This window comes from Trachinotus anak, unplaced genomic scaffold (assembly GCF_046630095.1).
Source record: "Trachinotus anak isolate AG129_WGS33_773 ecotype Australia unplaced genomic scaffold, CSIRO_AGI_Tana_v1 ptg000028l, whole genome shotgun sequence".
Taxonomy (NCBI): Eukaryota; Metazoa; Chordata; class Actinopteri; order Carangiformes; family Carangidae; genus Trachinotus; species Trachinotus anak.
The window spans coordinates 788,820-911,332 of record NW_027273879.1 but is presented as its reverse complement, the minus strand read 5'-3'; the positions used below and the strand labels follow the sequence as shown (position 1 = coordinate 911,332).

The 122,513-nt window shown below is 42.1% G+C and overlaps 4 protein-coding genes across 10 annotated transcripts; 1 reads left to right on the top strand and 3 right to left on the bottom strand.

Annotated features, from left to right (window-relative positions):
* Nucleotides 1–4,217: 4,217 nt before the first annotated feature.
* On the top strand, nucleotides 4,218–51,906 carry slc4a5b (solute carrier family 4 member 5b). Of its 2 annotated transcripts, XM_071465529.1 has the most exons (33): nucleotides 4,218–4,695; nucleotides 5,251–5,398; nucleotides 11,404–11,511; nucleotides 11,627–13,339; nucleotides 14,580–15,577; nucleotides 15,899–16,015; nucleotides 17,317–17,417; nucleotides 17,908–22,055; nucleotides 22,986–23,210; nucleotides 29,232–29,361; nucleotides 29,609–29,769; nucleotides 30,776–30,931; nucleotides 31,193–31,300; nucleotides 32,757–32,812; nucleotides 35,617–35,774; nucleotides 35,856–35,943; nucleotides 36,035–36,189; nucleotides 36,965–37,090; nucleotides 37,181–37,355; nucleotides 37,447–37,580; nucleotides 37,704–37,884; nucleotides 37,973–38,063; nucleotides 39,004–39,062; nucleotides 39,993–40,184; nucleotides 41,179–41,292; nucleotides 42,557–42,718; nucleotides 43,084–43,262; nucleotides 43,372–43,444; nucleotides 43,539–43,607; nucleotides 44,424–44,597; nucleotides 45,123–45,287; nucleotides 48,536–48,588; nucleotides 51,225–51,906. In XM_071465529.1, the coding sequence occupies exons 8-33, from the start codon at nucleotides 21,992–21,994 to the stop codon at nucleotides 51,499–51,501; spliced, it is 3,525 nt and encodes a 1,174-aa protein (XP_071321630.1). In that variant the 5' UTR covers nucleotides 4,218–4,695; nucleotides 5,251–5,398; nucleotides 11,404–11,511; nucleotides 11,627–13,339; nucleotides 14,580–15,577; nucleotides 15,899–16,015; nucleotides 17,317–17,417; nucleotides 17,908–21,991; the 3' UTR covers nucleotides 51,502–51,906. The 2 variants fall into 2 exon arrangements, with proteins under 2 accessions (XP_071321630.1, XP_071321631.1); XM_071465530.1 differs by lacking the exons at nucleotides 48,536–48,588; nucleotides 51,225–51,906 and adding an exon at nucleotides 45,500–46,049.
* On the bottom strand, nucleotides 7,228–14,572 carry LOC139611153 (substance-P receptor-like). The gene is made up of 7 exons (XM_071465531.1): nucleotides 13,770–14,572; nucleotides 12,298–12,473; nucleotides 11,677–11,871; nucleotides 9,529–9,679; nucleotides 9,170–9,366; nucleotides 8,892–8,988; nucleotides 7,228–7,838 (listed from the first exon to the last, which is right to left on the bottom strand). The coding sequence occupies exons 1-7, from the start codon at nucleotides 13,983–13,985 to the stop codon at nucleotides 7,704–7,706; spliced, it is 1,167 nt and encodes a 388-aa protein (XP_071321632.1). The 5' UTR covers nucleotides 13,986–14,572; the 3' UTR covers nucleotides 7,228–7,703.
* Nucleotides 51,907–53,310: 1,404 nt separating the features above from the next.
* Nucleotides 53,311–55,613, bottom strand: ubc (ubiquitin C). The gene is made up of 2 exons (XM_071465532.1): nucleotides 55,454–55,613; nucleotides 53,311–54,411 (listed from the first exon to the last, which is right to left on the bottom strand). The coding sequence occupies exon 2, from the start codon at nucleotides 54,402–54,404 to the stop codon at nucleotides 53,715–53,717; it is 690 nt and encodes a 229-aa protein (XP_071321633.1). The 5' UTR covers nucleotides 54,405–54,411; nucleotides 55,454–55,613; the 3' UTR covers nucleotides 53,311–53,714.
* A 5,805-nt stretch (nucleotides 55,614–61,418) lies between these two features.
* Nucleotides 61,419–114,547, bottom strand: LOC139611575 (seizure 6-like protein). 6 transcript variants are annotated; one of them, XR_011686334.1, is made up of 18 exons: nucleotides 114,246–114,438; nucleotides 84,351–84,818; nucleotides 83,633–83,772; nucleotides 82,091–82,286; nucleotides 80,510–80,695; nucleotides 80,189–80,360; nucleotides 78,676–78,842; nucleotides 77,978–78,172; nucleotides 76,597–76,735; nucleotides 73,830–74,026; nucleotides 69,097–69,291; nucleotides 68,013–68,204; nucleotides 67,188–67,382; nucleotides 65,494–65,529; nucleotides 64,981–65,095; nucleotides 64,385–64,490; nucleotides 64,157–64,282; nucleotides 63,938–64,070 (listed from the first exon to the last, which is right to left on the bottom strand). XR_011686334.1 is itself a non-coding variant. In XM_071466357.1 (17 exons), exons 1-17 carry the CDS (start codon nucleotides 114,340–114,342, stop codon nucleotides 64,253–64,255), a joined length of 2,826 nt encoding a protein of 941 aa, XP_071322458.1. In that variant the 5' UTR covers nucleotides 114,343–114,547; the 3' UTR covers nucleotides 61,419–64,252. The 6 variants fall into 6 exon arrangements, 4 of the variants coding, with proteins under 4 accessions (XP_071322458.1, XP_071322457.1, XP_071322459.1 ...); XR_011686333.1 differs by having other exon boundaries at nucleotides 64,157–64,285; nucleotides 114,246–114,437; XM_071466357.1 differs by having other exon boundaries at nucleotides 61,419–64,282; nucleotides 114,246–114,547.
* Nucleotides 114,548–122,513: the final 7,966 nt, after the last annotated feature.

Genomic DNA, 122,513 nt, shown 5'->3' with positions numbered 1-122,513 from the left:
GTTCATTATAGACAAGTTTCAACAGAGAAAAAAAATAAAATCAAAAAATAAATAAATAAAAATAAATAAATATAATTGGAGTGACAGACTTTTTCAGACAAACATTTCAGAGTAGATATTAACTGCTAATGTGGATTTATTGTTAGTTACAAATTTCAGAGTAACTGTAATTGAAATGTCCATAAAGATAAAATGAAGTGATGACATTTTACATCCAAAAGGTCAGATGTCAACTTCAGTGTGACATCATAATGTTCTGGAAAAACACCTCTGGTCATTATTAAACACTGTAGCAAGGATACTCTATATAAATAAATATAAATATAGTATAATATAGTATATAAAGATGCTCCACTGTCTCTGACAGTGGCTGTGTCTCAATTCAGGGGCCGCTTCATAATGGTGATCTTATGATAATGGTCATTAAATACATCTATGGTGGCCCAACCTATCCCAAGATTCATTGTGCATCGGTAATGAACGCTTACACTTGTAAGAGAGAGAACTGGATTCAGTTCAGTTCAGCAGCAGTTGAAACCAAGGGCTTTAAAACCTCAAGTTTTTGTGAAAAGAAGTTCCGTGTTGTAACAGCCTGTAACTCAGGAAGTGGAGATTATGATCATATTTCCTGCAACGTGGCTGGTTGGCAGCGGCAAACAACCACAAACTGGTAATTCTGGTTTCTAATCTGAAAATAAGAAAGAATGAGCTCAGTTCATTCTCCTCTCTCCGTCTCTCAGCAGTGAAAACATGAAGCTCTGCTGTGTCCATCACTCACTTATCCTTTTTTTTTCCAAATGAAATGAGTCTCTATCGATCAGCCAGTCACAGTGACACCAGATCAATGCATTAGTTCCTGAGTCTTCAGTGTTCATGTCACAAACGTCAGACTTCAGTTGGACAGAGCTCCCCACACTTTCCCCTTCACCTGTCTCTGCCTCCCTGGGTGTCTGTGTGTGTGTGTGTGTTACTGCAGTTTTCCTCTGATGTGAATGCAGAGGAATTCGACCTCTTTATCTGTAACAGCCTTTATCTTCAGTGATAATTGCTTCAGATCCTCTCAGCAGAAAGCAGCAGGGTTGTAAGTCAAAGTCTGGCAAAGATTCTTCCCGTTGGCATGTCGTGTATAAGCTTGTTACATATTTGATATTTGCCCACACATTTTTTTACAAGTCCAAGCAGTGAGGTTCGTTAACTGATTCTGAGTTTGTCCTTGTTTATGTTGTTAAAATAAATTCTATTAAATAGAGAAATTCTCCGTGATTTGGACACATTTTCAATCAAGAGTTTCTAAGTGGATGTTCAATAACTTTTTCACTAAAGCTTCACCGATCATTCATATCTAAGTACGATGTGTTTGGGTCACGGCTAAAGGTTTAGAGGAGCAAGCTTGTCACTGGAAGGTCGCTAGTTTGATCCCAGACCGTCAGGATTAAATCCAGGTGGGAAAGTGAAAGAACAGCACTTATCTAAATCCTCATCAACACCACTGTGCCCTCGAGCAAGTCGCCTAACCCCTGCTCAGAGGCCGGCAGGTCAGACTGGGGTTGGACTGGGCAGCTTCCAGGCGTGTTAATGCAATCAGGGCGTTCCTGTAACACAGAGCTTGAATCTCAGTGAAACTACTCTGAATAAAACTAAAGGTCAAACATAAAGGTCATAAGCCGTCAGTAAGAACAACATTTGAGTTTCCAGGTGGTAAAACCGTCTGTGGCTGGTGTTCATCTGCTCATCCTTCCTTTAGTCAGGAGGAGTCACCGAGATCAGGATCTCTTTAACGGGAGAGACCTGAGCAGACGGAGCTTGTGAAGGTGTTTTATTCCCATGATCATCTGTTTATCAGGGTATGGATGAACTGGATTATGGGTCAGTTTTGATGCAAGTTTAATTAAAATGTACTGAGAGGTGGTTATTTCACAGCATCTCTGCTTTACTGCCTTTAGCAGATCTGTAGGGGTCTTCATTCCTCGCTCTTAGTTAAAAAGACCCCAAACACCACATGTGATTCTTCTCCTCCCACTGAACGAGGTTTGAACTTTAACATAATATAAATGCATGACAACAAAGATGCCCCCCCAGTGCGGTTAGGCTCATTTAGAAACTCTGTTTCAGTATTTTATCTGAAAGGAGGCTCTAACAGGACGGGACATCTGCCTGGTGTCGTCTTTAAGACTGATGTATTTTGATGAATGAGCTGTGGGGTGTGGCAAGGATGTCCTTTCACCTGTAAAAGTCTCTTTTATACCAGTTTCATGCTTCCCTTTTAGTCCTGGTTTCAGTCTGTTCATTCACTGTTTCACCTCTGCAGTTCGGGATTGAAGAGCCACGTGGAGCTGAACACACGGAGACGCAGCATTCTGTCTGTTTCCCCTGTAAAAACAATGAAACTGCAAACACAAACTTCCTGGAAAACTAAATTTGTCACTGCATGGCTGAGATAGTACTGTTTCCTCTCTGCTCCCACTGAACAGCTTAAGGAAATGTTTGCACACCTTCATATGAATGAAATAATATTCTGTACTGTTGAACAGTTCAAGGAAACTTTAGACATGTCTTTGCATTTACTCTCATACGATGAGATCAATGGAATTATAATTTTTGCAAACTAGAAAACAAATAAACTTAATTTAAAACAGATGTTATGAAGTGATTTACAGGAAGAAGAAAACAGGTGAGAGGGAGATAAACAGGTAGAGTGGACAATGTAAAGAAAAGCAATAATTAGTGTAGGACCCATTCAATGAAAGATATAAAATCATGAAAATACAGAGAAAATCACTGGGTTTAAGATGCTTTTTAAAGATGTGTCGCTTCATAAGCACAACACACATATTTAATAAATGGTTTAGGACACACTATAATGTGGCTTCGAGTAGTAGTCCTATAATAATTATAATAAACTTTATTTATATAGCACTTTTCTTAACAAAGTTACAAATGAAAAAAACAGCAATTATAAAAAAGAAGAACAAACAGATTATAAAACAGACGTAAAGTTTAAGTTTAGGAGAAGTTATACATAATAAACACTTTAAAATGTCCTTATGGCTGCAAGCAAGTTCACTATAATGTGTCATAAACCGTTTATTAAGTGTTCATATTCTGTCTACAGATGAGCTGGAGTGAAGCGTCGTCTCTGATTTTGTTTGTGTGACACTTTGTTGTTGGCTGAGTCATGCTCATGTTCAGGCTGTGGCTGCATCACATTTAGTTTTCAGGCTCCATTTCTGTTTGTCACAGTTAAGTTGCAGAAAATGTTGAATATCCGCAGAAAACAGGCCCCTAGGCACAGACACATAAAAGGCCCCCTTCCCCTGAAACAGACAGAAGTCGTTTTGTGTCTCTTTATGTCTCTTTGTGATTGTGGTCTTGTCTTTGTGGTCTTTTTACTTCCATTTTTACTTATTTCAAGTGCCTTTGTGGTCATTTGTGTTTATTTTTATTCAGTGTGTGTCTGTGTGTGGCTGTTTTGTGTTTAGTGTCTCTGTAACAGTAGGTCCATTCAATAATCCTTCCATGGTCCAGATACACAAAATACTGAGTAATCAGCCTTGAATGAATATTAATTTCTCCTCCTCTACTTCAGCAGATGAAGGTGAAAACGGTCTGAGGGTCAAACTCTGCACAAACATTCACTCAAACTTTTATTCTACGCAGTGAAAGTGAAAACATTCAGCTGATTGAAGCTGTCAAAATAAAAAACAAATCAATAAAGTTAGTTTCAAAAAACATGTTCAGTGATTTAATTCCACTTCAGTGTTGAGTTGGTTTTCTGTCTGTGCTCTGCTGCCACCAAGAGGCCGAAAATCACTTCATGCAGGTTTAAATGACTTCATACAAACTCATTTTCAAGATTACACTTCAGAAGCGTTTTTTATCATCACATCAACATATAACATAACATTTGTATTTTGTGGGATTATGTAAAAGTAATTCTTAATTCTTCTTCTCACATGTAAGAAAGTATAAAGTATATTCTCAACACTGAACTAACTGTCACTTTCTACTCCTGCTTTTCGAAAAGATTTATTTAGCAGACAAAGGTTTGCTGGAGAGTAACAGAATTAATTAATACAGTGAAGCACAACTAATTCTTCAACATGATATCACATCTCAAAAACCCATTAAATGGTTTAATCAGAGTTTATCACCAGTAAACAGACTCCTAATCTAACTTCACTTAATTTGATTTAAAATGCAGCTTTGTCACTGACGATTCCTGACTCATTAAATTCCCGGTGGCCCTGAAGGCATCCTGTGATCAGCTGTTCGTCTCTCGTCGTTTGTGGGTGTGACCCGGTACCGTGACGTAGGCAGGAGTTTGGCGAGTGAAGAGGAAAGCGGTTTAATTTGGAGGTTTGCGCATGCGCGTTGAGGGTAGCCCTGTGATCATTGATTGGTGATTAGCTCCGGTCAAAGTGTGTTAACTGTCATCGACTCAACTTCTACTGTTCTGAGATCAGTTATGAGATTAGACGCGTCGTGCGCATGCGCAGAGCGGAAACGAAACCTGTTTTACCATCAAGATGAAGCAGCAGCAGCGAGAAAACGAGCAAATGACTCTTATTTATCATCACTGTGCGAGATCTGCACAACGTTTGAGGCAGATTATTATCACAGGAGGAGAGCAGCTCCTGTTGGGAGGAGAGCGGTACGGAGGTTGTTATGTAGCGGGGGAGAGAGAGAGAGAGAGCGGTGAGGCTAGCGACCGGAGCGGAGAGTTAGCAGTTAGCAGTTAGCTGTTAGCTGTGACCGTAGCAGTGTAATGTTTGTTCATTTAGGCTGTTTGTCATTAAATAAAAGCTACGACTCCTCCAGACCCAAGTTCCAGCATCTCTGAGCTTCATCTGAAAGACTATGAGCCAGGAAGATTAACAGCACTGAGGCGGGAAAACACAGGACTCGACAGTGTCATTGTCAGTTAATGGTGGATATGTTGAAGATTAACACAGAGGTGGTTTTTAGACATTTTTCCTCTATAGTACATATTTGTGGAGTGTCAGTTCAGACAGGAAGGAGAAAGGTGAAGATGTCCAGACACAGAGCAGCAAGATGGAGGAGAAGACAGGAAGCACAAAACCACGAGTCAGGACGGGCCCTGACCAGGCCTTTTAGTCTGGTCCACATTTTTGTGGTTAGCGTAGCTACAACAGCAACTTCTCTTTAAAAACAGCTGCTGACACATACGGTAATAATCGTGGTTAACACCAAAGGTAACTGATCTGAATATGTTGTCTCCTGACACTACAGATGTGTCATGGGATTTACGGCGGATGTCCCCCTGACGCAGCCTGGGTTTGGAGGAGCTGGGGATCAAACCACCAAGCCAGGAGTCAGCGACCAACCTGCTCCACCCTCTGAGCCATGGCTCCCTCTCTGATGCTCACTTGTAATGCAGGTACTTTATTAACATGAAAATATGATTATAAAGCAGGTCCAGGTTCTATATTAATACTGTGAAAGTATCAAAGCCTCAGTCCACAGAGAAATGCACACAGCCTGTATTCAGACACTGAGCCTTGAAACCAGCCGTCAGGACTTCTGGAACTTTATGATGTCACAACAAAGCAGTCACCACTCTCACCCTTGCCCCAAGCCCCGCCCACCTGGACCCACCATTCAATCTCACAGGATTTGGTTTCTCTGAGTGTTTACCTGAAATTTGCTATATTTTTTATTGGATCACGCTGAAAATAGTCAGCCAATCAGAAGAGAGGCTAAGAGCCTCACAATAATACAATACACAATAATAAGCCTGTGTCATGGAAATCTGCTTTGTGTTTAATAGCAAAACAAAGCAGATGAGTCTCCACTGTGGATGTGAAGATGTTATTACACATTATGACCACCCACACTCAGTTATGATGTCATATTGTTATTAATACATAACAACACAGAAATACCAACACCATGACTCATGATAACAGCAAGACGAGCAGCTGATCCCAGAGCTGTGCAGGGGTTAGGTGAACTGATCTAATAATATGACAGGATCACCAATATCACTACCAATACTTTTTATTGATAAAAGCAGCTAATGTTCTATCGTGTAAGGGAGAGAGATATGTCAAGATTTATGAGGTGAATGTATTACTAGCAGGTTACAGCCGAAGATATTTTAATTACCACCATGTTGTTTACTTTTATCTGTTAATGACTCAGTCACATGCACATTTAAACACAATTTGAAACAGGTTTCATTGGTAAATTACCAATGTTTGTTCTGTGAATTCTCTGAAATGAGGTGATCGCTGTGCTCATGCAGCAGAGATGCAAATACTTCAGCACTAAGAACAGTGTTCATGTATCCACCCATACACAAATGTAATATGTGTACATATGTTGAATTTCCATAGATAAATATATGTACAAATGAAGTAAAAACATATATTTAAGAAATTATTTATGAAAATTGGAACAATTTAATATACTGACATATATACATTTTACTGTGGGTATTTCATATATGTTATAAACTTATATCTTCATATATCCAGAGCATGTATGTATATGATGATAATATATCTCTTTATAGGTAACATATTTGTCATATATTACCTTTCTGCATGGGCAGGTTCTTATTGATGCAGGTATTGATACTCGTATCTGTAGCATTGATACATGGGGATTGAGTTCTTCCTTGTTGAAATGCAGACAGTCAATAGTAAAAACCAGTTTTCTGTAACAACTCGTATATTACGTGGCTCATTTGTAGAGCCTGTTATTATACTAACCCAATAAATGACAGGATGTCCTTGTACAGCACAGTATTTGGTCCCTGCACATTCTGTTTACTCACATAATGAGACAGGGAGCAGTTAAACAGGTAAAACCCCCAGTAAACTATTTGTGGAGGCTCTTTCACTAGTTCTGTGCAGCTGTTGTCTGCGAGGCTGAAATAGCATCATTCCTCACCAGTGATGAACCCCCCCTCCCCTCCAGTCCTTAGCCTGTGAAGGGAGAGATGCTGGTGAAGCTCCTCATGTTTTCCTATCCTTCTCTTTCCTCCACCACTTCATCAGTCCGTCTATATGTGTCTGCTCTCCCCGCGTCCCATCCTCTATATTTAGCTGGCCTGTGACCTGGCTGCTGCAGACTGACCCTGCTCCACACATTGTCAAAACAAGGGGCTAATCCTGTCCAACAGGTGCTAGATCCCCCCCCCCCCCCCCCCCCCCCCCCCCACACACACACACACACACACACACACACAGACACACACACACAGACACACACAGACACACACACACACTCTGAGGCCACCTACCCATTTCCACACAACACAAACACAGCGTCATGAAGTCAACTTGACGTGACGCTGTTGCCAAGGGAAGCTGAGGGTCACGCTTTCCAAAACCAGCCCGAGAATGCTGGGAGGTCAAGTGTCGGCGCCGCGCTCGTGCTGAAGGATGGAACGAACCAGTGTGAGGTCTACTGCAGCGTTTCTATCAGGCCTCTGTGGTGTCGAACATCTCATGACATCCACTGGGTATTAATGCACTTGGCAAGGCGGTCAGAACAAAATGTCTCGTCTGGCTGATGGACTTGATCTGTACAAGAGAGTAGATTTCTTTGTCATCTGAGCACGACTGCCCCTCGCCAATGCCAGGTTTCCGCCACGCGTAGGCACTTTATTTCCACACTGCGGTATGACACTCCTGATGGTGTTTGGTCCACTGTGAGGAGAGCACTTGGTAAACATCTCAGAGCTGTTGGACGTCACCTCCAAGTGGGGCTGGGTGTGAGGGGCCCAGGTCGGCAGCTCTGCCCTCTTTTGCTTCGGATGGCACGTGGGTGGAAACAATGGTCTCCACCCGACTGGCTCGGTATATACTCGCCTGAAAATTGAGATGATGAGTTACAGATAGATTCAGAAAACAATCCTTATGTTATTTCCAAATTTTTTGCTGAACTGGAATCTTAATCCTATGGATTAACATTAATGTTCTTGTGTTACAGTTTAAAGCCATTTGGTCTCAGAATAATTTCATTCTAACATATCTCTATTCACATATTTGGAAAAGCAAAACAGGTTAGATTTATGATTTATGGTTAGATTTTAGATTTATACTTATTGTTCATATTATTATACTATATTTCAGCCTGAGGTGCACAGAACGCTCAGTGTTTGACAGGGACCAGGAGAGAGGGGTGTAACACAACAGATGAAATAATAATAATAATAATAATAATGATAAGATGATGCTTCTCACTTCTCTGTCTGAGTGACGTCTCAGTGTGGAGCCTCTGCAGGACCAGCTGTCCGTGAAAACTTTCCTCATTACACACACGAACTGTTAATCAATCTAATTATTTTTCCTTCACTTGAAAATTAATTTTGGTGTAGGGTTGAAATGTTCCATGGGCAGGCAGAACACCGTAGTGCCCCCCCACCCCCACCCCCACCCCCTCCTCGTGGGAGCTGCAGTTTTTTTTTGGTTTGATTTTGTTGAAATCATGAAGCTTTTGATTTCTGATGGAGCAGATTTTTTCTGAGAATATGAAAATTAAACCTCAGGAACACGCTTCATTTTTTCTGAGCGACTGATGAAAGAACTCACTCTTGTGCCTCTTTTGCTGCATTTCTTCTTTTTTTTGTTCTCCATCTTAATCTGATTATAATCTGATTTTTATCTGATTAGATAATTTTTTCCATAGTCCTTAAAATTATCATGTCAAATAAAAAAAAAAATACAAAGGCTGCACATCTCTGAGAGTGTGGTTTGTAAACCTGCATCGATGCAGACACAGTGTCTGAGGTTTAATAACCCACCCCCACTTACGGATCATTGGTTTGGAACAACACTTAATGTGGAGGAGCCTCCACACCAACACACAAACGGAGTGAGAGTGGGCAGGTCGAGGGTGTCTGCGTCTCCCTCACAACCCACCTGTGTGTGCAGGTAACGTGTTGATTTGAGCTGCAGCTCCTCCTTGATGACAGTCGGGGTGCAGCAGCAGAACACCTGCTGGAAACCTGCTCTGAACCTGCCAAGCGCAAGACAGACATTTCATAACAGGATGGATTAAACAGGCAGACGGGATTATAGACACAAGCACAGATTACCTACCACACGAGCAGATCGTCTACACAAATGACAGAGAAACACAAACTTCTGGACAAACACACAGACAGGAAGCTGGCCGTTATGCAGAGCAGGCTCCCCACCTGCTGTTGAGGCAGTAGTAGATGACGGGGTTGTACATGGTGGAGCTCATGGCCAGCCACATGACGGCCAGGTAGACCTGCTGGATGTAGCGCTGCTCGAACAGATCGGGGAAGAACTGGTGCAGCAAGAAGTAGATGTGATAGGGCAGCCAGCAGACGGCGAACGTACACACCACCACGATCATCATCTTCACCACCTGTCACAGGGAGTCAGCGGGGAGACGGGGGGGGTTTAAAATAATCTGAATTTTTTTGTTTTCATGTGGGGATTAAAAAGCCATTAAATCAAATGATAGTGTTTAGTGATAGTGGCCGGAGGCTGAAGGGGGAGAGTCGCAGTTTGTGTGTGTCTGCGTCACCTTGCGTTTGGCAATAAGCTGCTCTTTGTAGTGTTCGGACGAGTCTCCAGGAATCTCGCTCGCCCAGAGGGTGACGCCCACGGTCGTGTACGCACATCCCATAATGCAAAGGGGCAGGAAGTAGATCAGCAGTGTCACACACACATAGTATCTGCAGAAAACATGGAAAATGAGACAGGACAAGAGAAAAGAAGGAGAGAGAGAAAGAGGAAACACAAGGACTTTTAACTGGATTCTGGATTTGATGGAGAGCCAGTGAACAGCAGTTAGAGTCACGTGAGACCTTTGGAAGATCTGGTCACGAGTTCAGCAGCAGCATTTTGGACAATGTGTAAACGATCCAGAGATGTTTTGCTGAGGCAGGTGGAAAGGGAACTGCAATAGTGCAGAGGGGACAATATAAAATCATGGATTAACATTTCCATCTCCACTTGAGACACAATGAGCCGGAGCTTTGCAGTGTTTCTCAAAAACAAGACAGACACTTAACATGTCGGTCCGGTTGTTTTTGTGACCAGTAAATTATATAATATTCAGAGCATGTATATTCAGAGCCCCTGCTGTCTGTTGCTTTAGCTCCTCATAGCTAATTTCTTATGCCTTGCAGTGACTTCTTTGAGTTTTTGTTTATTTATGTATTAAAGGTCCCATATTTTATATTTCTCCTGTGTTTTATCTGAAGTGTTGATCTCCATCAGAAGATATATTTGTGGTTTTAAGAACCAAAAACCATCTCAGTGTAGTTTCACATCTCCTCTCTCAGGCTTCTCTCTGGAGCTCTAGTAACAACAGGTCAGTCAGCCAGAAGAGAGGATCTGAGCCTCTCTTCTGATTGGCTGACTGTTTTCTGAGTGATCCAATAAAAATATAGCAGATTTCAGGTAAACACTCAGAGAAACCAAATCCTGCAAGGTTGGATGGTGGGTCCAGGTGGGTGGGGCTTGGGGCGTGGCTGAGGGCGGTGACTGCTTTGTTGTGACATCACAAAGTTCCAGAAGTCCTGACGGCTGGTTTTAAGGCTCAGTTTCTGAATACAGGCTGTGTGCATTTCTCTGTGGACTGAGGCTTTGATACTTTCACAGTATTAATATAGAACCTGGACCTGCTTTATAATCACAAACACATGGACATCTACCTTTAGACTATATGGGACTTTTAATGTATAGATTTATAATTCCACATATAAGGTAAACAGAGCTAAAAACTAGTGCATCATGAAATAATAGAAAACAACTGTCAGTATAATGCAATAAATTCAGCAGTGCCACAAACTACATGGCCCAACATAACCAGTCAGTTCAATCAACATATGAACCCAGACTTAAAGCCGGATGCATTGTTGGTGATTCTATGTAACTCTAGGGATGGTGTCAGTTAGCAAATTAGCAAATGTTAGCATCTCAAAACACAAAGCTGAGATGGCGATTATGGTGAACATTACACCTGCTTAGCATCAGCATGTTAGTCTGAGCCTAGCCTTGAGAAATAAAGGCCACTGAATTAAAGATACTCTAATATGCTGGAGGGTTGATAATATGACAACCAGGGACGATAATAAGATGCTAATTTTGGTAGCAAATTTATCAAATGCCCTTTTCTTCTTTTAGCTCCACAGATATTTCCTGATGCAATCAACCAGACTTAGACCTTCCTCGCAGACAGATTCATCACCATCAGTCTATTTTTTCATTTTCTAAATGAAGCTCAGAAGAGAAAGATTATTGCTCTGGTTCAGACGTGGTGCAGCAGGTATCCTGTCCAGTATTGGATCAAACCTAATTGTGTTGCTGCTGGGTATATAATCTGTGACCAGTTCTGACAGTCTGGGCATCAAATACTTGAAATAATGACTCCCAAAAAACTTTCTTTTTTAAGGTTTGACCCCAAGTGAAATGAACGACCACCCAGAAGAGCTTAACACCTGAGCAGCCTGAAGAGGAGACAGATGACACTCAAAAGCATCGCTCCATGAGCAGCTGAAAAGTGAGTTGTTGTTTTTTTTTTTTTTTATGTCATTTAACTTGTTTCCCTGTGGGTTCATGGAAACACAGATAGTGCTGTGTTATAACTTCTTCTGCTGCCCCCATATTCTATTCAGGTGCTGCCTACTGTCAGTTCAGGATTACAGAAGCCTTCTGCTGTACTCACATCTTCTTGAAGTCCACACTGGTGTATTCAGGCCAGTCTATGTAGCAGACTGTGCGTCCGGGCAGAAGGGCAGTAGACGAGTAGTAGTACTGAGGAAAGGCCAGAAGCAGAGCCAGCATCCAGATCACACCGATCACAACACGGGTCTCTGTGGAAGACAGCCTCTGCTGCAGGGGGTGGATGATAGCCATGTATCTGCAAACACAAACAGCACCGTGTCCAGTAGAATATCACCTTTTATATCAGACATTACATATCACATATGAGTAAAAAATTCGAAACCAATCAAAAAAGACCTGGACATGAAACGTCCAGATACCTGCAAGACCACTGACGTTCCCACCAGCCTCAGCTGCAGTTTGTTTTTAATGTGTTAGCATGTTAGCATGCTAAATGAACTGTTTAACATTTGCATGTTTGCATTGTGTGCATGTGGCATTTGGTGAGGACTGTGAGGTGTGAGAAAGCCTTTGTATTCAATCATGTGTCCTCTGCAGCATATTGCAGCAGCATTGTGAGGGATCCTCTGTAGCGCCTACACAGCCTCGAGCTACACACACTCATTTTCAGCTGCTGCTGTTTAAAGTGGCTCTTATATAGAAAACACACACACACACACACCTGTCCAGGGCTATGGCCGTCATAGAGTAAATACTAGCAAAAATGGCTGCAATAGGGAAGAAGTTGTGGAAGCGGCAGTAAACCAGACCGAAGTACCACTCGTTGTGAACAGCGTAGGCAAAGTTGATCACTGTGTTGAACGCTGACATGGCAGCTTCAGCAAAGGCCAGGTTCACCTGCAGAAGAGTCACAGAACGACAGAATAAATACACAGAAATATGCATGTGTTTGCTGGAGAGAAACTCTGGATGCATGATTTTCTCCCTGCAGAGACAAATTCCCTTTGATAACAAGGATCAGTCTGACATCACGCGTTAAATTCACTTGTGCCCCGAACAAACAGCAACAACCTAAAACATCTGGCTCACTGGGGACAGAGCTGGGAGACAGACCTGTCCCTCTCTGGAGTGAATGGAGGAAGAGAAAAGGGCGGGGCCCGACCAACAGTAAACACACAGTAAATGCACTCACTGTATTTTAGAGATTAGTTGACGAATCACGTGGATGATCAACAGAAAATGAATCAACATTCATTTTGAAAACTGAATAATCATTTTTCATTTTTTCAGTTTCCAGCCTGTCACATGTGAGGGTTGTGACAGGTGTGGGCCCTGAAAGGCTTCAGTTCGTCATATTTGCTTCTGTTTTTGCAAATAAAAAAAGCTCCAGTAATGTTAGAATAAAACACGGTTCTAAATATGCACAAATTATGAGAAGTTTGCAAGGTAACAAGCATTTCTTACTATTTTCTTATATTTTATAGATGCAATCAATGATCAGGAAAATAACTGTCACATGAACTGATACTGAAAATAATCATTCAGTTACATCCCAGGCTGAGTGACTTGTTACAGAAGAGGCAGTGGCCTGAATCCTGACGGAAATAGTGTCAAAATTAAAGAATTTGCACTGATTTCACTTGAAATTTGTGTTTTTCTTTTTTTCTGTGATTTTGTTCTGAATGTTACTTCACATTTCAGATGATCCTATGTACAGACTTGATCCTGTACATCCAGCGCTGCAGCAGTTAGTCCATTAATCAGTGAGTTGAGATGTTATTGACATTTTTGCTTATGATTAATAAATTATATATATATATTAAACAATACTTGCCTATCAAACATGTGTTGCCAAATTTCGAAGACAAACAGCCACTACATGATGTTTTTATCATAGGAGCCAAGAGAGTTTGAATGATTGTACAGTTCCACTAAATATTCAGTATTTTACTATTAAACCAGTCAGACAATGGAGTTGAACACAGAAAATATATTTATATTACAGTTTATCATCCTCCCTGAGTCATGGATGCACCTTCCTTATTCCCAGAGGAGAAACATTACATTTCATCATCAAGACAAACACAAATAGTTAAAGAAAAGTTTTGTTGTCTCAAACAGAACCTGGCGTTGAAAATGCGCCTGAACTGATTCTCGCTCCCGCCTCTGACCCACGGTGAACACGGTGTTTACCAGAAAGTAGTTGGTGACGGTCCTCATGCGTTTATGCGCCAGGATGATCCAGATGACCACGGCGTTCCCGAGCACGGACACGGCCACCATGCTGCAGTACGCCGCGGCCCACAGGGAGATCTGCCACAGCGGCTGGACGAACTGGTTGAAGCCGTCGCTGCAGTTCACGGACGCGTCCGTCCCGTTGCAGTCGGTGCCGTTGAAGAGCGGGTCCATCTTCCGGGCTCCAGCCTGTCAGAGCTGGGCGTTAGGAGCAGGTGATGTCCTGTTACTGGAGCGAAGTCCTGTCCGGAGGGGGAAGGAGGAGTCCGTGTGGACAGGTAGAAAAGAGCAGGTCGCACATTTTGTGGCGGAGTCGTCTTTACGCACCGTGAAACCCCCAGGACGCACGGCGCAGCTCAGTAACCATTTCCACCCCCCACCCCCCCAGCACTGTTCACTCCCCCTTACACACACACACACACCCTGTAAACACACCAAACTGACTGGTCTCCGTCTTGTCACCTTGTTCCCTGAGACAACAGAACTTGTCTGGACCCTGAGCAGGATTAGTCCTCAGCTGCTCTGATGGAGTTGGCTTATATAATGTGATGGACTATATGAACAATGAATACATGGTTAGAGATAATAACCAGTGTTTATTAGTGTATTTGTCCACAATAAGGCTGCAAAGCTTCTCATTCATCATCTAATTAATACGAAATGTAGATGTACTTACAGGGATTCTTTCAGATTTGTGTTCTACTCATGGATGAGTTGATTATATTTGTTTATTTATTTACCTATAAATATTTTTTCTGCCATTTCCAGGACAGCTGCAACTAATTCTGTTTGCTGATCAAGGCTAAAAGCTCTGGAGGAAATCAAGTAAGAGGACCTTGAGTGGAGAATTTCTTATTCAGCCTGTTTTATAGTTTTATTTGGCCACAACAAGAGAGGGGTGTGTAACTGATCACATGATCAAATAATTAATAAAGTCATCACGTTGCAATTCATTTATTTACAGAAAGAACAGCTTTTTTTTCTGAAACCACAAATCTGATGTTTTTGAGGTGAGATTCTGTATTGATTAGGGCTCCAAAAGCCGTATTATGTTTGATGTTAAAATGAAAATTGATTGAGTGTTTAAATACTGCACACACACACGCACACACACACACACACATATATATAGATAGATAGATATATATATAGATAACGTGTCCAGATGTTTACATTCACATAACGCTGGACACAAGTTTTCCATCAGTCTTGTTTTGGAAATTGCCTCATGGATTTTTGTGTGTTGATTTCATGCTTCAACATCTGATCCATTCTTGGCAAATTACGTTCATTTAAATTCAGAGTGGCCAACATGTATCTCAGGCTCAGTGGTGTAGTTTGTTTGTCTTGTTGTGAATTAAAGGCTCAATCAGCTCAGGTCACAAAGTCACCAGATTGTGTGAGGCCCGGACAAATTGCATGTCAGCTCCCTAAAGTAATGGAAAACCAGATCTGTGTCACTGCACGTAGCTGGAGTGCATTTATCTCTCAGCTCTTCCACGACTCTCTGTCTGTCTCCTGCATCCATTAGACTCCACTGCAGGGAAAACAGGAATTCAATCTCATTTGTCACCTGCTCCCCTCACAGCTGCTGTACCTAACACCAGCGAGCAGTGCAGTGAAAGCTCGTGTCTGAACAAGTGATGAAGAAAGGATGTGACACGAACAAAGAGAGGCCGAATTCACCCGAGAACGACGGGGAGCTTCCTTCATTTATCTGTTTATCTGCCCGAACATCTGCTCTCATAGAAAAGTCACATTAAAAAGTGAGAGTTTGGTAAACAGGAGCATGTGGATGCAGCAGAAAGTCTCCACTTCGAATCTCACAGCAAATAGAAAAAGAAAGTGAGAGGGAAGGAGATGTAAAACTGCACTGAGATGGTTTTTGGTTCTTAAAACCATCAACTCAAAAATATTTGAGTTACCAAAAGAAATATGAAAAACACACATGTTGAAATTAGACTGAAATTATTTGTTTTTAATTTTTTAAAAAAGTCTCAAATCCTTTACAACAAGTATCATTCTAACACTTTTTTTTTGCATGGTATCATCATTTTAAAAATACCATTGTGTGTTTGTGCACATAGCTGCAGAGTAACATCAGCAGCAGCTGGAAGAGGAGGAAACCACATGAAAACAGCTTCCTCTGCCCTGAGGTCTGGATCCTCAACCCAGCACCACACAAAGCATCAGATAAAAAAACTGTGAGTGTGTGTGTGTGTGTCAGACTGACACGGTCAAATTCGATTATTCTACAAAATAATCTTCAAACAAAGAGTGAAGCCTTATCTGTCTGATATGCAAACAGGCTGATTCATTTAGCAGCGCAGCAGAAATTAATCCCACGGGTTAGTGCGAGAGAAAGAGCGACGGCTGAGGAGAGATGACAAGAGAACACTGAAGTGATGAGCAGATACAGTGGAGGGAGAGGGAGCAAGTCAGGAACGTGGAATAAATTCATTAAAAACTCATTAATATGCACAGAAATCTGGAATTAAATAACAGGAGAAAATTATTATTCACAATTATTCACAGTTATTCGGAAATAACTCAACAATAAAAACATAATGTCTCCTGCAGTGATGAAAGAATTCACTTGCTTTAATGTAGTAAAAGTACCTATAGTGTCAAGTATCAAAAGTAAAAGTACTTCATTCTGCACTGAAATGTCTCCTGTGACTGATATTTTATTATATTTGACATTATTAGATTATTGGCTGTGGGTTGAAAGGTCAGAGAGGAAATAAGAGTAAATAAAGTTCTACTAAATACATTTTTGCTTCAAACTGTGAGAAGTTTAGAGATGAAGTGACTTGAGCCTGAACCAAAATCTTTAACAGTACATTGCATTTTATAAGATTATTCTATGTTTTGTTGATGTAAAGTTTTAATCTGAAAAGTAGCTGCCAAATAAATGAAGTTGTATTAAATTAAAAAACTCTAGTAAGGTACAAGTACAAGAAAATAATACTTCAGTACAGTACATGAGTCAATGTATTTGGTTCCACTCTGTTTTTTACTCAACATCCGGCTTCACTGGCTCCACATCATTAAAGCACAACAGTAAAATTATAGATATAAATTAGAATAATATATTATTTTAAAACAGCAGAACAAAAGGAGCTGTTCTCCACAGCTAATGAGGATTTTTACTTTTGACAAAGTGCATTTTGCTGATGATACTTTTCATTATGCAGGATTTTAAATTCAGGACTTTTACTTGTATTGAAGTATTTTTACACAGTATTAACAGTATTTGTACTTGAACTGTTTAGTAAAAGATCTGAGTCTCCAGACCTCAGCTGCAGAAATGAACAGACCAGTTCAGTCAGAGGAAAGGGTGCAGTTCACTGAGGGGCCAACAGAGGGCGCCAAGCCCCTGCAGCAGAGTCTGGTTCCTTTTAATCACAGACTGAATATAAAAGTTTTAATTCTTTAAACTGGATTTTAAAATGATACAGGATGTGTTTGTGTGACTGTGAGTTTCCGTTTTTCGCGCCAACAGCAGCTTAAAAACGATGGTGGTTCATGTTCTCTGCCATGACTGTGGATGGAAAATCAGCTGGAGAGACGTGTCAGCTGACAAACTGACAAACTTTACAACAGGTGAGTTTCAGAACCTGAAATTTGAAAAAATAAAGAAACTAGAAACTAGTCAGTTTGTGCCTCATTATACTCAGGTCGAGTCAACCAACGCCTGAAAGATGGACTCTGTTTGTCTCCAGGTAACAGTTTGTCTCCAGGTAACAGTTTGTGTCCAGGTAGACTTAAGCAGTTTTGTAGACATCACTGTCAACTGTTACAGGTGTAAAAACGTTTTGTTCACAGACTGGTGAAGAGCAGCAGTGGTTTCATGTTTTCCATGTTTTATCTGCAGGAGAAAACTTTGTTGTTGTATGAATATTTATCTGTGTTGTCTTATGACAAAATAAACAAAGCCAGTTACTTACAGAGACGCTGACGGCCGCGGCTGTGACACAGACAAGCTTCACGTTGTAAATATACGGGAGTGATAAGACAAATGGTCGGCCATGTGACTGCAGTGTGTCTGCATGTTGAAAAATCTGGACCTCAGGTGTCATTTTGTGTTTTGCAGGTTTCTGTGGTCGAACTCTGAGAGATGATGAAAACCAGCAGCGAGGAGACTCCGTGGATCTGGATTCTCCATCTGGACTCCAGATAAGATTAAATGAAACATAAAGAGCAGCTAACTGTAAGAAAACTGTAGTTACCAGCGAGTCGATGACTTAAAGATCCAGATTTTAACCTCTCCTGTGTTTTATCTGAAGTGTTGATCTCCATCAGAAGATATATCTGTGGTTTTAAGAACCAAAAACCATCTCAGTGTAGTTTTACATCTCCTCTCTCAGGCTTCTCTCTGGAGCTCTAGTAACAACAGGTCAGTCAGCCAATCAGAAGAGAGGATCTGAGCCTCCAATATCTGAGTGATCCAATAAAAAATACAGCAGATTTCAGGTAAACGCTCAGAGAAAGCAAATCCTGCAAGGTTGGATAGTGGGTCCAGGTGGGCGGGGCTGGGGGCGTGGCTGAGGGCGGTGACTGCTTTGTTGTGACATCACAAAGGCCCTGATCAGACCTGGTATTAACGTCTCCGGGATCTGATCACAAGTGGACAAACCAATAATGAACATCTCCTACTTACAAGTCTGTGTTTCCCAGCCTGATACTTCTGATTTCCTCCATTATCAATCGATCAATCGATCAAACTGCTCTAGGTCACATGATGCTTCATGACTTTCCTTTGTTTATTTTGACTCAGTCTCACATTGACCGTCCTGCTCATGATTTCCTGTTTTTATTTGTTTTATTATCATTGCAAACTGAATATTTCAGGGTTTTTGGACGTTTGAAAAAAAATCACCTTGAGCTCTTGAAATTAAAAATAATTTTTCACAATTTTTAATTTTTACTTATTCAAACCATCATTAGTTGTAGCTCAAATTAATAAGATCATCTGATGTTTTATATGGAGAATCATAACCTGTAAAGTAACTACAAACTAATGCTGTACAGTAGAATATTTCCAGAGGTTTATTATGAAGGATGAATGGGTGAATGGATGAATGGATGAATGGATGCTCCCTGAATGAAGTGATTACACTCTACATACTGATACTCCACACACCCAACCCCCCAAGCACACACACACACACACACACACACACACAGACTCTGTAGAGACGTCCAATACTCAGATTGGTGCAGTCATCGAGAGCCGCTTGTTGATGCCGGTTTAGTTGCAGCATTTTACTCTGTAGATAAAACTCACACAAAGAGATTTGATTTAGTTTCGTCCTGCTCTGTTATCTTCCTTCACTCTGACGTAATAAAACCCTCAGTAGCTCCACTTCAGTTGCCTCAGCTTCATCTTCACACCAGGTAAGGTTTTTACTTTTTCTTTCCTTCTCTGACGTGATTCTCCGGCTCATGTTTGACGCTGTGATGTGTGTTTGCCCTCACATGTAGTGTTGGGCTTCGTTTCACTACCACATTAATTTGAGTATAAAATAAATGCCATTAGAGGTTGGAGGTGTCAGGATGCTCTGAGAAATGTAAAATTATGTTTGTACTTTATAAAGCAAAGTGGAAGGCTGGGAAAAGTTGTCTTTTCTTACAAAGATAAAAAAAAATCTAGTCTGAGATCGTTTTGCTTTTATTTTAAGAGGAAAAACTTTGTGTTGGGAATGAATGAAATGAACCTGACTTTATAAAAGGAGTTTTTGAGGCTGTAGTTTTTGTGAGAATGGAGTTTATTTTTTTATTTCACTGTACTGTGTGTTTGCTGTGTGATAAAAAGTCAAAAACAAGAAGATGAATTGCTGAGGTGGTTGTTGTAGTTGAGTCACTGATGACACTACACTGGAGCTAAACTGAGCGGCTGAATGACCTGCTTCACCCTGGTGGAGGAGGAGGAGTCTGACTGTCTGTACTGGGTTTATTACTCATCTCCTGTGCTCACCACAGACTGTCCAGTACTGGACACAGTGAATGTTAACCACTGCTGTGTAGAGAGGACCTCTACAGGCCTGAGGTCAGCGGTGGAGCAGTTCACCTGGGCAGCTGATCAGCAGGTCTGTGGTCTGTGTGCAGGTCTTTGTCTTGGACAGGAGCCGATCAGTCAGTGATCACGTGACCAGTTACGTGACCACGATAACAGTTCTGTTTGTCCCTAAATTAGATTTGTTAAAACAAAATTTAAGTGTAATTTCTAGGGTAGTGGTTCTCAGAGTGGGGTCTGGGGACCCCCCCAGGGCCCAGCAAAGAGGGTAATAATTTCCTTTTTACTCTACTAGCATCCATAAGTAACACAATGACTGAATGTGTCATTATTTTGGTTTCAAACTCGTTCTGTAACAAAACCTTGATCAGATGTGGGACCCTGATGTAACCTCTGATCAGATGTGAAAGGTTTGAGAACCACTGATCTGGGTGCAGTGTTGGTAAACTTTAAACAAAAGCTTCAACTTCACACCTTTGACTGACGGCAGCGGGACAGAGCCTCCTCAAACCTCCACTCAGATTATTCACTGGTTTCTTATTAAATGTTCAGTGTGACATTGTGCTAATGTTGCTTCTCATGACTCCATTTGTGTGTGGCCGTGTGTGTGTGTGTGTGTGTGTGTGTGTGTGTGTGTGTGTGTGTGTGGGTGTGGCTGTGGCCGTGGCCGTGTCTGTGTGTGTGCGTGTGTGTGTGCGTGCGTGCGTGCGTGCGTGCGTGCGTGTGTGTGTGTGTGTGTGCGTGCGTGTGTGTGTGCGTGCATGACTGCACTCATGTGACTGTCCTTCACAGTCACTGATCAGGCTTCAGGGACTAGTTCGTGATCAGAAATGACATCTATTGATCAGCCTAGAAAACGCCCCCAGATCAGCTTTAGACAGAGGGGCCGACGTCACGCGTGCTCAGTTCATGTGAACACATCACAGTTACAGGAACAAACTGAGTGAAGCAGAGAAACGCACAGAAACTTCACAGAACTGCAGGAGCTTTTTACTGTGATCAGCTCCTGTAGAATAACAAGAATACCACTTTCTAATAATGTACCTTTTATAAAGGGAAGTAATTAAAGGCTTTATTAATAGTTAATAAATAATTTACTAATCCTTTAATAAATCAGTTACACTGGAAAGCACTGAAGCTTCCCTGCTGTCTTAAAATGTGATTTAACAAGTTTCCAAGTTTACTGTTGACTTGAACGCAGCATCATGTGTTAGAAGAAACAGTAAATATTCACTGTTTTCTTCAGACTCCATGCTGGGAAGTCTGCTAGCATAATAATCATGTTTTTATTTTTTTTATTTGTTAATTAAGTTAATTTAATTAACTAATTAATTAAGTTAATTTGTTGAATTAAATGATAATTTCGAGTCACATGACCTTATGTCAGAAGAGATCTGAAAATGAAATCTCAATATATTAAGTTGAGTTAATGTGTAATTAATAAATTAATGAAGTTAATGATAAAACATGACCTTTTCCGGTAAGAAGAACACCCTCGGATTGTCAGGTTGAGAAAAAATTATTTTGTTAATTTGTATTTGGTCACAGTACAGTTATAATTTATACAGTTGTATATATTATGGGTTCTAATAAGCCATATTAAACTTACATGTAGTAGTACATGATTTATTAACCTTATGAACACCGGCCAAAGGGATTTTTCACAACCTGGCAACCTGAGCCTGTGAGTCTGTTTATTAACCATAGATAAAGTCATAAATTACAACCTGTAAACTCAGTACACAGAGTAACTTGTGTAATAATGATAATATAAGAAATAATAAGTCACACGTGTTGATCTGATCTGATCTGATCTGTAAACAAAAATGGCCTCTCGCCTTCATCAAGGTTGGAACAGGTCTTGCTGTGGTTTCCATGGTTTGAGCTGCAGCTTGGTCCTGAGGGGCTGCTGGGGTTTTCCATTGAGTTTTCCTCTTGTCATCCTTCGATCTGTGGAGGTTGCAGTGGCACATGTGTGGCCATGTGGGCCGGCAGCTCACATGCTACAGTGAGAGTCCCGCGGGCCGTGAGGATTCCCTGATCACAGAGATCTGTAAGACCGGAGAGTGGATCTTTAAATGACTGACTCTCCTTCTCCTTCTTCTCTTCCTTCACTTTCCACCTGCGTCCATCCTCCCTGTCTCTGCTCGTCTGTTTCAGGATGGATCATCATGACTGGCAGAGAGGGAGAAGCAGAGGTCACCGACACTACGATGATGATGATGGTGAGAAAACCAACTGAGAAAAGTGATGAGATGTAACTTTGACTGGAAAATTCAAATATGCACTAAAACACAGCATCAACTGACACGAAGGCTGTTGAACCTGCGTTAACTGAGATTTCTTTTTGGCCATTCGAGCAAAGCGCAACGAAACGAATTAATCAATTATAAAAGTTGATGTGGTGAATGAGCCAACAGTGAAGAGCTGAGAGCTGCAGTTCCTCTAACGACCACTAGAGTCTGGCTCCAGCAGTGAGTCAGTCCCACAGACTCCCATGTTCAAATGTCCAACTTTACAGCAGAAAGAAACATGTTTACAGCCTGGTACAGAAACTGTTCTGGTCTCTAGAGATCATTTCCTCCTTCATGACGACTGTACGGCTGAATTTATACAACTCACCTGTTCACATTTTATTAAGGACTAAAGTGATGGAGGATTGAGGGCGTGGCCTCTTTGAGTGACAGGTGGGAGAGCGTATGCTTGACACAAACCAACATGCACTGAAGTCTCAGCTCCACACAGGCCCCACCTCTTTGACCATTTTTGGATTACCTGGGAGTTAGGGGCGGAGTCAGACACTGCCAAGATGTCGACGGTGGAGCAGCTCGCTCTGAGCTTCAAAACCTGTGGATTATTATATTATTATTATTATTTAAAGTCTGTGGTCGTAAACAGAGCAGCGAGCGAACAGACTGTAAAACACTCAGCAGTGGGAGAACAGCAGTGATGATTCTCTGTTGATTTAAAACTGTTTTTGTGCAGCTTTAAATTATTTCAAATGGTATTTGTACAAATAAATTACAGACAATCACCATTTATTTGTAGATGTGTATTTATGTGTGTGTGTGTGTGTGTGTGTGTGAGTGTGTGCAGTGCTGTTACTAATGAGGACCCACTGTATTGATCCCGCTCTGACATGTTCTCCCTCTCAGAGGCCCAGCCGGTCTACATCGGCGTTCCAGTTTCCCACAGACGGAAAAGGCGCCGACATCACTCCTACGGCAGCGACGTGGAGCACAGCGCCCGACACGCACACTACGATCGCCACACGCACCGTGAACACTCACACCGGGGGTATTACCACGACAGAGAGGAGCACTATGACGAGGAGGAGGAGGAGGGGAGTGCGGAGCATCAGGAGCACACTGACCTCACAGGTTAGAATCCCATAATGTCTTTACTGTCTGAAGCTGAGTGCTGATGGTGGAGCATCTGAAATGAAAAGCAGCCTAATGATGAAACTTTTGTTTTGAATGTTTCATAATGAAGTGGCAAAAGGCTTTAGGAGAAAAACAAGAGCGAAACCTGTGAAATAATAAAACACAAGGACGACACAAACACAGTTAAAAGCACAAGAGAACAAAGGCTGCAACAGATGAAGCTGAACGCACACTTTCACCGGGTGTCCTACTGTCCCTTCATCCTCGTCCCGTCACCTCCCGTCAGATCTCTAATAAAATCATGACAATGTCAAAAAGAGAAAAGAATGAATTTCTGGACAGAGCCCCCCCAGGTCTGATGTCATAAAGATGGAGGAGGAAGTGGTTCCATCTGAAGCACACTCTGGTTTTGAGGCTGTAGAAAGAACAGAATCGTTATTCTGCATTTCTCCTGTCTTGTAGAACTTGGATATTGTTGGTGTTGTTGATATTCCTCCTCAGTTTTGATCCGACATTCACTCAAAGCTTAAAGTCCACCACTTTGGTCCAGACTGAAATTCCTCAACAAGGATCCTGCTGACTTTGGTCATTCCTCGACTCTCCTCCGCCTCCTTTTGTGATTTTTTTCATGTTCATCTTAGGTATGATTTAAAATCACAACTTTGGTGATTTTAATAACTTTTAATCGAGGGCCACCATCAAAACATTAACTTGTTCAGTATGTTTTTACCAAATATGCTGAAACTGTTTCCCATCAGCAGTAATATGATGAGATGTGAACAACATCTCGGTTGTCTTGTTGTCATCGTGAGCATCTTCATGTTGTGACGTTAGTGTGTAGCTCAGAGCTGCTCACATGCTGCTGCTGCTGCTGCTGCTGCTTTGCTTCCTGCAGCTTTAACAACCAAATTCATTTTTTAATTAAAGTGAAAAATGAAAATGAAACACACCAAAGTTAACTGATGCTTTTACAGCACGGCTGAATGTGTTGAGAGGCGTACGAGCAGGCTGGACGTATGGGTAGAAAAGCCGCAGGTCTGAGAGTGTGTGATGAGGTATGTGATGAATATTTTGCAGCATGGTCCCCGTTCCCAGGGGGCCATGAAGTCTGAAGCCTGTAAGCTGATTAGAGCTGAGGAACTCCAAGCTGTGTGTGCATGTGTGTGTGTGTGTGTGTGTGTTTGCATGTTATTTGGGGTGACTGCGAGTGTTTTGTGTTGGGTTTGTGTTGTATTTTTTTGCCAGGATTCATATTGAGTGTGTGCAGCAGAGGAGGCAGGTTAGAGGCACTGGTGCAGGACTGTCGGGCTCATCTGAGCAGCAGAAGTTCTGTGGGTGAGGATGTTCTTGTGTTTCTTACATGTGCGTGTTTGTATGGCTGTATGAGTGTGTGTGTGTGTGTGTGTGTGTGTGTGTGTGTGTGTGTGTGTGTGTGCACCTCTGGGAGGAGAGCACTTCAGGGCCCTGTGGTGTGTGTCAACCCTCTTAAAGCCTCTGGCTCTTTGCTGCTTTGGAGATTTCAGTGGATTTCTGCTGCAGCTTAGAGGAGGAGACCTTTTCCGACTGAATGAATGGAGCAGGTCTCACTTAGACTGACCACACACACCAGCTCACACATGGTCAGCTGAAATAACACAAAACTCTGAGACGACAGCAAAGCGGAGAAACAACCAGGAAGGACGTATGAGAGAGGGAGTGAGAGTGTGTCACCTCTCTCCACTCATGGTGGAGAGCGAGGAGTGGTGAGCTCAGGACTCTCGACCTCAACAAGAGGACAGGAAGCTAGACGCCTCTCCAAACCAAACCCAGGACCTCTCTCTGGCTCTCAGTGGATCCAGTGAACATGCAGGACCCTGGGGCCTCTTTTCCCTCGGTTATGGCCTCCCGCTGGACCCTACCTGGCTCTCTGACAGGTAAATGTGGCTTGAGGGAGGATGAAATTCAAAGCATTTGTCACTAGCTGCAGGCAAATTAGTTTAATTCTTGTGTCATGACATTTAGTTGAATTTTCTTTGGTGGCAAAAGGAGAAAATCAGCAGTGATGGATGTGAAGTTTTCTTTCTGTTGTTTCCAATGTAGATGAACTGAAACTGTAATAGTCTGATGGAAACATTTAATACATGACCTGAAAAAAACACTGACACAATTCAGTGCAGGGATGATTTTTGTAGGCTAACCTGGATGTTACCGTCGCCCTGGTTACCTCAACAAACAACCAATAGGATTTCTCCATTGTCTTTTGGATGATTAGAGAAAACAGTTTCTGATCCTGACAGGTTCTGTTCAGCAGGATCATCTTCACTAATGACTCCACTTTATGATGTTTGAAGCAGCAGTAAAAAGCAACAGTAAAAAGCTCATGTTAGGCTCTAAACCAACGACACCACAGTCACATGACTTCACCGTCACCACCACTAACCTTCAGCCTGTAGTTTGATTCAGCTCTGAGCTCTTCTACAGAAGCCTTTCCTCTGACAGAGTTAGTGACAGTTTGTAGAAACACAGCGAAGCTATAAAGGTGGACTGGTGAGGAGGTCGGTTTTCATGTTGGACTGATGACGTTTAACGTCCCCGACAACCTCTGTTGTCTCATTTAGACTCTTGTTAGCAACCGGCTTTTTTAACAGACGGAGACGCTTCAAGAATCGGGACCAGGGAACAGGAAGTTCCAGGTTTTAGGACTCATTCCTGCAGCGCTCTGTGTCAAGCTCGAATATTTAAATATTTAGAAATAAACTAGCTAAATATTATTTATGTGTGAACGCTTTTATTAGACACATATGTTGTTAGCTGACACACAGGCTCTTGTAGATGGTGAGAAATAAACTGTCCCACTGTTATTTCTCAGCCACATGCAGTGAATCATGAATCAGACTCTGCACCTGTGATTTTTTTAATATCTGAATAATTAACAGCATGAAGCATTTTCCATCTAAAGCCATAAGTCTGACGTCAGGTCCCACACTAAACGCACATTAAACTGATCACCAAAGCATCACTGCAGAATTATCTCTGCAGCTGTAAACACACAGTAACGGTGGCGGCTGTCGTCTATCTGCCACCGTATTAAAATGCAGCTCTAGATCACTAGATGCTAATAGCTAATTATACAGCACACTGCGCTGAAAGGAAATATTTTCCACCCGTTGCTCTGCACAAAAACAACTTCTTGTGTTTATCTTCCCATCAGCTCTCCGTCATTCTGCTTTGTTTTCTGTCCCAAGTTAGTGCAGGAATCTCACAGTGATGAACTGGTCTTTACTCAGTGTCTGTGTGTGAGTGTGTGTGTGTGTGTGTGTGTGTGTGTGTGTGTGTGTGAGTGTGTGTCTGTGTGTCCATTTGGTGCTGGGCAGGCTGTGTACAGTGGGTTTATCAGAGCGTTTTCATTAACAGCTGCTGCAGCTGCTGGACTTGGGGATGACAGGAGGAGGAGCTGGGTGATTTTTTTGTTTTGTTTTTGTGGGTTCATTACGCTGAGCCTTAAAACCAGCCGTCAGGACTTCTAGAACTTTGTGATGTCACAACAAAGCAGTCATCGCCCTCAGCCACGCCCCAAACCCCGCCCCCCTGGACCCACCATCCAACCTTGCAGGATTTGGTTTCTGCGTTTGGTGTTTACCTGGAATCTGGAATTTTTATAGGATCACTCAGAAAACAATCAGCCAATCAGAAGAGAGGTTCAGAGTTCTTCTGATTGGCGGAGATGTAAAACTACACTGAGATGGTTTTTGGTTCTTAAAACAACAAATATATCTTCTGATGGAGATCAACACTTCAGATAAAACACTGGAGAAGTTAAAACATGGAGCTTTAAACCACCAGAAGCTGATGATCATTTGTGTTTTACCCACAGATGATCCCAAACACGGCAAACATAAAACTCCATGATCTCCCTGTGGGGGATTACGTCAGCTGGTCAGAGATCAGACACACCAACAGAAGCAGACCCAGTCTGACCTGACCTGATGTGGCTGAGCTGAGACTGTGATGGAAACAGAAGCTGATTCCTATTAAGTGTCGGTCTCATTGTGGAACATTGTATTGTATTATAATCAAGCACCGACGCTGTAGTTAACACAGATTACGTAACAGTTCCCTGTACACGAACGTGTCGATTGAGACTGAGCGTCAGCGTCACATGAGGCTTATAACAGTTGTGGTTCAAACTGGAGCCGTTCAGTTCTGTCAGTTCATGTGTTATTGACTTCTGAGCTTTTGTAGCTTTTGGAGGAACAAACTCAACAACACACACACACACACACAGTGCCCAGCGCCTCCAGGCTCGGATGTTAATGGAGATCGATCTGCTCAGAGTAAAATTAGAAAAGGTGCCGGCTGATAGATTACACATCGCTACCACAGTAATTAGAGGAGCTGACTCTGTTGTCCGCTCCTTAACTAAGGGTAATGGGGATTGTTTAAATGAGACCTGTTAATGTCTGGCCGACTGAAACACGTCTCCAGAGGTGTCCTGTTGAGCCGGTGGTCTGAGGAACAGTCGGTCTGATGCCTGAGACTCAACTCTCTCTCTCTCTCTCTCTCTGCTCCAGTGTTTGTTGTTGTTTCCACTGTGCAATGAAGGAAATCACATTAAAACACCAGTGAGAATAAAAGCCTGAGGCCCTGCTGTGGCTCCTGGAAGCAGCAGTGTTTATTGCTCAGGTCTTACTTTTAATTCAATGAAAACGAAAAAGAAGTACTGAAAATAAACATTACCCACAGCTTGTGTTATATTCTCTTACTCTGATTCTACAGCCACTTCAGGGGAAGTTTTAGTTATCAGGTATTTTCAAAGAGCTCACACTCATTCATTTTAAATTATTTGTAAAACAAATACATAACTAGTTCTATTTAAAAGTGATTTGTTTGTTTGTTTGTACCTTATTTTCTACGATGTCGAGTCGTGTGTGCATGTGTTGAAATAGTGTAAAAATGTAAAGAAGAATAACACCAGTGTTCAGAATTGTAATTTTAATGCACTCTTGATCATATGCAAGTGTGCTCAGGTGGTCTAAAACGCCTCTAAATAGTATCGTTGAGTTGAGACTTCCATGTTTAAAGAATAATAGAATATAGTGTTGGGAATAAATTGCAAATTTACTGAAAGTAAAACATAAGTATAGTTTAAGTATATTTTAATTGTAGTCAATGAAATTGCCCAGAAATACTGGAATAATATAAAGTGGGTACAGCTGAAGTAATTTCACATTTTACCACAACTTTAAGTACATCGATTTTACATAAATAGAAAGTATTCTAAAGTACGTGAAATATAAATATAGATGTATATAAAATATAACGTACAGCCGAGGCTGATGGGAATGTCATTCGTTTTGCATCCATTTGATCAGAAACCAAAATATTCTACAATTTTGAAGAAAAGTTAAAGGATCATGGGGAACATGAATGTAGAACATTTTCATGTAAAGTTTGTCTTGAGGGCAGAGCTAAAAAAATGTTGCACAGATGTTGGTTTTCTTACTTTTTTGACTAAAGTCACAATTTCTAATTCTTATAGTAGCAGCAGAGTCGGCTTGAGGCATAAATCACATGTCTGCTTAGGACCCCCATGGCCTCCTGGGGGCTCCCAAGAGCGCTTGAAATGTCCCACAGTAAAGCTTGATATGTCTTGTGACCTATTATGTCAGTGGTAATTATACAAAAATACAATATTATGTTAATGAGCTGGCTGATCAATACTCCAGGTTTAATCAATTCCTGCTGCCTCTGTCAGAGCAACACAGCTACAGCTGATAAAACTGATCATGGCTGGGATGGATTTACAGTAGGTGTGAATGATCAAGTATTGACAATAGTCAATAGTACTGAGGTGGTGGAGGGGGCCCCAAATCAAATTCTGCCTATGGCCCCCTAAAGGCTTGTGCCGGCCCTGTTAGCGTGTCTGTTGTAGCTTTTATCTTTGTTCGGTTTGTGTTTGTTTCTTCTAACAGGAGTCAAATGTGAGTTTAATGAAAACCTGAAACTGACTCTGTCTCTTGTTTGGCTTTTATTTTGTAGTGTCCCCCGCAGCGGAGCGGCTGCGCCACATCCTGGGGGAGGATGACAGCACCCCAACACCCACCATATTCACTGAGATGGACACACTACAGCACGAGGGGGGTGAATTAGAGTGGAAAGAGTCTGCAAGGTACAGACGTGCACAGGAACCTGCAGGCGTCACAGCTTTCATTAGTTTAGGATTTGGGGTCACTTTTGATGGGATTTAGGGGTCGAGGGTGAGATCTGAGACATCATGGGTGCTGTGTGACAGGACTGTAACGCTACACGTGATTTAAATTACATAACAGCGTCCTGCTGCCTGGCCCTCCTGAACCTGGACTAATCAATCATTGTGCCTCTCTTGAAACAGTCAAACCGTGTTCCCCTCTCTGTAGGTGGGTGAAGTTTGAGGAGAAGGTGGAGGAGGGAGGAGAAAGATGGAGCAAGCCTCATGTCTCCACGCTGACCCTCCACAGCCTGTTTGAGCTCAGGACCTGTCTGCAGACAGGAAGTATCCTGCTCGACCTGGAGGGCTACTCCCTGCCTCAGATAGTGGGTGAGTCACGTAAACAACCACACTGCTCACCGTGTTCCAAACTTCAGACTGTTCCCGTCTCTCAGACAGCACGATGTCAACTCGTAGACACTTGATTTGATGATTTAATTAAATAGCAGCTTTAAAACAACCTCAGTTGACCAAAGTGCTGTACAGACAGCGCATAAACAAATGTAACACAATAAATTAAAAGCAGCAAGAAAACAGCAAAACAATAAAACATTTAAAAGTTAATTTAAAAGAACAATATAAAAAAAACCAAAACAAAAAAAACTTGAAATGTCAGAATATTTAAAAACATGCACAGACTCACTTTTCAGTCGTTGGTGATAGAGTTTCTTTGTAGACCAACTGAGATGTGATGACATGAGGAGGAACCTGAAGTGATAAGATGCAACTGATTCCTGGGTTTTAGGACTCAGTCCTGCAGAGAAAACCTGGTGGTGCATTAAAGGACTGTAGAACATCTGAGAATCGTTAAATTAAAATGTGACGGACAAGCAACAAAAGCTGTGTCCTGATTCCTGGTACTACATACTGACAGTTTACAACACGTTACACATGAAATGCCGTTGCAGTCTGTATACAATGAATCAATGTACTGTTTTGTATTGAAAACGCAGTAATGTTGTCACCTTACATATGAAGTGGATGCAGCGATTGTGTTGCCAAACAGCTGCTCACAGACTCAGAGCAACACAGTGACACGCTGACTTTTCAAAACACTTCCAAGACAATTTGAGGAGGTTCAGAAGAGGAAAATATTTTTTTTAACTTAAAATGTTTCTGCTCAGCATTTAACTCTCAAACCACAAATATCCACATGTCCTTGAACTCACCGTGACTCTGCTGATTTGAAGTTAACTGAACTGAAACCAGTTGTTTACCTGGAGAACTGGAACTCACTCTTTAAACCTCTGGTATCTTGGTTTGTAGTAAATATGGTAAATTAAATCATCCCATGTTGTCCCTGTAAATTCCACTGTGCTGTGAACTTTGACCCCAGATGAGATCGTGGACCGGCAGATCGCTGACGGTCTCATCCCTCCGGATCTGAAGGAGAAGATCAGCTTCGTGCTGCTCAGGAAGCACCGTCACCAGACCAAGAAACCGATCCACCGTTCGCTGGCAGACATAGGAAAGTCCTCCAACACTGCTTCCAGTAAGTGTGTGTGTGTTTGTGTGTGTGTGTCTTTGCGCTTAAGTGTGTGTTTGTGCACATTTTCAACTACCAATCAGCAATCACCAAAGTAAATGACTGAACCCATTTACTTTAGTTACTAAACTCTAACTACATCCTGATGCTTGCTCTGTTTTCTGCCATGTTGATCACCACCTGTTTCTCCTTTCCTCGTTAAAATCATCTCTTGGTTACTCATCGTTTTCACATCTGCTGCTGCTGCTGCTGCTGCTGCTCTGTCAGGCCGTAGTCCTCAGGTTAATCTGAGTCGTAGCACTAGTTCAGCTTCTGGGATCCACCGCTCCACAGAAGACCTACGCTCTCGGCAGTCAAGCAGCCTTGGCCGCCTGCGTGAGTCTGAACACACCACACGAACATGCACACGCACACGAGTTCCCGCCTCTTTTTATTACTATGTACACACTAGCTGTGTAAAGCAACCAAATGCATTTACTAAATTACGGCACTTAAATACAGTTGTGAGGAACTTGTGCGTAAATTTTTTGATTTTCTGCTGCTTTACAGCTTTGTAATTCTACATTTCAGAGGGAAATATTTGACTTTTTACTCACCACTTGTGACATCTCTAAGTTATGAGTGACAGATTAAGATTTTTCTGATAAATCATTATAGATTGTTTCAGATGTTTATGAGATGTCTATGTTCTTGGCAGTTTCACTAAAGAGACATTTCTGCTCCAAACTTCTCAAATAGTTTAAATGGGGTAAAGTTATCCAATATTTCACATAAAAGGCAAAGACTAGAGAAAAGTAAATAAAATGAAAAATCTCCTGACCCCTCAGATTTATCTGGGGACCCTTTTGAGGAACTCAAGCCCTAGATGAAGCAGCGATGACTCAGGATCAACAATCTGATCATGTCATATATAATATTATATTATTTTACTGCAGAACAAGTACTTTGCTAATAATGTTCTTAAAAATAAACTGCACCAACAAAGGTAATGAAAAAAGTCTGTCTGGCAATAAACATGGATACAAACAAAACACAACATTTATAAGAACAGAATCAGAACCAGGTTTATTGTCAGGTTTTCATACACAAGTGAACACAAAAAATATTTATAATAAAAATGTTTTAAAAAATCCAAATATATTACAGATATGTGCAGTATGACAATAGTATGACGATGAATAATTGGCTTTGTAAGAGTGAAATGCGTTGGTGAGAAGCAGTGAATGTTAATGTAACTCTGGTTTATGAGGAAACACTCAGGCTCCTTTAAGCAGGACTCTGACTTCACTCTATGTTTTTAATCAACACTGATCCCAGCTAACGCCCAGCTACTGCATGATTTCAACACTTGAGATGGCTTTGTGTGTGTGTGTGTGTGTGTGTGTGTGTGTGTGTGTGTGTGTGTGTGTGTGTGTGTGTGTGTGTGTGTATACTCACCATAAACACAATGTGTGTGTTTACTGAAGAGATTGTGGTCCTATTGTGTGCCCCTTCTTTTGTGAATCTCTCTGGGTGAAGGGGATTATTAGAGGATTTTTGGGGCTCTGTGTTTTGTTCTTGTTCTCTGTTCGATTTTATTTGTTCCCAAATCTGCTTTGAGGGGAAAAAAAGGGAAATGAGTCATTAAAATATAATCCTCCACAGAAACAACTGAACATGCTGAAGTTGTGGAACACACTGTCTCTGTTGTTCTTATAAACCTTTAATTTAATCCCTTCAGTTGTGCATTTTTTATATATTATCTGAGTTGTTGTATAAATGTCCTCTAAGACAAATCTGTGTCGTATTGTGCGTTTAAAATGTCAAATATAAGTGTGTGGTTCGTTTACAGATCCCGCCCAGAGCCGAAGCATGAATGACATTTCAGACACGCCGAGCACAGACCAGGTAACGCTTACGTTTGATGTTTCATGTTGTGTGCAACAGGAGGTGGATTTGAGATCATGTGTTAGTTCAGCTTGCAGGCAGAGTTCTGTATATTTATATTCTATATTTTTCTGAATGACAACAAACTCAATGAAAGGTTCAAAACCAGCAGCACTTTCTGACCCTGTGTGCTACACCAAGCCCACTGCATCCAACTGAAGAGAAATACATTTAAAAATGTCAGAAACAAATATATAATTTCATTATTTAAAAAAATGCTCAATAATTTATTAAAACAGCTGCTCACTGTAGTTTTCCTCAAACTGGAGGAAATTTTGCATTTGTTGGGAACTATTTTCAGCGGTGGATTAATACACATTTGGTGCTCTATGGGGCAACAATGGGGCTCTTTGGCACAGAGCAGATATATCAGGGTTTAAAGTCTTAAAGGTTCCTATTTTGTCAAATGATTGAAGCTGGAAGCCACTGCAAAACAAACCTGTAGGGATCATGGGAAATGTAGTCTTAATTCATAGAAACTAACATCTGCTGCAAAAGGTGCTATTAATCATGTCAGCGTCTACAGAACTAAACATAGACATTTATACACTGATCAACATGTGTTATGTTTACAGTCAGTCCACACAAATCACTTACTGTTTACATATTTTCCCACTTAATCCTCAGTGGTATGTGGCCTTCAGGTCGTCAGATCTGTGTGTATGCTTTTCTCACTGGTTTGAACTGACGGACCTCGGCTGGGGAAAGGTGATTTTAATCAACGTGTTGCTCTGTGGTTTCTGGATGTGGAAATAATATTTCCATTAAATTTCTAACAAATACACTTCAACTTTTTAGTCTCCAAACTTAAAAAAAAAAAAGTTCTTGCAGGTTTAAACTCTGAAATAATAAATAACACCAAAGACTGTTTGTTATCCACAAACTTTAACTTTGTCATGAATATTTGCTGTTATTAAAACTATTGATAACATATCAAACTGATCTTATCAACAGATCTTTTAAGAACATGGAAGTTGCAGTTTCTTCATGGAGAAAATCAAAACAGCAGAGGCTGAGACATCTTGACTTTTGGTCAAGCCCCAAAAATACTGGGCCCTACATTTCCCACAATGCACCTCATTGGTTTCTCTTCATTAGATACTTCCTGCTCTGCTCCTCCGGATCATTATGCAGCTGTTGCCTGATGATGAGTAAACTGACCTTTATGTTTAACATTGTTGGAGTTCTCCTTTAATTTCTACACTTTCAGTTGTGCCCAGATTTGTGCTCAGTTACTGTCTGAGTTATTGATTGGTTATTGGTTTGTAATCAGCTCATCTCCTGTTGCCTGTGGGAAAATAACAATAGATGCCAGATGCCATAAAGTGACACACTCACTCCCCATTTCCAAGTGTGTGTGTGTGTGTGTGTGTGTGTGTGTGTGTGTGTGTGTGTGTGTGTGTGTGTGTGTGTGTGTGTGTGTGTGTGTGTGTGCGCGCGCTTTATGAAGACTTGAGCCTTGTTTTATGAGGTTTACAGAATCATCCAAACTATTTAATCCTCTCTAATCCACACAGCCTGGTCGCTGAGGTGGGAATTTGGTAAATAATGTTCCACCTGCAGGCGTGTTTGTGCTGATGGTTGTGTTTTTGTGCGCAGATCTCTAAGCTTCTGTTCTTTCTCAGAGCTTAATTGTTTGAATCTCTAACAAAAAGTGCAGCAGTGAAGAACTGGTGAATATCTTGACAAGAACTTCAAAGCAAGCAAGAAATGAACTCATGCATGTGAGTCTGATTTCTTTGTTTGTTCACAGACGCTGGCGTGGCACCTCCAGCTTCCTTTACTCTGACCAATATCCACAGTAAAGTACATCACATCATGACACGTAATGCCTCCTGGAGGAGTTTACAGCTACCGTAGTAACCTCACTGCAGTGTGGCTGCAGATGGCAGCTTGATTGTTGTGAAATCAGCTGATCGTGTGTGAGGCTGAAATCTCTGTTTGTGGTTTCGAACGACCAAGAAGTTAGAGAGTGAATGAGGACCAGTTGGTGAATTGACTCTGAAAGCAGCATTAACAGATTATGAGGAGGTTTTAATTTAAGCACCCACCAGTCCACTGCCACGTGCTTCCTTGGTGAGGAGGAGAAGGAGGAGGAGGAGGAGGAGGAGGGCTGCACTAGAAGAGTTGTGTGATTTTTTTATACAACCCGATTTTCCTCTCCAAACAAAATTTACAAATTTACAGTCGTTTGTCTTTCTGATGCTACGTTGACGTCCGGTGCTCACTGGGATTCTCTGTAAAATGGTTTTGATGTGGTTGTGAACACATGTGAGGGAGTGTTACTTTTTTGTTGTTTTAGTTTTTGTGTTGTGTTTTGTTTTTGAGGGTGTTTAAAGCAGAAATGTTAATATAAAGTAAAGACTTTTGTGAGATTTTATGATACCTTCAGTTCGGTTCAGTAGTTGTTGACACAACCTCATGGTGGCGCTGGAGGAAAGGTCAGAGGATCACCAGAGTCAGTCGGCTACATCCTCTGGGGACCATGAATGTCTGTATGAAATTTCATGCTAGTTCATACAATAGTTGTCGACATATTTCAGTTTAGACCAAAGTGGTGAACAGCTGATCAGTTCCCCCAAAAACGGATGTTTTTCAAAAGAAGTTCTGCTGAAAGTTGATGAGAAAGTCACAACAGGTTGGAAAGCAGCAGGAATCCATCTTTGTTAGTCTTTGTCTTCTTCTGTAAGTCTGAACGACTGTAACTCTCATGGTCTGATGAACCAATTTCTCCTCATGCTTCCTGTTTCCGTTTCCTCCTCCAGCTGAAGAACAAGTTCATGAAGAAGATTCCTCGTGACGCCGAAGCGTCCAACGTCCTGATTGGCGAGGTGGATTTTCTGGAGAAGCCCTTCGTCTCCTTTGTGCGTTTGGCTCAAGCCACGACGCTGGGGGGTCTCACTGAGGTCCCAGTGCCAACCAGGTGGGGGTCTCCAATGTCTCCCTCCTACCTCTGTGTGTGTGTCCTTGTGTTTATCAGCCCTTTAACCTTCTGCTCTCACAGGTTTCTCTTCATCTTGCTGGGTCCTCATGGCAAAACCAAGTCCTACAATGAGATTGGCAGAGCTATCGCTACGCTCATGGTGGACGATGTAAGTGACCACCCCCCTACCCCCACCCCCAATAGACTCAAACACAATTTAAAATCTATGACTTCAATTCTACGTCTTTATTTCACGCCAGCTGTTCAGTGACGTTGCCTACAAAGCGAGGGACCGTGACGACCTGATCGCAGGAGTTGATGAGTTTCTGGATGAGGTGATCGTCCTCCCTCCGGGGGAGTGGGACCCAAAAATACGCATTGAACCCCCCAAGAAGGTTCCGTCGGCTGAAATGAGGCACGTACATCAACAAAGGAAGATTTAAAAAGAAACTGCTCTGTTCTCCACTTTAATCATTTAATCTACAGTTTAATTAGATATTATCTGTGTTTTATCTTTTTATGCATCTCTTATTTTATTATCCTCTGAGTATGATAATGTACTATACAGATAAATTTGCCTTGTCTTGCCTTTCAAACATTAAAGTGCTTTACATTAGGTGAAAAAATGAAATAAAGTAAAATACAAATAGACAAAATTCAATAACAGAAATAAAACTGCAGTAGAGAAATTAATAAATCAGACGCCTCTAATTCTCACTGTTTGTTTGATAAAATCCTGATTTAGTTATTGATGTTACTCCTCAAAGATTTCAAACTTGGACTTTTGTCTTTGCTGCCGGGACAAGCTGAGTCGGTTCTCATGGTTACCAGAGTGATTTCCATCATGTCTTTATTGAACTGTCTTTATTCAGCTGTTGACTTTCTCTAAGCGCTGGTGGAGTGAGGTCATGGGACTGAAATCATCTGATGAGAGAGAGAGTCCTTATTGTCATGTATGATTTGATCTACAGGTTGTACAGGTTGAATAATAGAGGCCCCAGAACTGAACCCTGGGGGACTCCACATGTCACTGCGCCCACTGCACCACGTCATCACCAGCCTGTCCATGTGTTTGATAGTGGATAGAAGCCATGATGTGAAGCCAGACTGAAGTTTGTCCAAAAGGCTGTTTACATTCACGAAGCTGCTGAGTTCAGTAACAACAGCTTCCTCGTTTGTCTTTCTCCCAGGAAGTCGGTGCTGAACCTGAACGAGCTGGGTCAGATGAATGGCTCGGCGGGCGGCGCGGCCGGAGGAGAAGACGAAGAGCTTCCCGCTCCACATGAGCTCGGAGAGGAGCTGAAATTCACCGGGAGGTATGAGAGGACTTGACTGGACCACGTCTTACGTCACTGGGTCCAGTTATGTCCAGAGTCCTGACGATGCTCTGAACCTTGTTTGAATAGGTTTGCTGGTGGACTGTGGCTGGACATTAAAAGGAAGATGCCGTGGTACTGCAGTGACATCTACGACGGCTTCCATATCCAGTCCATCTCCGCTGTGCTCTTCATCTACCTGGGCTGCATCACTAATGCCATCACCTTCGGAGGGCTGCTCGGGGACGCTACCGACAACTACCAGGTCCTCATAATCCTGAGACCCAGGTCAGAAAAGTAAAATGTCCGTCTCAGGTAAACTGACGTCTCTCTGCCGCCTCTCTCTCTTCCCTCAGGGCGTGATGGAGAGTTTCCTCGGCACGGCTTTAGCAGGAACTGTCTTTTGTGTGTTTGGTGGTCAGCCTCTCATCATCCTCAGCTCTACTGGACCCATTCTCATCTTTGAGAAACTGCTTTATGAATTCTGCAAGTAAGAGGCACACAGATGAGCACAGCAGCACAAACCACAGGACGCGAGTGCTCGTCTCTTTAACGCCGTCTCTCTCTCTCTCTCTCTCTCTCTCTCTCTCTCTCTCTCACCCACCCTCCGCAGGAACAACAACATCGACTACATGGAGCTGCGTCTGTGGATCGGCCTTCACTCCTGTCTCCAGTGTTTCCTCCTGGTCGTCTCAGACGCCAGCTACATCATCAAGTACATGACGCGCTTCACAGAGGAGGGTTTCTCCAGCCTCATCTCCTTCATATTCATCTCTGATGCCATTAAGAAGATGGTGGGTGACACGTCCTGTGTTTTCCTCTCACAGATACAACACACGTACAGATCAACACTAAAGACACAAACTGTTTTCCTCTCCACAGGTAGGATCCTTTAAGTATTACCCCATTAACCGGGGCTTCAAGCCTGACTACATAACAGCCTACAAATGTGAATGCATCGCTCCAGACCAGGGTGAGTCCTCAGACTCTGCTTCTCTTTGCTTTCTTTCTTGAATGTGATCATATCATTAGAGATAAAATAGTTCCCTTATCTAAAACACTCATAAATGTTCACTAACTGATTTGACCAACAGAATATTTAGCTGGAGCTGACAGAAGTTAGATACTGTAGGTGTGGGGGTCAGGTGTCACAGGCAGCACATACAAGCACCAACACCTCTGAATGCTCTAATGAACATGTTGTGTGTTGTTTTTTCAGTTTGTGGTTTTATGGGAAGTTACATGTTGAAATTATTTCTTAGTGAACAACAGCTTAGTGGACGAGGAAAGGAAATAACTACATTATGTCCCTTCCCATAAAGTCACATATTTTTTGTTGTACATTTTAGTTTGTGTACAGATTAAAGAAGCGACGTAACGGGTTAATCGTTGAGCTTCAGAGGTGTCGGTTGGTGTGTTTTTGATCTTAGTTCAGAGCCAGGCTTTCAGTCTTTATGCTAAGCTAGGCTAACTGCCTCCTGACTCCAGGTTGTGAGGTTGGAATCAAAAAACTCTTCCCTTCAGTTTTTTGAGAAGTTGTGATGCGATATGAAACTTCTCTGGAGGTAAAATGATTTAAAATGATAATCAGCTGCAGCATTTATCAGTTTATCATTGAGGAAATGACTCGACCTTTGTAAGACGCTGGCAGGAAAACACGAGCTCGTCACGTCCACATAATGAATAATGAAAGAGGCGTTTGAGTGTGGCTGATGCAGATGTTTGGTCTTTACTCTGTGATGATTTGTCTCTCGTCTGTTTCTGCCTCACTGTTGGATGCTGTCTGAAAAAGTGAGTATGAGCACTGCAGACAATGGTCTGGATGCTGCTGATATTTGGAATGTAAAACTACCATCATCACTATTACTATTATTAAGATTGATTTTAATATTATCATTGTTCTGTGTTTTTAGCATCTGTGCTGGGCTTGAATGTTTCAGCTCCGCTCTCAGACGATAACATGACTCTGCTGGTAAGTGACAAAAGACAGAAGCTTCTGTTTAACATCACTCACATGAATCTTTCCTCTTCCTCTTCGGGAAGGAAACGGCTTTAGTTACACTTTAGGTAACTGTTGTTAAATGTTGTCATCACTGGGAAACAACTGATGTTTGACCTGCAGAAATCTGGCCAGAAACTCAGTGATGACGTCGTATTTGTCCTGTTTTTACAACTATGAGTTAAAGGCTTTATCAACTTTCTTAATTCAGTAAATGAATCCTGTCTCTGCTGATGTTTGGGTGAAATCCAGACGTGTCCCCGACTCATTAAGAGCTGCCACAAAATTAGATTGATTTTTTTTTTCTCTTTTTTTTCAACATTGATTCAGATTCAAACAACTTTATTGATCGCAAGTAGGACAATTTACCCCGTCCACAGTCACACAAACAATATTCAATATGTTACATGTCAAGGCACAGATCAACAAACACACAAACAGAGGTCAGTGAAGGACAGCAAGATAGAGACAAATACTAGGATAAAATAAATAACAATAAAATAAGTAGAATAGGATAGAGAGAATAGAAGATGCAGCCGTACAACAGTGACAGGTTTCAGGAATAATAAATCAGCTCTTACAGCTCGTCAGTCATGTCCCTGTGGCTGGACGTCACCACCACCTCATCATGATTTTTACTTTGCAATGACTCCCTCTGTCCTCAGTCAGAGACGTTGAGCTTCATGCATGTATTTTTACTTTAAGGACAGATTCTGAAACGCTCTGTACATTTGGTCCAACACGTGGAGTTTATTGTGAAAGAGCACAGGAGTTCTCCTTCCTGTGTTCTGTTTTCTCTTCTTCTGTTATCGCTTTTCTTTTCTCTCTTCTGCGTCGCTTCTCCCCCCCCCCCCCCCCCCCCCCCCCACCCCCCCCCCACCCCACCGTGTCTTGTCTTTGTAGTTTAACCTGACAGACCTGGACTGGAGTCAGCTGAGTAAGAAAGAGTGTGTGAAATATGGCGGCACGCTGGTGGGGAACTCCTGTAAGTATGTTCCTGACCTGGCCCTCATGTCCTTCATCCTCTTCTTTGGCACCTATTCCATGACTGTTTCTCTCAAGAAGTTCAAGTTCAGCCGCTACTTCCCGACAAAGGTAAGACACAGGCGTCGCTCAGTGACAGCTTTAGGATGATGGCTGCACTGCTGTTAGAGGTTCTCCCACTCTGCAAGTTCACCTGCATGTGGAATGATGTGTTCTATTTATTTAAAGCATGATAAAAGTAATATTCCTTATTTTTCTTATTGTCACAAGAGATCAAACTCCTGAAAATGCTTGAATATTTAGTAGTTATGATCAAGATGGCTGTAATATTAATATATTCTGTTTGATTAGTTTAGATTTTTGTCCTCTCAGTTTCTAAAAGGATGCACCAGGTTTAAGTGTTTGTGCATCAATACCTGGATCTAAATTAGACTAAAACCTTTTCCATGTGATTTTTAATTTCTCCATGTACAGTAAACACATATGTTGTGTGTTAGCAAGTGATGTAACATTACTATCTTTATCTGCTTTTTAAACTGCAGAGTCTTTTTACCGGAGAGGAAAAAAAAAAGTTGACAGCCTCTTGTGGCTGAAATGAATATTACAGAAACAAAACGTCCTGACAAATTATTTTTTAAACTTCCTCTCAGGGGTTCTGTACGAACCCAGCACTGAACTACTAAATATTTAGCAGCTGTTAAAAATAAATCTGTCTAAATATATTAGTATTATGTTGCAACTCCGAAATTTACACTATTACTTTGCCTTAAACTATATATTTATACTATATAAACTATAACTTTGTGATATGTGTGATATTTGTGATGTGTAAAGATTTACGTCTTCAGTAAGAACCTGCTGCTTCGGAGCTGAGAGTCACAGACGGGGAGGGGAAGTCAGAAAGTGTTGATATAGTCACAATAAGAAAAATATAGAAAATCACCAGCAGCTGCTGAAGATCTGCATGAAATATCCTCAGCTTCCTCCTCAGCTTCCTCCTCAGCTTCCTCCTCAGCTTCCTCCCTTGTCTGAACCCCAGCTGTAAACCTTCCTCCCTGCACCAGAACGTCCTCTCCCATGTTTTCTCTTCCTGCATCTGCTCCAGCTCCGTACCCTCATCAGTGATTTTGCCATCATCATTTCTATCCTGGTCTCCTGTGGTCTGGACCACCTGCTGGAGCTGGACACCCCCAAACTGCACGTGCCCACTGAGATCAAGGTCCGCCCTTCCTCACACACCTCTTTAATTTTTCCCGTCTTTTATGTCCCTGCTCGGATGCATTTGGTTCCTGGAGGATTTGACATCAGGCATTTGGTTTTATGTGGATTTATCAATGTGACCAGTTTTACATAGTTTATCTTCTCTTTTCTCTCATCTTCATTTCCTCATGTACACGTCTTTTCTTCGTTGTCTCCCCTCCTCACTGTCATACTCCTCGTCTTCGTTTATCTTGGTGTGTGTGTGTGTGTGTGTGTGTGTGCTGGTGGACGTGTAGCTGAGGAAGCTAATCAGTGATTTTTCCATCTTCATGTCCATCATGTCCTTTGTGGGTCTGGACATGTTGATGGGGTTAGACACACCCAAACTAATCGTTCCAACTGAGTTCAAGGTATTTGACTTGTCACTGAATTATGTGTAGAAATGTGTGTCTGTTTATACCAGATCACCTTTATTAAGATCATATGACTGCACCTCTGCATGTGTATCTGTGTGTATCTGCATGTCAGCAGTGGTGGAAAGTAACTCAGTACATTTACTCACGTTTTTTACTCCACTACATTTATCTGACAGCTACAGTGACTGGTGGCTTTTCAGATTAAGATTTTAAATTTAAAATCATATTATAAACATATAAAATAATAAAGAAAACAGTCATTAAACCAGTGTTTTCATGTTTCAGTTGTCAGGACAATAATTTTCTCTCTAAACTTCTCACAGTTTAATTTAAACAACAGTTTTAGACCCAAAGAGGAAAATCAGACAATATTTAACAAAAAAGCAAAAATCAGAGAAAAGTCCAATGAAAATAAAGATAAATTAATGTATCAGAACTTTTTTTAAATTCTCTTTCCTCTCCCATGAAACATGTGACGACCCCTCAGATTTATCTGGTGACCCTTTGGAGGGGCCCGACCCCTAGGTTGGGAACCAGTGGACTAAACTAAGTGTAAAGGACGTAGTTAAAGCAGCTGAACCTGGAGCAGCTACAACAGTGACAGTTCTGTGATAGCGTAACTACAGGAAGTGCTTTTCCTGTGACACTGGGAGTATATTTTACTGATAAAACCTCTGTACTTGTTGTCATTCGCAGTATTTTTATGTTGTAGTAACTGAAGTAAATGACCTGAGTACTTCCTCCTCCACTGCTGGTTTTAGTTGCATTATCACTGACATAGCTGTAAATCAGTAGATTTTGAAGGTAGATGTGTGCAGTGATCTCTTCACTATATGTATTTCTCCCCGTCGTGTTTTCACGCTGCAGCCCACACGCTCTGACCGCGGCTGGTTGGTGATGCCGTTCGGTAAGAACCCCTGGTGGTGGTATCTGATCAGCTTCGTTCCCGCTCTCCTCGTCACCATCCTCATCTTCATGGACCAACAGATCAGCGCCGTCATCGTCAACCGCAAGGAGAACAAGCTGAAGGTCTGAGGAGGAAAACAAGGACACACCCCGAACACAGGCTTACTTTAATTTAAGAATTTAAGTCCCGACCGCAGCAGCTTCAGTAACAACTGTCAGCGTTAACAGATTCAGCTGTTCACACTGATTCAGTGACTGAGTCAAACATTAAAAATGAAATCCAGGATGTTGCTGAAGGAATAAAGTCACTTCCTGCTCTGGTCGGGAGTGTTTTAGTGTTTTTGGTCAGAGATGGTTCAGTCAAAGAAGACACACCACTCCTCGTGTCTTTTTGCTGTTCATAAAAGTCAGAGTATGTTTATATGTCTTGTCCGTCCCCACAGTCGTGGTTGGATCTCGTCACTTCCTGTCTTTGCTCCCGTTTGCAGAAAGGCTGTGGCTACCACCTGGACCTGTTCTGGGTGGGCGTACTGATGGCCGCATGTTCCTTCATGGGTCTGCCCTGGTACGTAGCAGCCACTGTCATCTCCATCGCCCACATCGACTCTCTGAAGATGGAGAGCGAGTCCAGCGCCCCCGGAGAGCAGCCGCAGTTCCTGGGAGTCAGGTGAGACGATCCAGACCCGGAAGGTTCTGGTTTCAGCCGCTTCCTGTCGTCTGCTCAGTTCTTTTCCACTGAGCATTAATGAAATAATCGACCACTGTTTCACCTCCAGGGAGCAGAGGTTGACGGGTATTCTGGTCTTCGTTCTCACTGGACTCTCAGTCTTCCTCGCTCCTGTTCTTCAGGTCGGTCGACAGATGAACATTTTACCTGACGTTGATTTTTTTCCTGTAACATCAGTTGGTTTCATTTGACTGTTTCTGCTGTTGTTTACTTCAGTACATCCCCATGCCGGTCCTGTATGGAGTCTTCCTCTACATGGGAGTGGCCTCACTCAGTGGTATCCAGGTAGAGTCAAAGTTATATACATCTGCATACATACATTTAATCTGTAGCAATACTGCAATTTATGATTATTTTCACTGTCAATTAATCAACAGATTAGTTTATCAATTAGTTGTTTGGTCAATAAAACATCAGAAAACTGTTAAACATGCTCATCACCACGTCTGACAACAGATCATCTGTTCAAAACCCACAGAGAATCAGTTTACTCCAACAGAAGCAGCTCATTCTCACATTTCACAACCTGGAAGCATCGAATTTTTGGTATTTCTGCTTTAGAAAATTCATAATGAAAAATCACTCATCAGAATAGTTGCAGATGAATTTTCCTCCTATTGATTAAATGTCCTTTTTTCCCACTTTTACCTCTGCAGCAACCAAAACAACAGATCTGTGAATGATGGTGGAAATCAAACCCGTGTTTATTTATTCATTGTCCTGTCGCTGTTTTTATGAACAGGTTACTGAGAATAAAACATTAAAAAACTGCATGAATGCTGCCACCTGCAGGAAGTAAAGTCTGTGTCGTGTGGTGGTTGGATTAGCTTCTAAATCCTGAACTGACATCTTCACATTACTTTTTTAAACAGTCCGAATGTCCATAAATAATAATAATAATAATAATCCCCGGAAATGTAGTTATTAACTCTTACATAAGACAAAGAGAAGCAGGGCATCCTTATCATCAAGAGCTGAGACATGAGGATTTATTGACTGTTGAAATAGTTTCTGATTAATAAAATATATTAAATTAATATATTAAAAATATAATAGAATTATGTTTGGCCTGAGAACATGGTGTGCGTCTTTGTGTCTCAGTTCTGGGAGCGGATCAAGCTGTACCTCATGCCAGCCAAACACCAGCCGGACTTCTCCTTCCTGCGCCACGTTCCTCTGAGACGCGTCCATCTTTTCACCCTGGTCCAGATCGTCTGTCTCGCTGTCCTCTGGATCCTGAAGTCCACCTTCCTGGCCATCATCTTCCCAGTAATGGTGGGTGTGTTGCTCAGTGTCCCTTTTGACACACGGCCACATGTTGCACCAGGTGTAATGTTCAGGTACACACCTGTATCTCAGACCTGCACGACCCCTCCGCTGACAGGAGGACGCTGTGGTGGACACATTAGATTCAAACTATAAGAAAGAGGAAGGGGGAAATCCTGCAGCAGGTTTTTACACTACAGAGTTTATATGGATTAAACAAATGTTTAGACAGAGCCAGGCTAGCTGTTTCCCCCTGTTTCCGCTCTTTATACTAAGCTAAGCTAAGCTAAGCTAACCAACTCCAGGCTGTAGCTTCATACTTACAGGTATCAATCCACTCGTCTAACTCTTGGCAAGAAAACGAGTGACTGCGTTTACCAACCTGTTCCTTCAAAACGCTGCTGATTAGTTGCATCTTTTCATTCCTACAGTCCACACTTTTTAAAACTGAGCTAAAACCGCGACACTGATGTGAGCTGGTTCCAGCTGGTTCTTCATCTATCAGAACAGAGTGTGTCTTTCCACTGTGTGTAGATTCTGGGTCTGATGGTTGTCCGGAAGCTGCTGGATGTGATGTTCTCACAGCACGACCTGGCCTGGCTGGACGACATCCTGCCAGACAAAGACAAGAAGAAGAAGGAGGACGACAAGAAGAAGATGAAGGAGAAGAAGGCGGCGGAGCCAGAGAGCGACGAGGAGGTGAGAGCAATGTGGACAAACATGAAATTAAACGCACACATACAGACGACGTGGTGTCCGCCTGCTAAACATTCAGCCTCTGTAACGTCCTGAGAATGTGGGTCTGTTGTTGCTATTTACTGTGTATTTAAATGTCTCGCTCCATCTGTTGTGTCGTTCCTGGGTTTGTTTTCTCTGACTAATACTGAGTGTTTCTCCTCTCTGTCCCACAGTGTTGCTGAAAAGGCACTGTATAACACTTACTACAGTCTTTCTGTCTGTCCACCCTCCTGTCATGACGTCCGTCTCCCTCTTTCTCCACGTTCCTACACTTTAGAAAGAGCTGTTAGCCTCTAGCACCTGTTTATTTCCTTGTTTCAGTCCTCATCCAAAGAACCAAGTAGTTTGAGGACAGTGGTGTTGTCCAGTGGTGTTTCTGATTAAAGGATGAAGCTGGTAATATTCTATATTTTTGTTGTTGCCAACAAATCCCAAAACCAATGATGTGTTAAGCTCCATATTTTAACTTCTCCTGTGTTTTATCTGAAGTGTTGATCTCCATCAGAAGATATATTTGTGGTTTTAAGAACCAAAAACCATCTCAGTGTAGTTTTACATCTCCTCTCTCAGGCTTCTCTCTGGAGCTCAGTCAGCCAATCAGAGGAGAGGATCTGAGCCTCTCTTCTGATTGGCTGACTGTTTTCTGAGTGATCCAATAAAAATATAGCAGATTTCAGGTAAACACTCAGAGAAACCAAATCCTGCAAGGTTGGATGGTGGGTCCAGGTGGGCGGGGCTTGGGGCGTGGCTTAGGGTGGTGACTGCTTTGTTGTGACATCACAAAGTTCCAGAAGTCCTGACGGCTGGTTTTAAGGCTCAGTTTCTGAATACAGGCTGTGTGCATTTCTCTGTGGACTGAGGCTTTGATACTTTCACAGTATTAATATAGAACCTAGACCTGCTTTATAATCACAAACACATGGACATCTACCTTTAGACTGTGTGGAGCTTTAAGAGAAGGGACAAAAGCTCTGTTAATTAGCAAACTTGTTAGCTCAGCTGCTAACGAGAACAATCACTTTATTTAAAAGTACCGTAGACTTCTATTTCCTGTCGCACAGAGTTCCTCTTTTGTGGAGCAGTTCATACTCTGATGTGGGAGGTTAAATAAAACCAGAGAATGACAAGCAGCTAAAAGGCCACATCGCCTGAGGTTTTGGACTCTGGCTTTCTGTTGCCTCACAGATCACCGCTGTCCAGAATGTCTTTAAAAACCTCACAAATATATATAGTTTTATTTTTAAAAATCCAAAAACAGCTGCTAACTGTAGCAGGAGGCTGTAGTGTATTTATTGGGGACTATTTTCAGCAGCGGAATAATCCACATTTGGTGCTGTATTGAGTATTTGTGGCAGCAGGTCAGTGTGTGTGATACTGAGTCAGAATAAACTACAGTGTGTGTTCATTGTGACGAAGGAAGTTGTCACTCACATAAGATATTTGTATTATAACAAAAATATAGAACATATCCGTCCTCGTCCTTTAAGGTCCCCGTTTGTCCTGCATGCCAACTGCTTCCTCTCTCTGTCACTCAGCCCCACAGCTCTGTCCCCCCTCCAGTGAAGATCCCCATGGAGGCCATAGAGCCCCACACAGAGCCAGACCCCACCCATGTTAACCCCCCCTCCCAAAACCAGACCTCTGACTGTGAGTACACCGACCCTCTCCTCCACCTCCGGCTGTGTCGGCTTGATTTGTTTTTTGCATTGTTGATGCCTTTTACTAAATGTCACATGGAGTACTAATCGAGCTACTTGAGCTAATCGAGCTAATGACGTTAATCGAGCTAATGAAGCTAATCGAGCTAATTGAGCTAATTGATCTTTTGTTGCTGGTGACCGCGAATAGATTTCATATTGGCTACGAGCACACAAAAATGTGACTGTGAGCAGTTCTGTGAATAATTCAAAACTTCAATTAAATGTATTCGATCTATGATCATCAGGTATTAATGTTTGTGTGGACAGAATAATGGGAATCCGAGGTTTGTTCTAAGTGTACCTTAACATCACACAGCCTGATTACTGTTCATCATGGACGTCCAAAGATTTCAAGGGCAAAGGTCATTTAGAAAAGATCCGAAATACAATAGGCTGCTGTTTTAGATCTGAACAAACTGCACCGTGGAAAACAAAGAGAAAATAAATCTGAGTTTAGGGAACATGATGATAAAAACTGTGGATTAGAGAGATTTGCTGCACCGTATCATTATGTTAGCGTCTCCAGATTTCATTCACTAAATCACAACATGAATATATATATTATACTGTGACTGAAGGTTTTATTCACATAATCCAACCCTGCAGGTTCTGTTTTATTTTATTATTTATTTTTTTAATAACAGCCATGTTGTGTCTTTTTTCATTACATTAAAAACAAATTCTTTATAAAATTCAAAAATATTGAAGTTAATAAATAGTATCTAATTATACATAGTAAACATGTTTTATACTATTATTTATAATACTGTTTATAAACAGATTTTTTTAGTTTAAAAGAAAAGAGACAAACATAGAAGAGAAACATTTTCAAATGCATCAATGCAATGATTTTTTTTCCCTCATTCTTTTCATTTAAAACAAAATGTAATAATGCAGTGAGATGCAATAATTAGTCAACAAAAAATAATTGTCAACTACTGTTTTCTAACACTGTAAACTCTTTAGGTTTTGAACCATTGAACTAGACAAGGACTCTGGGGAAATGTTATTTGTATTTGAATTTGTCATGAATTCATCACATTTGATATTGGAAAATCAAAAATCAGATAAATGGCTGGTGAAAATAAAGTGGTAGCTGCAGACGTTAATGTTCAGAGTGATGGAAATGAAATGAAATGATGAGACTTAATGTGACTCGTCGACAAGGCTCCTCAGATTGTTTCCTAGATTGCAAACAATCACATTTTTGATGCTGTGTTCACTATATTAAAGATGGTCAACAGTAGAAATACAGACATGATTTGAATGTTAGTGGTGAAGATGAAGCAGTTGTTATGACAGTTAATGTGAAGATCTTGCAACAAATCAGGAATCTCATCTTCATCTTTGTTATCTCTCTGTGTGTTTGTGTTTGTGTTTGTGTTGAAATGTGTTTACATGCCTGTGAATACTTGTTTTGTTTCGTGCACATGTTCTGTGTGTGTGTGTGTGTGTGTGTGTGTGTGTGTGTGTGTGTGTGTGTGTGTGTGTGTGTGTGTTTCCTTACAGGAGATCAACCCGTACTCGACAGTCACATCTGATCAAAACGAACTAGACCGCAGGTACTGTGTGCTGAAACTGCACGTGCCCTACAGTGATCTGATTTACTCACCCGACACAAACACTGGCTGGGACCACAGCCCTGTCACCTCCAGGCGACCAAACACATAGTTACACACACACACACACACACACACACACACACACACACACACACTGTGCTCAGTTTGCAGCTGCTGCATCACTTGTATTTATATGTAAGTTGATGATTTTAGACGTTTTATTTTTAAACATAGACTCTTTGAATTGCTGACATTGTTTTTACACTGCAGGCCTGTACAGTAGAGGTGAGATAGGAGATGATTCAGTGCACCTGCATAGAAAGTACTGTGTACAGTGCAGTGCATGAGGGCATGACATTGTCATTTGAATATTCAGTAAGTTGTACAAACTCTAGGTCAGAGGTTTTCAAAGTCTGACACTGTGGGGGGGGCTGCTCTAGACAAAATCAAAACCCTCCCCACCCACCCCGCCATCTACAGGAATTATAATGTTACCATGGATTCAGTGAGTTACAACCTGAGCCCTGTTGTTTTTAGCCTATATCTACACTGCATCTACAACCCTGTGGATATTTCCTCTGTGTTCAGACTCTTGATGCAGTCAGGCCTCTGTGAGCTGACAGTGTTAAAGGAAAAATCAACCAGCCAAACTACAGAACTACAGCATCTTCCTCACTTTCCCTCCCACCCCCCTTCAGGGGGAGGGACACCTCAGTTTGAAAACCTCTGCTCTAGGTCTCTCCTGTAATTTCACTTCCAGTAGACTCCTGTTGTTTCTGTGTCTGAATCACTGTAGATCCTGGCATATCTAGACAGATTATTATAATTACTGTTCTCAGCTGTAAAATGTGAGCATTTCTCTGTGGACTGAGGCTTTGATACTTTCACAGTATTAATATAGAACCTAGACCTGCTTTATAATCAAAAAGCCTTTAGACTGTGTGGGACCTTTAAGTTCTGGTCTGAGATACTGTAACTGTTGGTCAGGCATGAGGTTTGGAAACACAGGTCAGCAGGGAAACAGTCTTCAGCACAACACTGGGGCTTTGGTGCAGCAGGATGCTATGAACATCTGCCACGATGATGATGATGATGATGATGATGATGATGATGATGATGATGATGATGGTTGATGAATCAGCTGAACCACTTTTCCTAGATCACTTCTTAAAATATGAGCCTGGGAAATGTTTATTAGGAACACCTGACTGAAACTTCACCAGGGTTTTCACAGGTGTTGATTCAAGTCCATGAGTGTTTTGGCGGATGTAGTTGGTGCAGCTTTGTGTTGCACTGAGAGGTGTTTCAAATCTTTGTCCACTCTGTTTATATCAGTGATTGTGAACGAGGTTATTCACCATCACAGGATTTTGGTTGTTTCTTTTGAAAATATCAGTTCCCCTTTAAACTTGCTCCTGTTTCTCTGCCGTTTGGAGAGAACCTTATAAAACACAGTGAACCAGTCAGAGAGCAAACGTAACATTTCTTCAGCTGCTGCGTTATGAAGCCTGATCCCAGAACAGTTACCAGCTGTCAGAGCCTCCCACTCTCCTGCCTCGCTTGTTGAGACGTGTGAAAATAAGGAGAAAACTTAAATTAAACAAAATCCATTGGTCTTCATCGCTGCTGTCATACACTTTTTCTCCACTGGCTGGTTGCACCTCTGCCAACTGCAGACACTGCAGGCTTCACACAGCGCCACAGGAACAGGCTCTGCGTCTGTTCAGAATGGAAATTCAGTGTAATTCATGAGGTCAAAACCCACAGTCCTTGTTTTACCTTCAGATCTTTATGAGGCTTCATTTGTCTCATTGATTAAAGAGTAAGGATTTTATTTTAACGTCTCTACCTGTGGAAGATTCCCACATGTTTTAATTTGTTATGTGTGAACTGATGATTTGTGTTGAAAAAGAAGGTAGTTTGTCTTTTTTCTGTCTTGACCTGATTTTTTTTTTCCAGTATTTCCTCTTAGACACCAGGATGCGATTTTGGAGCCTTTAACACAGTTTCTGTGTTTGTAAAATCAAAACAGTGGAGAAAAACTGTAACTTCAATTCAAGAGCACAACTTTATTCTGTATTTCTAGTGATTTTTTTATCTTTTTAATGAAGCTGATTGGACTTATTCTAAACTGAAAGGATAAAGGAATCATGAAATGTGTTGTTTTTTAAAATTTACATTAAAAATGTGATCCTCTTTGCTCAGAGCTTGCCAGAGTGAGGAGCCCTGACAGTTTCCGTTCTTGTAAAGTTTGAAGAACAGCACCCTCTTCAGTAATTCAACAGTCCAATCAAACTGGACCTTGCTGACGCGTTAAAAGCAGAAAATTAAAGTGTTTTTGTTTTTTATGTAACACGCTGCACCTTCAATGCTGCCAGACAGAAAATCACACAACCTCCATTTTTAAATGAACCTCTCATAAAGAAATCGTGTGTTAAAGCTTCAGTTCTTCTACTTTGTGTGTTGTTGAGCTTGTGTATGTGTGCAACACACTCAGCTGTCAGTTCATCAGGAACACAAACTGACTGTTAGCCTGAGCAGGGTGTTCCTAATAAACTGACAGTGTGTGTGTGTGTGTGTGTGTGTGAGATGGAGAGTTAAAGTGTAACCTGGCCGGTTCCACCACTGTTCCTCAGCATCACTCTGCACCTGAAGATCTGCCCCCCCTCACCTGTCCACTCCCAGATGAGCCTCACCCCCGGGGACGCTGCTCCATCACACCCGCCGCCTCGCCCGCCCGTGCCCCAGGTCAGCATCCGGGTGGAGTCTGACAGCGAGGAGTCAAGCCTCTGCTCCAACCAGCGAATCAGCCTCTACCCCCCTAAGAACCCCCCACCACCTGAAACACACAGGGACTTTTACAGAAACCTGCACGCTCACTTTGGTGACTCCTGTGCTGAGACCATTCTGTAACACAACTTACAAACACACACACACACACAGAGGGAAGGTGCAAAGTGTTGCATACAGCTCACAATCTGTCAGATATCTGCATGAGTCAGTTTGAATTCAGTGTCTAAAGTGTGAACTGAACAAACAGGAAGTGCCCCCCCCCCCACCCCCAACCCCCCACCCCCACCACCTTAGCTCTCAGGTCATATCTCCAGAAACCAGCTCCCTTTAGTGACACGAGTAGAAAGAAACAACCAAAATGTGTTAATAATAAAAGCATGAACCCTCTCTGAGCCTGTGTTAGCCATCAGTGTTGACTGCTGATCAGCTTTGCTTTTTTCTCTTGTGCATTTAAAGGACGGTAGAGAGGAGGTGGTTTATGTGCACTGAGCCCTGAAAATGTAATAAAACTACATTTAAAACCTGCTTGTGTTGGTTTGTTTTTTCTGAAGTTGAGTAACGTTCACTAACAGCGTGGCTGTTTAACAGAGACCAGCTCCCTCTGCACCACAGTTGGTGGTAATTAAAGTAGTGAGCCAATGAAACTATTGTTTTACTCTTAAAAGTTATGCTCATATAACTGATTTAATTTATTTTGATAGGATTTTATTTTATTTTTTTTGTGAATGAAAGTAGCTTTGACAGGATTGTTTAAAATGATCAGATTCAGTTAAATGTTAATTCTGTAACGCAGCAATATGTGAAGTTGCCGAGGCCAAAACTGAATACTTGCACATACATAGATACTGGTATTAAGTACTTGCAAATACATGAATACTACAATGCATATATATATATATATATATATACATAGTTATGTATGTGCATATATATATATATATATATATATATGTATATATATGTATATATATATATACACACACACATACATACATACATATATATTCATAAAAGCATACATACTGACGTGTGCTTGGCTATGTGTGTGTGCTTGAGTATGTTTGTGCACAAGTATGTATGTATTTGTGTGTATATGTCTGTATGTATATTTATATGTATGTATGTATGTGCATAATTATGTATTTTTGTACCTTTGTATGTATATGCTCGAATATTTATGTATGTTTGTGCTTGAGTCACAGCTCAAAGAAACATTGTACATTCCACTACATTTATTTAAAGGCTTTAAGTTACTTTTAAATTTAAGCTCTTACAAGTAAAACATCTTAAATATTATAAATTATGATTAATTGTTGTAGATTAAATTTTTTATGCCTTATTAATAATGATCCAGTAATATAAAAACATAACACTGACTGTGGCCACTCTGCATATTGAGTACTTTTACTTGCAGTTATATTTTGCTGCTTCTTCCAGCACAGATATAGATATATCAACAAGAACATATTAATATATCGTATTTCTGCGGCAATACATGTGAAATAAACTTGTGGTTACACTGGTCTCTGGTGACATCTAGTGGCCAAATACTAAAATTATGAGCACTGGAACATAAAAACCTGACGTATTATCTTATTGTTCAGGTGAAGTTTATATTTCACTGGTAATTCGTCTGAGCAGGACAAACGGTAATTTTCTGTTGTGACTTTCCAAAATTTGGAATATGAAAAATAAATTCATGAAACTAGAGCTGCAACCATTGATACCTGATGAAGACATTTTTCAAGCAAAATGGCCGAACTTCACCTCTTTCTAAATCTTTGTATTACTATGGATCAGATCAGAGACACTTGATGTCACATTGGGTTTGCAGAGTCCTGCGATAGGTGTTTTCACTGACACTTTACAGACTGAACACTGGAGAAAATTACAATTCCTCTGCTTATAAAACAAAACAAAAACTGACCATTTGACAGTGAGAAGCTGTTTATTAGTTATGATCAACACACTTAAAGATTTCCATAGAAGCTCAGCTTTCAAGGTCATAAACAGAATAAGCATTTCAGGTCTTTGATCTACCAGCTTGTTAACTTAAACTCGTTAGTGCAGTCTTGTCAATGTTGGACCACTTCAATCACAAACATGCATTCAGTTTAATCATCTTAACATCCTGTTTGTGTATTTGCCAAAATCAAAACTTTTGACTAATGCAGTGAAATGCGAAGTGAAACTATTAAAAGCCACTGAAAGCAAAAGTCAGGAATGCTTAACCTTTATTGAAATTAAAAAAGGAATGACTGACACCTGGAACAGGAGTGAATTCAACACTGCAATAAATGGAGGGTTTACTGGCACATCTGTTAAAGAGCGGCCTAGTTTCCTCCTCTCAGACGGAGCACAAGGTGAAGGGTGGACTCCTTCTGGATGTTGTAGTCGGAGAGGGTGCGGCCATCTTCCAGCTGCTTACCGGCAAAGATCAGCCTCTGCTGGTCTGGAGGGATGCCTTCCTTATCCTGGATCTTAGCTTTGACATTCTCAATGGTGTCGCTGGGCTCGACCTCCAGGGTGATGGTCTTGCCGGTCAGCGTCTTCACGAAGATCTGCATGCCTCCCCTCAGACGGAGCACAAGGTGGAGGGTGGACTCCTTCTGGATGTTGTAGTCGGAGAGGGTGCGGCCATCTTCCAGCTGCTTGCCAGCAAAGATGAGACGCTGCTGGTCTGGGGGGATGCCCTCTTTGTCCTGGATTTTGGCCTTGACATTCTCAATGGTGTCGCTGGGCTCGACCTCCAGGGTGATGGTCTTACCAGTCAAGGTCTTCACGAAGATCTGCATGCCTCCCCTCAGACGGAGCACAAGATGAAGGGTGGATTCTTTCTGGATGTTGTAGTCGGAGAGGGTGCGGCCATCTTCCAGCTGCTTACCGGCAAAGATCAGCCTCTGCTGGTCTGGAGGGATGCCTTCCTTATCCTGGATTTTGGCCTTGACATTCTCAATGGTGTCGCTGGGCTCGACCTCCAAAGTGATGGTCTTACCAGTCAAGGTCTTCACAAAGATCTGCATCTTGACACTGTTGAAAGAAAATGACGACAAACTTGAAAAAGTCTCTTGACACACAAGTCAATAGTCTATTTTGTTAATGATTTCCATCAATTAATCTGACTTTTAGATCAACCAATTAATCTACATTTAAAAACGAAGAAAAAAAAAAACAGTGCCCGGAGTCTTCTGACTTCAAGTGTCTTGTTTTCTTCAAACAGCCCAAAACCCAGATACAGTTATCCAACTATGATTTAATACAAAAATAATTCTAGATGTTAAGGTTTTAAATTGCACTTGCAAGGAAGCTCAGACTAATAATGGACAAATGCTACTTATCTGGATTATTGCATCTCATTAAAGAATTTCACAAAATCCTGTTGACCAACCAACAAAATATATTCACTTTATCATAACGCAAATCACTGACATTTCACAAGCTGGAACCAGCAAAACTTTGCAATTTAATCAACTCATCATTAGTCATAACTGTAAAGTCATCCTCTGTGCTGCTACGTTAACGGTTTAATGAACCACTTCCTACTCGAAGCTCAGTGAGAATATAAGAGCTTTCACTCTGAACAGCTCACTGGAAAAAACACGCAAATATCAACGCGTTTCATTCAGGACAAAGTGATTGTGTCCAGTGATTCAGCAACAGCAACCAGACGTTTCCCATTAGTATCGGCCCGGCGACGAAACAGCTGCTCAAGCTAACAAGCTAACGATGCTAACATAACCGGATGTCGCAAGAAATCTCTGCGTTTGTCGAATGTTTGGGCGTAAATTTATCCACCAAATTATCATATTTTGTGTATTAATCTCTTACAATTCACATGCAATTCTCCACCAACTGAACTGAGTGAATTAAAATGTAAATTCCGCTAAAAGCTGTGTTTTGACGACGTTTCCTTTTGGAGTAGGCCCCGGCCTGCACAGTTAGCCACCAAAACAACAACATCTGCTGATTCATACGTAACCAACAGCTGAATTGGCCCAACGCACATAAAATCACGCATGGAAAAGCAGGCGTGGACACCGCGAGTATAGATTTAAAAGTTCAAATCACTTACAAACAAATTGTTCCCGCTGGTGTTTACAAGTTCCTGCTCCTGAGGCTGTCAACGTTTTCCTGAACAAAGAGCAGCGGAGCGGTATTTATAGACAACAAGTCCGATATCCTTCCGCTGCCCCACCCGATGGAACTATAAAATATCTACAAACACACTATAAAGGAATTCTACGATCAATTATACAAAATATCTTACTACAAAAACCAGATATAGTAAAAGCTTTTTTATGGGGACCACAGGGAGCGTTTCAGAGGAACACTGAGGTAAAAACAAAAAAGGGTTCACAACCTGCGCGGATGTAGATTTTACCCAGAAAACAAGACAACAATAACAAGTTCCTCACTGATGCACAACACTGTTTATAATCAGTAAAATATATGTAAAATATTAAAGGTACAAAAAATGTTCTTGAGCTGCAGTTAACACTGTGCCACATACAGACCTTACTACTTAGATTTTTATAGATTTTACATTTATATCTGTTAAGTTATTCTTGTTTTTGTTTATTCTCTGAATTTGACCTCAGGGGTGTAGGTCTGGAGACAGTGATATAATCATTGCAATCTTGTCTTGATTTCATTATGATTATTGGAAGAGGTCAAAACTATCAAATAAAGTTTTTTTGTTGACAGCTGACTCCATGAAACTTCAGCTCTGAAACCCAGCCTCCACAAGCATCAGCCTGTGTTAAAATAGCTGTTACATCATTGATCTATAAGCATTATCATCATTAACACAGCGTTTGGTTCTGACATATTAAACCGGTGTCACTGATTATTGACTCATACTCACAGCCTGGGAACTGTGATGACCTCTGGGTTTCTTTGTTCCTCCAACACCAGTGTCTCTTATGAACAAACTGACAGGCTCACGTTTTTGGGTGTTTTCATAACCACATGAGCAGAGAACATATTGATTTTGGTGACTCTGTGGCTTTTTCCCCAGCACCACCCTCCTCCCTTTACACTGTTAAACCAGCAGGAGTCCTTGAATCCATGGACAGACACAATATTTGATACATTTTCCCAACAGGAGGAAACCTATTGATTTTAGTTACCCCATGACACCTGCCCTAGTGACGCCCTTCATTATTATTCCATTATGAACCAATACAACACCGTCTGTGACACTAATGACTAACCAGACGACTGCACTCTACTGAGTGTTTCTTCTTTCTAATCGTCTTTTGAGTTGATATAATCACCAACAACATTTTGTCTAAAGTGCATCCACTCCTGCCTGGGGTCCACTGTTTCTAAAATGAGCTGCTTGACCATTTAATATTCATCCCTTGAGATAAAGAGAATATTTTCTAAATGTCAGCTTTAATTTGAGGCCTTTTTTTGAGCCACATTTTACACCTGAATTATAAAATGCAGCCTACAGTAATTCAAGTGCAGAAGAATTGTTTCACATGCAAACACAGTGTTTTAGTTATGATACACATTAAAATTACAACATACTCTTGAGTTTGGCGTCTAGTACACTGAAAAACCTACTGGCACATCTTAATAAAAGAAGTGAGCTGGTATAACTTAATTCTTCAAAAAAATAAAAAAATATTTCAACTAATTTGACTTTTCTCAAAAATGAATTTTTGTAGTAACTCAGCTGTTTTGAATGTACTTACATTTTGGAGCATTTTAAGTATTGGTGATGTAATTCTGAGGTTGGGCGATGCTGCAAAATATTTTCTTTGATCCAACACCAAGTAACACAGGGCCAGGATCATTTTATTATTAAAAGCATCTTATCATGTAAGGGAGGCGGTGTGTCATGGTTTATGAGGTTTATGAATCACCAATAGGCTAAATATGAATATATTTTAGTGCCCACTAAATGATTTGCCAGAGGTTAGCATTCATTTTAAGGAGTGGCAGAATTTATACCTGCCACTGTGAGACCTGGCTGTGATGGCTTGTAGTAAGGGACTCATGTTCATGTTTGAGTGCACAGACATGACAGCAGCAGTGGAGAAGCAAAGAGTGGCTTCACTTAAATGTGTTTGCGACAACTGAACAATGTTTGCACAGACAGTGTGACTCTGAAATGAGTCAAACATAGAAGAGAGAAGACTAGAATTTTCAAAAACGAGACGTAGTGTTTGCAGTATCAATATTTTGGGATCGATCTGCCCCTATGTAATTCCTCAGCATGCATTTTCCCAGTTTTAGCCCCATCCCTCTCCATTTCAGTCATGTACACCTTTGCCATGACTGTCATTCATTGGACCTTATTTGAGAAATCATGTAATTATGGTGACAAAGTCACAAATTGCTTCACAAAAGGATAAAAACGAAACAAACATAAAATGAATTAAATTAAAATTCACACAGAGGCTATTTTAAGAGGAGGTTTAAAATATGAGACATAAAAGTCAACAATATTCATATAGTGAGGACCAGATCTTAATGTGTGGCACCTTTAACAATCTGATTTAAGATTGATAAGATCCAGGAAATCACAGGAGGGGGGGTTAGCAGGTCAGCATCGCCTACATGTAAAATCACCAAGGATGACAACTCTGTCATGTTTGGGTATTAAGACTAGCTCAGAGAATTTAAACCAAAAAGACATTATGTGGCGAGCTAGCACATTAGCAAACCTATGTACATATAATGTGTTACATTAAACTTTCTGAGAAGCAATTGAGAAACTGTTTCTGGATGAAACAACCAGACACATTGCCAGTCTGTCTGAGGCGTAATGACAGAAAGTATTTCGGGTGTTTCCTGTGTTCGTATGTTCCCTCACAACAATCGACCTGTCCCTGAAATCCTGTGTGTGGCCTGTGGGTGTTGCTGTGCCCAGGGGCCAACAGCAGTGCAGAGACTGTTCCGGGCTCTCGGTTTCACGTTTTGATGACATTACAGCAGTGGGTTTTTGCAGGAAGTGTAATGTTGCCACAAATTCAGTTAGTGAGCTGTGGGGTGAAACTTGAGATCTTTTTTTTGTTTGTTTGTTTTATTTATTTGCATTTAGGTAAATTGTCCACATTAAAATTAGTTGAATTAGCTGTGATCACTTCCTGTTTGCAGTGCACCCATGGACCAACTGTCATTGGATCACTGTGATATTAAGCATCTTTGTTCAATTATTGCTAAGCAGATTTATGGATGTTCTTTTCTTTGCAACAGACATCAGAGAAAATGATATTGTGAAGGTGTGAATCTAAAAATATGGATCTCATATCATCATGTTCTGATCTCACTGAGGCTCGATTGGCTTAAATTGCAATAATCCGATGCTGAGGTATTAAAAGTTATAATAAACTTTAAACCACTGTGGAGAAATAACTCTGCAAAATGAAGTCCATAATAAATCTTTCACCTGCATCTCTCGATTACACATAAATATCATCGACAGATATTTCCTGCATCTGTTGCCTCAGTGGTGTGGGTCTGACCCATGCTGTTAGCTGCTTGTAATATTAATGATCTCCTTGATTTGCTGCACTCATTATGAGTTTCTCTGGATAATAGCACCGACTAAACTCCTTAAATGCAGACATAAATGTAATGTATTTCTGGCTCTGTGAATGCCGTTGGTTCATTAAACTCGTGTGGGCAGCTCTCAGTTTCCTCAGAGCGCCTAATATCATCAAGCATCTGGTTAAAAGCTTCTCAACAGTTGAATTAACCGCAGCAGGAAAGCCTCTGGAAATTGCCATCGTGGCAGGAAGCATTATCTTCTTATTAGCATTCACGACGGCAACAGAAGGAATCATTAGTACATTAAAGTGGTTCTGAGGTAGGGAAATGCTGTGGGGCAGGATTTGCCTCCCACCCGTCAGTGTGTATTTGCAAGCCAAAAGCACTCGGTCCAGAAAAAAGTTGCTTGTCAAAGTGAATGGAAGCCGGAGCTGCATGCTGTGGTGAAAGTAAGTAGTTCATACTTCAAAGAAACTTTTTCGTGACACTTAAGTAGATTAAAATCTTTTCATGTTGGGGATGTTGGAATTTTGTTTTGCTGAAAATCTAAAGCAGTGGTTCCCAAACTAGGACTCAGGGCCCTCACAAGGGGTCTCGAGACAAGTCTAAGGGGTCCCAGATGATTAACTGGATATAACAGCTGTTTGACAGGGACTGAGGAATCAAAATATATGGCTTGTGATTTTTATTATAAGATCACAAACCAAAAGGTTGGGAAATTCTGAGTCAGATTCAGCTGCTTCGGTGAACAATCAATGGAGGAAAGTTTGGAAGCACAACTCAGCAACATCTGTACAGATTCTGTGCAGCTCTGTGACTGATGCACCCATATGTGTGAGAATATGTAGGATGAAGTGCCCCACCCAGTTCTTTCTTCTGCAAAGCAAACTGCAATAAGTGTAAAACTGCAGGTAATTTGCAGTTAAAGACCTAAAACCTGCAAGAACTTCATACAACCCTGAGCATGAGTGCGTTGAGACCAAAGCTGATTTCAAAAGGTGCTTCCATAAAACCCAACTGCATGTTTAAAGCTGCAGAGCGAAAATTAATTAGTAGATTCTTTAAATTTGCTCCAGTTGTGTAATCCATTATCATTTCTGATCAAAGCTAAAATATAACTGTTGGTATAATGCAGTTTATTTGCAGAATAATTTGAGAAGTCTGCAATGTTCAAGTGTATTTGTCAATAATAAATCTGTGTCTGCAAAAACAAAAATAATGGAAGCCATGATGAAGAGTATAAGTGATCTGTAGCAAATATGTGAAAACACTGTTATGGTCCTTTAAAGACATTTCTAGAACAAGTTGGACGGCCATGTTTCTCATGCAAACCCCTGATCAGATCAGACGTTACTGCCTTCTCCATAACCCCTCTCTCAAATCAGGGACTCCTTACAAAACAGTTGGTGAAAGTCCAGAGTTTTACTCAGGTTTTATGAACTTCTAGAAGAAGCCATTTAAATGAGTATAAATTTGCCTTTATAATATATTTATCTTCTTCATCATAATCACCTGAGAGGGCCATTAAAAGCAGTGCTCACTTGGAGAGTTTCCACCCTTTTCCTCAACATAAATAACTCCTGGCTAAGTGCTCTTAAAAAACACAGAGCTGCTTCCTCTACTTGCTAAAATTATGCAGGAAGAATTGACAGAAACATAAATCAATACAGGCAGCATAAATAATCAGCAAACAAAGGGCAGGAGGAGCCACTTATTATGCTCATCCTCCCACTCACTTGACCTCACCTGCATACGAGCAACGTCTGGGCTGAATACAGTTCTTTATCAGCAGACTTGTTGCAGACACTGATGTCCATGTGTTTGTGATTATAAAGCAGGTCTAGGTTCTATATTAATACTGTGAAAGTATCAAAGCCTCAGTCCACAGAGAAATGCACACAGCCTGTATTCAGAAACTGAGCCTTAAAACCAGCCGTCAGGACTTCTGGAACTTTGTGATGTCACAACAAAGCAGTCACCACTCTCAGCCACGCCCCAAGCCCCGCCCACCTGGACCCACCATCCAACTTTGCAGGATTTGGTTTCTCTGAGTGTTTACCTGAAATCTGCTGTATTTTTATTGGATCACTCAGAAAACAGTCAGCCAATCAGAAGAGAGGCTCAGATCCTCTCTTCTGGCTGACTGACCTGTTGTTACTAAAGCTCCAGAGAGAAGCCTGAGAGAGGAGATGTGAAACTACACTGAGATGGTTTTTGGTTCTTAAAACCACAGATATATCTTCTGATGGAGATCAACACTTCAGATAAAACACAAAATATAGGACCTTTAAAAATCTTTCTTGAATCTTGAGTAAAATAAAATTGTGTAATACACATTTTGAGATAATACAAGACTTTGAGGTGCAGATAAATGGAAGTGGTACTGAAATGATTAACATCCATTTGAAATATAAAAGTTTTTGCAAAGAGCTTTGAACAGATTTAAAGGATGTTTGTGGGTGACATTTGGTTCCACATTTATCCCCTGAAACAAAAACCTGATGCAAAAGAAGAAAAAACAGAACGCCTCCATATTTAAAAAGAATCTTTTGTACTTTTTTATTCAAGTTTTGCCATTTATTTAGGGAAACTGTCAACATTTGTCTTCTCATAATGAAAATGTACATTTATCAATCTGCATAAAACATCACATGTACAGTACATCAAAATAAATACATCATCTGGTGGGTTGATTGAGCTCGGACTCAAAGACCAGTCAGTTGACTACAGCTATGATATTCACATGGCAACCTCCACTTCTGCAACAATGGATGTTTTTCATTTTGCTTTTTCATCATCAGCCGGTCCAGACCTGGGGACTCAGAGGCCAGTCTACAACAGTCATCGGTCTAACTACATGTGAGAGAAATAAGACAACAGTACCTCACTGGCCCCAGAGTCACAGATTTAAATACCAATTAACTACAGCTAAAGCCAGAAGTGGAGCGGCTGGAGTAAAAAGCCTTGAAGGTGACTGCAGGCAGGAGGGAGCTCAGGGACAGGAGACAGACATCCTGTGTCAGACTGATTAGGAAGGGAATGAAGGCAGCCGCTGACCGTTACTTCCTCCCTGTTATTATCGTTTTGTGGCAACAGAGGATGACTCATGTGTGGATGTTAACAAAAACTGAAAAAAAAAAAGACCTCATCTGCTCTACCTGCCAATTTATCCCCAACACTCCTAAAAGCTGCAATCCTTAAGATTTAAGTCCTGGTTGATTTGGCAACCTGTGTAGTTACCATGGTAACAAGAAGTGTGGTTTTACTGTGTGTTCAGTAAGAGATCTGGACACGGGGGCTGCCACTCAGCCATGCTGCCAATTTGTCCCAGTGGTCACTTATGGTACTGCAAGAGGAAAATCCTCTGTGGCCAAAAAAAGGTTTTTCCCCCAGGACCACCATCTGTTCACAGTTCGTGGTCAGTTACTGATTGATTGATTTGTATTATTGAATTTGAATCCAAGGAGGTTTTATATTTGTTAAACATTCTCAGTCTAGAAAAGTGGTTTTAAAGAGTGTGACATCGTCTCAGAGCAGAAGTCAACCAGAAGCTGGAAAACGTGTTTGCCTCATGCACCGGGCGTCAAACAGTGTCCACTTCCTGTTTTACGTCAAAGGTTCAGACACAATCTGAGGTGAGTTTTAGAGCCAGGGACTGATTACAAAGTCAGTGGAAAGATGCAAGGAGACACAAATTCACCCAGGACAACAAATCTGATGCAAATATTCATCTGCATGAGTAGAAATTCTTAAACTTGAAAAATTAAAGAGTATATCGGCGCTTTGTGAATCTGCTTCATAAGTGTACAAAGACAGACTAGAGAGGGAAATAACAGGGAAATGACACAGGCTGTTTGACATGAACAAACATAAACAGTGTAGCGGGCAGAGAGGTGAAGATGTGCTTCACTTTCTGTCTGAAGACACTTTAATACTACACGTCCCAGAACTCCGAGCAGCCATTGGTCTAATGTTTCCAGTGCAGCCAAACAAACCAATGTTGTTGCTCTCTTGAGCATATTTCAACAACAACAACAACAACAACAACAAAAAGTTGCCTACTGTAGCTTTAATAAAGAAAAAATCAATAATTGTTGATTTCCATCCTCCTATGAGCTTCTGATTTCTTGTTGCTCATGCTACAAATAGTTTATTACACAACAGCAGGAAACAGTAAAAGCAATTGGTTGTGTCTGAGGAGCTGGAGGTGTGCAGCCTGTCAGATATTTAAAACTGATCCACTGATGAAAAAATTATGAAAGTGACGTTTTGTTGAACAATCACAGTGTGCGCCAAGACTGCGTTTCCTGTGCTTCACAATAAAAGCCACCCTGTGTTTGGCCCCTTGAATGCATCAGCAGTAACTAAGTCCAGCTCTGATCCGGCTGCAGGACAGTGAACAGTATACAGTGAGGCGTTTGTGCATTTGTGCATTGAAATATTTGAAAATTAGAAAAAAAAACTTTAACTATCAGAGAATGTGTTTAAGCTTGGATAAGGTAAAAGCAAAACATCAGATGTATGTGGAGCGATGATGACGAGGCTGGAACCTTCCTCACATGAACTCATGAAATAAACAAATGTCAGATCATGTTCTCCATGTTTTTGCATCGTCTGAGCTCCAACTGGATCTTTTAATGACCTCATCTTCTGCTGCAGTGGTTTAATGGCAGCGACTGGAGACTCAGCTCCACCAAATGTTTCTGTCAGTGAAGCAACATAACAGCAGTGGATGGAAATGTGCCCTTATTCTGAATTTCTGGCAATTTGGTTTAACTACATTTGATTAATGAGAGTATAAAAAATGGCATCTGACCTCATGAAAATCTTAAGGATTATAACTTTAACTGATGTGTTGTAGGATCCTTTCACTAAAATGCCTACAAGTGAGAAATGTTTGACAAAAATACTAAAAAGTGCTTCATTCCACATTCCTCACACTGTGTCCTGTCCCCGACTCCTTCCCCTTCTCCCCTCCTTAACTACTTTTTGTCCCATTTCACTCCCAACACGTCCTCTTTCTCACCATGTTCGATGTTCTTAGATGATCTTTGGGTCTTTTCTCTCCGTCCTACATCTCCCATCACCTCCTGGCGACACTGATCCACACAGGTCCGTCAATACCGTGTCTGTCTCCTCTCCCGCTCCACCGTTTGCTCTCCCATTTCATATCATGTCTTCAGAAGCTGTCACGTCAAAGGAGGAGAGAACAGGATCAATCGCTGCCTCTCATGGCAGAAGGGGCTGGACATCATCATCTATTTGTATTTACATCGCCTCCTCCTGGGCGGAGAAGGAGGGAGGAGAGGATGAAGAGTTAGGACGAGGCGGTCGGTTCTTGGTTCAGAAATGTCTTTTGTGAGGCTTCTCATATCGATACTTCATATTCACGAGTGTCCTGCTGATGAGAGGGAGGATGGAAGAGGCAGAGTCAGTATAAACAGCGAGAGCGCTTTAAGACGACATGGACGGTTAGTCGTTAAACGTAGTGGACACTCACCCCTCCTGTCTCATAGAGCGGGTTGTCAAACTCTGTCTCTACAGTGATCTGTCGGTAAGGGTGGGGGTAGATCAGAGGCAGCCTTAAGTTGGAGTGATATCGGCACCTAAAGGACAGAATATAAAGTGAGATTAAATATTAAATGAGAAGACTGGCAGCAGTCTAATGAACACGATGATCAGGTTTCCTAAAGCTCAACCTTACTTGTTAAAATATCTTGTTTTGCTCAACAATCCAAAACCCAAATTCTTTCTTGAAAAATTACTCAAAGCAAATGATTAAATATATAAATAACAATAATTATCAAAATGTCTGACAGTTAATTTTCTCTCGACTGACTAATTGATTGATTAAAGCTCCATCCAGTCTAAAGGTAGATGTCCATTTGTTTGTGATTACAAAGCAGGTCTAGGTTCTATATTAATATTGTGAAAGTATCAAAGCCTCAGTCCACAGAGAAATGCACACAGCCTGTATTCAGAAACTGAGCCTTAAAACCAGCCGTCAGGATTTCTGGAACTTTGTGATGTCACAATGAAGCAGTCGCCGCACTCAGCCACGCCAAACTGTGTTTTGAAGCTGAGCAGAGATCTCACCGTGTGACGTAGACGTAAGCTCCTCCCAGCAGCACAGTCAGCAGGAGAACCAGGATGAAGATGGCCAGAGCAATGTTCCCGCCCTCCAGAGTGGAGCCTGCAGTCGCCTCTGCAACTGACACACGAGAATGAACGAGGTTAATCAGAGCCAGAGTTTTACCAGGAGAACAAACAAACCTCTGAAAGTCTGGTAAAAGGTGGCTTAGCAAACGTAGGTGGATTCCACAGGTAAACAAATGAACAAACACAGGTGGAGGGATGAACACACACAGAGGGAATGAACTTGGCAGGCAGGTGTTTGCTGATGCAGGCAGAGCAGACACACACACAGGTGAAGCACTTTTTATTCTTTGGCCTGTGTGATGGTTTGTTTGAGGCTTTTGTCAGTCGAGTAAACAAACTGATGCTGTGGTCTTTTCAGTCCACAGCATCAGTGCACACACACACACACACACACACACACACACACACACACACACACACACACACACACACACACACACACAGACTCACCTTCCAAAGCATGGTTGCCAAAGCAGTCATGGTTGGCTGCAAGACATCATTCTGTCAGTCAGTGTTTATGAACATTTACATCACACTTTCTGTGGAGTTTCTGTTTGTAACAAGGCTGCTTTGAGTTCACCATTCGCTAATCCCCACCCATCCTCCTGTTACTGCGCCCGTCAAACCGTCTGCTCAGTGGAGGAAGTACTCAGACCCTTTAATGCAGTAAAAGTACTAATACCACCCTGTAAAATACTCCAGTCTGAGTACAAGCCCTGCTCTGAAAATGTTACTTTAGTCAAAGTATAAATCAGGAAAATGTATTTAAAGTATCAAAAGTACTGAATGCAGTAAAATGAGCCCTGGCAGTGTTGTACCATTATTATTACTCATGCATTAATGTGTGAGCAGCACTTTACTGTTGCAGTTGTTGAGCTAATTTCCACCTTTATAATAAAAGGACAATGCAACTAATTATGAATTTCTTTAAAAATTATATTTCATATAATAATGAATCTCCTGATTATTTTCTCAATTAATTCTGTCAGAACTGTTATTCTGTCATTGATTGTTTGGTTTGAACAATATACAAAATGTTTAAACCCCGTTTTTAGTGTCAAGTACCTTTGGTTCCCACCTGTTATTGTTTACGGGGGGACAGGTATGAATGCAACATCCTTTTCTGATAAGGCTACGGTTGAAATGACTTGAAGTATCTCAGTGGCAGCCATGATGAGAGCTGGTCAAATTCTCTAATTTATAAGGAAAAGACCTTCAGTGCTTCCTATCTTATCTCCTTTAGCAGAGGAAACACTGCACGTTCCTTTACTAAAGGAAAGGAGAAAATGCCGTCCCACAATTCCTTGCTGCACCAACATTTAAAACAATGCACCATTATAGTTTGACCACAACAGACCCACATAAATGTCTGTTTCAAAACTGCTCACTGTACTTATGTCTGTGTCTACTTGTGTATTCATGTTTTCTCATTTCAATGTTTCAATCCTGTTTGTTTTGTGTTTGTGGTTATAGGACAGGAGGATTTATCGTCCAAGTGTTATAAATAATATAAATAAATTCTAGTAAAAGTGCAGTCGGATTCTCTGCAGTGTGGTCGTCTTTTCCTAGGTCCTTATGAACTCTCCTTAACAACTTTCCCTGACCTCAAGACGTTTTTCCTCGAAGTTGAGGTGAAGCTGTTAGAAAGGAGATTATTTTGACTTTTTGACTGCAGCCTTAGTTGTGTTCACTGTCTGCTGTGTTGGTGGTGATTAAACAAAACTTGTAACCCACAGAGCAGAGATCCTGGAGAACGATACTGGTCAAGAAATCCCAGTTACACTTGTAATGGAACATTTTTAACCTCCTGTAGTTGGCTGCTGTCAGTGGTGTAGAAGCCTGTTACAACTTTTACTTCAGTAAACAATCTGAATACTTCCTCACAGCTGTTTAATCCACTCTTTACACTTCTGCTCTAGTGGTTTTGGTTGCTGTTTTGGGAGCTGTTTGTCAATCACTGTTTGGGACAGGAGTTTAGCGAACTGTCAGTTGCATGCACAGGAGCATGATCAATCTGTATCAACGAGCAGGGGGGAAAAAAACAACTTGTTTACGTGCATAAATCCAAAGGTACAGAGGGTGAGGGAGCGTTTCATTCCACACACACTGAAAAAAAAACCCATTACATTTATCAAAAGTCTCACCCCTGCACAGTGGAAGCGGGCCGCTCCAAAAGGACGGGTTTCCTAGGATGCATTTAATCGCAACCTCTCCAATGAGCTCGTAACCTTGGTAACAGACAAAGGTGAGTGACTCGCCAGGCAGGTAAAGCCTCTTGGACAGGATCTGGTAGCCGTTGTCAGGGAGACCAGGGTTTTCACAGGAAACTGAATCCTCAGCTACAGAAGAAAGAAAAAAAGAGAGAAAAAGAAAAGCTGACGGATCCTGTCAAGTTTCTCACCACGAATCAGAGGTTTTGCGTCAGAGCTCGACTGACAGATCTGACAGGCTCTGGCTGAGGTGACATGACTCATGGATAATCTCCACCCCCTCCTCCAGGTGGCTGAGGGCTGATTGGTACGGTGCATTAGCATTGCATTTACATATCAAACACTCCACACAAACATTAATAACCCCGAAAGCACACGCATGTGCAAACACACACGCGCACACACACACAGTCCTGGGATGAAAATGCAGGAGATGAAGCATCGTCTCTGGCACACAGACACACTGTGATCGATGTCAGCAGAGGAAAGACAGAGCCAAAATCACACAAACCCACTCATGTTAGATCGTGCGGCAGCAGAGAAGGAGCCTCTCATCTTCAGTTAACTGCCATGTGCAACTGTCTATCCTGATGATAGCTTTCTGAAATCACAGGCTTGGCAGATTACCAGTCAACCACAGGAGCCCTCCAGCACACCAGGCTGGTAAAATCACTACCAGCTTCTCCTGGCGGGTAAACGCAACTAACCACTCATGATGCGTTTCCTTTTTGCAGTGGAAACTGTCTCAGTGATACTCACAAACACAGTGAGGGAGTCGAGACGTCCACACGGGGGTCCCTGGCTCACGACCGTAGCAGGTGATGGTGGCGCCACCCTGCAAGATGAAGCCGGGGTTGCAGCTGTACTGAATGGTGGTCCCCACCAGGAGTTTAGGATCCGACAGAGACCTGGTGGAGTGCTCCACGTGGCCCGGATCAGAACAGTACATGACTGAGGAAAAGAAACAAGAGCAAATGAGGAATGTATGATACAGGATCTGTTTTTATACATGAAAGAAGTTTGTTTATCAAACTTATTAATCAGGTAATTATAATCACACATGTACAACGAGGTATCAGGTCTCAAAAAAAGCATCAAATGTGAAGCCTAACAGTAACCATAATGTTTAAAACCATGCTAAAGGCCCAAAATATGAAGTGTTACCCAGTTTAAAATGAAAAGGGTTTGAGGTGCTTAGTTCATTTCATGGAAATCTGCCAAATAGGTTTAGGCTGTTTTTATTCTGATGCTGATGATAAATTTAAATATTTAACCTCCAGGTTTTGTGAAATAAGTAAAAAAAATAGAAGCCAAAGTATCCTCAATAAATTTAATGGAAACTCATTAAAATCCTTTCAGACAGTGAGTTACTGCTGCTGCCACCATTATGCCTCCAATGCCAGCATGATGCTCAGCAGCTGCGCCCCCAGTTTCCACCATTACCAGAGTTCATTAAGATTCGACTTGAATTGTGACCACGGCAACCACAGGAAAACTCAGATGTGGTCAGATGAATTTCATTTAAAATTTACACTATAGCAAATTTGTTTTTGTATAAAAGATCATTATGGTTCTTCCACTAATGGAGATAAATGAAGGGACAAGGACAAAGTGCTAACGTGGAACACAATAAAACCTTCGTCAGGGTAACTGAACTAATTACCCTGTGAGGACAATGAAAATGCTAAATTTCACAGATGAAACCAAGCGAACAGGAATTTCTATAAACAATCAACAGCTACATGCACGGTAACACACACACACACACACACACACACACGCACACACACACACACACACACACACACACACACACACACACACACACACAACTGGAACTGACTCTTTTCACAGAAGGGGGGCTGTGAGCTCCAGGAGAGGTCTAACTGACAGGTGAGGGTCTCCCGTCCCACCAGGTCATAACCAGGATCACACTGGTAAGTGATACGAGCCCCTCGCACCAGAGCGACATGGGATGTGGTCTTCCAGCCGTTCTGGATCTCAGGCAGGTCTGGACAGGAGTCGTTTCGGGACACCTCTGAGAAGAGAAATTAAAAACCAACGTTGATTAATGGATCCATTAAGTTGTGCCACTGCTGCTGGTGCAGGTTTGGCTACAGCGAGGGTCAAGAAGCAAACAAGATAAACAACGTTACATCTGGTTTTGACGTGATACTGGCACATGGTCTCTGTGAGGAGGGATCCATCCCAGCGTGGAAGACTGATGGACTTATTGTGCGATTACTTGACCGTGTGACAGAATGATGGATTTCATCTGTGCTGGACGGTCTTCAAATATCACCTCCTCAGTGTTTCTGCTCTGACAGGGAAGCTGCTGCCTGAAAAAGCCACTCAGTTTAAATTCAGACGTCCAGTGAACCAGCCGGCAATGAAATTATCACAAACTGTCAGTTAACTGTCACAGTTGATATCAGAGTATTTTTTGTAATGACAAAATAATTCTAACAAGGAGAACTAAGAACTTTCACATTTTTTTGTACTTATTTTATATATTTTTTATTTATCCAAACTGAGAGAAAATGTTTTATATTGATTTATTTCTGTGTTTTTATCTGTATTCCACTGGAAGTCACCACTTTTATTCCAATTTATCACAGAATTAAATTTCCTCACGACCTTCAGATTTCTATTCATCAGCAGCCATCAGTGTTTTAGTCCACGACAAACTGAACATCACTCACACGTTTGACTTATTATCACAACTGCCTGTTAACACACCCAACAGACGAAGGATGCAACAGGTGGATCCTATCTATCCTCACTGTGCATAGGTAGGGTTGTCACCTTCGATAGCTTTAAAGATGCAGTTTCAAACTCTCATTGGACCAAATGCTCTCATTAAGTGTGATTTCACTGGCAAAAACTAACTTCTTTTATGAAATGAAAAAACATAAAATTGATGTATATTTTGCCCCTGATTCATTATTTTAGATGTTGTATCTGAGGAGACCCCACGCACCAGGATGTCCTGATTACACAGGCAGAGAAGCAGCAGGAAGCTCAGACCAATCCGCAGTCTCTTGATCGTTCTGAAGATCCTTCTGAATCAAGAATTCTTCTGATCTCTCATTAAAAGTGTCCAACTCAAGCTTTCTGTCCATGTTTTCTCTGTGGGTCTTAAAAATCAATGGAGCTTTAGAGTTTAGTGCCTCGAGTCCAATTTAATAAAAGTCCAAGGCAATGAGCGGGGAAAAACACACCCTTCAGATCAATTGGGAGCTAACAAGACAAAGACTCTACAGCCGTGTTAGTGGCTCTGGTCTTATGCACAGCTGTGCTTTGAGCTAAACATCGTCATTTTCCTTCAGATGTTTCACTGTTTCAAGTGATAAATATGACCAGAGTTACTAGGATTCATTCTCCGAGAAACCATTCTCCCCGAAACCAGCCCACAGGTCGTCTGTCAGCAGGTTATTATGACCCATAGTTTGGCTTTGTTGCTAGGCAACATCTAGTGTTCATAGTAATGATGACAGGAGCAAAGGGAAAAGTGCGGTGACGTAGTTTAAAGTCCACGTCAGGAGGAGGTTGGGGTGGATGGATGAATATGACACAGGAGAGCGGTGTTCGATTCCCATGTGACAGGAGCAGCTTATGTTGTTTCTATTATCCATGACTGTTCGTTATGACTGTAACCATGACAACAAAGATCGTCTAATGTTGAGGAAGAACTTATTTTAACCCAAATCACCATCTTTTCCTAAACCTAACCAAGCCATGACCGTTATTAAAGTAACCATGGTGACGAGGGGTACACCGGTCTCGGTGCTTACACACATTAAAAATATATTATCCATCTATAAATCTATAAAGAAATCTATAAAGTAGAGCTGCAATGATTAATCAATTAACCAGTTGGTCAATCAAAAAAAAAACAAAAAACTGTTCAAACTGAGACAACTGAGGTGAGAATTTTTACATCATAATGAGCAGAATATTTTTGGATTGTAGGTCAGACAAAGAACGACATTTCATAATGTCACCTTGTGCTTTGTTATTTTATATATATTTTTTATGATGTTTTATAGATCAAACAATCAATAGATTAATAAAGAATGACCTGTCTGGCAGATTAATCAATAATGAAGGAAAATGCTGCAGCCACCAATTATTTAAGTAATGTTGCAACATTTGTTTATGTAGCATCTCTCTTTATTGTTATATGACCATTATTATGGGAAGCACAATAACAAGCTTTATGAGATTTATGTTTTTTTTCCCACTTCATAGAAGACTCTTATGTCCTCTCTCAGACTGTTTATGTTTTTCCTTCCCATTCATACATTTACAGGCACATTTAATGCTCCATGCTAATGTCTCGAGTGTATAATAGCCTTAAACAAAGGGAGAACAGAACACAACCACCTCCAGTAGCCACTCATGCCAGGAAGAAAACACAGAACATTAATAAAATTTACACAGTTTCAAGACAGAAAAAAAATATTACAGCCTCGAGAAACATATAAATAAGCATCCTCCTGTTGGGACTGGGGTGTGTGTGTGTGTGCATATGTATTTCTGATGATTGATCGGGAAGCGTACAGTATTGCATTACACTCTACAATATAATAGGCCTACAGGGATTTGTAAGTTGAAGTTCCTGGATCAATTATTCATTCTCTATTGACTTGGTTCTCCTCCTCCCTGCAGCCTGAATGTGTGTGGTGGGTAATTTATTCGAAGCTATAACACACACATTCATGCACATGCACACACACACACACACACACACACACACACACACACACACACACACACACACACACACACACACACACACACACACACACACACACACACATATATATAATCAAAGAGAGTAGCCTACGTATTCATGCCGTGTCTACTTGATTTACTCCTCTGGGAAGCATGTGCGAGCTCGGGGTGTCGGGAGGTTGACAAGTAAATTGGACAGTGTGTGTCTCTGTGCAATTCTAAATTGTTGTCAGGTGTTGGATACAGGACGCACTGCAGATTACTGTGTGTTAAAGGAGGGTGCAAGCTTGTTTGGCTGCTTGTGAAACTCTGGGCTTGTGTGTGTAGATGAGGACCATTGTGGGATGGTGAAACAAATGGGATGTGATTGAATAAGGGCAGAGGGAAGGGAAAGAAAAGACAAATAAAGATGAGAGGGGGGAAAGGGAAGATGAAAAATGGAGTGGGCAGCTTATAGTGAAAAGACACAAATTAAAGGACCAGTGTTTTGGATTTAAGGGGATCTACTGGAATAAATTGAACATAATATTCATAATTATGTTTTCATTAGTCTGAAACTAAGAATCCCTGTGTTTTCATTAGCGTGGAATGAGCCCTACATATTTACACAGTTCTACGGAGCCTGCCATGTTGCTCTGCCATGTTTCTATGGGAGCCCAGAGCAGACAAACCAAACACTGGCTCTGGAGATGGGTTTACATGTGTTAACATCACCTAAAGACCACCACGTACCCTTGTATACACTTGGGAATGAATGGGTGAGGGTAGGGGTATTCAGTTGGTTGCACTCTGCAACCTCACCACTAGATGCCACTAAATGCTACACACTGGTCCTTTAACGTGACAGTGGGAAACTGAATGACTCTGTTGTTATTCCATGTTCTTATTATTGAGAACAAATCCCATGAAAAGACCAAGGCTTGCGGCTAGATTGATCACTGTGGGATACCATACTCCAAACTGTGGTTCAGTTGCATCGTTGGTAATGTAGGCGCCATATTTTGACAAGGAAAACAATCTCTCTGCTTCTGCTGCATCGATTAGTCCGCCATGGGTCCAACAATGAGTGAATTCACTTGTGTACTAGTATCCAGGATGTGGCTGTAGCTATGGGAGGCGTCCCCATCTTCTGCATCCACTTCGCCTCAGTGGAGCGGCACTTGTTCCAGCCACCAATCGAGCTGAAGCCATTTGGGACCAAGTGTACAAAAGCCTGGCCAGCCTGTCACTTGGGGCGGCTGACACAAACAGCTCGATGATGTGCCTCTCGTTGCCTCAGAGACTTTGTCAAGATTGTGAGAAACTTTGAAAATTAAGAATGAGGCACTAGATGTGTCTTAAAGGGGACTGACCCTGTTTTAGTTAAAACCAAAACAGCAAGTAGGAAATTCTCTGCTGTTAGTGTCACTTGGAACAGAGGTGCTGTTTGCCTGTTTCATTTGACAATAGAAAGGTTTTCTTTCCATTTTATTTTATTTTTTCTTTAAAAAGTCAGTTTGACAATAACTCTTGTTTAGTCCTCTTTTTATTATATTTACTTCTGACTGAGCAGCTCCTGTTTCCCCTGCCCCCCCCTTTTCTTACCTTCAATCATCATTTGTATCTTCATCTCCTTACTACTAAATAAATTTGCATTACCAATCACATCTGGATTATGTTATTTCCCTTTTTCCTGAGCTGGGTTGTAACATTTGGTTACTGATATCTCTAAGTAAAGATACACAGACAGTTCCTGTTACTAGGATCGATTCATTGTTGTTTTGGTCTTTTTGTGGGATTTGTTGAAAATAAGAAAACTATAAACCATCAGTACTTATGTCGAACTGGTTTAACTCTCACCCATGTAGTTGATAATGAAGCCCTCGCCCTTGCCGAAGACGAGTCCTGCTGGGTCGGAGTGGAAGGTGACAGTCAGGTCAGGGGTGGTGGAGGAGAGCTTGAAGGGGCTGCTTCCTCCGACGTACCGCCCCAGGATACGTGTCGTGACCTCGTCACCATCAGTGATGGTCAACATGTCACTGTCGCTAATGTTCAGTCTGAGGACAGGGGGGGAGAGAGAGAGAGAGGGAGAGAGAAAGAGAGAGAGGGGGGGAGTACAGCTGGTGGTATCAGTTCAGGACAAGTTGTGATGAGTCAGAGTGCCGTCGTGTCGACAGCCGGCTGCGTGGGAGACAAGATGACCTCAAAGGCTAAATGCTGCATTCATCCACAGGCAAAGTGGTTAACAGTCTGTAAACACGGCCATGTTGTTGCTGCCTCAGAGACGTGTGTTTCACCACAGAGGCTCCTTAAAGATGCAGCTTTGCAAGGTTGAAATATCTGCAAATGTGATATGACACATTTCTGCCAAAGGACTAAGTATGTAATTGGATTAGTGTTTGTGGGGAGTCGAGTTAAACCGATTTCATACCACAGAAAAAATAAGTTAAATGAATAAAAATTCCTTTTAAAGGAGAGAGCTGCTGGTTTTGAAACCTTGGTTATTCTCCATGTTACATCTTAATTTACCTTTTTTTTTTTTCTTTTTTTTAAATTATTTTTTGGGGCTTTTTACGCCTTTATTTATAGGTACAGTGAGAGACTGGAAAGTTGGGGAGAGAGAGGAGGATGTTTATTTGTACAATTTAAAGACATAGTTTGACATTTTGGAAAATAACCAAATTTGTTTTCTTGTTAGTTGAGAAGCTAGATACTACTCTTATGTCTGTATGAAGTATGGAGCAAAAACTGGGGGTTGATTAGCTTAGCTTAGCATAAGACTGAGAGCGGGAGGAAGCAGCTGGATTGGCTGTGTCCAATGGCAACAAAACCCACCTACCAGGATCTCTAAAGCTCATTGAAAAAATAAAAAATATAAAACAGTCAATCACTTACATATCTGACTATGGGGCTTCTTCAAAGTTGGGTTGGACCTGCAGTGATATGGCTTCAGGCCAATCATTGTCTTGGGGGATGTCCAATAGAGGACATGGTGCCACCATGTTTGGTTCATACATTTACATTTACATTTAGTCATTTAGCAGACGCTTTTATCCAAAGCGACTTACAGAAAGGGGAACAATAGCCTGGAGAAGTGCACCTAAAGGTTGGTACTTAGGTCTGTACAAAATGTGTCCATTTGATGTGGCACAGGCTCGTCCCAAAAACACTTAAGTTCAAAGAAACTTCAATAAAGTGATATATATGTGAAAGGCAACAAGATGCACCATAAAAGCTGTTATTGGAGATTCTCCACCAGCCTGAGACAACAACTGGCCTGTAGCCACTTCACCACAGGCCCAACCCATCTTTGCATGTGACTGGCTGTTTTATATTTTGTATGTCTCATACTGACCATACTGTTTAAATCTTACTTATGATGTGTTTTGTGGGGACCCTGATGATGGCCACAAGCCAAAATGAGTTTTTTTCCCATGCACCTTGGATGTAGGTGTTGAAGTTGAAACCTCTACTTAGCTTTGACACAATGTCTCCCAAATTGTCAAGGATTTTGGAATAATTTTTGATCCCTTTTCTACTTTTGAACTGCACATCAATGATGTCACAAGATCTGCCTTTTCTCTCTTACGTAACAGCCAAGACTATCCTATTCAAACACAATCCTTGTTCATGCTTCGTAACATCCAAAATCAGTGACTGCAATGCACTTTTCTCTTTCCTCCACCGCAGACTCCAGAGGTCTTCTTTCTGTGGTCCATTTTGATCATATTACACTTGTCCTGATCTGTCTTTGCGTTGCCAGAGCTGATTTCAAAATCCTCTTTTTAACTTACTGGGCTTTAAATTGAAGGGCTCCTTCATACATCTCCACTCATATTACTCCATACACTCCACCACATCCCTCACGCTCTCTCTTGATGCTGGTTATTTCACTGTTCCAAGCTTTAACAGAAATATTTGAAGGGGCAGAGCCTCTGCTCTTTGAGCTCACCTCCTTTGACATGAATTCAGGAGGCAGCTCTGCTGAGATTCTCAAAGTTTGCCTTTAAACCCATCTTTCTTCTCTGTGGTCTGCTCCCTCCTGGTCTCACTGGCTGGGTAAACATTGATCTGATTTCTGCTTTGATAACTAGTTACCTCAGCTCTGATTGGATGATGAACTCTACATAAACTGCAGTCGAAGCAAATCTTCTCCCAGTCAAGTTGCTTAATTAAAATAAAACTTCTACACACACTGGCTTTAGATTTAGTAATAATGAAACTTCACATTTGAGCCGGCAGACATGAATGAGGGGGGTAGATGTAGGATTAAAAATTCAGTCCAGCAGCATCACACTGCCACAATGACCAGCTCTGCAGCGAGATGGTAAAGGCAGACTCAAGATGAGGACATAAATATCTGATGGATCTGAAGTCTGATGGAAACTGCAGAGGGGAGTTTATTAGCATGCTCTCTAATGTTGTCAAGTTTTGAATTTAATGCTTCAGTAGGAGCAGACATACAGAAATATCAATAGGCACATCTAGATGGGGTGCCGGGCCCCTCACTGTGCCTTCACACATACATTTTTAATGAAAACATCTGGCTCTTGGTCGGGCCAAACTCTGGATCGGAGCTGAAGCTTTAATGTGTGTGAGTCTGTGTGTGTGTTGGAGTGTTGCTCACAGTTGCACATCCAGCAGCACTCGTTTGTCCTCCCCGACATGTATCCTCCAGCTGCAGTCCTCCCCTTCTCCGTACCACTCCGGCCAGTTTGGAGACAGAATCACCCCTCCTGGACCAGTCAGGTCTCCTCCACACTGAGCTGCAGAGGCAGGTGGAGAGCAGGTTGAACAATGAGGAACAACATAGTAAACAAAATACACAAGATTTAAAGCAATAGTTAGTTTTAGAGGTGCTGGTAGGTAGATTTTGACAGAACCAGGTTAGTGGTTAGTTAGTTAGTTAGTCTCTAAGCTAAGCTAAGTGTCTCCTGGCTGTAGCTATATAGTTATCACACAGAAATGAGACTGGTATCAATCTTTTTATCTAAATCTCAGCAAGAAAAGTGCATAAATGCATTTCCAAAAATGTTAAACTATTCCATTATGGAGCAGCATTTAAAGCTCCATCCAGTCTAAAGGTAGATGTCCATGTGTTTGTGATTATAAAGCAGGTCTAGATTCTATATTAATACTGTGAAAGTATCAAAGCCTCAGTCCACAGAGAAATGCACACAGCCTGTATTCAGAAACTGAGCCTTAAAACCAGCCGTCAGGACCTCTGGAACTTTGTGATGTCACAACGAAGCAGGCATCGCCTTCAGTCATGCCCCAAGCCCCACCCACCTGAACCCACCATCCAACCTTGTAGGATTTGGTTTCTCCATCAGAAGAGAGAATCAGATCCTCTCTTCTGATTTTGGTTTTTAAAACCACAAATATATCTTCTTATGGAGATCAACACTTCAGATAAAACACTGGAGAAGTTAAAATATGGAGCTTTAAAACATCAAACACACTGCGCCTCATGCTTTGTGTTTGAACTCCTCGTATTCACCAATTTACTCATTTTTAAATATTCTCTCTGCTGTAAACTGTTAATTACTGCAATCTATCAGTCTAGATGAAACTAGTTATTGTGCTTTATATAACAATGTTAGTATTAAAAAAAAAACATCCTTAAACACAAAGAGTTCTGTCTTTTTCACCTTGACTCATGCCTTTTTAGGAGGATATTAAATCCAAAAAAAAAAAAAAAAAAAAAAACACTTTTCTTTAGCCCTGAGTGGTGGCTGCTGATTTGAACACACACTCAAGGAGGAAATAAAGAAAAAGACTCATACGAAAACTGACTCTGCTGCTGCTGATTTAAATAACTTGCAGGTAACCATCGGTAGCAAACATGCACCCACTCATGAACAAGTGGCAGTCATCAGGCCGGCAGGGTGATTTAAGTTTGTGCCATTAGGAGAGATTACAAAATCCAACTTTGAACACTCATATAAACAAAAACAAAAACGGTCCAGCTTGACACTCATTGTCTCTGCTTCCTATCTCAGTGTTACCTTTGCATAGCGGCTCTGTGTCATTCCAGTATGGATCCCTCGCACTGATGCACTCAATAACTGGGGGGCCTTGTTCCAGCGAGTGGCCTGGGTCACAGGTAAACTGAACCACAGCTCCAACCCCGTACATCGGGTCAGAGGTGGTGAAGTTTCCGTTCTGCAGGTACGGCTCATAGCAGTGACCACGCTCGAAAGCTGGAGGAGAAATTGAAACAAAGACAGAAGGATCAGTCTGCTTAACAATTAACAGCAGAATGTGTCGTATTAAAGTTGCTCCTTGTGGTTTTTTTTATGCTACGATACCTTTGTGTAATCTCCGTAAACAGATACCAAGAAGATTGGTAGCATCTGTGTTTCCACTGGCATAGATGATTTCTTTGGTTAGGTTTAATTTATTTATTTCTACTGATGAGGATAAACACGTTGGAGGGGATCTTTCCCTCCCTCTGCAATCTGACTGCCAGAAAGTCTGGAAGCTTTAGCTCAGATTATGTTGAACAACCAGCACTCTTCCTGGCAATCCAGTCACAATCCACTTGGCAGTGAACAATGTGAGCAGCAACACAAAGCCTCGCAATCTTCTCAGGAATAGTCATGTTTACATAATTATACAGTTATTATAGAAATGTAACAATACATCTAGTGCTGCAGGAATACATGTTTTATTTTTGTGCATAGGTCTACAGCAGCTTCTGCACCTTCGTAGCGGATGTTGAATCCTGTGTTGTGGTTCGGCTGATCAGTGATGAACTGGATCCTCACAGCTGGACCCTCGCTGATCACTCCCTCAAAGGGTATCTGTCCGCCCCGGCCCGAGTCGAACAGCACCACAGAGCCTGCGTCCAGCCCGCTCCACAGCACCAGCCTGCAGGGATGGGTGGAAAGAGTGTGTGTGCATGACTGTGTATGAAAGTGAAAGCCCAAGGAATCCGACTCGGTTCTTCATAATAGACCAGATAAAAAAAACAGACTACCCAACCACCGTGAGGCGACCTGGAGAAAAAACAATACTCATGTTTTCTGCATTAAACTGAAGTCTATAGGACAAAATAAAATTAACCATAAAAGACATGATGGAATACAATATTCTAAACTGCTGCGCTGTGAATGTACAGCTGTTTAACAATGAGAAGACAATTATCAGCATGACAACGATTACAAGAGGCTACAGCTGATCTTCCAAAAACAGGGATACTGGATATTGGTGGGAAATTTAATGTACACCTGCATAAAGTAATTTTTCCAGGTGGAAGAAACAAGCTGTAATTACAGCACATGGCTTTTTTCCACAGCCTCCAACCTGAACAACACACATCATTTTTCAACCCTCTGATATGACCCACAGCAGTGTCTCCTGAAATAGCGCCACCACGGCAGCAGGTGTACCGGACCTTGGTTGTCATGGTTATAATTATGAACACACAGACTGTACCGAGAGTGGCATACCTACCCTTATGGTTAGGCTTAGGAAAAGATGGTGATTTGAGTTAAAATAAGTACTTCCTCAACATTAGGCGATCTTTGTTGTCATGGTTACAATAATAACAACGAACGGTCATGGATGATAGAAACAACATAAGCTGCTACTGTCACATGGGAATCGAACACCGCTCTCCTGTGTCATATTCATCCATCCACCCCAACCTCCTCCTGACGTGGACTTTGTCGCTCTATAAACTACATCACCGCACTTTTCCCTTTGCTCCTGTCATCATTACTATGACCACTAGATGTCACCTAGCAACAAAACATAACGATGGGTCATAGTAACCTGCTGACAGACGACCTGTGACCTCGTTTTTTTTGACAGTCTCATACCAACACGATCATTTATTTGGAGCTATGTTTGTGTCACCTGATGAATCTCAGTCCAGTGTTCCCTCTATTAGCTCTACGTTTGGTCTCCTCCAGCTCCTGAGGGAAACATCTGGTTCTTTTGCTGCTAAATACTTCACTATGTTCACCAGCTGCTCTCTGACTGTGTGTGTCTGCTGGTGGCTGCTGAGCCGGTAGTGGATAGTGGCTTCATACAGCTGTTTCTCACTGAAAACATCTGCCTGATACTGGATCAACACAGTAAAAGTGCATAAAAACTGCATAAAACCAAAACAATGATCTGCAGAGTTGTGAAACCTTCAGGTAGGTCACCGCTGCCTTAGAGGAAACATTGTCCCATAAAACAGACTCACATGTGCAGACAGGTGCCCCTACCTGTCAGTAGGTCCCAAAGCTAGTCTCTCCAGATGCAGGTGCAGCCTCTGGTCCTTGGGGGCCTCCAGGGACCAGGAGCAGGAGCAGTCCTGGGTGGCGTTAGGCCCGTGGTGTGGAGAAGGGGACAGAACCCTCCCCACTGTGGCATTCTTCACTGTCCCTCCACAAAGAGCTGCAGGGGAGGACTCACTTTTACTTCACTTTGACACAGGGCCAAATGGGACAACTTTTTGCTGCATATGAAATTTTTTTGAATTGTAAAATGAAAACTGTGTCTCGCTCTACTTTGAAATCAGCCTCTGCAGCTCCACGGACACTCACCCCGGCAGCTGGGCTCCTTGCCGCTCCACACTGGCAGGGAGGCGTTCATGCAGGTGAGCACTGGCTCCCCCTGCAGGTGGTAACCCATGTGGCAGTGAAAGCGGGCTATACCTCCAGGGAGCAGGTCCAGCACAGACACCTCCCCAAAGTGGGGCCTCTTGGGCAGGGGGCAGCTCAGCCTGAAGACTACATACAGGAAAAACGTGGCGCAGAGGATGACAGGATGGTGTTGTACGTATAACTGCAAGTAAGCATTAAATACATGCTAATAACACTGCATTACTGCTACAACTACTGATACTACTACTACTCCTGCTGCTTTTACTAATGTTTTTATAACATTATAATTACAATAACAGCTGCTGGTATTTATGCTACTACTGCTTCTTCTCCCCTGGTCTTTCAAACAGCTATAAACACTTCTGTCTTTAGACATGGTCATGTGAAGCAAACTAACCTGCACACCTGTGCGGAAGGAAACCTGCACAGACGCAGTGAGAGCTTGACAACTCAGTCCGGCCCTCTGGCTGTGAGGTGACAGTACTTATCACATTGTGATCACACTGATGTTGCTTCCTCAGCCTCCTAGGGTAAGTTTGTCTCTGTGTCGCACTGCGCATCACTGTATCCACACAGGTGCATTCACTGTTTCTTCACTGTCATTTCCAAATCCCTCCTCAAACTGGTTTAAATTGGTCCAGACACATCTCAACAACTATAAGAAGGGGCAAATTTGGTGACATTTTTATATGGACTTTGGTGATCTCCTGACTTTCCAGTACTTTGGTTTATGATCTAATACCTGAAAAACATTCTAATAGTTGTACTTTATGTTTAGTGCTGCTTTGCATATTAATAAGTGCTAGCATGCTAACATGTTAATACTGACTTCAATGATGAATTATCTATTATCAATAAAAAGAAAATACTAATACTATCCAAGGATTCACTATTAAAGCCAATGATTATATCTTTGAAGACTTAATAAAGAGTATTTATGTTGTCTGTGTTGTTTTTATTCTCTTAACACTTTCTTTTTTTTTTGTTTTGGCCACATCTGTCTCTGCAAAGATATTTTAATCTCAGTCGACACTCTGCTCTGTTCCTCTACCTGGTGGTGATGTAAAGGGATTAGATGGCTGTAATTAATGGCACAGGTGGGTCTCAACACTCTGATGCTTCCTTCTTTCCAGTCACTGTCATATCTATTATGGGCTTGCACAGCCAAATGCGCACACAGACACACACACACTCTATGCAAACTCCCATATTCTCAGCCTCCTAATGAGATGAGAGTCAATTAATCAGAGCTCTAATAAGATAATTCACATGACAGATTCAATCACCGTGCTAAGCGATAGGATGAGAAGATTTTTTATTATGCAATTACCATATATACAGAGTACAAACAGCCCCTAAGGACCTAACGATGGATTCATATTTATTGAATATGTATAGCGTGTTTATATGTATGCATATTCACATTATAGTCACAACATACTTTGTGTTAGATTTTGTGTACACTCGTGTGTGTGTGTGTGTGTATGCATGTACACATGTGGTGGTGCGTGGAGGACTCACTCTGATAGTGCAGCTGGAAGATGCCCATGCTTCCCTCTGGTGTAGAGCGGTAGTAGACGGACAGAGTGTTGGTGGGACTCCTGATCACCTGACCTTCAACCAGCAGCGTCTGGTTGGCCAGGACCAGCAGGGACCCTCGTTCATCTACACCCCTGATTGACAGCTGCTCACCCTCCGACAGGTTCACACTCTTCACCTGAACACACAGGGAAAATACACCCTAAATCATTTCACTCTTGAAAATGTTTCCATGTGATTAATCCCTTTGTGGCTCTGGGTTGTTGTTCTTCAGGTGCTGCAGTGGTTAATAAGACAAAATGGTTCTCATGTTGCACTTAAAAGGGATGCTGCTTATTAATTCCCAAAAGCACTCACACAGAATAATTTCCTGGGTTAATATGAAACTAGAATCACCACTTTGTGGTTGAATGCCTCCTCCAATCAGTCAAGTTACAGGAAAGATGGTCACAATCTCCCCCTCCTGGGTTAGATAGATACTTATAGACATTTGGGTTAAATTGCGTGATAATTAGCGCATGGGTCGTCCACTGATCAGAGGGTGATGGTTTGATTCCTGCCTCTGCATGTTGAAGTGTCCTTGGGCAAGATGCTGAACCCCAAATTACCACCAATGTATCACTGGTGTGTGTATGCTAGAAAAAGTGCTATTTGTGTAGAAAAAAGTGCTGCATGTTGTATGTGAATGGGTGAATGTGACTTGTAATGCGTAAGTGCTTTGAGTGGTCAATGAGGCTATAAAAGCACAATATAAATGTGGTCTATTCACCAAAATACTAACATATGCATGTGGATGGGTGGATGGATGGATAAAATACTTCATTAATCCCTTGGGGAAATTCAAAAAACAGTAGCAGGGTGCAAGGGTGCAAAAACATTTGTCTGTAAGTGTAGATGTGATGGTTCAGGTCAGGGGCTAGGGAATACATTATGTCAGTGAGGGTCCTGACAGGTATAGAAAGATAAACGTGTGTATGTAAGAGAGAATGGATGAACCTTGTGGCGATGCAAATAAATGTTGTTGTGCCCTTATTCCGCCTCGTTGTTCTGTATTAAAGGTACGAACATGGAATGGGGGAGGGGCATTGTTGTTCTGGCATTAAGCCATTAGGTGAGGCATTCACAGAGCCGGATGGACGTCTGTGTACAAGGCAGGGCCAGCATCACGGGACAGGACGCTAGAATGCCGGCATGATATCTATAAATCACACATGGGGGTGACAATATGCTGGTTTTGTTTAGTTCAGTGTGAACAAGTAAAGCCAGCATAATGAGGGGTCGTAACAGTGGGAGACAGAGACAGAGCAGTAGCAGTACCAGCAGCTGTCAGTGGGAGGCAGAGCTCAACCTGGGATAAGATTAGAGTGAACTTCATGGTAACAACAAACCTAAACACAGCAGCATTTCACAGTAAAATGACGTCCAGCGTGACAACCAGTAACTCTGCTAAGGCTCGATGTGTGATGGCTTCACTGTGGTCTAGTTGAGTGTGTGTTGTTTTACTGTCATGCTGCTGATGTGTACCTGCAGCTCCACTCCGTAGCCGGTGTACACGGTCACCGTGTAGGTGCAGTGTAAGAAGGTGCCGTCAGGGAGAGGGGGGTCATCGGAGGAGTCTATGTATCCCTCTGGGTCTGAGAAATTCACCATGCAACTCTGCACAGCTGAGGAGAAAGCAGAGCAGTTTATTTTGCACTGGCCTCATTTTATATTTTCTGTACGCTGCCATGTAATCTCTTTAATGTGCGGCTGACTGGAAACTCACTGGAAATCCCTGCTGTGTGTAATTAATGATGGAAATGACTGGGCTCAGAACCACGACCCAGCCAACACAAGGCACATCCAGAGCTCGTGGCTGTTAACACTGACTTCAAATAAATAATCACATTCATCATCATACACATCATCAGTTTTGTAGGTATTTGGTCAACAACCAAATTAAAAATTTAACCTGATGATGGCATCAGATGAAAAGTCAGAGGATCATCAGAGTTATTAAAGTCCATCCTGAGGGGAACATGGATGTCTGTGCAAAAAATCTTCGCAATTCATCCAATAGTTGAGGAAACATTTTTACTAAAAACCACAACAGTCAGTCTTGTGGTGGAGATTAAAAGTCAGAATGGTTCATCCTCTGGGGAATGTGATTGTTCATATAAATTTTCATGTCAATCTGTCAAATAGTTTCTGAGATATGTCAGACAGACCAACACCAACATCTAATAGAACTAAATACTCATACCTGATGGAGGTGTCCCTGTCTCAGTGTCCTCCTCCAGCATCGTGGCCACAGTGGTGATGTCAGCCTCATGCTCAGGAGTGTGTGTCTGTGTGTCAGGCAGCTGAGAGTGTGTGTCTGTAGGAGGAAGCTCAGTTGGATCGCTGCCTCGGCCTGACACTGCAGCTGATGCCAGGGGTTTTACCCTCCTCAGTAATCCCCCACTCTGATGCTCCAGGGAGTGACTTCCGGGGAGGGAGCTGGAGCTGAGGCTGAGTCCTCTGCCCAGCAGAGGGAGCAGGTTCTGGGGCAGAGCAGAGGGGAGGATCTCCCCTCTCTGGGAGACAAGTCGTCCTTTTTGAGCCAACACTGACTGCAGCAAACCTCCAGCCACGGCACTGGAGCTTTTGCCTTGTGGGCTACTTCCCTTTGTGCTCCCTGGTGTCGCCACAGGAGACGGGGTAAATGGGGAGGCTGTGGGGATTTCTTTATCTGAAAAGAGTTGAAAACAAGGGATGAATCACTTCAACTGGCAAGACAGGCGAGAAAAAAAAATGCCCTGAGAGTACGGCTTTGGGTGGTTCTGTCACTGTCCTACTGGTCTTATCAGGAGAGGGGTTATCTAGCCGGCACAGCCAAAGCCGAGTCAAGCTTCCCCCCACTTTTCACACACACACAACATACTGAGCATGCACACATACACACAATAAGACGATGTAGTGAAGAGACAGGGCAATTCAGCATGACAAGAGCTGTGCAAAGAGGAGGGGGAGAAACTTTAAAAAAAAAAAAAAGAAAAAGAAATGCAGAGACAGGCAAACCGCTCTGCCGTGCATGCTAAAATGCCATCTCCAGCAGCTTAGCTCAAGAACAGCACAGAGCAGCATTTACACACACAAAAACAACACACACACACATTCACATACACCTCCTGTCTTCTTCCTCACATCCTTCGCAATCCACCCTCACAACAGCCAGCAGCCGTATAGTACATACACTCCAGCTGAAAAAGTGCTCATGGTGCAGTCTCACATTAATCTACATTTAAGTGTCATTTACACACTCGAGCAAAACCGACCGCGCAGGCCAGTGCAGCAGTGCTGCTGTCATTTTCATCAAGAAGGAAACAAGTCAGGGGAAAATAAAATATCCACTCTGTGTTGTCAACAACACAGGCACTTTGTTCTTGTTTTTCATCTTCAGATGGAAAATAAATAGCCTTTTTTATTTATGGATGTACTGTACCTGCATTATGCTCAATGCATCAAACCCTCATCATCAGGAAACTCATTTCAGCTTTCACAGCTTGGAGTTATTTAGACAGCACCAGCAGCAGCAGCAAACACACACTCACACTCACACACACACACACACACACACACACACACTTCTAAAGACACTGAAAAATGTTTCTTCTAGATGTCATCCTGCTCTATTAACTCAGCTTTTGATATTTGAAGTTATTTAAACTTAATTAGACTGAAAATTACACTAATTGTTGTGATGTAAACACTTAATATAAACAAACTTTTATGATGAAGATCACATGATCAAGAAACAATTTAAAAAAATTAATCTGTTCGTGGATAAAAGTACATAATGTTGAAACTGATGAGACTGTCCTGTAACAAACGAGCTCACAGGTGACCATGACAACAAAGATCGTCTAATGTTGAGGAAGTCCTTATTTTATTTATATTTATATATTTACATGATAATCTGTACCACACTGGATACATGACTGGAAAAAGAGTTTGACAAAGTGGGAGTCGCCTTATTCATGTATCCATAACATGAAACATTGTTTTTGGATGGAGAGATCACCACTGTAATAGTCTTCTACAGAGAATGCTATATTATGGGCTGTTTGTAGCCTTCATGTTATGTCATGTTAGTGAGTGCTTTCAGTCTGTTTATAGCGAGTCTTTCAGAGCCAGTCAGCACTAAAAGTGTTTGGTTCATCCAGTTTAACCTGCAGGAGTTTCTGATGGCTGCTGTAACACGTTTTTCTGCCACAGAGGAAATAAATTCATGACAACTGAAAATGAGTTCACAGCGTCTCCAGACGTCTTTGCAGCAGAAGTGAAACCAGGGAGAAAATCTGTCAAACGGCCAAGAATCACAGCTGTCACAGACGATGAGCTCAGGAAGACTGAGGCTGAAAAACTGCCAGAGAAAATGATTCTGACCACTTCAGCAGTCTGACAGGAGAGAGCGAGAGTCTGTGGCTCATACACAAAGATACACTAATGTGGGTTTTACCTATGACTGTATTAAATGTTCCACATATACAAGAGAAAGGGCTTCAGTGATGAGGACTCTCTTCTACTTGGAAAAACAGTCTCAGAAAAGCTTTTCGAGGGTTGTCTTATGATCAGGGTCATCTTATATTTAGGCCAATGTGGTATCTTTAATAATCATAGTCACCACAAAGGATTTCACATCAGATGCTTGTCCTCACGCAACCCTGGGTTCAAGGGTATCACACCGCCAACCCAGAGATCAGCAGCCAACCTTCTCTACCACCTGTGCTCCCTGCGGTACCTTTGATAATCTAATAGAGGTCATTGCTATCAACCAAAGAGTCCTTCACAGGTCCAGGGTTGCAAACCTGACCTAATTCATTTGTGAAAGACCTGCGACTTCACTTATACCAGTACATATGATCATGCTGCATGTTGTAGACACTTGAGGCAAAGGCTTGGAGTACCAGGACACTGGAGGGCTGCACAACAGCCTGGGGAAGTAAAACTGTTCCTTTAACATGATCATATTAATTGATACTGAAAAAAATCCCTAAAGATTAGTATAGTATATTAGATAGTAGATTTGTGCAGACTGCAGAGATAATGTTAATGTCAGAACAACTTGTTGGCAGAGACAAATACTAAGAGCTCTCCTGCTACCTTTATTAATTAATTTTTCTGACATGATTGAATAGGAGTTGACCTTCTGTACTTTTTTACTCACTGGTGAGCTGATCCAGAAACTTCCATCTTTCCACAGAGAAATAATTTGGGGTATAGCTAATAGCAGCTTTACTTCTGGCGCATCTCCAAACCACATTTGTGACCAGAGCGTTTCTCAGTGACTGTAAGAATCGATCAAATTTGATCCATCGTTAATAAAGATATATTGATGACTGCAGCTTTAACAGAGGGCAGGACTTTGGCTCCTAGTTTGTGATCAATACATCTGTTTAGTGTCAGGAGCTGTAATTCACTTCATTGGGAAATGATGCTCGTCATGACTAAAACGACAACAAGCTTCAGGAATTAATCAGAGCACATTACTCACAGGTACAACAAGGCCTTGTCTTCCTGCTGAGCCGTTTTGAATATGACTGGAGAGAACATCACAGTGACAGGACTCACCTCATAGTTTTGTCTTTACTGCCAACTTTGTCACAGCCAAGTGGTTCTGCAGTAAATGATGTTCTGACAGAAACGTGCTGATGTGAAAACTACTTTCCTTCTATAAGGAATGAAAAATGGACACTGACACAGGCCTGAAATTCTTTTTTATTTTTTTATTTTATGTAATCTAGATAGTCTTACACTGCATTGGGTACATTACAGTGAATGTATTTTCAGTACAGCTGCTTAAAACCAGTGTTTTCATTAGTCATATTTTATTGTACATTGGGTGTGCTTATACAAACTCATAATCATGAAATAATCTAATTCAATTATTTCATAAATACTGACATAATTCATTTTGTATATTGTAATATATGTTTTAATTTTCAGGTCAGAAAGTCTGCTGTGAAGTCACCTTTAACAATCTGCGACACACGGACAATTTAACTTTTAACCGGTTTAAATGCCCGATAGCTAGCTAGCCGCAAATTAGGCTAACGTTAGGCTAACGTTATCGACGTCAAATACTTCGACAGGTTTGGCGGGTCTGTGTTACCTTAATTCACTATTCCAATTTTCCACATCCACCGCAGCCCGTTTACCTTTGAAGAGGAGTTAAAACACCTGTCTCACCTGAGGAGGAGCCGTTAAACCTATTTCTGTTGCTCTGTTGCAATGATTGACATTTGTCAGTTTTCCCCGTTGACAGTTTGGGACTGAACCCTGCGCTCTGATTGGCCGAGCTCTTCTTCTTTTGTTATTCAGCAGACTGCACGCTGCCGCCCCCGCTGGTAGACTTCCGTACTGCGTGTTTACGTCTGAACTCAGAGGCGTCACCAGCTTTATGTGTAGTTTACAGCGACAAATCGTACTTTGATGTAAAAATGCGTACCTGCTACGTAAAATGCGTACGGCTGAGGAATTGGTCAACACATGTGAGATCCATTACATATGTCTCCCCTTTTCTTATACAAGTATAACGCTGTCCATATCAAACACTTCCTTATTGCCTGGAAATTTCAATAGAAATGAAGTTTCTTAAAACTGAGAAATTTAAAATTTGAAATGATTGTTACCTGATCCGAGAGAGTCCTCTGTTTCTATGTTAAGATTCCTTCACAAGATCATTAAAATAAAAAAATTCACATGCGAATGCAGACGTCTCTGCACCACTTTGGCTTAAATGACCCTTTCAGACTAAAACAGACAGTTTGACTGTGGTTTTGTCGGCTTTATTGTGTTGACCAAATTTTCTAGGAACTGTTTGAGCCATTGGTGGCTGACAATCCTTTGTCCTTAATTGGTCTCCAGTGTGTGTGAAATTAGCATTTACTGCGCCTTTGTTTTGTTGTTGCTCTCATCCCAATTACCTTATTTATAGCAAGAGGGTCATCGTGTGACTTTGAACCATCGAAACAATGATGTGTAATGAGAGAGACGCATGAATACAGATAGATCAGGGCAGAGCTGTTCATAAGCAGAATCATGATGAGCTCTGGTTCATGTGTGGCTTCCACGACATTAATAGGCTTGGGTATAGACAATGTTTTGGAAAGTCTGTAGTCTTTTTGACTGAGTTTAAAAACCAGAACCTGCTGAACATATTGTATAATTAGTTTTCTGTCATGTATCAGAAAAATGTGCTGACAGCTTCTGTGGCTGTGCTGCTACCTGAATAATTTCCTCAGTCATCAGATGAATAATTAAAGCCCAGATGTTGTGAGGTCCATTAAAGCACACATCGTGTTTATAACCACTCCCCCCCCCAATCATAGCTTTTAAGATTAATGTGCACCGTTTGGTTCTGGTGAGACGACAATAGGCATGTTGATGAGCGCTGACAGACTTGTGGCATTTGTGATGTTTGGTGGATGGAAATTTGCCGTGACAATCGTTATTGTGACAGCTGTGGTTTGGTGGGGCATTCAGCTTTTTGAAGAGATTGTCAGCTGAGAGACTTGTCACAAAGAACACGGCTCAGACTGAAAAATTAGTGATTAAATCAAAAACTAATGATGAGGCTGAGACAAAATAAACAACCTTTAAAAAATGATGCATGGCAGTGGGCACCCTCAGCAGCCAGATGCTGTGTGGTTTGACATTTGAAATCTTACTTTAAACCTGTGAATTTCCTTTAAACCAAGAGGAATGAGTTTGCAGATTTTTATTCCACTCCAAGAGTCCAGAGCAGCTGATTTCTGTGATCAGCACCTTCAATCAGAGAGGAGGAAATAATCAGTGACAGTCCCTCAGTGAAAGTCAGTTTGGGTTCAGGAGTCAGACACCCGCTCTACATTTAAGATTAGGCTTCAACCTCTCCTCCGATAGAGGAGCTCTGAGCTCTGATAGAGCTCAACCTTTAAATATTAGGGTCCAGATTTACCACTACTACACAGCCAGACTGCCATTCCCCTGAATCCGGTTCTGTCAGAGGTTACTTAAATTGTCATGGTGCTGCTCATGGTGGGAACTACTGGGTTTCTCTCTATGATATTTTAAGGCCTTGACCCTAATCTGTAAAGTGCCTTGGGATAATGTATGTTGTAATTTGGTGCTATAAAAATGTATTAAAATGAAGTGAACAGAAACCAGTCTCTGCTTTCTTCAAACAAAGTGCAGCATTAATATAGCTCACAGAAAAGCAACTAAAAAAACAGAAGCACCACAGGCGAGGAGTAACAAGGAATGATAATGCGGCAGAATAATAGAGCACCACCAATCTGAACGTTGGGCAGAAAAGGTCAAATGACACAACTGGGACGAGAAAAGAGCCACCGAGCAGATTAAACACTTTAAATCTAATAAGGTGGGATTGTCGCCACGGTTGGAGTGGCAGCTCCTAAGCTCTGGCAGAAACCTGAGCTCCCTGTCTGTGTGGTCAAAGATAAACTACCCCTCACTGCACGCCAGATCACAGTTGGAGATCATCTGTTTGGGCCGTCCAAAATAAATCACAGGGAGTATATTTTATCTAAAAATGCCAAGTCACTTATTGTTTTCATTCTGAAGAAAGCACCTTCTTCCCAAATTGTCCTCCACTGTGCTTCAAACTGAAATAGCTGTTTTTGGAAACAAGGCAACAGAAACAAGTTGCTTGTTTACACATCCAACATCTACAGAGCAACACGATGATTCATGCGGAGTGGTGTTAGAGTCAAGTGTTCCCTCTGTTAGCTCTGTGTTTGGTCTCCTCCAGCTCTTTAGCTGCTAAATGCTCCTCTATGTTCACCAGCTGCTCTGACTGAGTCCGTCTGCTGTTTTCTGCTGAGCAGGTCGAGGACTGAGGGTTCAGTCTCCAACCTGAACAACCATACAGGTCATTTTTTCAACCCTCTGATTCGACCCATAGCAGTGTCTCTTGAAATAGCGCCCCTATAGAGGCAGGTGTACCGGACCTCGGTTGTCATGGCAGATTGTGCCTTTGTTGCAGTGGTTACTATGATAACGGTCATGTCTTGGTTAGGTTTAGGAAAAGATGGTGATTTGAGTTAAAAATAAGTACTTCCTCAACATTAGACGATCTTTGTTGTCATGGTTACAATAATAACAACGAACAGTCATGGATAATAGAAACAACATAAGCTGCTCCTGTCACATGGGAATCGAACACCGCTCTCCTGGGTCATATTCATCCATCCACCCCAACCTCCTCCTGACGTGGACTTTGTCGCTCTATAAACTACGTCACCGCACTTTTCCCTTTGCTCCTGTCATCATTACTACGACCACTAGATGTCGTCTAGCAACAAAACCTAACTCTGGGTCATAATAACCTGCTGACAGACGACCTCTGACCTCGTTTGTTACAGATGTTTCTCTGAAAACATCTGCCTGCTGCGGCTGAGAGCAGAGAGCGTGAACCAGATCAGTAAAGTTGTGTCTGGACAGATGAACAATGTTCTGAAACTCACTGTGAAGACAAGCAGAGCTGCAGGTTCCACGAGTGACCCCTTTCACAGTCACACTGTTTTCACATTATTATAAAAATACTAATTATAGCCACTCTAAAGCCACTGTGTGTGTACACTTTTGGTGTTTAATGTTTCAAGTCAAACTAGTGTCAGATGCTTTTGTTTGCAGAAAAATGAGACAAACAGTGAAAACTGGTGCAGTCTGTTTTCATCCCATTCATCTCAGTATCACCAGTTAAAGTCCAACTGAAATGAAATGTCTTTTGTTGTGTCTGTGACAGTGTAGGTACATATGTGCTCTGTAAACACTTGTCCTGTCTCCCCATCAGAGAAAAAAGACTTTGACATTTTATATTTTTTGAATTTGTGATAGTAGTGTTGCGTTATTTTGATGAAATACCAATATCAATTGCCTGAGATCTTATTTGGATGCAGCCAATCAAACGTTGCATAAAGCAGTAACATCAGCGTTGTATCACGCTGAGCCAAGCAGCAGCTGCTACACAACAGAAGAACTACAGACTCTGAACAACAGCCCACATCAGATTTCCTGCTAAGGCCTCCTTATCAAACTTACAAACATGATCACACATCCTGTCCTGCACCTTAGCTGTAGTTTGTTTACTTTGTTCCTTGTTCCCTGCTGGGCCTCAGCCCTTCAGCTGCTGTCAGTCAAACACAGACACATCCCTCCAGCTGATGAGGGGAAACGGAGGCACTTGTAATATTTCCCCAAAGACCTTTTTTCTTTCTATTGATAATAAAAAATAATTAGAAATAGTCCTTAAATGCTTAGTCCTGTTACAGTTTGCTGAAAACAACATTGTCCATGCCAAGAAGTCCCTATCTAGGAGTCACATGAGCACACCTGAGAAACCGCCCCCTCAGGTGCAACCACTTCACCAAGATGAAAGGTTAAATACACTTTGTTCGTCTTTTGTTCTTTCTTTCTGAACTCGTGTGTGCATCCTGTAAGTGAGTTATCTTATTTAATTTATATTGCACACAATTTCCTGTTGACTTTTTATATGACTAATCTTGTTCTCTTTTTGCAGACACACACACATGCATTGAAAAGAAATAAGAAATGCAAAGAAAATAAAAAGCTCTGCATTCTTGAACCTTTATTCCTGCCTCATCTGTGGGTCTCCCATTAACACACTCATCGCTCCCTCTGCCATTAGATTTGAATCCAACTGCTGAAATTACTGAGGTTTTTATGGCAGCGAAGTCAAAATGCACTGAGAGACGGACTAGCACATTTTTGTGTAATTTGGAATTTTATTTTATTCACATCAACTCTACTGTAGTCTATAAGGAGAACAGATTTTTAACCTACAGCTCCCAGCTCATAAAGGATCAGTGGTAGAGAGTAATCCAGGTGCTGCACTTAAAGTGAGAGTTCGTGTTATTTGACGTGGGGGTGTGTGAGGTACTTATCTATAGTCAGTGTATTACCTGCAGTAGATTCAGATCAGCACGCTCTCAGTGTAGAGAACAGCCAGGAGCACTGGCTGAGTGATGAGCTGCTGTGGACGGGGCCGACCACAAAAAACCTGTTTTGGTCACTTTTAAAAAATGTCCAGCAAAAAAAGGTCAGTATCAGTTCAAGTGTGAGCTTTATATCTTCCTGTCAAACAGCCCGTTTCTTTGGAACTATTACTACACACAAGTGCACCTTTATATGAGTATACCTACTTCCATCACTACAGTTTGGAGGCAGATATTGTACTTTTTAGTTACTATTTAACTATTTAATTGACTTTAAATAAATTAAAAATCAATTAAATAACAAAAATAAAAGAGTGACAGACAAATTAGAATAATTATTAAGTTAATAACTATGGAGCTCACATGCAACTGTGTAAAGGTGAGTCTTTAGCCACAGTCGGGGTAAACAGTTCCAGAATCTGGGAGCAGTAGTGGAAAAGGCATCAAAGTACTGCTTACATTGATACGTCAAATATTAATCCAATAGGAACAACTCCTCCACCACTGTAAGTGAATGAGTGAAGGTGCTGTAATCAGTATTTGGCAATAATAAATCAGGGTCTCTTCCTTGCCAGTGAATAGGCTTTTGTCAGTCTGGCTGTTTGTACATGTGGGAAGAAAGGTCAGTGTACCATCACAAGGCTGCAGGTACTCTGAAGATACGCCTTCTGGTTTAGAAGAGCCTTGATCTGAGCTGTTTCAAAGGCCTATGCTATAAGTTGTGTGGGGACTCCCTGGGGTACGGCCGTACCTGGATGACCTCTCAATCGCAGAGAGGGGATGAAAGAGACCACTTGCTGCTCCTCGACAAGTGTTTTGGAGAAAATAGGACCATATACTGTAGCTCACAATAATTGTGCCTATTTCAGGACATTGGTAAGACGGGTTTATTGATTCAGAGAGTCTCAAAAAAACCCAATCTGTGGTGGCAGCAACAACAAAAACAAGATTTACTGCGTTCCTGTCTAGACTGCCATCACATCAGTGTACAGGTGTTCAGCTCAGATGAATGTGTGGTGCTACAGGTTCTGAACAAATGACACATAACTCTAATGCAAATTGTTATTTTACAGTGGCAATAACCAATGTTTTTATACTAACTATGGATCTAATGACTGTGCTATGTAGTAGGAGTCGTTCATTGAGAGTGAATATTGGACTGAAATTCATCAGGTAGACACAAACAGCACTTCACATGAATGATCATATTGCTCTGTGTCTCCTTTATGTGCAAATATGCTAACAATTTCACCATTTCAATTTCAGAAGTCAAGAAAATATCTTTCTTTTTTGTTTATAGTTTGTCGCATGGCTCCAAGTTTTTTATTTTACGCTTCTCTTGTGTTTTATCTGAAGTCTTGAGAAGATATATTTGTGGTTTTAACAAGCAAAAACCACCTCAGTGTAGTTTTACGTCTCCTCTCTCAGGCTTCTCTCTGGAGCTCTGGCAACAACAGGTCGGCCAATCAGAAGAGAGGATCTGAGGCTGAAGAGAGCCTAGACCTGTTTTATAATCAAGAAAGACATGAACATCTCACTTTATACAATATGGACCTTTAGGTTTTACAGAGCAATATTTTGGCACATTGCCTTTTTTAGACCTTATTGCATCAGAGTTCAGTCGCAATCAATTGGATTTTGGTTTTTTATTCATAGTTGATTTCATCTGTGAGAAACTGATGGACAGGAAAAATACATATCTGCACTAAGTCGTACAGTTAGCGGAGCCTCTGTGGACCCGGTGCTTAAGGAATAGACGTCAGGAGGATTGAATGGTAAACACACTCCTACGCATCCTTCAGCTGCAGCTTCTGCTATTCAGCTGGGCAGACACTGTACAACTGTATTAATGCTGTGCATTAGTTCATCACCTTTTTTCATTATGATCAAAATTATTTTTCTGACAAATCAAAAAAGGTTTTCATCAAATGAGACAGCAATTATTGTGATAATCGATTAATTGTTTAAGGGACTTTTTTAGGCAAGATGTCAAACATTTGACAGTTCCAGCCTGTTGATTTTCCCTGTCCTACATTTTGGACCTTTGATGAACCAACCTTGGGCTCTGTTAAACTGTGATGGGCATTTTTCAGTGTTTTCTTATGTCTTGCATGCCAAAAGATTATTGATTAATCAAGTAAATTAAGTTATTCTGAAAGTAATCATTTGTTGACAACATGTTCAACTCATTTTAAACAAGCTTGCTTCACTATGAAACATCTTTGATGGAGGAACTGCTCAGGTTGCAACACAAGTTCCTGCCATGCAAGAAATCCATTCCATTGTCCAACAGCCAGGTTGTTTTATCATGAATTGATGATTAACAAAACAACAGTTAATCCTGCAGAAAGAGTCTGACCCTAAAATTAATTTCCTGCAACCACTTGGGGTTAAAAATCCATCTTAATCAGTTTAGTGTCTGCCCATCTTTAGGTGGATTTAAGTGTCCCTGACCACTTCCAAAAGTGATGCGAGTGATCATAATCACGCCTCTGTCATTTATCTTACAAACAGAACTGTCCACTTGTGGTGAAGTGCCAGTCCGGCAGTTTGGGACCATTATGCTGCTGGCTTGAATTCCCTGACTATGCAGGAAATGAACTGTGGCAGGGAAGTGAATGGGAGACTCGCTCCGTTTCATCAGTGCTGATGTGGTTTGTTATCAGATGGATGATTGAAGCCATGAATATTAGATGCCAGGAATTTCATTAAACTGTTCATTATGTTTGCAGCACGTCCCAGTCTTTGCCTCCATTTGTAGGTGCGACACAAACACGCCTCGCTGATGTGTTTTGGCGGCCTCAAAAACTGCGTTTCTGAAGCAGCACTCACCACATCCACCTATTAGCAACATTTAATGTCTGATGTGTGTGTAGCACATTTCTCTAACAAATTCACTAGTAAATGCAGAAGAAAAACATGAGCGTCAGTGTGTGTGTGTGTGTGTGTGTGTGTTTATTTGACAGAGGAGGAGAGAGAGCAGAACGAATGTTGTAAAAGGAGAGAACGAGTGAGATGGAGGCAGAATTAAATAGTCCTCAGTGGCTGCAGACTTTCATTGCCACTCCAACACAATCAAGTCTGAGGGTGTCAAAAAAAGGTTTCAGCGGCGCTGAAAGGGGGGAGCCCGACAACAAAGAAAATGTGCTCCTTTGTGGTTTTGTCTGTGTGTATTTGTGAGCCTGAGCCACGACGCTGAAATACAGAGAGAGAGCTCATCTTTTTGTTTTCTTTGTTACTCTGTTTAATTTGTATTCTAGGAGCTGGTGGCTGTTTAAAGTCCTCTATCAGACCCGAGACTGGCAGCAACTGTATCTGGGATACATTCCCTGTCTGCCATGTCCGTTCTCCATGGAGACTCTCTGTGATAACCACACACACACAGACACACACACACAGCACGACTCAGCTGTCTGAATACTGCACAGGCAATCAGACAGTTTTTGGCTGCACTAAAAAGACAAGTCAGGTTTTAATTCAGCTGCAGGAAGAACAGGTTTCGCTCCATGTGCATCTCGTCTGAGAAGTACGGTGAAAGTTGAATTATAGGATCATTTAATTCAAGTTTATTACAACTTGTGCATTATTTTGTGCAGCCTTTCTATGAGTTATGATAATGTTGTACTTACCAAGAGATCTATTACACAGCAGTAATATGCAGTATTATAATTATAAAAAATCTGTGTTAGTAGTTACAGCCTTTAACTCTCCTCTTTTTTCTGTTGTATTGAGGATTTCCATGTTTTAGCCTTTCTGTTGAATCACGTTCATGAGCTCAGTTGGTTGCTTAAATGAATTATGTAGTAGCTTACACATATTGTGTCATTTAATTTGTGTAAATTCTAAGTTACATGATCACAACTGACCCGAGGATTTTGCTATTGACCTCTTCTGTCAGAACAAACGTCGGAGGCGATCTCTCCAACGATATCCTGGTCTTCCCCTTTTCATCAAAACACAACACACACAATGCTAGACACTAACCCAGTTATATCTATGAATGGAGACATCGCAACAAAGACGTCCAACAGGTTAAGGTCACACAGGTTGTAAACAGGTCACTGGTTAGTTGCAGGTAAAACTGAAAGTGTCTGATTATATCTCACTGTAGAGCTGGTGAAAAACCAGTGAGCAAACTAGTCCAGCAGGTAACGGGTCTGCTCTGGTACGCACTGCTTCGCCTGCCAAGTGGTGCTGACAGCATGCAGCAGCTTTTTTTTCCCACAGACGAGGTGTGATCACAAGTTCTGACCACACCTGAATGCACTCGGCTGTGATGCTGGATGTGGTCACATTGAAATTCATCTGCATGTCTTTGTGAAATATGCAGCTCTGAAGCCTGATCCAGGATCACTTGGTTTTTACTGAAATGGACTGATACGGATGCAATATTTTGATGTTTTAAATTCTGGTGTGAGATAGTCTTTAATAAAACATAACTTGCTTTACTTCAAGTCAATACCAGCACATCCTTTGAGCATATGCCCTGCAGCCTTGTGAAAAACCTTCGACATATTAAGAGATCCAGATGCAGGAGAGTACCTCACTGCAAAGGAAAAACTAACAATTACACAAACAGGTGCAGCTAATGCGTCAGGACAAAGTTAAGCCAGCGTACATCAGAGTGTTTGGGTCACAAATTATCTTCAAAGTAAGTCTGAAGAACCTCAGGGTTCGTTTACAACCTGTCTGTGTTTCTGTCGCGTATCCTGCAGCATCTGACTTTCTTAAAGATCCATATTTTAACTTCCCCTGTGTTTTATCTGAAGTGTTGATCTCCATCAGAAGATATATCTGTGGTTTTAAGAACCAAAAACCATCTCAGTGTAGTTTTACATGTCCTCTCTCAGGCTTCTCTCTGGAGCTCTAGTAACAACAGGTCAGTCAGCCAATCAGAAGAGAGGATCTGAGCCTTTTGTTTTCTGAGTGATCCAATAACAAAATAGCAGATTTCAGGTAAATACTCAAGAGAAACCAAATCCTGCAATGGGTCCAGGTGGGCGGGGCTTGGCTGAGGACAGTGACTGCTTTGTTGTGACATCACAAAGTTCCAGAAGTCCTGACGGCTGGTTTTAAGGCTCAGTGTCTGGATACAGGCTGTGTGCATTTCTCTGTGGACTGAGGCTTTGATACTTTCACAGTATTAATATAGAACCTAGACCTGCTTTATAATTAAAAAACACATGTAAGTCTCTCTTTAAACTATATGGGACCTTAAAGTGATGCCAATTTAGCAACACATTCCATCCGAGCTATAATAAACCAGTAAGCCAATAAGCCACTTCACTTAAATGCTAGGAGAACTTGACCATCAGTGTTCCTCGGTGTTAATTATAAAGGGTTTTCACAGCTAATTGGAAGCTGCTGAAAGCCAGACTGTGGCAAAAATGCAGCATTTGTGACCTCAGATGTGTCTGCCTCTCAAATCCAAGCGCTGGGTAAGCAGCATGCTGCACTGATTTAATGATTTCCTGTGTGAGAAGTGATGAGTGCCAACACACACACGGGCGCGCGCAAACCAATCAATGTTATCTTCGAATTGGCGCTTGAGCTGCGCTCGGGGTCAGTGAGTGGAATGACCTGAAGCTGAAAGCAGAGCTACTATCGACCCGACCAATCAACGATGACCTCGGAGCAGATGAGCATGTAGATAATCTCCTATCTGCTCATACACAACTCAAACTCACACACATCGACACACACGTGACGTAAACAAGCTTATTAGCATCTATATAGTTGTTAGTGTTAAATGCACACAGCCTCATTAAAAGTGATTATCCTGACGGGTGTTTTTCAAATTTGCTATATCAGAGAACAGAAATAATTCCTACTGTTTATCAAATTAATGGCTTGATTAATGAGGACTGAATTTAAGGATTAAATGACAACATCCTCCACCTAATGATGCAAAAGAGCGGAGGCAGCATTGTAGAGACAGTTAATTAAAGTTCATTAATTAAACCTGGCTGATTGGAAAAGCGGTTAACAGGAAATGACTGCCAGTAAAAACAAAACTCCAAATGCACCAACCAGGTTCGAGGGAACTGAGGTTTTTGAAAGTGACTTTTTAAAAACAGTGACCACTGTCAGGACGGGAAACGTAAAGATTAAGAACAGTGACGGAGATTCAGGGAAACCAGAGTCATTCACAACATCAACATCAACACAACAATGACAGAAACTAACGTGAACAGTGAAGTTATACAGAGGCAGTTAGCACAGAGCGAGAGAGGCTAGCATTAGCAGTTAGCAGTTAATGCTGCTTCCAGCTGGTCCTGGATTCAATGGTTTTATTTTTGGGGGAATATCTCGTTCATACCGTAAGAACCATCAACAGTGGGCCATTAAAGCTCTTGTGATATTTTCTCAACTCTTTACTTTTTACGATAATTAATGTGATCTGTGTTTTTATATTGTCCCTGACTTCATTCTGCAGAAGTGTGTCCATGATTTCACTGTTCTGATTTTTCGTAGTTCCAAGTTTAGGTCCAAAGTAAGAGGCTGATTGACGGCGAGATAAAGTGGTGAAAATAAGAAAAATAAAGCGTTCACTTGAACTGATATTGTGTTTTTCGTGTGGGCATTTTTTAAAGTGGCTGAAACACATTTCTGTGGATGACCCCGTCCACAGCAGCTCATCACTCAGCTCCTGCTGCTTCTCTAAGCTGAGGGCGTGCTGATCTGAATCTACTGCAGGTAATACACTGACTATAGATAAGAACCTCACACCATCCGATGTCAAATAAGTCACTTTAGGGTAAATTTATTCAGTGGTGATGTTTCAGTCAAGCAGACCTCTCTCTCTCTCTCTCTCTCTCTCTCTCTCTCTCTCTCTCTCTCTCTCTATCAAGTCTGAATCAGCTGATTTAAACTGAAACAGCTTTGAATCACAGAACATCGTAGCAAATGTCGAATGTCTGGATATGACACTTGTCTAAGAAGCAGAGACGCACAACCCCAGCAAAAATCTGCACTGCTTTAGGTTTAAGGCTCACAACCTCATGGTTCCATCCCATAAGCCTCAGCTGGTGTGTGTGTGTGTGTGTGTGTGTGTGTGTGTGTGGTGTCAGAAGCAGGTGCTACTTGCAGCCAAGCATGACCAGTTCAGTTGAGCAGATGGCATCATCTGTGGGATCTTTCTCCTTCACACTATCCTCTGTCCCGTGCTCCTCATCCAGCCCCCCCCCCCCACTCCTCTCCACGCTGTCAGTGCAGCTGTGTTTCCTTCTCTTACCTTCCACTTGCCTCCACGTCAACTTTTCTTTTACCCATCCTCATTCTCCACGATCACAGCCTCGATGAGTCATTGTTCTGTGTTTCGGTGTGTAACTGCCTCTGCGTTCCTCCCTCAGGGGAACACATGTGATTAATGAGCGATAAATCCTGTTGCTCAACCATATAAACTTGTTTCCCCGTTGGTTTGTAGCACAACAGAGCCAAAGCATCACTTCAGCAGAGCTTCTTTTCCTTGCTCCACCCATCAACAGCCGGTGCTACAGCAACAAATGCACTTTTTATGGTCTCATCCACCATAAGAATCCAAGACGCAGAAACAAACACACGCATATAAGACAACATCTTCCCAGCGTCATAAAACGTCTGGAACTATGTGTGACTGAATGCAAACTGATATTATAATATACTGTCATTTAGCAGCAGTGGACCTCCTCATACAGCCTCTCATCAAACTCAAACTCAGTCCATTCAGCTCATTTATAGGAGCTGCACACTGTTTGGATCTGGTTTCACGTGGTAACAAACTCAAACGTGACACAACAAATGTCTTTAAGACGTTAATCTGCCGTGACTACAGGGTTAGCATCACAGCTAACCACCTGGGAATGATGTGCACACAGGTGTTTTTTCCTGTTCTTCTCTGTCTCCTAACACTGTGTGAAAGCTCTGAGTCTGGGATCAGCTGCTGGCTTCACAGTTGCATCATGTGATACAGAAATTTGGCATCTGAACATGACACAGATGTGAAAAAAAAAAAAGATTAACCATTTTAGCAGCTGCATGATTTATTTACTGTCAAAAATTCAGCAGAAATAATAATAATCATGAAGGATGTAAAGTTATATTATTATTATTATTATTATTATTATGTGTCTTTATTACACCTACTTTCTACATTTTTGCACTCACTTGTTGTTGCTATATCTAAATTATACAGGTGAAAAAGTAAACACAGCAGGTTGATGAACAAGCTCTTTGCTGCAGAAAGTTTTAATAATATTTTTAAAAAAATTTTCTTACTGTCCAAACAACAAACCAGCATTTGGCTACAAAAAGATGCCTCTTGACGCCTTTGGCTGACTCTGTTTTGTGACCCCTTTTCCATTAATTTCCATTAACATTACAGTGAGAGAACTCAGAAAAGATATCATCTAATTTTAATTACTCTGCTCAGTTTAAAAAAAAAATCGAACAACAGAACACGATGTTGTATTCATCTATTACAGAGATACGGTGGGCAGACCTCTCTAACATAATGTGGTGATACTTGTAGTCGTGGCAATGATGGACATATTTCATGGTTTTGGTCATTTAAAGCTCCACACAGTCTAAAGGTAGATGTCCATGTGTTTGTGATTATAAAGCAGGTCTAGGTTCTATATTAATTCTGTGAAAGTATCAAAGCCTCAGTCCACAGAGAAATGCACACAGCCTGTATTCAGACACTGAGCCTTAAAACCAGCCGTCAGGACTTCTGGAACTTTGTGATGTCACAACAAAGCAGTCACCGCCCTCAGCCATGCTCCAAGCCCCGCCCACCTGGACCCACCATCCAACCTTGCAGGATTTGGTTTCACTGAGTATTTACCTGAAATCTGCTATATTTTTATTGGATCACTCAGAAAACAGTCAGCCAATCAGAAAACAAAAGGCTCAGATCCTCTCTTCTGATTGGCTGACTAACCTGTTGTTACTAGAGCTCCAGAGAGAAGCCAGAGAGAGGAGATGTAAAACTACACTGAGATGGTTTTTGGTTCTTAAAACCACAAATATATCTTCTGATGGAGATCAACACTTCAGATAAAACACAGGGGAAGTTAAAATATGGAGCTTTAAGTGAAAGTCTTTTAAAGCACCTTGTTGCACTTTGTGAGCATATTTCCAGAGACGCTCAGTTACACTTGTTGTGCCAAAGCTCACAGATGGACATCAGTGACAGATGATGACTCACGACCTGCTGCGATGACTGAAACTCACATTTCACATCAGCCGTTACGCTTTATAAATATGTTTGTCACAGCGTCTCGCTGACCTTAACATGAGGAGCACTTGTGGCTCGACACTGAGTAAGAGCGTCTCTGGGTCTGTGTTTGAGGCAATGAGGCGTGCAGGCGGGAGGAGGGGGAGTGTTTGTGAATGATGGAGCCGTTGAGGCTGCATCCAGAATAAATACACAGAAAAGTAGAACTGATTCAAAGTAGTGCGTTCTCCGCTGCCACAGCTTTGGGAGTCTGGGTGTCTTCTTATGAGAGAACATTTAATCCTCATGAGGATTAAATGTTCTCAAAAAGAAAAAAGGAAGAGGAAAATATTCCCAAGTCAGAACATTTTCACTTCTTTTCAGGGCAGCTTCAGAGTTAGATGTGGGTTTAAGGCCGAGATTAGGGCGGGATTATGTGGAAATGTCAGAGCTAGTAGTGGTAAAGGTTGGGATTAGGGGAAACAGTGAGGGAATGAATACAGTCAATGAAGTTCCCAACAAGTATGCAGCAGTAATACCAATGTGTGTGTGTGTGTGTGTGTGTTTGTGCTGAAATGTGTGTGTTTGTTAGCCGCTCTGCTGAGCAGGAACATCGCTGTGTGAGTGCACTCGCAGCCACAAGTCATTGAAACTCTCCTCACACTCCTGCCTGCCTCCAGTCAGGAGCGGGGAGGGCTGGGGGGGGGCCAGAGGGGAGGCAGGGGGAGGTGATGGGAGGAAGTGATGGGAGGAGGTGATGCCAGAGGAAACGGCTCTATCGCTCCACAGACTGAAACTCTTGCTGTGTTTTCACTTCAGAAGACGTCCAGCGACAAAGATGACTTCCCGTTTTGTAGATTGTGTTGTGTTGTAAGGTGAAATGTTGTGTTAAAGGGCCACATCAGTGTTTTTGATCAACACAGTTAACAGCTCAGTTTGGTGACACCACAGTGTCATAGTACCACATCTCTCATTAGTAACGTTTTGGTTCATACAATGATCACCCACTGATTCATGAGGAAACAGCTGTTTCTCCACAAACATCCACAACAATGACTTCCATTTATGTGATTGTTTTTTCTGAGCTAAAATGTCACATTAAAGGGCCGAACTGGTGCTTTTCTGACCTTCGGTTCAGCCACTGGTTTCCATTCATTTCACATGAATGGACTCTGATATAAGAGATTTCAGTCAGATGAATTTCAGACAGCTTTAATACAATTACCATAATTAACTCAGAGGAATATTCTAGTTTATTACCACTTGGATCTTACCCTGGATTCACATGGTGTTGGAATAATTGGAAAAACGACTTCCCAACTTGGCAAATTTACGTAAACAAATACAGCACAACATGTTGTTTCCACGTTCAGACTTAAAAGCACATGAACAGACTGAAGTCAGAAGAACGACTTCCAAACTCAAGAAATTGGATTATCCAAGGTGCATGTGAATGCAGCATTATTTTTCACAGTTTTGCTCAGTGTTTGTTTTATTATACTCACTAAAGTAAGAGAAGAGACTAGGAACAGGAAGCCATGAAGAAACACAAGCAGTCAGGTTGTAAATAAGTCAACAGCTGATCCAGATCATGAAAACACCTTCGTTTGACGTAAGATTAACAGTGAACGCTCATGAAATAGTGATAAACCTCCACTGGTTGGACAGAATAACTGGATGTGCACAACAACAGTAAGCACAATAACATACCCAGATTTCAGCAATTAACTCAGTGAGAACTAAGTTAATATAACTGACTGTAATGATGGAAAAGTATGAGAAAAGATCTGAGTTGTAATAAACTGAAATTCCCTGTATTCTCTTTTACAAAGTCAACGTTTCCTTATTTCCTGCTGGATTTCATTTTCCAATAATAAACAATATCTTATCAGCACAAATCTCCAGGAATAAATCTGGTGATTTCTGTACTTTTCTTACTGTTTCATCTAAATAAAAAAGATCAAAACTACAGATGAATGTATCTACAAACCAGCACTGTTTGCATCTACAGTCTGATTCCTTTGAGCCATAGAGCTCTGTTGTTTCCAAAAACTATTAAAACAGATCATGAGTCACACTGTTACACTGGGTGACATGTTCTTTCATTATCATGAACACACACACTGCAGTTTTTTTTTTACTCAGGCCCACACCGTCCTGCTGCCAGAAACACTCACGAAGCACCAAATGTGGATTAATCCGCCGCTGAAAATAGTCCCCAACAATCTTCTAAACTTCATTCAGGTCTGCAGTTTTAAATGTTAGTGACTCATTAATAAAGAGTTGGTTCTGTAACAATCCATTAAATCTTTAGCTGTAAATGTTAATAATTTAATCCATTAATAAACAGATTTTGGTCCAGATATCCTGCAGCTCTTTTCAAGTCAAACTGTTCATTGGAGCGGTTTTCCAAATGAATCTAAGTGTTTTGCTAGAGGAGGATTTTCCACAACCTGGCAACCCCAAAGCTGTCCTAATAAAGCATTAGTAAGGTATTTATTATGCAGTAATAAATCCATTAATTACAGCCCATAAGCCCTTTATAAATGGTGCCTTATCAGAAAGTGGTACCATATTCTCTCTGGTGTGAACTCATAGCTCTTACAGTGTGTGTGTGTGTGTGTGTGTGTGTGCGTGTGTGTGTGTGTGTGTGTGTGTGTGTGCGCGCGTGTGTGTGTGTGTGGGTCTCAGGACCTGTCACAGGTATGTGGGCTCTCTGCTTTTAATCCATGAATAAAAGAAAAGGTGGACGTATCGCTTCACCAGCCACATCAGTCGTGAGAGGAGGCAGAGAGCTGAGCTGAGAGGAGCCGGTGGAGAGGAGGGAGGCTTTTAGCCTGAACCTCGGGGCGGCCATGACCCATGGAGAATATTCAGTCATAAATTATGAGGCAGAAAACAAACACAAGTGAACTGTGATAAAGACACACAACTGTGCTATTGTGTGTTAAAAAGCTAGATATAAGGCAGTCTCAGTGACATGCAATGCCACTGAAACTGTATTTAATAATAAAGCCCAACATTTTCGTCTTTTCTATTTATCTTTTAATATAAGAAATATTTTCTACCATGTGATTCAGTGTAAAAACACCAACCTCAGTGCGTCGCTGCAGCTTTTCCAGTATAGAATAGTATATGTGCTCTAAAAGCAGAGGTTTCTGGAGAGCACAGGTCGACTCTCTGCCTCTCTCCATTATAGTCTTTATATAGGATGTTCTAGTGAGGAGCTGTTTTCCCGCTGGTGTCATAAAAAAAATATTTTACTTTATGGCTCCGATCAATCAGACCTGACCTTAGCGTCGATCAATGACCTGCTTTGTTTTTCAGAAACGTCCAGCAGCTTTGTTCCCATCCAGACCTTTATGAGTAAATGATCAAAAGACAGCGTTGGCTGAGTAAAAATGGATCACAGCTTAGGAGAGAGCCACGAGGTAACGACAGAACACGGCTATAAATGATGATAACAGCATTAACCAGCCAAACATATATGGATTTTTAGATTCCGCAGCTGCAGGTTGGAGCCGAGCAGCAACATGATTGATTTTCTCTTTTACAGCATCTGTGAATGTTTCTGTAAAATCACAAACCTCCTGCAAGACCAACTTTAAAAAGACATTATTATTATTATTTAGCAAAGCTGGTGGAACGACTCTATATGGATGGTTCCGCCACTTTGGATGGATCACCCTGAAATTGTGAACAAATATTCCAGTTCCCCAGAGGATGGATCGTATCCTCTTCAATGATCCACAACTTTTCCTCTAAAGCCGCCAAGATTTTTGACTTTTGTGTCTTTTACTGAGATACCTCTGGCCGAACGTTTTGGGCGGTGTGAGCGTCAGAAAAAGTAACTTTATGGTGATGAACTATGACGCAGTTTGGCAGCAACCAATGGAAATGTATCTGTGGTGTTCTCCAGAACACCACAGAACACAACCATGTGAACTTTTGTTCCCCTCAAACCTTTGATCCATTGATCAGGAGGAGACGTTGGTAATTGTGGTAAAAAAACGATCAACTGACAAAGGTGTCTGAAAATGTAGGTGTTCAGCACCACACAAAGATACTGGTTCATGTGTCTGTTTGCTGTTTGCAAAACCAAACATTCTGCACGAACCTGCAGGTTGTTTAGTTCCTCTACGTCGCCTCACATGAACTTCAGCAGCTGAACTCCAGAGCCAGTTTCTTCTTTTGGTCTGGACGTGTAGTTAGAGCTCTGATTACCACACCTACAGTTAAACAGTTTGATCATGATGAGTTGGCAGCTACAGAATAACTGAAGCAAATTAAGAACAATAAAGCATAAAACAGCTTCACAGAGCCGGCAGCTTCTTCGATAGAATGAATTTGGTCATTATGAATAATATGACTCTGATGTTTTATCTGCCACGAGTACATTTCAAGTCTCTGCAAGTAGATTTTTAATCTGTGTGGAAATTCATGCAAAGCAGCGATTGCCTGCAGGGCAGGAAATCAATCGAAAAATATAGGAAAATAAAAACCAACAGTAAAGTCATTTAAAACTTCTGCTTTCACACATTTTCTGCCTTTTTACCAAGAGCTGATAGAAGCTCAGTTTCTTCAGAGTCCCTGAGCTGCAGCAACAGCTTTTTTTTTTTTTTAATGATTTTTTCTTTAGGACTTATGAAAGTATCTGAAGAAGAAGAAGTCAGTTTCAGAGTCAGTGGATCTGTAACAGCGGCTCAGCCTGACCGGCAGCCATCATTCTGCAGCAAGCCAAAGTCTGGACCACGGCTTTAAATTCATCCTCTGCTCTCCTTCAGAACCGCTGGACCATAAATTTCTCAACAGCTCGGAGGGGCTTTGCTGGTGGAGAACTCTGCACACCCCATGACAGGAATCAATCAATCAATCCCCAGACCAGGCAGCCAGAGGAGAGCAGAGGAGCAGGCTGATACTTTGAACCTCACGGCCCAGACTGGAGCCAATCACCGTGAAAAAAAAACACCCAGACATCCTCTCTATCCCACAATGCTCGGCTCCTCTCTGCAGCTCTCTCAGACCTATTCAAGTCGAGGTACGAGGGAGACAAACACGCTGACTCTACAGCATGACAGGCGTAGCTATCAGCGTCGCTCTAAGCGCCACGCGGCGTGGATTATCACACGCACAGACGCAGTTTGTCGAATGCGTCGACAGACCCACTTCAGTCCCGTCTCAAAGGCAGATAGTGGAGGGAGCAGAGCGGCGGCTTAACGTAAGCTTTGAATCAAATGGGAGCTGAAATATTAACCTTTTAAAAGGTTTGGCTGCAGACACACTTGATTGTGCCAATCTGCTTTGAGTGAGTTTGACAAGGCAAAGTGTCAGGGCCGGTTTGTGTGAGTGTAACTGAAAATCCAAATTGTCAGTCTAATCCCACACGGCCGTATCAAATCTCTCTTTGGATCACAGTTCATCGGTGGCTGTGGAGAAGTGTCCTCTCTGAGCGCGCCCGTGGAACCACACATTAAACATAGATCTGACTCGATGAGAAGATTTGTCCTTTTTCCTCCGGTTTCTGAACTAGTTAGATACCAACACCAACAAAACACGTGGGTGAAATTTGCATAAGTTTCTCCTCATTCCCTCCAGACGAATCATGTTTAGCTTATTTATTTGGGGTAATGCGCACGCCTCCGGCACGCATTAAAACTTGTTCTATGCATGCTTTGATAAATGAGGATCCAGGAACGGAGAAGGATAACAAAAAAACTGATTGGTTTAGTTTCAACTGCACACACACACAGAAACACACACACACACACACACACACACACACACACACACACATCCATGGCTTAAAACAGACATACACAAAGTTAAGCCTCGGTTAATTGCTTCTATTGTAGAGAAGTGTCAGCAGCATCCGTGCAGTCCTGCAGCCATCCTAGAGAGGATAATCCTGGATACTGAGGCAACTCCCACACTGAACAGCAAACACACACATCACACCAAACACACACACAGAAACACACACACACACACACATTCAAACCCTTTGAAAAGCCGCACCGTGTCACAAAGGTCTAAACAGACCTGCTGAAGGTGGAGACGTCCTGTTTTGATGAAGAGGAAGGTTAGCATCAGGGGAGGCATGTAACACCCCCACCAACTCCTCCTCCACCCCCCACCACACACACACACACATCTTTGATTAATTCGCTGGGATGTTGTCATCTCTGGTAAGTTTGTTGCAGAAGCCTGCACCATATGTCGGTGTGTGAGAGGGAGCGAGAAGCTGCAGCTCTCACTTGTGGTCCTAATGAATGCAGGGGCTAATTGAGATAGCAGCTTGTGCTTCATCTACACTCCTCCAGCTGCAGCAAACACAAACAAGGATAAACACACACACACTCCCAAATACAGAGGGGAGTGAGGACAAAGACCCTGAACCCAGCAGCCTCCCTACAGGGGATATAATGTGACTTTAACAATTTATTGTCTGTTAAATCTTTAAAGGCCTATTCTGAGTCTTTTGTTTGTTTTGGCCACTTAACTACAAACTGTGCACGATTCACGTTATTGCTGCCAATTCTCTAAAGCACACTATAAGTTTTTTAATTGATTTTCATCCCTCCTGGTAGCAGATGGTTCCATCTGCAGAATAGAAATAAACCTGCAGAGACCTGAGGCTCTCTACCTCTGCTAAGGTCTCCTCTCATGTGGTAATACAGGCTACGTCCACACTACTACAGAGATGATCTCCATCCAGACGACTTCTTTAGCTCCATATCAGAGACAATCGGCCTCCATACTCTTACACCTGAAAACACACACGTACATGACTGGTCACCTACACCGGACATGCACAAACTGGTGTAAACAGGAAGCAGATTCTCTGCTCTGCAGCTGATTAGTTGCAGAAAATACTCGTCAGGGAGCGACCGTGGGCGTCTACGTCATCGTTTCCAAAGGTCTGTGTTTCTGTCCGTCCAGACTCCAACACAACCCCCAAAACTGGTCCAGCAGCGTTTCTGAAACTCTCTGTTTTAGGTGCTCAAAAATTCTGGAGTAGACTGGACGGAGGAGGAAACATAGCAGGGACCGTTTCTTTAAGAACTCTCTCCTGTCAGAAAACAGCAAGTCAGATACAACATTTAAAAAAGTGGTGTGGATCACATGATTTACAGAGAACACCTCCTGTGTGATGTTCACTGTGAACACAAAATGTTTGATACTGAACACATCTGCAAAAACATGCACTGTCAACATTGTTGTGTCTTAGCGACTTGAGCACTTGGTAAAATCCTGTATTTGTGTTATTGTCCCGTCTGTGGTTCTCAGTCTGAAGCTCACTGTTCCCTGTGAGAGACTCTTTAAACACTCACTCATTGTTGGTTTGGGTCTTTTTTATGGGATTTGCTGACAATATGAAAAACAGAATATCACCACTCATCCTGTAAGAATAACCTCTCTGTAACCACAGACCAGATCTACACTCCAGACTTTCACTGCACATAATTTACTGTGACTTTGTGAATGTGAAAAATGATTTGCGCTCTGGAGGAGGAGGCTGATGCACAGACTCTGCTGTGATGCTCAGCTCTGTCCAAACATCGGTGTGTTTCATTCCTGACCGTTAAGTTCACCGGTTACAATGACAAATGTCGCCGATCAAATCTGCAGCTGCGAATGAATATTAATCCTGAGGAACTCGCTGACAGGCAAAAATGAAACTGTGTGTTTTCTGTGTGTCTGTGCTCGACCAAAGATCTTTTGTGTGGGAAGAGCCTTGTCTCTGTAACACCACTGTGTAACCGCCAGTGTTCAGTTCTCACAGCAGAGTGAGACCTCTCCTGTCCAGCTGATCGCTTCAATCCCAGGAGTCACATTCATGAACTTTCATTCACATCAGATCAATAATTTAATCTCATAAATTTAATATTTTCAATCCAGGACCTTCAGCGTTTGGATGAAGTAGCTCATGAAAAATCAGATGAGTGAGATTTAGTGTCTGCAGCTGTTAGATACATATTTAATCAACATTTAGGTCAATATAAGTATTGAATCAGACTCTGTACCAGCAGATATCCTCCGATCTGAGACTCTGATCTGCACTAATGCAACATGCAGAAAATATGTAGCTAATAGGCTTGAAGATACTAAACTACTGGTTTCAGTCTTTTTAACCTGGACTGTAGAAAACACAGCATTAGCTCTTCATTAAGGGCACAATGATGTGTGTAATCATGTTAATCAGGGGCTCGTATTCCAGGGAGCTCTCCTAGAAATGAAAGGTTAAACCCCTCTAAGCCCACCTGTGCTTCGCTGCCACCGGGTCGAGAGCGCCGCTGATTAAAACGGGGTCACCTCCAACTTTCTGCTGGTTTCTGTCTCTGCTGGTTTCTGCCTGCTGTTGTCCTATAAGCACCTCTTTTATTTTTTTCCTCTACCTGCAAACCCCCGCCACCTGTTTCGATTCCGCCGACACTTATGTTCAAATATGACTCGTAGATAAATCGCAGGGTTTATTTCACAGGTGTAAATGAAAATGAACAAATAATAACAGCATCTCAGTGGACGCAGCAACGTTCACCTTCCTGTGCTGATGTGCTATTGACTCAGTTTGTCACAAAGCCAACACCACGTCCTCTCAGTCATAACTCAAATCCACACACGAACATCACACTCACACTGACAAAGGAGCATCATCATCATCATCATCATCAGCTCAACGACCATCCAGATTTCCACTTACTGTATTTCTGGGACAAATTCTGAACAGACACAAATACAGCAGCTCACTCTTTCATTTCTCTGCTGCTTCTCTTTCTCAAACTTCCCATCCAGCTTCTTTTCATGATGCCTACTTGACACAATATTCTCAAAAGTTTGAAGCCTGAGGATCTCGTTGTATAATTAGGCCAGGGTTGTTCAACCAGAAGAAACAATCTCCTCTGTCTCCCCCTCAGTTCAATTTTTCCCTCCTCACACTCAGAAGTAATAGGAGGAGGAGTAAAAAAAAAAAAAAAAGAGGAAGACTGAGAGAGGACTGGAGGAAGGAAACTGAAGAGGAAACAGGAGAAGTGATGTGATGAGAGGAGAAAGGCCAATTACAAGATGGATGAGTTTCTTAGAGAGGAGAAGAGAAGAGGAGAGAGGAGAAGAGAAGAGAACAGAGGAGAAGAGAGGAGAGGAGGATCTATATTTTTAAATTAAGCAGACATGCACCATTGACATTTGTACAACAAAACAATAGCAGTGTGGGTCGATAAAAGGCTCCATGTTGCTCTGGATGCAAACCTCAGTTGTCTTTGCTTCCCAGCTGGAGCTCTTGAATCTCTGCTCAGCTGTCAAGCTGTCTTTCCAGCAGATTATCGCTCTCACCCTGAGAAATTAGACCATGCAGTGATCCGGCCTATCTTCATACACAGGCTCAGTCCGCGCATTAAAAAAAACACAAGCGCTCACACAATCGCATGCTAACACATAAACACACACAATCGCAAACCTGCTCTGTGACATTACATCTCTGCTGGGTGATCTCATTAACCACAGACACCGACAGTGAGATGAAACCAGTGATGCAGCACAATGATACGGAGCATGTGTGTGTGTCTACAGTGGGTCTGTGTGAGTGTGTGTGTTTTTGTGAGAGGCTGCATTTACAGATCGAACAGTTGTGCGCGACAGGAGTGACAAGGATTAACGAGAAGACTGAGGCCTGCTGAGAGCCGACTGATGATGAATGCATGTTAACGTGTGTTTATGTGTCTGATGGGTAAATTAATGAAGCTGAACTCAGTGGGGAAGTCCTCATTAACAGTCATGGGACATTCAGCAGCTCTGTGAGACCAACTGTCACTTTGGATTTCTTTTTTATTTTAATTTTGGAGAGAAAGTGATGAAATCTGCTGGAACAAGATGTTCAGTAAAACACCAAATTATTCACAAAGAACTGTATAAAATTATGACGGGCATCAAGTTTTTTTCACTGTCATAATCATAATAATTTTATATAATGTCGCACTTACACCATCTAAAACCAGCAGGACTGGGCTGCAAGTAGTGATTATCACGTCTTTGTTTGTTTGATTGTTTGTCAGCAGGATTACGCTGATTTGCACCAAACTTGATGGAGGGATGGGTCATGGGCCAGGAAGGAAGCCATTAACCCCTTAACTCCTTATGCTAAATAAACTATTTTTTTTTAAAAACTCAGTGATGAGCTGGAAAATGCATCATCACTAAGCTGAAAACACAGGGTCTCACAGGAAACTACAAACTGCATTACTGCAGACTGTAGGTACCCAACAGTGTATAAGCTAGTTAAAGGTTCCACACAGTCTAAAGGTAGATGTCCATGTGTTTGTGATTATAAAGCAGGTCTAGGTTCTATATTAATACTGTGAAAGTATCAAAGCCTCAGTCCACAGAGAAATGCACACAGCCTGTATTCAGACACTGAGCCTTAAAACCAGCCGTCAGGACTTCTGGAACTTTGTGATGTCACAACAAAGCAGTCACTGGCCCCAAGCCCCGCCCACCTGGACCCACCATCCAACCTTGCAGGATTTGGTTTCTCTGAGTGTTTACCTAAAATCTGCTGTATTTTTATGTGATCACTCAGAAAACAGTCAGCCAATCAGAAGAGAGGCTCAGATCCTCTCTCCTGATTGGCTCACTGACCTGTTGTTACTAGAGCTCCAGAGAGAAGCCTGAGAGAGGAGATGTAAAACTACACTGAGATGGTTTTTGGTTCTTAAACCACAGATATATCTTCTGATGGAGATCAACACTTCAGATAAAACACAGGAGAAGAATAAAATACGGGACCTTTAAACTACAGCAGTAAAATGTGGAGGAATATATCGAATATCCTCGATGTTGTTGTAAATGACAACATGACTATGTCGTCCACATGAGTAAATGTAAAGATATTGTCAGCATCAAGTACAAAATTGTCATGTAATTGTTTGAAGACGCCGTCTGGAAATGGGCTTCTCTCGCTCTCTCCTGTGTCTGTCTCCCTCTCCTGGGTGTGTGAGTGTGTTCTGTATCTGGAGCTCAGAGCGTCTGGAGACAGTGGAAGAAGTGAAGCGCCGAGTTTAAAAACCCAGAATGGAAGCACTGGAAATTAGACAAAAACTTAAAATATCACAAAACGTTTTTGTCCTTAGCTGAGGTGGAAAAGTGCTGTGTCCTGCAGCCGCTGGAGAATCAGCTCCACCAGCTGTTTATCCCCAAACACCAGTCCCCTCAGTCTGATGTCCACAACGTGGTAAAGCTGAAAAAATGATTCAACTGAACCACTGACAAAAATATATATTTTTATAGTTGATGAACATACATTTTTCACTTTTCACTAATCTTTCAAACATTCACTAAGAGTTTCAGCAGAAGTCCACATCCCCAACAGACCAAAGGGGTCAGATCCAAAACCAGGACCAGGTAACTGAGGACACCAGGGTCAGTGAATGAGATGGAGCTCCTAATGAACCACAGAGGACTCATAAGGGGGGGAGGGGGATGGGGGAGGGGGATGGGGGGGGGGTAAACTGCCACTGTTTTTTGGAAGCGACATTAAGAGATGACACACTCTCCACCATCCGCAGCGGTTCTCCCCACTCTGACTGACTTCACGTTTCAACCCCCCCTCATTTCACTGCTGATGCTCTAACTGGAGCTGCCCCCCCCCCCCCCCCCCCCCCGCTCCTGAGGAACGGTCTAACTGCGGAGCTTGTTGACAGGTGATCTCTCTCTGTCTCTCCCTCACATTCCCTGCTCCCGACCCACGCACACGAGTGGGCTCCGGTCCACACGGACTCTCAGGAGGACGCGTGTGCAGCAGTAAAACACACAGCAGCTACAGAGCCGCTTCAGGCGCCCTGTCTCTCTGAGGACACCTCTGAGCACAAAACACGCGTGTCCACAGAGACACTGGGGTCCGGCTGCAGGCGGCGGCTGCGGGGTGCAGGCATGCAGGGGCCGTATGACACGAGGTGGGGTGAGACCGTACCTCCCGCTGAGACGCTGCTCCACAGCAGCCCGATCCACAGCACCGCGGGGAGGCTGGTGCGGAGCCGGTACCCGGCCGAGCAGGCGGCCGGCGGCATGGCGACGGGAGCCGGTCCGGAGAGGAGACGCTGCGCAGAGAGACGGTGGAGGAGCTGAGCAGAAGACGAGCTGCCCCCAGCCGCTGGCTGGTGTCAGGTGGAGCCGGGAACGTCGATCAGAGCCGGTCCGAGTGTGAGAGCAGCATCCTCCGGCTTCCTGCCTCCGATCTGTCCTCCTCTCTCCTCCGCGGACTCTTCTGTCCTCTCTCTCTCTCTCTCTCTCACACACACACTCAGTCACACATAGTCTCTCTCTCACTCACTGCCTCTCTCTCTCTCTCTCTTTGTGCCCCCTCACCCGCCCACCCCCTCCACACACAACCTGACCTTAATGATAATGAAACTTTTGCTAGAGAGAGAGAGAGAGAGAGAGAGAGAGAGAGAGAGAGAGAGAGTATATGTGTCAGGGTGACTGTTGTGGGCTGCAGGAAGACCGGGACACACTTACATAAGAGAGAGAGAGAGAGAGAGAGAGAGAGGCAAAATAACATTGTCCCATGTAGTGCAGATTTACTGGATGGATGAGGGGATGGATGATGTGTTTGGGGGGTGGAGGGGGCTGATTTAGGAGCCATCTCATCCTGAGCTGGTAATCTGTGTAAGTAGCTGTATTTCACTGTGCAATCTCCTGCAATCCCAGGCTTCACAGCGAACTGTCCCGGGCCTGGCCCCTGCAGGCCGGCTGGTAACTGCTGACCACTACATACTGGTCTCTATCCAAACATCTGACTGGTCCAGCCTGATGTGACGCAGCGTCACTGACTGAATATTAAATATCTTGATTATCATTTTAACATTAGAAGCAGAAGTGCAGAAAGTTTGAAACTACAGGAGACATGTGGATTATGAGTGTTGATCAGAGGACGGACACCACGCTCATGACTGTAGGATAAATATGAAGCTACGACCTGCAGCTCAGCACAAAGTGGAGCTGATGGAGAGGCTGAGCATGTTCACCACCCTCTGTCTGCTTCCTCAGTTTGCAGATCTCGATCTTCCTGTGATGATTCAGTGATGAGGAGTCAATCAGGCCCCAGAGTCAAACTCAAACAGGAGCTTCACAATATCCTGACGTGCACCTCCCTGGTGACTGCACGTCTCGGCGACCACCGTGACGTTTCAACGGTCGTACTCACAGGCCGTAAATAAAGATGGGCGGAGCCTCTGTGACGTCACCCACAGGTTTCTGAAGCTCAGAGTGAGCTGCTCCACCGTTGCCATCTTGGCAGTGCCTGACTCCGCCCCTAACTCAGGGCTGCCACCTGTCACTTAAAGAGGCCACGCCCTCAATTCTCCATAATAAAGGAAATTAGCTACAGGGACCCACCAGGCTGTAAACATGTTTCTTTCTGCTGTAAAGTTGGACATGTGAACATGGGAGTCTCTGGGGACGGACTCACTGCTGGAGCCAGACTCTGGTGGTCGTTAGAGGAACTGCAGCTCTCAGCTTCATCTTTCAGCCCCTGGTCAAACACAACATCTCCCCTGATGTTTCTCATTACTGCGTTTTACTAATTTCAGTAGAAGTTACAACATTTATTAACTCAGCTGCAACATGATCGGTTCAGTTTCAGTCGTCACAGTGTCACAGAAACTCCACCTCCACCACAGACACACAAGCACACATGTATAAAAGGCTACACGTCCACCAATAAGACGACTGGGTGGTGCTGCTCTCACCTGTACGTCAACAACATTTAGACACAGACAGGGAAACAGGTGGAAACAGCCAGTTCTGTCCAGAGGCAACAAGAAGAAGCCGTAACTAACATGTAGTTGTATAAACACAGTGACGTAAAACAAAGTGTTGAACGTGATGTGGACTCTGTCTTTTTCCTCCCACTGTGGAACATTTGAGGCTCTGTACGGAGGATAAATCATCATCATTTATCGTTTTTTGTTTTCCATCGTCTGGATGGAATAAATCTGTGTTATGTGGCGTCAGCGCCGTGGTTACTGTTTGGTCAGGTTTAAGTATAAAAGCGCTGCAGTAAAGGAGGAGGAGGATCATGGTTTGGGTTAAAATGACTTCTTCATTAAGGTTGAGGGACGTTACTCATGGTTGGAAGAAACCAACAGTGACTGGCAGGAAACAAGCAGCGGTTTTCTGATGTCTTGTCGACAACAGACGCAGCAGCAGCAGTTTCAGAAACATATATTTGAGTAATATGCTTCGCAGCTCTACCGGCCAAACTCTCTCTGACAGCCTGTTTATAATGCATGACAAAAGGTCATCAATGATTCAGTGATATCACTTTAAAAACAAGCTCTGTCTGTCCGTCCGTCCGTCTGGAGTCTCAGCCTCCTGTAGGAAGGAAGCAGCACACACACACCTCATTAGACACTGTGCTTAAACAGCTGTCTCGCCCTCTTTCTACATGATCCTCCACCTGTAACTCTGAGCTGCTGACACATGCAGACGAGCTGACGGAGGAGCAACAGAGGAGATGCAGGACATGAGGGAAGATTCAAGCAAGAGGACACGACTGCAGCAGCAAACACTGTGTGTGTGTGTGTGTGTGTGTGTGTGTGTGTGTGTGTGTGTGTGTGTGTGTGATCTCTCTGGAAGCAAACAGAGGTTGTAATAAGCTACTGAATTTAACCAACGCTGAATACTTTAACAGGAACTCCACCGATTCAACAGTCTGGTAAATGTCCTCAGGTGATGTCACTCGAGTCAGCGTCAGTCAGGTCTGAGGACGACAAATCAGAGAAGTGAAAACATCCGGGGGTGTGGAGTTTACCAGACCTCTGAAGCCCCCCCACCATCCCTGCTGCAGGCTACATTAGCTGCTAGCACAACAGACCCTAATCGTAGACCAAGTTGTGAGCAGTCGAGCTGCATTGTGGGTAATGTAGGCACCAAAGGAAGAAGAACACATGGAATAAAATCAATGTCAAAGTTTTAATCGTCTAACTCCAACCATTGCTACATCATTCTTTATCTGCCATAAACAAGATCTTCCCCTGACTTTAATACTACTGTGGCCTTGCACAGGTATTGATAGATAGATAGATTTTCTTTATTGATCCAAAATTGGAAAATTCTTGAATTGAACTGTAGAAGACGAGCTGGTTTTTCTTTACAGTTATCCAGTTATCAGCGTCCTCGTCTGACCATAATGTTTGTTCTGTTGGAAAAAGGATGAAAAAAGATTATTTCAGGTCTTATTTTCATGGGCTTTGGACAATATGTCTGATCATGTGACTGTTTTGTTGTTTGCTGTGTTACTTTGTTGAAAGCTGTGAAAATAAGAGCCAGCCCCCCCCCACAGACCATGTGCAGAATCCCCTCCCTGTGTTATTCCTCTGCTAACGTGCTGCCATGTTTATTATCCTGAGACTCTAAACGGGATCTCTGTCCACATGAATAAACTCCCTGATTCTTGCTCCTCTGTGCTGAGACAGGCAGCGCTGTGTGTTAGCCGAGTGGCTGCCTGCCAACATGGCAGAGAGCTGTCTCCTCCATCTCTGATAACCAAAGAATAAAATGATTAGACGACGGCCTCTGAAGGAGAATAGATATCATTATTTCTGTGAAACACCCCCCACCGCCACCACTACTTCCCTCCACCCCCCTAGCTCGCTCGCTCGCTCGCTCGCTCGCTGTGTCATCCGTCCTCATCCCATCTCATTCTCCCTCTGTCTAATCCCTCCCCCTCTCTTCCATCTTACCCCCAATCTCATCTCTTTTATCTCTCTACTTTGCTGCCATCGCTGCTGGTTCTCACGCTGCTGTTGTGTGTTTTCTTCACAGATTCATGTGAGGGCAGCTAAGCCTCCGCAGTGAGCCGGGCTCAGCGACAGCCTGCTCTGTGTGTCTGCGGCTCACCTTCACACCGCGAGGCAGAGGTGCAGAGGTCACACTGAACCCACAGCCACAAAAAAAAAAAAGCTTTTTAAGAGCACTTTCTGCAGAATGCACAAACAAGGAAAAACATTAGGAGGACCAGAGTCATTACAGCACAGACAGGCTGAGTGGTGATAAAAAGGTGGATAAATGAAGATTTGCAGGCAGTGATAAGGAAAAAAGGAAACAACCTCAGTGAAAAATGTCCTAATATTTAGAAGCGACTCTGATTCCTAGAAACTGTGTTTACGTACTAATCTGCAGCAGCTAATCCGTGTCCTTGGATTCCATCTTCTATCAGCATAATGAGGAAATGTTGTTAATGAACAGATCTGCCTCGCCACAAAATGTTGATATTCAGCTGCTTCAATTAGCACATATTTGTTTGTCTTACTCATTTCTGCTCATAGTGACTAAAGCACGATGCAGATTTTTATGGTCATGGCTGAACGCTGCCAGCACCAGGTGAAGTAAAGGTTTTGGTCTTGGTTTAATGTTTCCCTCCAGCAGGAAGGTTGTTTTTCACCAGTGTTTGTTTTTTTAGCAGGATTATGCAAAAAGTACTGAAGTGATTTGCACCAAACTTGGTGGAGGGGTGGGTCACGGACCAGGGAAGAACCCGTTAGATTTTGGTGTCAATCCAGATCCAGATCATTTACTACGACCCTGAATCTTTATTCTCTGAAGTCTGGTGTATGTTGTTTGCAACCAGTTCTCCAACCTGAACAACCTTGATTCGACCCAGTGTCTCCTGAAATAGCGTCCCCATGGTGGAAGGCGTACTGGACCTCGGATGTCATGGTTACAAAATAAATAGTGGATTGGACCTTCGTCGCTATGGTTACTATAATAACAATCATGGCTTGGTACAGTATGGTGCAGATGATAATCCAGTAAATTCAATAACATACACAGATTTCAGAAATTAATGATGATAATGAGTCCACGTTTCCTTATTTCAGAACAAATCTTATCAGCACAAATCTTTTTTTGCAGCCTTCAAGAATAAATCTGGTGATTTCTGTATTTTTCTCACTGTTTCATGTAAATCCCCTGAAAAGATCAAAACTGCACATGAATCTATCTCTGAACAAGCAATGTGTGTATCTACAGTCTGATTCCTCTGAGCCTCAGAGCTCCACTGTTTCTATTGTTTCTATTAAAACACATCAGTGAGTCTCACTGTTACACTGGGTGACATGTTCCTTCGTCACCATCAACACACACACTGCAGTTTATTTTGAATCAGTCCCACACACAGTCCTGCTGCCCCAAATACCCAATACAGAAACAAATGTGGATTAATCCGCCGCTTAAAATAGGCCCCAACAAATGCATCATTCCTCCTGTTTGTTTGATTAAAACTATGCTGAGCAGCTGTTTTAGAAAATGACTGAGGCTTATTAAAAATGAGGGAACCATAAAATGTTGAGGGATGAACTAACATATTGCTAGTGTTGGATTTTTTTAATTAAATACAGTATTTTACAAGTGCTTCTGTCTAAACACATGCAGGACCCAGGATTTGAACCTGTGTCAAATGGGACCGCCCCCGTCTTTTAGATATAATCAATTGTTTTATGTTAGTACAACCTCTGTGTAAACTCCTTTCTTGTGACATTCACTGAGCCAGTCTGTGACACAAAGTCCAATTTGTGTGAGATACAAAAAGGTCACACATCCCTCACTACAAAAAACCATCAGCAGTGAACATAACACAGGAAGCATAAACTGTAAATTTGTGCCAAATACAGTACGAGAGGTTTTTGCTGCAGAGGCTCCGTGGACCTGAGGTTAACTGGCAGAATTGCTGAGCAGCAGGAAAACAGAATAAAAACAGACAACAGCAACAATAGATAGAAACAACATCCTGCACCCACTGCTTCTATTGTGCACATTTACCACTTACACAGACTTCAATTCGTCCTGCACAATGCCACATCCACAGAGGCTGCAGGAACAATATTTTAGGTCAGTGAGCAGGACAATTTACACACAGAGCTCCTCTTCCACTCATGGCCTGTCTGGGCCTTTGGAGGCAGACATAAAATTAACGAAGAAACCCTCCTATAGTAGCTCCAGGACAAAAACACAATGCATTTATTTCCCTCATACATACAGGCTCCTTCACACACACACTGCACCAGCCAATGTGTGTGTGCCTGCTACACCCTGAGGCTGTGAAGATTTGGTAAAGTGGGGATCCTCTATAGTTCCTCTATTGTTAAGATTCCCTAACAAGCCACATTTGGCTGCAGCGGCCTGCAGCAGTCAGAGCGCACTCAATAACAGAGCTGCAGCCGATGTGTGTTTGTTTGCTTCACACAAACAACAGCCAGCTGATCTATGGGCTGTATTAACCGGCATATAGACGACGCATCAATTATTAAGTGCTTGGTTTTAATTCTATTTGCCTTCACTCATCAATTTCATCAACAGGACTCAGGGAACATAAAGAGGATTTATCTGAAGCCGTTCAATCGCAGGAGTCAATCTCAGACAGAGAGTGAGACATCAGCTCTGTGGTGCAGCGCTATTACTGTAAATCAAACGCCAATTACAAGTGAGGACAATCAGGCTCAGTATACATCATCTCTGCTTGGCCCGGGTGCAGCGGTGAGAACGTGTGGCGGCAGAGATGTGATCGCAGAGGAAGGTCTCCCTGATGAGAAGCTGCTCTCCAGCTGCTAATGAGACCTGGCTGCTTCGCTCGCTGTTCATGGGCTTCACATCTATAGAGACATCATGTGAGGAATACAGATTATACACACACACACACACACACACACACACACAAAGTGACGCACACATGTACAGTATCATCCCAAAGGTCTCATATTTTACACTTCCCTGGTGTTTTTCTTTGACAAGTGTTGGTTTGTTGTTCCATCACTTTCATCCAGGACCAGCTGTTGGATGCACTGCAGTGACATTCGTTAAAAAAAACACCCATCAAGTCCAGAGGATGAATCCTAATGAGGTGACTCCCTGACTTTATGTCTAACGCCACCAACAGGTCAAAGCTTCCACTTATCCTGTGGTATAAATTGTGATTATAAAGCAGGTCTAGGTTCTATATTAATACTGTGAAAGTATCAAAGCCTCAGTCCACAGAGAAATGCACACAGCCTGTATTCAGAAACTGAGCCTTAAAACCAGCCGTCAGGACTTCTGGAACTTTGTGATGTCACAACAAAGCAGTCACCGCCCTCAGCCATGCCCCAAGCCCCGCCCACCTGGACCCACCATCCAACCTTGCAGGATTTGGTTTCTCTGAGTGTTTACCTGAAATCTGCTATATTTTTATTGGATCACTCAGAAAACAGTCAGCCAATCAGAAGAGAGGCTCAGACCTTGGAGGAGATGTAAAACTACACTGAGATGGTTTAAAACCACAGATTTATCTTCTGATGGAGATCAGCACTTCAGATAAAACACTGGAAATGTGTGAATTATGGGACCTAAATAAAATAAAGTCCTATAACTATAACACTGATGTCACACGAGATAAAACGAGCCTGGAGGAGAACAAACATCTCAACTTTAAGTCAGAGCAGTGTGACCAGCTACACAGCAAGAAATGAAACCAAGAATTTTAAAAAGGAGAACTGAAGCTAACGAGAATAATTATTTCTTCTGTTTCACCTGAGATGAAGATGAGAAGCTGAGAAACTGGCCAAAAATAAACGTCCTTGCAGGGAAGCTACGGTTCATGTACAGTAAGTTCTTTAACAGTCACAAGTGTCTGAGGGTCCCTTTAGAGCCTCCTGAAATACACTTTGCAAGATGTGATATTGATTGTTTTCCAGTGTCTGAGCTTAAATCAGATTCTCAGCCCTGCTTTGCATCAGTATAAATCTCTGTGACACGCTCTGGACTCCATGGTCTTGTAAAAGTCAGGCAACGTTCAAATTAGATTCTGCAGGGATCTGCAAATCAGAGGAGCCACTTAAGATAATTTAGGTCAAGACTAAGGCTCCAAGCCAATCAGTGAACACTAATGTATGACAGACTCCATCACACTTAGGTGTTGAAGTGGTTTGCAAGTTTGTTACGATGCATTTAAACAGCTGGAGGAGTTCAGTGCGGTTAAAGTGGAGATAATCCAGACTTCCTCCCAGGTATTAGGAGGGAAAACATTAATATAATTAAGGGGATTATCTGAGTCTGAAGTAAGGTTTCATTAAGGACACTCAACTCCTTTGTAGATATGCAAGAGCAAAGAAAAATGAGTTGTTTTAGCAGCTTCATCTTTGAGAGACAGATCAGCATTTCACAAAACCATCATCAGCCTTAACAAGGCGGAGCCGTCAGTCTCCTG

Bases quoted from the DNA above. Each gene is read 5' to 3' on its own strand.
- LOC139611153 (XM_071465531.1), bottom strand. From the start codon at position 13,985: ATGGACCCGCTCTTCAACGGCACCGACTGCAACGGGACGGACGCGTCC. The intron at 8,989-9,169 runs GTGGGGAGCCTG...TGCGCTTGGCAG, and splicing joins TACTACTGCCTCAACAGCAG to GTTCAGAGCAGGTTTCCAGC. The intron at 7,839-8,891 runs GTGGGTTGTGAG...CTCAATTTTCAG, and splicing joins CACGTTACCTGCACACACAG to GCGAGTATATACCGAGCCAG.
- slc4a5b (XM_071465529.1), top strand. From the start codon at position 21,992: ATGGATCATCATGACTGGCAGAGAGGGAGAAGCAGAGGTCACCGACAC. The intron at 32,813-35,616 runs GTAACGCTTACG...TTCCTCCTCCAG, and splicing joins ACACGCCGAGCACAGACCAG to CTGAAGAACAAGTTCATGAA. The intron at 43,608-44,423 runs GTAGAGTCAAAG...TTTGTGTCTCAG, and splicing joins CCTCACTCAGTGGTATCCAG to TTCTGGGAGCGGATCAAGCT.
- ubc (XM_071465532.1), bottom strand. From the start codon at position 54,404: ATGCAGATCTTTGTGAAGACCTTGACTGGTAAGACCATCACTTTGGAG.
- LOC139611575 (XM_071466356.1), bottom strand. From the start codon at position 114,342: ATGCCGCCGGCCGCCTGCTCGGCCGGGTACCGGCTCCGCACCAGCCTC. The intron at 68,205-69,096 runs GTCAGTTCCAGT...TCTTTTCCTCAG, and splicing joins GCCCCCCTTCTGTGAAAAGA to TCATGTACTGTTCTGATCCG. The intron at 65,096-65,493 runs GTGAGTCTGTGT...CTCGTGTGTCAG, and splicing joins TGGCAACCATGCTTTGGAAG to TTGCAGAGGCGACTGCAGGC.